The sequence below is a fragment of the Bufo bufo genome, chromosome 2, assembly GCF_905171765.1.
Source record: "Bufo bufo chromosome 2, aBufBuf1.1, whole genome shotgun sequence".
Taxonomy (NCBI): domain Eukaryota; kingdom Metazoa; phylum Chordata; class Amphibia; order Anura; family Bufonidae; genus Bufo; species Bufo bufo.
The window spans coordinates 152,743,045-152,887,223 of NC_053390.1; positions in this window are offsets into that span (position 1 = coordinate 152,743,045).

Here is a 144,179-nt window from a genome sequence, read left to right on the forward strand (position 1 = left end):
ATCAAGTGAAGCGGCTGTGATGCTAGTGTTGGTGGTGGCGGCGGGCGGGCGAGTGGTAACTTGAGAGGTGCCCGAAGCTGAGCTGGAGGAGGATGGTGCGTCAAGGTTCAGAGCGGAAGCTGTAGAAGATTGGTGTCACGGCTGAGGATGGGGAAAATCCTCAGCCGTGCGATGCCCGAAGATGTAAGGCGGCTCGGTCAGGACGACAGGATTAGGGAGCAGGTCACCTCCTAAACGCATCCCTAACCTGACCCTGACTCCTAGCTACATGAGCCAACCTTGATGGTAGGAGGGCTCATGCACCGGAACCTTGAAGTCCCTGCTAGCCCTCAAGATGGCCCTAACCTAGGAGCAGGGTAAGACGGCCTGTTCCTTCTGAACGCGGAGGAACAGGGGTCTCACTGGCCAAGCTGCAAGGAATGGGGGAACATATACAACATACAGATATGACAGAGGAACTAAACAAGTTCCACACGTACCTGTCACAGCCACGCTGACTGGAACCCATGCATGCACTACTCATGTCCACAGAACACAAAGGGACATAGCACACATAACACACAGGTAACCAGGACATCCATAGTTGCACTAAATAGGAAACAAAGGGAAACATCAACTGAACATCATGCAAACATAACTAATACTTCACAGATAAACCTATGACCACAAGGGTGGCCCCCACTGGCAGATGATATACACAGGAGGCTGCTCCAGCTACACATGGCTGAAGCAACCCACTGAGACATGCCAAACACTGAGGCTTTATAGGACTAAGAGGCCACACCCACACAGACACACCCAGTGTCTCACACACACAGAAAGGGAGTTAACCCTTCCAACACCAGGGAAGGGAAAACACCACTTAAAGGGGAAGTGACCAAACCAAGATCACACTGTGGCTGTTGCCGCAGGCAACATTGGTGGCTACCATGTCCTGGGAGTCAGCCCGCAGGCCGGGACACTGCCACCACATGTACACATCAAACCAAACGTTGCCATGGGCAGCCACAGTGAAGGGAAGAGTCCTAGTGCACACACAACACAAAATACAGTGCACAACAGACAAACAAACACAACACCCAACATGAGTGTTGTTAGGTGCAACCGCATGCAATGCAGCAAGCTGCCCAGCACCGCTCAGGCTGCTCTGCTGAAACTAACACCATACAACTAGTTGCCCGCGGCAACCACAGGTGAGGCCACAAACCAGCGGCCCTCAGCTGCGATTGAAGACCAAAACCAAACCGCAGGCCACCGCATGCAGTTGAGGAGTCACGACCATAGCCGTGGCCGTGACAATTGGGTGTCCTGTGTAAGCCAGTCAACTATGTCCTCAGAATTTTTCGAGTTCAGGGTACGTGGCCTCTGAACACTGGGCATCATTCTAGGGCCAAAGGAAATCACAGCACCATGACCACGACGGCCCCTGCGGGGTGGCCTGCCTCTGCCTGTCATTTTTTTTTAGATTAGTAGTACTATGCGTGCAATGTACTGTGCCACCCTATATGAGTGGTGGGCAGTGGGCACAGTACAGTCTGTGGGCCTGACACACACTGGCAGGCAACTGCAATTATATTACAGAGAAAAAATTTAATGACTTCTTTATCTGCAAGGTACTGTGCCACCTGATATGAGTGGTGGGCAGTGGGCACAGTACAGTCTGTGGGCCTGACACTCACTGGCAGGCAACTGCAATTATATTACAGAGAAAAAATTGAATGACTTTTTTATCTGCAAGGTACTGTGCAACCCGATTTGAGTGGTGGGCAGTGGGCACAGTACAGTCTGTGGGCCTGACACTCACTGGCAGGCAACTGCAATTATATTACAGAGAAAAAATTGTATTACTTTTTTATCTGAAAGGTACTGTGCCAGCCGATATGAGTGGTGGGCACTGGCAGTGGGCACAGTACAGTCAGTGGGCCTGACACAAACTGGCAGGCAACTGCAATTATATTACAGAGAAAAAATTGAATAACTTTTTTATCTGCAAGGTATTGTGCCACCCGATATGAGTGGTGGGCACTGGCAGTGGGCACAGTACAGTCAGTGGGCCTGACACACCCTGGCAGGCAACTGCAATTATATTAAAGGGTAAAAATGAAATAACTTTTTTATCTGCAAGGTACTGTGCCACCCGATATGAGTGGTGGGCAGTGGACACAGTACAGTCTGTGGGCCTGACACTCACTGGCAGGCAACTGCAATTATATTACAGAGAAAAAATGTAATGACTTCTTTATCTGCAAGGTACTGTGCCACCCTATATGAGTGATGGGCACTGGCAGTGGGCACAGTACAGTCTGTGGGCCTGACACTCACTGGCAGGCAACTGCAATTATATTACAGAGAAAAAATTTAATGACTTTTTTATCTGCAAGGTACTGTGCCACCCTATATGAGTGATGGGCACTGGCAGTGGGCACAGTACAGTCTGTGGGCCTGACACACACTGGCAGGCAACTGCAATTATATTAAAGGGTAAAAATTAAATGACTTTTTTATCTGCAAGGTACTGTGCCACCCGATATGAGTGGTGGGCACTGGCAGTGGGCACAGTACAGTCTGTGGGCCTGAAACACACTGGCAGGCAACTGCAATTATATTAAAGGGTAAAAATTAAATGACTTTTTTATCTGCAAGGTACTGTGCCACCCGATATGAGTGGTGTGCACACAGTACAGTCTGTGGGCCTGTGGCCTCTCACACACGTGCAGGCAACTGCAATATATATATGGAAAAATATATATAAAAGCAGACTGATGTACCTGCCCTAAAAAGGGCTTTTTGGGGTGCTGTCAGGACGCTGTCCTTACAGCAGATGAGTCTTTGAGGACTGGAGTGGACACAGAACACTGGCCTAGCTAACGATTTCCCTATTAATTCAGCAGCAGCAGCAGCAGCACTCTCCCTGCTCTAACTAACACTGCAGCTTCATAATGAATCTAAGATGGATGCTGTACTTGCTTTTTGATAGGAGGTGGGAGGGTCTGGGAGGGAGGGTATGCTGATTGGCTGGAATGTGTCTGCTGACTGTGAGGTACAGGGTCAAAGTTTGCTCAATGATGATGTATAGGGGGCGGACCGAACATCGCATATGTTCGCCCGCCGCGTACGCGAACAATCGATGTTCGCCGGGAACTGTTCGCTGGCGAATAGTTCGGGACATCTCTAGTTACCCAGCCTCTAATAAAACACCCATTTTGGGCTAAATACAAAATTTGTGGCGTTTGCTGCATCTGTCAGTGTTAAATACAAGCTTGAAATACTGCACTAATTTTATGGGTTTAAAAAAAGCACCCGTTTTTGGCAATACTCTACATATGGGGCCTATGCTGCATTTGTCAGTGTGAAATATAAGCTTGAAATACTGCAATAATTTTCTAGGTTTTAAAAACCACCCATTTTGGGCAAAATACTAAATTTGCGGCATTTGCTGCATCTGTTAGTGTTAAATGCAAGCTTGAAATACTGCACTAATTTTCTGGGTTAAAAAAAAACACCCATTTTTGGCAGTACCCTACATCTGGGGCCTATGCTGCATTTGTCAGTGTGAAATATAAGCTTGAAATACTGCAATAATTTTCTAGGTTTTAAAAAACACCCTTTTTGGGCAACATACAAAATTTGCAGCCTTTGCTGCATCTGTCAGTGTGAAATACAAGTGTTGAGATACTACTGTTATATTCTGTTATTAAAAAAAAATTTTTTGAGCAAAACACTATATTTGCGGCGTTTGCTGCATCTTTCAGTGTTAAATACAAGCTTGAAATACTGCACAAATTTTCTGGGTTTAAAAAAGCACCAATTTTTGGGCAATACCCTACATCTGGGGCCTTTGCTGCATTTGTCATTGTGAAATATAAGCTTGAAATACTGCAATAATTTTCTGGGTTTTAAAAAAACACCCTTTTTGGGCAAAATACTAAATTTGCAGCCTTTGCTGCATCTGTCAGTGTAACATACAAGCTTGAAATACTGCACTAATTTTTTGGGTTTAAAAAAGCACCCATTTTTGGCAATACCCTACATCTGGTGCCTATGCTGCATTTGTCAGGGTGAAATATAAGCTTGAAATACTGCAGTAATTTTCTGGGTTTTAAACAAACACCCTTTTTGGGCAAAATACTAAATTTGCAGCCTTTGCTGAATCTGTCAGTGTAAATACAAGCTTGAAATACTGCACAAATTTTTGGGGTTTAAAAAAGCACCCATTTTTGGCAATACCCTACATCTGGTGCCTATGCTGCATTTGTCAGTGTGAAATATAAGCTTGAAATACTGCAATAATTTTCTGGGTTTTAGAAAACACCCATTTTGGGCCAAATACTAAATTTGCGGCCTTTGATGCATGTTTCAATGTGAAATACATGCGTTAGATACTGTTGTTATATTCTGTTATTCAAAAAACACCCATTTTGGGCCAAATACTAAATTTGCGGCCTTTTCTGCATCTGTCAGTGTGAAATACACACGTTAGATACTGCTGTTATATTCTATTATTAAAAAAACAAATATTTTGGGCAAAATCCTAAATCTGCGGAGAATGAGGAGAGCATCGAATATGGTACGTGGCCCCGGTCGTGGTGCTGCTGGTGGAGCTCCTGTTGCAGGGAGAGGACGTAGTCGATCTGTGCCAGCTACACGCACAAGTGAAACACCTTCCTCAGGTGCGAGTAGGCGACAGAACCTTCAGCGTTATTTGGTCTGGCCTAATGCGGCTCTACGAATAGTGAGGCCAGAACAAGTACAGCAGAGTTTCCCAGGGCCATCCACATAGCCCTGCCCCAGAAGTGGAAGAGATTGAGTGCACCGATGCCCAACCACTTATGTTTCAAGATGAGTACAAGGGAGGACCACTGCAGCACATCTCGGGTGATGACGAAACACAGGTGCCAACTGCTGTGGCTGTCACGGATGGTGTACAGGAAACAAGACAATGCAATACAATTAATGACTCACTGGATCCACAACTAAGGAACAAAAGGGAGACCCCTACATGAGACCTGCCACTCTCCCTAATTGCTCAGCCTATGCGAACACCCCAAAGGTGGATGGGCGCATATCCACGTACCTCGGCTATCTAATACCTGAAGACCCTACAATAGTGAGGGGACACGACCACCGGCTCCCTACACAAGACACGGAGGGAGTCAGGGTCACCTGAAAATCCAGCAGACAGAAAATCACAAATAAAGGAACAGCACTTATCTTGCAGAGGACTGGGGAATAGAAACAGCATGCACACACACTCCAGGAAGTTGTATAAGCCGCAACCTAATGCATTATGGGGAGGAACTTAAAGGGAAGCAATCAGTCCAACTGCATGACAGCTGAGATAGACTAACGAGATGAGGAACTTAACCAAAACAAAGAAACTCAAGGAGGAGGATCTGGAAAGCTCCTGTCAGAGCTTCTCAGCTGTCTAGTTGTGACAGTGGCTTTCTGCATTGTGCAGACCGACAAGGAGGGCAGGGGTGAAGAATGGGTGGAAGATGATGTGGAGGACGATGAGGTTCTCGACCCCACATGGAATCAAGGTCATGTGAGTGACCTGTGTAGTTTGAAGGAAGAGGCGGTGGTCGCACAGAGCCACCAGCACAGCAGAAGAGGGAGCAGGGTGCAAAAGCGGAGTGGCTGTCCCCTAGACAGTATGCCTTCTACTGCCCAGCGCAGCAAGGGACCGAGCACACCAAAGCCAGCAATCAGAGCCTGAAGCGAGGCATAAACGTTCTCAACCTGAGCACAACTTGCATGACTAGGCATCTAAGTGCAAAGCACGATCTGCAGTGGAGTAGACACCTCAAAAACAAAGAAAGGTCTCTGGCTACTCCTGCTTCCTCTTCTGCTGCAGTCTCGGCCTCTTCATCCACCTCTGGAGTGACAGTGGCACCTGCCAGCAACACCACCACCTGGGTCGCCAAGCATCTCCACAATGTCCCACGAAAGCGTTCAGCTTTCCATCTCCCAAACACTGGAGCGGAAGAGGAAGTACCCCCCTGCCCACCCACGATCCCTGGCCCTGAATGCCAGCATTTCAAAATTACTGGCCTTTGAAATACTGTCATTCCGTCTGGTGGAGACGGAGAGTTTTAAAAGCCTTATGGCGGTGGCTGTCCCTCAGTACATTGGTACAGTGCCCAGCCGCCACTAATTTTCCAGGCGAGTCATCCCTTCCCTGCACAATCAGGTGTGCACTGCTCAACGCCATCTGTGGCAAGGTGCACCTGACTACGGATACGTGGACCAGTAAGCACGGTCAGGGACGTTATATCTCCCTAACAGCACACTGGGTAAATGCAGTGGCGGCTGGGCCTGAGGCGGAGAGCAGTTTGGCGCATGTCCCTCCACCACCGAGGATTGCAGGGTGCTTCAGTTTGCCTCCTGTTGCTTCCTCCACCTACTACGCTTCCTCATCCTCTACCGCCTCCTCATCCGCTCAGCGTAACACCTTCACCACCAACTTCAGCACAGCCAGGCAGTTTTAAAACTTTTCTGTTTAATTTGTCTAACATTGTTGGGTTACATATCTCAAATTTTGGGCTGTGATATACCCCTGCTCTACCTAGTGGACAGGTTAATAAATTTCACTAATTTGTCTGTTACATTGTCGGGTGAAATTCCCCAATTTTTAGCTGTGATATACCCCTGCTCTACCTAGTAGACAGGTTAATAAATTTCACTAATTTGTCTGTTACATTGTCGGGTGAAATTAACAAATTTTTGGCTGTGATATACCACTGCTCTACCCAGTAAACAGGTTAATAAATTTCACTAATTTGTCTGTTACATAGTTAGGTGAAATTCACTAATTTTTGGCTGATATACCCCTGCTCTACCTAGTGGAAAGGTTAATAAATTTCACTAATTTGTCTTTTACATTGTTGGGTGAAATTAACCAATTTCTGGCTGTGATATACCCCTGCTCTACCTAGTGGACAGATTAATAAATTTCACTAATTTGTCTGTTACATTGTCAGGTGAAATTCACCAATTTTTGGCTGTGATATACCCCTCCCTGCTCTACCTAGTAGACAGGTTAATAAATTTCACTAATTTGTCTGGTATATTGTCGGGTGAAATTCACCAATTTTTGGCTGTGATATACCCCTGCTCTACCTAGTGGATAGGTTAATAAATTTAACTAATTTGTCTGTTACATTGTCTGGTGAAATTCACCAATTTTTGGCTGTGATATACCCCTGCTCTACCTAGTAGACAGGTTAATAAATTTCACTAATTCTTCTGTTACATTGTTGGGTGACAAATGCTCATCTTTTGTGTTAGAAAGTACATTTGCGGCCTACACTGCATTTAGGACAATACGAATCAGGTGAGGCCAGAACAAGTACAGACTATAGTAGATTGAGGGGCTGACATTGACTACAGTTCCTTTGCATTGTCTCCCACCCAGTTCTCTTCTGAAAGATCAGAGTTGGCACCTACAGCCCATGGCCAACTGTCTTTCAACTCACCCCCTTGCAAATCAGGCAAGCATTCTGAGCCCCAAGTCATGCAGCAGTCTGTTATGCTTTTTGATTACTCTGCTGGCAGGGTTTCGTGGAAAATCAACATAGCCCTGCACCAGAAGTGGGAGAGATTGAGTGCACTGATGCCCAACCATTTATGTTTCAGGATGAGGACATTGGAAGACCACCGCTGCATGTCTCTGATAATAACAAAACACAGGTGCCAACTGCTGCGGCTTTCTGCAGTATGCAGACCGACAAGGAGGGCAGGGGTAAAGAATGGGTGGAAGATAATGTGGAGGATGATGAGATACAAGACCCCACATGGAATCAAGGTCATGCGAGTGACATGTCTAGTTCGGAGGAAGGGGTGGTGGTCGCACAGAGGCACCAGCACAGCATAAGAGGCAGCAGGGTGAAAAAGCATCTGTTACATTCTTGGGTGACATTTTACCATTTTTGCCGTGATTAAACCCCTGCTCTGCATAGGTGACAGGGATATAAATTTCTAAAAATCATCTGTTACATTGTTAGGTGACATTTTACCAATTTTGCTGTATACAAACCCCTGCTCTACATAGGTGGCAGGGACCTAATTTTTGTAAAATCGTCTGTTAAATTGGTGGGTGACATGAACCCAGTTTTGCCGTGAATAAACCCCTGCTCTGCATAGTTGACAGGGCCTGAAATTTTTACAAATCGTCTGTTCCATTGGTGGGTAGCATTAACCCATTTTTGCTGATGACAAACCCCTGCTCTGCATAGGTGACAGGACTTAAATTTCTAAAATTCATCTTTAATTGACGCGCGCCACCTCCTTTCATTCGATCCTTCCGCTTTAACAACTTGTCCCACATTTCCGCTCGATCACATTTCAGCCATTGACCTCCCTTGGATGTGGTACCCCCTTCTCATGCTCCCTCTCCGGCGTGGAACCCTGATTGGCCACTAACCGTACAATCAGGCAGAAGTTATCTAGAGTCAACAAAGCATCAGCAGGGCCTCTCCTGTCTAACGTTTCCAAATCCAAAATACCCCAGTGACATTCCCTATAATTTTTTTATTAATCATTTCAATAACAGGGCATCTTAAGAGTCCTGTATTGTTATTTATCGTCACTACCTCCCCGAGTCGGGAGTGGGTAATTGCCGCGCTCCCCCTCCTTTACTTGGAAGCTTCAGCTTGAAAAAAAAATTTGTCCCACATTTCCGCTCGATCACATTTAATTTCATACATTGACCTCCCTTAGATGTGGTATCCCTTTCTCATGCTCCCTCTCCGGCGTGGAACCCTGATTCACCACTAACCGTGATCAACATGGTAGGCGCAGAAAAGAACATTGAAAGTTGATAAAGCAGATATCTAATTGGATCGTGGAGACGTACGATATGGTGGAGAAGTATGTGTGCACACGCCTACACGTACTGACTGATGGGTCTGGCCCCTTCAACTTCTGTGTCTCCAAATTGGACACATGGCCTGAGCTAGCCTTTTATACCTTGGAGGTGCTGGCCTGACCTGCAGCCAATGTATTGTCTGAACGTTTGTTTAGCATGGCTGGAGGGGGTTATCACAAGTTATATTTCCCAATGTTTTGGGGTGTACCCTGATTTAAACAAAAAATAAATAAAATGAAAACCAAAAAGCAGTGTTGACTACCTCCTCCTCCTCCTCCACCACCGCTTCCACCTACACCGCCACATCCACCGCCTCCTCAACATCCTACTCCATATGGACCTCTTCCTCCTAGATCAAGATTATTATTTTTCATTTGTATGTATTTTATGTTATTTTAAGTCATTTCCCTATTCACATTTGTTTGAAGAGCACTTGCCATGCTCTTAACCACATTTTAATGCCATTTGCAGCCCTCTAACACTTTCCATGACTTTTTTAGAGCCATTTTAGTGCTGAAAAGTTCGGGTCCCCATTGACTTAAATGGGGTTCGAGTTCGGGTCCCGAACTCGAATTTTTTTTTGAAGTTCGGCCGAACCCGTCGATCCCGAACATCCAGGTGTCCGCTCAACTCTAATAATAAGCTGAACTGGATAGACATATATCTTTTTCAGCCTTACAAACTATGCTACTATGTTAGCTTCACTGTATGGGGGCATGTGATCAGTGATCGCTTACCCCATAGAATATCATGCTTCTTGGGCAGAGATAGCTGTTTATATAGCACAATCTACTGCACAGAAATTATGATTCTAGGAACAGGCTAAAAGACAATTATTGCATCTTGTACACAGGGCAAATACTGTGAACCAGTGTTTTGCCATATCTTTGTGTGCTTGGTATTGCAGCTCAGCCCCATTCCCTTCAATGGGGCTGAGCTGCAACTAGGTTATGTGACCGATGTATGATGATGTCACATGGTCTAGGAAGAGGTTGTGGCTGGTCTGTTCTAACAGCTGATCAGCAGGGGTCCCTGGAGTCGGACCCCCACCTATCTGATATTGATGACCTATCCAGTGGATAGGTCATCAAGAATATTCCCAGGATAACCCCTTTAATTTTTATATTATAAAACTATGTAACTGTCCTCACTAAAACACATCAAGACATACTGTACCTTAGTGTCAAGATGCAACACAGTGAGCCTGTGCCACAGCTGTTATAGGACCCTAGCAATCCCTCTGTACAATTTGGATCAAGTTGTGTACCTGGCTGCTACATAATATAATAATAAGACAACTGCAATTTTGGGAACTACAATATATCAGCAGAGAAAGAAGCACCGAAGGACAGACAAACCTTATAGTCATTAACAGGCAAAGGTAAGTGTAGGCAGACTACTTGTGAATCTGTGAAAGGATCTGAAGGTCAGAGCAGGCAGCGAAGGGTGGATATAGTAATCTGGCGACAGAGAGTCAGAAAGACAACGTGCAGACAAATGGAACAGCATACCTTTGCAAGAACTAGCAACCTATTGCTCAGGAACCCTCCCACAAGGGAAGGTCTCTTAGATATCCAGAAATGGCCAGCAATAGTCAGGAGAAGAATTAGGCTGTGTGTAATGGCCCTTTAAGACCCTGAAGGAGTATGCACCCTATAGGTATAAGGAAGGCATTTTCTGGTAAAAAGCAAGCCTTTTAGAGAGAGACACAAACAGGTCAGCAAGAGTCAGGAGAAGAATTAGGGTATGTTGTAATGGCCTTTTAGGACCCAGATGTAGCATGCACCCTACAGTATAGGTATGAGGAGGGCATTTTCTGGTAAGAAGCAAGCCTTCTAGAGAGAGACACAAAAAGGATTCACATGGCCGGTCCTACTGTTAGAGTGTTAAGGAGGGCCAGTGGGTCTGGACTGCCAGAGCAATGGAGGCAGCAGGGTAAATGGAGCTGTGTCTGTGCAATGCCACAAACTTAACATCCCTGTATTTGCTTGGGTTTCCTCCCATGCTCCAGAGATATTCACTCTGCTCACCAGCCTCTTAACTCTACCAGTCTCCTCCTTCCTGGAGGACCAGGCCACAACAGTTGCTGCTGCCTTTTCCTGCGGGCACTTCCTCTCACTGCAAACGCTCTGACTCTGGCTCTAAAAGGGTCATCAGGGCCAAAATCTGGTCACCCAAAATTACTAAAGGCACAATAGGTTCCAGTCTATTAGTAAAGGTGTGCTGTTTACATTTGTTTGTCCATGTACTGCCTCCTGTCTGTTTCCAGGAGTTTGACTCTTCACTGCATGTCTTAACTTCTGCCTTGCTCTCCATATTGACCCAGTGGTGCCTGCCCTGACCTCTGACCTTTTACTGATTTTCACATGATCTGCCTGCACTGACATCACACTGTCCCTGACTACGGTTTTGTTTGACCCTTAAGTGTTTTGCATCAGTATCTTTTGAAAGCCTCGGGTAAGCAGTCAGCTAAATAAAGACTACTAAAAGAAGTAGTAGCCTGGAGATTGTGCAGTGTCCCACTCCTATGGCAGTGGTCCACTGCTAAAAGAGTTTGCTGATGGAGTTAACAGGCCGTTAGCTACTGTTACTAGGTGGGGCTGTTCCAGTCTCCCTATAGAGAGGAGTAGGATCAGAACACAGTGAGACAGAGAAGTTTAAGGAATTAGTAAAAGAGCAGCCCTGGAACATAAAACAGCCAGGCAGGAACAAAAGATGTAGAGAGAAAGCTTTAAAACCAGCTTAACTCCAAAGTTAATTTGTCCAGGAAATGAAGGTTTCAGGAGATTGGACATACCATAAAGGCTCATGGGGAATCTGCTATGTCCCACATCCCACAGAGTAGAGTTGAGCGGACACCTGGATGTTCGGGTTCGGCAGGTTCAGCCGAACTTGAAAAAAAAAATTGTGTCCGGGACCTGAACTTGACCCGAACTTGACCCCGAAGTCAATGGGGACCCGAACTTTTGAGCACTAAAATGGCTGTAAAAATTTCATGGAAAGAGCTAGAGGGCTGCAAAAGGCAGCAAAATGTGCTTAAGAGCATGGCAAATGGTCTGCAAACAAATGTGGATCGGGAAATGAATTAAAAAAACATAAAAGACCTTAAAAAAATAAAAATTAGGAATGATGTAGGAGGAAGAGGTTGAGGAGGCGGTGAATGGGTGGATGTGGCCGTGTAGGCTCACGTGGCGGTCTAGGTGGAAGCGGCGGCGAAGGAGCAATAGATAGCCAACACAGATGTGTGTAATTTTGCATTTTTACATAGGGGTATCCCCCAAAATATTGGGACATATAAAAAAAAGGAATAAGTGCACTTGAGTACAAGGATGGATGGTTGAGGCTGTTAGAACTGTCTATTCTGCACAAGGTACAGACAAGTCCTGAGGGATCCAAGCCTGGTTCATTTTAATGAACGTGAGCTTGTCCACGTTGGCTGTGTACAGGCGGCTGCATCTGTCTGTAATGACGCCTCCTGCCATGCTAAAAACACGTTCAGAGAGTACACTGACTGCAGGGCAGGCCAGCACCTCCAATGCATACAGGGCAAGCTCTGGCCATGTGGACAATTTGGAGAACCAGAAGTTGAATGGGGCAGAACCATCAGTCAGTACATGTAGGCGTGTGCACAGGTACTGTTCCACCATGTTGTTCAAATGCTGCCTCCTGCTAACACGCTCCATATCAGCAGTTGGGGCCGGTTATTGCGGCGAGGTGACAAAGCTTTTCCACATGTCGGCCATGCTAACCCTGCCTTCTGAGGTGCTGGCGCTGACAAAGCTGCTTGGTGACCTCTTCCTCCTCCCCTGCCTTCGCCTTGTGCTTCCACTTGTCCCCCGGCGTCATTCGGGAATGCTCTCAGAAGCACGTCTACCAGCGTGCGCCTGTAGTTGTGCATCTTCCGATCACGCTCCAGTGAGGGAATTAAAGACGGCACATTGTCTTTGTAACGGGGATCCAGCAGGGTGGCCACCCAGTAGTCAGCACATGTTAAAATGTGGGCAACTCTGCTGTCGTTGTGCAGGCACTGCAGCATGTAAAGTCGTGGCCAAAAGTTTTGAGAATGACAAAAATATTAGTTTTCACAAAGTTTGCTGCTAAACTGCTTTTAGATCTTTGTTTCAGTTGTTTCTGTGATGTAGTGAAATATAATTACACGCACTTCATACGTTTCAAAGGCTTTTATCGACAATTACATGACATTTATGCAAAGAGTCAGTATTTGCAGTGTTGGCCCTTCTTTTTCAGGACCTCTGCAATTCGACTGGGCATGCTCTCAATCAACTTCTGGGCCAATTCCTGACTGATAGCAACCCATTATTTCATAATCACTTCTTGGAGTTTTTCAGAATTAGTGGGTTTTTGTTTGTCCACCCGCCTCTTGAGGATTGACCACAAGTTCTCAATGGGATTAAGATCTGGGGAGTTTCCAGGCCATGGACCCAAAATGTCGACATTTTGGTCCCCGAGCCATTTAGTTATCACTTTTGCCTTATGGCACGGTGCTCCATCGTGCTGGAAAATGCATTGCTCTTCACCAAACTGTTGTTGGATTGTTGGAAGAAGTTGCTGTTGGAGGGTGTTTTGGTACCATTCTTTATTCATAGCTGTGTTTTTGGGCAAAATTGTGAGTGAGCCCACTCCCTTGGATGAGAAGCAACCCCACACATGAATGGTCTCAGGATGCTTTACTGTTGGCATGACACAGGACTGATGGTAGCGCTCACCTTTTCTTCTCCGGACAAGCCTTTTTCCAGATGCCCCAAAAAATCGGAAAGAGGCTTCATCGGAGAATATGACTTTGCCCCAGTCCTCAGCAGTCCATTCACCATACTTTCTGCAGAAGATCAATCTGTCCCTGATGTTTTTTTAAGAGAGAAGTGGCTTCTTTGCTGCCCTTCTTGACACCAGGCCATCTTCCAAAAGTCTTCGCCTCACTGTGCGTGCAGATGCGCTTACACCTGCCTGCTGCCATTCCTGAGCAAGCTCTGTACTAGTGGCACTCCAATCCCGCAGCTGAATCCTCTTTAGGAGACGATCCTGGCGCTTGCTGGACTTTCTTGGACGCCCTGAAGCCTTCTTAACAAGAATTGAACCTCTTTCCTTGAAGTTCTTGATGATCCTATAAATTGTTGATTGAGGTGCAATCTTAGTAGCCACAATATCCTTACCTGTGAAGCCATTTTTATGCAACGCAATGATGGCTGCACGTGTTTCTTTGCAGGCCACCATGGTTAACAATGGAAGAACAATGATTTCAAGCATCACCCTCCTTTTAACATGTCAAGTCTGCCATTTTAACCCAATCAGCCTGACATAATGATCTCCAGCCATGTGCTCGTCAACATTCTCACCTGAGTTAACAAGACGATTACTGAAATGATCTCAGCAGGTCCTTTAATGACAGCAATGAAATGCAGTTTTTTTTGGAATTAGGTTAATTTTCATGGCAAAGAAGGACTATGCAATTAATCTGATCACTCTTCATAACATTCTGGAGTATATGCAAATTGCTATTATAAAAACTTAAGCAGCAACTTTTCCAATTTCCAATCTTTATGTAATTCTCAAAACTTTTGGCCATGACTGTAGTCGCTCATGTGTGCCAGGCTGCCCAGAGGTAAGGACAAGCAGTCCTCTGTGGGAGGCATATCGTCTGCGTCCTCCGTATCCCCCCAGCCATGCACCAGTGATGGGCCCGAGCTGCGTTGGATGCCACCCCGCTGTGAACATGCTTCATCCCCATCCTCCTCCTCCTCCTCCTCCTCATCCTCCTCCTCCTCCTCCTCCTCCTCCAGTAGTGGGCCCTGGCTGGCCAAATTTTTACCTGGCCTCTGCTGTTGCAAAAATCCTCTTTCTGAGCCACTTCTAAAAGACTGGCCTAAAAGTGTTAGAGATGACCCCTCTTCCTCCTCCTCATCCTGGGCCACATCCTCTTCCATCATCGCCCTAAGTGTTTTCTCAAGGAGACATAGAAGTGGTATTGTAATGCTGATAACGGCGTCATCGCCACTGGCCATGTTGGTGGAGTACTCGAAACAGCGCAACAGGGCACACAGGTCTCGCATGGAGGCCCTGTCATTGGTGGTGAAGTGGTGCTGTTCCGCAGTGCGACTGACCTGTGAAACTCCACTATGGCCTGCTGCTGCTCGCACAGTCTCTCCAGCATGTGCAAGGTGGAGTTCCACCTGGTGGGCACATCGGCATATGAGGTGGTGAGCGGGAAGGCCGAAATTACGCTGTAGAGCAGACAGCCGAGCGGCGGCAGGATGAGAACGCCAGAAGCGCCTACAGACAGCCCGCACTTTACGCAGCAGCTCTGACATGTCGGGGTAGTTGTGAATGAATTTCTGCACCACCAAATTCAGCACATGCGCCAGGCAAGGGATGTGCGTCAAACCGGCTAGTCCCAGAGCTGCAACGAGATTTCGCCCATTATCGCACACCACCAGGCCGGGCTTGAGGCTCACTGGCAGCAACCACTCGTCGGTCTGTTGTTCTATACCCCGCCACAACTCCTGCGCGGTGTGGGGCCTGTCCCCCAAACACATCAGTTTCAGAACGGCCTGCTGACGTTTACCCCTGGCTGTGCTGGTAAGTTGGTGGTGAAGGTCTGTCGCTGACCGGATGAGGAGGTGGTAGAAGAGGAGGAGGAAGCCGAGTAGGAAGAGGAGGCAACAGGAGGCAAAGAATGATGCCCTGCGATCCTTGGCGGCGGAAGGACTTGCGCCAAACAGCTCTCCGCCTGGGGCCCAGCCGCCACTACATTTACCCAGTGTGCAGTTAGGGAGATATAGCGTCCCTGGCCGTGCTTACTGGTCCACATATCTGTGGTTAGGTGGACCTTGCCACAGATGGCGTTGCGCAGTGCACACTTGATTTTATCCGATACTTGGTCGTGCAGGGAGGGCATAGTAAAAAGTGGTTAAGTCTGTTAAAAATAATTAACCGCCAATAAAAACCCTGATGTAGGGTATTGCACTCAATTATTTATTTTTTTACTCGATATGATAGCGGTATTTGTGACCTAAATTTCACCGTAACTTATGCACGTCTTATCCCAGATGTGCAGTATATCAGATGGTTTTTTCACCCCAGTAAGCACAAAGCCGTATTTCTGGCCTAAATGTGACACTCACTTATGCACGTCTAATCCCAGATGTGCAGTATATCAGATGGTTTTTTCACCCCAGTAAGCACAAAGCCGTATTTCTGGCCTAAATGTGGCACTCACTTATGCACGTCTAATCCCAGATGTGCAGTATATCAGAGGGATTTTTCACCCCAGTAAGCACAAAACCGTATTTGTGGCCTAAATGTGACACTCACTTATGCATGTCTAATCCCAGACGTGCAGTATATCAGAGGGTTTTTCCACCCCAGTAAGCACAAAGCCGTATTTCTGGCCTAAATGTGACACTCACTTATGCGCGTCTAATGCCAGATGTGCAGTATATCAGGGTTTTTTTTCACCACAGTAACCAAAAAGCCGTATTTCTGGCCAAAATGTGACACTCACTTATGCTTGTCTAATACCAGATGTGCAGTATATCAGAGGTTTTTTTTCACCCCAGTAAGCACAAAGCCGTATTTCTGGCCTAAATGTGACACTCACTTATACACGTCTAATGCCAGATGTGCAGTATATCAGATGTTTTTTTCACCCCAGTAAGCACAAAGCCGTATTTCTGGCCTAAATGTGACAGTCACTTATGCATGTCTAATCCCAAATGTGCGGTATTTTAGAGGGTTTTGTCACCCTGGTAAGCACAAAGCCGTATTTGTGGCCTAAATGTGACACTCACTTATGCACGTCTAATCCTAGATGTGCACTATATGAAACAGATGTTTTTTTTTCACCCCAGTATGCCCCAGTATGAGAAAGCCGTATTTGTGGCCTAAATTTCACAGTCACTTATGCATGGCTAATCCCAGATGTGCAGTGTATCAGACGTTTTTTTCACCCTAGTAAGCAAAAAGCTGTATTTCTGGCCTAAATGTGCCACTCACTTATGCACGTCTAATCCTAGATGTGCACTATATGAAACAGATGGTTTTTTTTTCACCCCAGTAAGCAAAAAGCTGTATTTCTGGCCTAAATGTGACACTCACTTACGCACGTCTAATCCTAGATGTGCACTATATGAAACAGATGGGTTTTTTTCACCCCAGTATGCCCCAGTATGAGAAAGCTGTATTTGTGGCCTAAATTTCACAGTCACTTATGCACGTCTAATCCCAGATGTGCAGTATATCAGAGGGTTTTTTCACCCCAGTAAGCAAAAAGCTGTATTTCTGGCCTAAATGTGACACTCACTTACGCACGTCTAATCCTAGATGTGCACTATATGAAACAGATGTTTTTTTTTCACCCCAGTATGCCCCAGTATGAGAAAGACGTATTTGTGGCCTAAATTTCACAGTCACTTATGAACGTCTAATCCCAGATGTGCAGTATATCAGAGGGTTTTTTCACCCCAGTAAGCAGAAAACTGTATTTCTGCCCAAAATGTGACACTCACTTATGCACGTCTAATCCTAGATGTGCACTATATAAGAAAGGAGAAGAAAAGGTGCACCATTCCCATCATTGTAAGACCCAGGGGAGCTACAGAGAGAGGACTCCTTCTATGAGTAACTACTACCATTATTGTTGCTACAACCACTCCAGTCTTCTCTGCTTTCCCCTGTAGTCTCTGCAGTTGTCCTGCAGCAAAGACCAGAGACATGTATAGAGGTTAAGGTTGAATGCCAATGGGCCACTTATGATAATACTCCCACTAATACTCTTGGGAGTAGCTCCAAGCCAAACCTGTTTAAATGACAAAGTGGGTCCACACCTGCTTCATAACAGCTGTCCTGCAGAGATGATGTCATGTACATTCATATAACTGCGATAACCAATTAAGAGCCCTAGTGGTCAAGTGGATATACAGAATATCATTGCTGCAGCAGAGTATCTGAATATCAGAAGACACCTTTAGTATCTCAGAAAGATGACTACTATAGGTGAAATCCATTTTTGCAGTCTGGTTATCAACTGGCATTGTTACACTAACTATGGACTGCTTAAATATAGAAAATAGATCCCACCTGAAAAAAAGACAGTACATATGCACATTCCTATGTACTACCGTACTTGCTGTTTTGGAACTTTCAGAGGATGACAGAGCATGAAATACTTTAGTTATTTAGGCAGACACCCAGTCTGTATATTCTTTCTGTTATGCATTTTATGATCTTATGAAAGTTTAATAAAGGACATTGTTTTTAAGATCTCAGTGAGTGCAGCTTTGCTGGTGTATGCTGTTTTATCAACTGCAAGGCTGGTGGAAGATATAATTATGGTAGTCTGACATCAGAAAATGCTAATGAAATAATATTACCTTATTTAAATGTAAATGTACAATATACATTACAACAGTATTATTATTCTACCTTTATGCTTTAATTTCTAAAAGATTAACTATATAATGTCCCTCAAAGATTACTAAGATCTACCAGTAATGGGTGGTCAAAGGCTCTTTTGGAATGTCTGTTTTCTTAGGAAGTCACTAATGCCTCTGTCATGCTTTCTTGCTAATATGTGAATTCATGCATCTTTATCTTTTGGGGAATTGTCAAAGAAGATAAACCTTGAGAAGACAGGTGCATCAAGAAGAAAAGCAGCCTTTCATGTCATCAGATATAGCAAGGCAGTAAAACTAATAAGCAGAAAGGAAAGTGAAATTGAAACAGATTTAAAAATGACAGTTTAATGAAAGTTTTGCAAAGTATTAATCTGACAGAAAACATGTATTGTCAAACAAGCTGAAATGATTGAGCTATATAGCACACAGCGAAAGAAGAGAGGTCAAGCGGAAATCTGCACAGCCAAGACAACTAGACATTCTTGTAAGCTGGAATATTGTTATAAAAATTCACGTAATCAGAAGAATAGAGCTAATATCTATTGACATTTGATAAAAACAAAAAACTGACAAGTGTCAACTGATTTTGTTAAGATATATATCCAAGCAACAAAATTCATGGTAGGAATTTGTTACTTTTAGAACTGACCATCATAAACGTAAAGGGTTTGTTTGGTTTAGGGTTCTGTCACACAAACTTTTTTATTAGTTTGATGTATTAGTGGGATGAGCTATAGTGTTTGTTGGTTCTATTTGGGTTACATACATGTCATTTATTAACCACTTCAAGCCACTTTTCACCATAAGGACCCAGCCACATTCTGCAAATCTGACATGCTTCACTTTATGTGGTAATAACTTTGGAACGCTTTTACTTATCCAAGCGATTCTAAGATTGTTTTCTCTGGATATATGGACTTCCTGTTAGTGAAAATTTTGAGTCAATATGTTTTATCTTTATTTATTAAAAACAAATACAGAAAATTTAGAAAAATTCACTATTTTCTAAATTTGAATTTCTCTGCTTTTAAGACTGAGAGTGATACCTCATAAAATAGTTATTACTTAACATTCACCATATGTCTACTTTATGCTTGCATTATTTTGTAAATGTCATTTTATTTTGTAGGAATTTATTAATTTAGAATTTTTTAAAGAAAATTTCCAAACCCACTTTTTAAGGGCCAATTCAGTTATGAAGTCACTTTGTGGGGCTTTTATAGTAGAAATCGCTCATAAATTAACCCATTTTAAAACCTACTCCCCTCAAGGTATTCAAAACAGATTTTACAAACTATGTGAACCCTACACTTTTTTTTTTTTTTGCAGATTTTCCACTTTAATTCATTTTTTTGGTTAAAGCAACAATGGTTAACAGCAAAACAAATGTCAATATTTATTTCCCTGATTCTGTACCCTGATTTATGTGGTCATAAACTTCTGTATGGGCATACTGTAGCTCTCAGAAAGGAAAAAGCACTATATGGTTTTTGAAGAGCAGACTATTCTGGAATGGTTTTTGGGTGTCATTACACATTTGAAGAGAACCTAAGGAACTCCTACAGTAGAAACCCCTTATAAGTGACCGATTTTGGAAACTACACCCATGAAGGAATTTATTGAGGGGTGTAGTGACTGCTTTGACCTCATAGGTGTTTCAAACAATTTAGAGAATCTTGGCTGTAAAAATGAAAAATTTGATATCTTCCAATAAAACATTGATTTAGCCCCAGATTTTTCATTTTCACAAACGGTAATATGAGAAAAAAGACCCCACAGTTTTTTATGCAGCTTCTACTGAATACGGCAAAACCCCATATGTGGTCATAAACTGCTGTATGGGTATGTCTCATTTATTGTTATTTTTCTGCCAATCATCTTGTGTAGGGGCTCCTTTTTTAGAACAAGGTTATATTTTTTATTGGTTTACTCGCTATTCCGTTTTTTGTAAGGCAAGGTAACAAAAAAAAGGCCATTTTGGCAACGTTTTTATTTATTTATTTTTTAAGGTCGTTCAGCTGACGGGGTAGATTATGTGTTATTTTTATAGAGCAGTTCATTACAGATGTGGCAATGCCTAATATATCTATTTTGTATTTTTTTGCAATGTACAATAAAAGCATTTTTGAAAAATAAAATCCAGATTTTTCTGAGTAATTTTTTTCCCCTGCCCTCCTTGTGTGTTCCAGCACTTCCAGTTTTGGTTCTGTCTATGTATAAGTTAACCCTGTTTGCCTGCCTCATCTATATCTTTACTATCTCCCTACCTGTTAATCCTGTCTCCCACGATCTATACTTCAAGTGTGCTGAATCTCTGAAACCTTCTGTAAGACACTCTCCTGTTCCGCAATCCACTGGGGCCCCCAGGGGTCCTCGTGGGGCTCGGCCTGGAGGGGACCCCGTTGGAGTAGCGGGACAGGTTACACATGTGCCTGGGAAGTCTTCGGTTCTGACTCCTTTGCGGGCAGATGCGGTAGTGCGTCTGCATGGTCACCGGAGGGGAAGACCGCCAGGCCTCGGAAAGGTAGATTGACCAGACTGGTGGAGGCATACAGCGGGTGGCGGCATGTATCACCTGCGGGTTCCATTCTGGCATCCATGCCGACGCGGTCGCGTATTTATGCTGGGCCGCTTGAGCGTCCGCGTGCACGCTTGAGAGGAGGTTTGCAAAAGGATACGCGGCCGAACGAATGCGCATCTTATTCCCTACGCCAGCTACTGACGGGGAAAATACCTGTACGTAAATTCTAGTAGATTAGAGGGCAGGCATGGGTTAAGTGATAAGGACCAGCATAGGCCGCACAAGTGTCAGGCATTAGGATTGTTATATGACCTATGAGGAATAGACACATGGCAGTTTGTGATTGTCTTGCAGATACTTAAAAGGTGATCTCCCTGGCTGGTCAGTGCCCACTGTTGTTTTGACAAACCGGGTGTATGTTACAGTACATATTCTCCCAGACTTACCTGTGCATGACCTCTGTCTTCCTCGATTTATCTCTAGACACTGCCTCTGGATACCTCTTCTTTGCTGAACCGTTTGTCTCGTGTATGACCCTGGATCGGACCCTGGAAATCCTGACATATCATCCCTAGGTACCACGTTACACGGACTAATACTGCGCATAAGAACTTTGGCCTGGTCACTGACTATCCCCTTGGTGTTTTCCTGCACAGGTCATTATTCGGGCTGCTTACCTGTATATGCCTACTGGTTTGGACTGTATTGCCGTTTATTTAATAAATTCACTATTGTTTAATCTCTTTCTGGTTGCTTGGGGTTCTGCACCATTACACCTTCATTGAAGTCTTAGTGACTGTTCAGACTATACAGGGATAGTGCACCAACCCATCAGTGTAGCACAACACCACATTTAAGCTTTAGAAGCTTTACACATAATTAAACTAAGTAGTGAGGTAAGCTAGTGGGATAACGCATCAGGTTTGACTTTAATGGTGACTATATCTGTACCTGCGGTTTTCCAGAGGTTTTGTTGTGCTTTCTTTACCCTGAGATTCTGGTTCTTGCACTAGAGTCCCTGATTCCTCTGGGTCAGCTGCCAAATATACAGGGACTATCTCATGAGGTAATGGTCCAGTTCTTTCACTGCAGTTAATGCCAGATCCATGTTCAGGGGTTAAATGGTGAATACATTACGAGCCCTTATATTGCCCTTAAGGTTTAGCCCAAAACTAAAACAGTTAGTTGGCACAGTGGGTCCACACTTGCTGATTCATAGCAGAGATCAGTATTGAGAAAATAAGAAACAATTGGACAAATAATGATTCTGCTGTAATATTAGCTTGGTTATTGACTTTACGTACAGTTAGTTGGTTAGTTAACTTTAAATATCAAATCATATTAGTTTAGACTTCTCTCTTTTCAATTTGTGAATAAGTTAGGCTTTAAATACAAATTCAGTTTTACACAAATAGACCTTAAATTAATGTGAAAATTAAATATCTTCCAATAACAACTTTGCCATACCTATGTTCATATTTTTACATTTTTGTTCTGAGTTTATTGAGAGAAAGAGGACAGTGAAGATGAAAAATTGATAATCACATGACCTGGCTGGGGGCCCCAGCTGGTTAGCCTCACAACCAATCATGTGGGAGGATATTGACTGGTCTATCAGGCATTGTATTAGCTCTGAAGCAGGGATGCCATTGTGAGCTCATCCAGTGATGTGATTGGATGTGTCTGTTGTGATTCTGAAAGACATACCATAGCAATCAGTCACAGAAGCCAGCCATTTTAGGGCTTTGGAAGGGTACTGTAGGGATTGTGAAGAAGTTATATTTAGTTAGATAGGTTGAACTCCTAGGTAGAAGGTCAGGCTTTGTCATTGTGGATGATAGGGTCATTTATTGCTGCGTGTCTGTAACAGTCAAGGCTGGAGTTTTTAATATGTATACAGGCTGTTGCAATGCTGCATTGAGATCCTTAAGAGAGGCAGTTCACTATGTGTTTTTTGCAGCATCCTGGCTTTTTTTCCAAGCACCTGTTACAATTTTCTACAGTTTATATGTGTGCAAGAAGAGTATTTTAGTGCTTTAACAGCAGCATAATATCATACTCATCCAGTTGCAAATGTTTTCTTATCCCACAAACCTTTACAATTTTTTACAGTTTATACATGTGCAATAAGTAAGTGTATTTTAGTTGGCCAAAAGCAGTGTAATAGTTTATATTTTTGTGCACCCAAAGGATGGCAAATTACACCTGATTATTTTCCCCAAAAAACTGTTGCAATTTTCTACAGAGTACAATTAATTTAAATAAGAGTATTTTAGTGTGTCAACAGGGGCATATATTTTTTCACACCCAGGGGAAATCTAATTGTGCATGTTTTTATCCCAAAATCCTGTGGCAATTTCTCTACAGTTTATAAGTGAGCCATAAGCGTATTATAGTGTGTCAAAAGCATTGTGTATTTTTGTCACACTTAGTGGGAAAAAAATAAAAAAGAGAGAAAGACAAGAGTTCTTGCAGACTTCAGAGTGTCATACATCAATTTTCAGGCCAGTTGGAACACTTTTGATTCCAGTCAAATTTATTCATATCTATATAAAGTTTTCTGACCTATTCATTAGAAACAGACATAAAATGTATTTAGAGAAATTTGCTAATCTCTAATTATATTCAGAAAAATAGATCATGTAGCTATTAAAAGAGGAAAATATACAGATGACTTATCCTCAGCATAGGTCATCATTATCACATCAGCGGGGGTCCAAGTCCCACCATATCCGTCAATCAACTGTTTACAGGAGCCTCTATGCTCACCGGTGCTCTGGTGAGCGATGAAGGCTCCTGGTAGCTTTCCAAGGACAGCGCCGTACATCATTTAGTAGCAGTGCTTGGTATTGCAGCTCAGCCCTATTGACTTGAATGGGGCTGATCTGAAACTAGGCCATATGACTGATGAAAAGCGATGTCAATGGCCTAGGAAGAGGCTGTGAAACTCAAGGCCTCTTCTAACATCTGATTGACAGGAGTCCTGGGTGTTGCACCCCGCAGATCTGATACTGATGACATTTCCTGAGGATAAGTCATAAACATCTTTTCCTGAACAACTCCTTTAAGGTTTGATGAGAGATGAAAGGAGGAAACACATGCATGAACTTAATAAAAATCAGGCTGCTGAAAGGTGGTTATTTCACTTAGAGAACATGAGTTCCACATACAGTATTTGGGCTGTTTTTCTACGTCTCTAAAATACACTAAGGGCTCTTTCACACTTGCGTTGTTCTCTTCCGGCATAGAGTTCCGTCGTCGGGGCTCTATGCCGGGAAAATCCTGATCAGGATTATCCCCATGCATTCTGAATGGAGAGAAATCCGTTCAGGATGCATCAGGATGCATCAGGATGTCTTCAGTTCCGGAACGGAACGTTTTTTGGCCGGAGAAAATACCGCAGCATGCTGCGCTTTTTGCTCCGGTCAAAAATCCTGAACACTTGCCGCAAGGCCGGATCCGGAATTAATGCCCATTGAAAGGCATTAATCCGGATCCGGCCGTAAGGGAAATGTCGTTTCGGCGCATTACCGGATCCGACGTTTAGCTTTTTCTGAATGGTTACCATGGCTGCCAGGACACTAAAGTCCTGTTTGCCATGGTAAAGTGTAGTGGGGAGCGGGGGAGCAGTATACTTACCGTCCGGGCGGCTCCCGGCGCTCCAGAGTGACGTCAGGGCGCCCCATGCGCATGGATGACATGATCGCATGGATCACATCATCCAAGCGCATGGGGCGCCCTGACATCATTCTGGAGCGCCCCTGGAGCCGCACGGACTGTAAGTATACTGCTCCCCCGCTCCCCACTACTACTATGGCAACCAGGACTTTAATAGCGTCCTGGGTGCCATAGTAACACTGAACGCATTTTGAAGACGGATCCGTCTTCAAATGCTTTCAGTTCACTTGCGGTGTTACGGAGTACACTGCGGGCACTTCCGGCAAATGGAGTACACGATGGATCCGGACAACGCAAGTGTGAAAGAGGCCTAAAGTGCACTAAAATAGTATATACACATAACTGATGCAGAATGTCCTTCCCTTATGTAAAGAAAAATAAAATAAAAATAAAGTAAAATGAGTAACATTTGAGACGATTACTCCCAGAGACTTCAATTGAGAGGACAACATACAAGCAGGGCTACCTGTTCATTGAACTTTATGGAGAATGCAGTGGCAGTGAATTACTGCATGGAAACCACCAGTCTCCTGATCAGTCCCAGCACCTATCAGGAATTTATGACATCCTAGGAATATGTTATCCATTCCCAAGATTAGAATACCCCATTTCTCATTTTCATCATTAATAGAATACACTGATAATAGCACTATGATATGCGTTTGCTAAAACAATCGCTAACATTACTAAATGTGTTTTGGTTTATTTAGTTACATTCTCAGAAATATATATTCATTTTCTACAGTATATCACACCATGTGCTTTTTTTTTTACATCCTGTCATTTGATACTTAATTTGACTGAATCAAACAAAACTAATAACCCTTCACTTTTACTGGTAGAGATGAATGAGGAAGCTTCCACACCATCACCCACATGAAAGAGCCAAAATAAATGCAAACGTTCCACCTTTGTAATAAACTGAGTGAGCTGCTTTTTCCTGCATAAAATAATCCATCTCTGTCAGAGGTTTCCTTTTTCTATAGTTCTGAGACAGCAGTTGTGCATACATAAGCCAAGCAACTAGAAAATTTCCCATTTAAGTCAGTAACACATGATTATGTTTGCAAAATATGGAAGATGAAAGTTTTCCAGTAATGTAATAAAGAGAAGTGAGAGTGCTGCAGACGTTCATTCACGTCTTGTTCTATTAGCTCCTAGTACAAGCTTGAACACAGATAAAAGAATGAGAAGAGTGAAGATGAGGCAATTAGCGATAAACAGAGGTGTATGGAACCCTGAAAATTATTGAAGCAATTGTTGCTAAACAGTTAAGTGAAACAGTGCCCCAGAGAAAAAGATCTAATGAGCCTCTTGTGGTAATGATTCATATCTATACACTAACAATAGTTGAATCGATTCTAAACTAATCAGATTTGTTACGAATTTCTGAAAAATTTGTCTACAAAACGGTTCCGAATATTTTTGATTCATTTGAGATGAATCCCGTAAAAACAGCACCAAGCGGAACTTTTCTATGAAAACTGGTGGGGAAAAAACATGAGGGAGGTCAAATGACACTGGTAGGGAGTGGAGGAGAGACTTGCCTTGATTGGCTCAGAGACTGACATACATCCTCATCGGCCAATTTGGATGTGGAACTAGGCAGGGAGAAGCCTGGGCAGAATGAGCAAATGCCATACTGATTTGCTGAATTTCCATACTGAATTGCTGATGAGAGTGTATGCCCAAAAATGATTTTAGAGTCAACAAAGAAACAAACAACTATTCTAGTGTAACAGGGACAGTCTAGGAAAAGAATAGAAAAAACTTAATTGTGCTCAGGGATAGAGATGGCCTTGCGGTTCGCCCGACAGTGGTTTTGCGGCGAACTTTGCTCGTTTGCAATTCGCCGAACATGCGAACATATAGCGATGTTCACATGCGCAATATTCTTTTGCATTGCGCCGAACTTTGACCCATGACACATTCATCCATTCATCAGTTGGGACAGGACAGTCAATTGAGAAGTTTCAGCACATGGACAAATCCCCACCTTATAACAGAACCCAATCTGGTAGCCATTTTACATTCTGTGTTTTGCCAGTGTAGGGAGAGGTTGCTTTGTGGAGCAGAGACAGACTGTTATGGACACCAAATGCTAGCTAAAAGGGCCACAAAATTCCTTTTAAGGACTGGTATAGGTGTGCTATCGATAGGTGTGATATACTGAGGGGTGTGATGTACTTATAATATACTATCTAATACAGAAAGTATATTATTGTGCATTTGTATTGTGCAGCAGTTGAGTGCGGCTCTACTGCGATACCGCAGCTACATAGAGGGACAAACGCTATTAGAATAACTAATTGCAATTGGTGTGATATACCTGTTGCCCCCCAAAAAACTGATTGAGGGGTGCGATATACCTATAATATACTTTCTATCATAGAAAGTATATAGTGCATTTGTATTGTGCAGCAGTTGTGTGTGGTTCTGCTGCGATGCCGCAGGTATATAGAGGGACAAGCGCTATTGGAACAACTATTTGCAATGGCTGTGATATACCTGTTGCCCCCAAAAAACTAATTGAGGGGTTCAATATACCTGCTTCCACAAAATACTGATTAAGAGGTTTGATATACCTGCTTCCAAAAAGAACTGATTAAGGTGTTTGATTTAGCTGCTTCCACAAAATACAGATTGAGGGGTGCGATAAACCTGCTTCCACCAAATATTGATTAAGAGGTTCTATATACCTGCTTTCACAAAATACTGATTGATGGGTTTGATATACTGGGTTCCACCAAATACTGATTGAGGCCTATGATACACCTCCTTCCAAAAAATACTGAATGAGGGATGCAATATACCTGCTTCCACTAAATATTGATTAAGGGATTCTATAAAACTATCTCCACAAAATACTGCTTGAGGGGTGCGATATACCTGCTTCCACAAAATACTGATTAAGGGGTTTGATATACCTGCTTCCACAAAATACTGATTGAGATGTGCAATATACCTGCTTCCACCAAGAACTGATTAAGGGGTTTTATATACCTGCTTCCACCAAATATTGAATGAGGACTACGATACACCTGATTCCACAAAATACTAGTAAAGGGGATTGATATACCTGCTTTCACCAAATACTGATTAGGGGCTTGATATACCTGCTTCCACCAAAATACTGAGTAAGGTGCTTGATATACCTGCTTTCACCAAATACTGATTAGGGGCTTGATATACCTGCTTCCACCAAAATACTGATTAAGGGGTTTGATATACATGCTCCCACCAAATATTGATTGAGGAATACGGTACACCTGCTTCCACAAAATACTGATTAAGGGGCTTGATATACTGGCTTCCACCAAATTCTGATTTAGATCTGCGATACACCTGCTTCCACAAAATACTTATTGAAGGGTGCGATATACCTGCTTCCACCAAATATTGATTGGGGCCTGCGATACACATGTGTCACAGCTGAGGATGGGGGTGTCACGGCGGACGTGCACAGTTAAACACATAACACACCAACCAGGCTCTGGACGAGAGACGGGGGAAGGGTCACCTCCTAATTTATCCCTGACCTCTTTCCCTACAATGCTCAGCCCACAGACCAAATCTTGATGGTAGATTTGCTGTGTCCACCAGCCTATGCTAACAGAACCCTGAACTCCCTGAGATGGTGAAGTGGGGAGAAAGGAGCTGCCAGCTCGCACAGAACCTGGATGGGATAGATGACAAAAACAACCAAACAAGAAAATACACTTATCTGCTGAGAGCAGGAACAAACAGCCAACCTTCCTTCCAAGACCACAATGAAGAGTATAACCCGCTCAGAGCACCTTGGCTGGAGACTATTTAAACTAATGACTCCACCCAGTGCACCTGATGCGAGGCGGATCCAGCACAGCATCAAAACAAATACTAGACTCGTGCTGCAATCCTGGCTGACCTCCGCACATCGTCAGAGTGGGGCATGACAGGGGGAAATCCTCAGCCGTGCGCTGCCATGTGCTGTAGGCCTACTCGGCCAGGAGAACAGGATAGGGAGCAGGTCACCTCCTACAGCGTCCCTACCCTGACCCTAACGCCTAACTGCATGGGCCGACCTTAAAGGTAGGAGGACCCATGCGCAGGAACCTCGGATCCCTAACTCACCCTCCGTCCGGTCCCTGCACTAGGAGTCAGGGTAAGACGACCTACTCCTCCTAGGCATGGAGGAGCAGGAGTCTCAATGGCCAAGCTGTTGGGAAAAGGGGAACTCATACAGCCTTACGGGAATGACAGGCGAACTATTAGTTCCACCAACCTGTCACAGCCTTGTTGACTGGATCCCTGCGCAAACAGGAATCCAGAACCGTAAGCTGCACCAAACACATAGAAAGGTCCCAACAGAACATAACATACAACATCAACACACAGCAGACATAAACATAAGGACAATATCTTTATGACCACAGGGGTGGCTCTCACTGGCAGAAAGTAACACAGGAGGCTGCTCCAGCAAGCATGGCTGAAACAACCCACAGAGCCATGCTAACAGTGAGGCTATATAGGCCAGGAAGCCACACCCCACAGTCGGACACACCCAGTGACACACACACACACTGGGAAGGAAGTTAACCCTTCCAACACCCGGGAAGGGAAAACACAACATTAAAGGGAAAGTGTCCAACAGAAGCAACCCACTGTGGTTGTTGCCGCTGGCCACGACATGGGTGGCAACCGTGTCCTGGGGAATAGCCCAGAGGCCGGGACACTGCCACCACATGTACAGACAGCCAAACGTTGCCACGGGCAACCACAGTGCAGGAAAAGTGTCAGTGCACACAACACACTACACAGAGTGCACACAGACAAACAACACAGTGAACACAATACACACACACCTAACATAGGGGTTGCTAGGTGCAACCGCATGCACAGCAGGAAAGCTGCCACAAGCAAGCGTTGTCAACGGCAACCACAGGTGAGGCAAATACCACTGCCCTCACCTGTGATTGACAACAAAACCAAACCGCTGAAAATCCCATGCGGTTGAAGAGTCACGGTCATAGCCATGGCCGTGACAACATGCTTCCACAAAATACTGATTAAGGGGAATGATATTCCTGCTTCCACAAAATACTGATTGAGGGGTGCGATATACCTGCTTCCACAAAATGCTGTTTAAGGAGATTGATATACCTGCTTCCACAAAATACTGATTAAGGGGATTGATATACCTGCTTCCACAAAATAAAGATTGAGGGTTACGTTATGCCTGCTTCCACAAAATACTGATTAACGGGATTGATATACCTGCTTCCACAAAATACTGATTATGGGGTTTGATATACCTGCTTTTACAAAATACATATTCAGGGGTGCAATATACCTGATTCCACCAAATATTGATTAAGGGGTTCTATATACCTGCTTCCACAAAATATTGATTGAGTGGTGCGATATACCTGCATCCACAAAATACTGATTAAAGGGTTTAATATATCTGCTTCCACAAAATACAGATTGAGGGGTGCGATATACCTGCTTCTGCAAAATACTGATTAAGGGGTTTGAAATACCTGCTTCCACAAAATACAGATTGAGGGGTGCGATAAACCTGCTTCCACCAAATATTGATTAAGGGGTTCTATATACCTGCTTTCACAAAATACTGATTGAGGGGTGTGATATACCTGCTTCCACCAAATATTCATTAAGGGGTTCTATATACCTGCTTCCACAAAATACTGATAAAGGGGTGCGATATACCGGCTTCCACCAAAAACTGATTAAGGGGTTTGATATACCTGCTTCAACCAAATATTGATTGAGGCCTGCGATACACCTGCTTCCAGAAAATACTGATTAAGGGGATTGATATAACTTTTTTCACCAAATATTGATTAACGCCTGCGATATGCCTGTTTTCACAAAATACTGATTAAGGGGATTGATATACCTGTTTCCACCAAATATTGATTGACGCCTACAATACATTTGCTTCCACAAAATACTAATTAAGGGGTTTGATATACCTGCTTCCGCCAAATATTGATTGACGCCTGCGATACACCTGCTTCCACAAAATTCTGAGTAAGGTGTTTAATATACCTGCTTCCACCGAATACTGATTAAGGCATTTGATATGTCTGCTTTCACCAAATACTGAATAAGGGGTTTGATATACCTGCTTCCACCAAATACTGATTAAGTGTTTTGATATGCCTGCTTCCACCAAATATTGATTGAGGCCTGCGATACACCTGCTTTCACAAAATTCTGATCAAGGGGTTTGATATACCCGCTTCTACCAAATACTGATTGAGGCCTACTGCTTCCGCAAAATACTGATTGAGGGGATTGATATACCTGCTTCCACCAAATACTGATTTAGGGGTGCGATATACCTGCTTCAACAAAATACTGATTCAGGGGTGCGATATACCTGCTTTCTCAAAATACTTATAAGGGGTTTGATATACCTGCCTCCACAAAATACAGATGGAGGGTTGCGATATACCTTGCTCCTAAGAGAAAGCATTAGCGAAACGTGCGTCGGGGTGGGCGATCTCCTTGCACTCCTGGCATTTATTCTGTGGCATGTAAGTGTTTATTTGTTGTTCTAACATAGCTATTGCGCCCCTGCCTTTATTTAAGTATGCATCATGTCTATTATGTTAATACATCACTCAGCATGGTTGGTGTTATAGTGCAGATCTCTACATAGGTCCACTAGTGTAGCTATAGACTATCAGAGGGGTCTTTTTGCAGGTCATGTGCAGTGCTACCATTGGTGCAGACACTACTTATTTTTAAATTATCTTAGCCTACAGATATAGGTTTTTACAATTTGTATTTTGGGCGGTGTGCGAATTATAGAGTCCATACTTTTGCACCATGCAATTAGCTGCTACTTTTTGGATGGTCATCAAATTCCAAGGTTGGACTCTATGGCTCAAGTGTACATGACATAGTACTATTTAGACCAGTATAGGCAAATTAAACTTACCTGATCTGTCTGGTCATCTTTGTCAGCACAGTATATTACTGCCGTTATGCATATATATTGTATATATCTTTTGTAAAACCTGTATTACCGCAAGCAGGAGTTTTTGTAAGGAGTGACCCTTTCATATTGTCGCAGAATTATCCTATAATCACTGCTATGTATACAATCTGTCCACAATTATGTAGTTATACATTTTAAATCAATAAAGATTGAATTTAATATAATATATGTGTGTGGTTATGTATTTGGTGGTTTATTTGATATACCTGCTTCCGCTAAATATTGATTAAGGGGTTCTATATATCTGCTTCCACAAAATACTGATTAGGCCTCTTTCACACTACAGTATGTCGATTTCAGTGTTTTGCGTTCCGTTTTTCACGGATCCGTTGTTCCGTTATTTGTTTCCGTTGTGTCTCCGTTTCCGTTCCGTATGTCCGCAAAAACCTTTCAGTATGGTTTCCGTATGGTTCCCGTATACGGTCCGTTTTTCACGGATCAAAAACGGAAGCCAAAAAAATGTGACATCATCATTTTGAACACATCCCCTTTTTCACTCCCCCTATTTAACTTGGTCATGTGATCGTTGTGACTCCATTTTATGCAGCTACTTGCAGCATTGAGAGCGTACTTGGAATCCTGTGTTTGGCAGACATTGGTTTCTGGCTACAATTTTCTGTTGCATCATGGCTGAGGAGAAAATGGTTCTCTTGTGCTGGCTGATTTCTCAGGAACACGGACATCAGCCTACTATTGTGAACGTGGAACCGAAGAGGAGGCATTGGGTTCACCCAATTGTCTCTCAGCGGCGCAGGAAGGGTCATTTCCACATGCTGTACATGGACCTGCGACAGCATCCCGAGAAATTTTATGGCTTTTGTCGTATGTCTGTGAGCAGCTTTGACTTGTTGTTAGCGTCTCTGCGCCCTGGCCTCACCTACCAGGACACACATCTGAGGCGCTGCATTTCTCCAGAGGAACAGCTCATCGTCACGTTGAGGTATGTATATTTATAATTATTTATACATTTGTGTGATAGTGTAGATGCAATGTGATCATGTGCATCTAACGATAAATGTCAAATGTGGGGAGTTACACTATATGTGTGTTGCATTATGCTTTTTTGGATTGTGTCTTTCAGATTTTTGGCAACTGGGAATTCATTTTCATCTCTGCATTATGAGTTCCTGCTGGGAGTCTCAACAATTTCTGGGATCGTTAGTCAAACCAGTGATTTGATTTGGCAGCGACTTCGGGAAGCGGTGATGCCAGAGCCCAAGGCTGAGGATTGGATCCGAATTGCTGAGGGTTTTCATGTCAATGCTCATTTTCCTAACTGTATTGGGGCACTGGATGGCAAACACATACGTGTTAAGAAGCCTCCTCACTCAGGGTCCCGGTACTACAATTATAAACAGTATTTTTCTGTTGTGCTAATGGCCTTGGCTGACAGTACGTACAAGTTTATCATTGTGGATATTGGGGCCTATGGGAGCACTGCAGATGCACACATTTTCAGTACTTCTAGAATGTGTGAGAGACTTCGAGCCAACCAGCTTGGCCTCCCAGAGCCCAGATTGCTGCCAGGTTCTGCGGGACCACCGGCTCCATTTGTTATTGTGGCTGATGAAGGCTTTGCTTTGTCACCACACGTCATGCGGCCCTTCCCCAGACGCAACCTGGATGACAGCAGACGTATATTTAACTATCGGCTGAGTCGAGCACGTCGGTATGTTGAATGTGCATTTGGAATACTCTCACACAAATGGAGAGTATTACTGTCATCCATACAGATGTCGCCGGACAATGCCACCCTGGTTATTAAAGCATGTGTGATCCTGCATAACTTCGTCAGGATTCATGATGCTCCATCAGAAGTTGATGAATTTGCACCTGGTACTTCTTCATCATCTGGAGTGTTGGACCAGACCCTACATGGACGACCTGGAACAGCAGGGCTTGCAGTTCGGGCTCTCTATGAGCAATATTTTTCAAGTTCTGAGGGAGCATTGCCGTGGCAGATGGACGTAGTTCATGGCAGACTATGAAGTGTCTGGACTCTGGTCATCTTAGTATTTTTTGTTTTCTAGTGATTATTTTAGTTATTTGGGGGGGGGGGGGTTCTATGTAGATAGTGTAGGGACTCACAAGACAAAGAGGACCCTTGACGTGGGCTTGTGGGCTGGGGTTAAAATGTAGGGCCATTACCAAAAATTCTCAATGTTGTCAATGAAGTTCAATGATAACATATTAGTATTCAAATTTTTTGGTTGGGTGTACTACAATAACCCTCTAATACCTCTAAAATATGTAATGTTGTAATAGGTTTGTAGAGTTTATCAGACATGCAATGATATTTATTGACATCGTAACACATCTTTTCTTTCTTTACGCAGGCAGAGGATTTCACACCGCTGTCCAAGGTCCTACCATTTCAGTTGATGTCCGCACCTTTTTTTACAACAATTGCCATAGCAATCCATGACCCATATGTATGTTTGGATTGCAGCTGAAATGATCGCCCTGCGGCCCTCCGGCTGTTTGCAAACTTCATTGCCCAGCATGGCTGCACATCCTACAGTTTAAATTATTACATGCCGGGATGAATAGTTTGTATAGTAAAGTTGTTGGCCATCAGGTTGAGCCTAGATGTCAAAGAATATATGCCCTGTCCTAGTTGTATGTATGTGTATATTCAAATAAAGACTTTGTACAATATTTGCACTGTATGCATGTGATCAAATACATTGAAAGTATAACCTTCGAGATTATAGTGAATGATTGAATAAAAGTCGACACATAGAAGGTTTTTTTTTTTTTTTTTTTAATGGTCATTAAAACATAACCAACAAAAATATGGCTTTCGATTCAGCTTTTTAAAAAAATAAAATGTATAAATAATAACACAAACAAATTATATTTTGAAAAGTTCCTGGGTAAAAGGACCTTGCCCCTGGTGATGAGGGGCAGCCACATGACTTTGGGGTGGGTAGGTGACTGGACCAGGTAAACTTTGATGGGGCATAAATGGCTGCTCCTGGGAAAAAAGAGGCTGTGAAGCTGAGCTGGGCCTAGCATGTTGAGGGACCATGCTGTGCCCTGGTTGTGGTTGTGGGCATAACCTGAAAGCACGGTTTTTGAGATTATCCACACAACACACAACCTCATGTGGATCCAAAGGTGTTTTGAAAATTGTCAAAACCGAGGTCATTATATCCACAAAGAGGGTTTGCTTATATGCGGGCAGCTCTTTAAAAAGATGAGCAAGCCCGCTTAGCATCCTCTCCTCACTCCCTTCTAAATGTCTCTGCCGCAAATACTCAAGCACCTGAGTCTGTACCTGTGCCTGACTATTTGCGGCAGAATCAGGGTTCGGAGGTGCCACCCTTCTCATGCGTCGCTGTCTCCTTCGGGGCTGGGGACTGGATTCAAGGGCTCTAGATGCTCCTTCCAGAGCAGAGGACTCCTCCCTCTCTTCATCTGGCAGCTGCTGGACAGGTTCCACCTCCTGTTCCCCAGGACGAGGGGAGTCCTGCCCATACGCTGCCTGGTCCGACTCACTGCTGGTGTTGCCAGTTTCCCTCTGTGGCTCCAGGCTGTCAACAGTGCTGTGGAAAGACAGATAATTTGAAACAAACCATGTGTATATATGAAGTGTCTAATAATTAGAAAACATATTCCCAGCATATTCCCAGCACAAATGTTCCGACACTTATGGATGCTCCTTTGCGCACTTCTCAGCTGTTTAAAGAATGTCTTCTATTTGTGCAGGTCATGTCAGTATTTTAGCAATGCAAGATGGTAATATTATTGTAGCATGGTGTGGACAAGGGCAGTATAGTACTTTACACATACCAAAGTGTACCAGGCATGTGCAAACCAGGTAAAGTTTCAGCATTGCCTTTTAATTAACAGGTCTTTTCCCATCTCAAACAATGGGGGCATTGTCTTATAGGTGTGTGTCCCAATGCTGGGACCTAGACCTATCCAGAGAACAGAGCCCTGAAATTGAACGACAGCACACTGCACATGCGCAGCCACCCTCCATTCATTTCTATGTGTATGCGCTGGCTCAGCTATTGCCGTTTGCCCCCTAGAAATGAATGGGAGCATGAGGCGCACATGGGCGGCACACTCCCATTCAACTTCTATATGGGAGAGGAGGGGATTATCGCTTGGTGGTGGACGGTGGCCATGAAATCTGGCCTCCTGCATTCCCAGCGCTCCCCGATCCTTATCGATATAGGTGCAGGTCCCAGTGGGGGGGACCCACACCTATCAGACAATGGGGGGCATATCCTTGCGATATGCCCCCATTGTCTAAGATGGGAATACCCCTTTAAAATACATTACTTTCTCGTATGTTCTAAATGTGTAACTAAAATCTAAGCCCGAAGCTAGGTTTGATTTTTCGTGTACAGTATAAATTACAAACATGACAAAATATAAATATACTCACGTCCTCACATCCAGCACTGGCCTCAAGAAGTTCAGTTACCGGGTGTAGACATAGGGCTTCTTCCGACGGCCACCCTCGCCACTACGTCTAAGGCCGTGCACGCGTTCCCGCCAGTACTGGTCTCGGCAGGACTGCCAGCGGGTCTTCACACGTTGGACTGTAGAAATATGACATAACAACCTTTCAATAGGATTATATACATACGCAATGATAACGGAACATAGAAAAGACAAAATACTAAAACATATGTTAGCAATGCATTTGAATATAAAGGGCTTTAGGCCAAAAGTCGTTAGGTATCATTTATTAAAGTATGGAACATTCATAAAAACTGTTTTTCGAATATCTGTTGTTTAAAAAAAATGACGCCATAATCTTGTTACCAACATTTTTTAAAATAGCGTCATACTGTTATTGTCTCAATGGTTACAATAAAACCCTACAATCCATCTGCAGTGACCATGCTTGCACAGTACAGGTACAATAGCGGATTTATGCAAGCTATACTGTTACCAGCCAAATGATCGGGGCGCACGTTTTCACAATACTAACCAAAGCATGTGCACTACTGATGTATCGCAGGGTTGGTGTAACCACGGACACGTGACAGGGATTTAAATGTTAAAGTGTTTTATGTTTACATACAGGGACTAAATATATGCAGATATACTGCTGTTTAAATAAAGAATATACAACTCAAAGCATGTCCAGACATAATATAGCTACCGGCTTATAGCAGGCCATGATGGAAATTAGACTATCCCTACAGCAGGACATACCACAGTGGTCAAGGCTGCTGTCATCAATCAGTAAGTGACCAGTAATAAAGCCTTTTCATTCCATACAGAAAAAAAGGTTGCTTTATATATGGAAAAAACTGTTATTGCATCAATCATTTACATGTGCTTTTTACAATGCAGCGTTTTCCTCTACGGCGGAACGAATGTTTATGTTCTGATACGGGAGTGAGTGATATATAACGCTGCGTCGTGGAGCCGACGGCCGGCGTGACCGATGCTCAGGGTATGCGAGCGGACGTCGTGACCCGTCGCTGCTGAGCCACAGGTGAGGGGTGCCCGCCTGGGGGACACTGCATGTGGGAGCGGGGGTGCTTAGCGCAGGGCCTGGAGCGGATCAGAGTGCCTGTCTCGGGGTGCCGGAAGCGATCGGGAGTGCGGGCAGTCTCTAGCGCAGCTGGGGACCGGCGGCACGCTCGGCAGCCCCACATGTTATACATAGCGAGACGGGTGTGCAAGCCACCCTGCCTACCTAATCACTGTAGCGACGAGCCCGACGCAGCCGATCCCCCGATCCTCCAGTGACGCATGCCCTTCTCTGGCACCAACCCACAAGCCGATTCGAAATCGTTCGAACCGACAAGTGGGGGGAGGAGGGCCAGGTTTAAATAGTGAACGCCCCGCCTCCCCTCACACAAATGCGGCACTCTTAATTGCCTACCACTTGTGCTCAGCCAAAGTTTGGCAACAAGAAACACATGGCCACAGTGGGCTTGGCCTAGCATTTGTTAATGACGGATCCGCAAAAAACGGATGACATACGGATGACATACGGATGCCTTCCGTATGCATTCCGTTTTTTTGCGGACCCATTGACTTTAATGGAGCCACGGAATGTGATTTGCGGACAAACATAGGACATGTTCTATCTTTCCACGGAACGGAAAAACGGAAATACGGAAACGGAGTGCATACGGAACACATTCCGTTTTTTTTGCGGAACCATTGAAATGAATGGTTCCGTATACGGACCGTATGCGAAACGCAAAAAACGGACCGCAAAACGGAAAAAAAAAACTGTAGTGTGAAAGAGGCCTAAGGGGATTGATATACCAGCTTCCAACAAATATTGATTGAGGCCTGCGCTACACCTGCTTCCACAAAATACTGATTAAGGGGATTCTTATAACTGCTTCCAGCAAATATTGATTGAGACCTGCGATATACCTGCTTCCGAAAAATAACTGATTAAGGTGTTTGATTTAGCAGGTTTTTATATGCCTGGTTCCACAAAATACTGATTGAGAAGTGCAATATACCTGCTTTCACAAAATAATGATTAAGGCCCCTTGCAGACGAGCGTGTCCGGATTAGGTCCGGATGCATCCCGCGCGAGTAGGAACGCAATTGCAGTCAGTTTTGACTGCGATTGCGTTCCGATGTTCAGTTTTTATCGCGCGGGTGCAATGTGTTTTGCTTCCGTGTGATAAAAAACTGACTGTGGTACCCAGACCCGAACTTCTTCACAAAAGTTCAGGTTTGGGTTAGTTGTAGTGTAGACTGTATTATTTCCCCTTGTAACATGGTTATAAGGGAAAATAATAGCATTCTGAATACAGAATGCATAGTACAATAGGGCTGGAGGGGTTAAAAAAAAAATGAAAAAAAATTAACTCACCTTAATCCACTTGTTTGCGCAGCCGGCATCTCTTCTGTCTTGTTCTGTGAGGAATAGGACCTTTGAAGACGTCACTACGCTCATCACATGGTCCGTCACACGATACATCACTATGGTGATGGATCGTGTGATGGACCATGTGATGAACGCAGTGACGTCATCAAAGGTCCTATTGCTCACAGATGAAGACAGAAGAGATGCCGGCTGCGTGAACAAGTGGGCGAACAAGTGGATTAAGGTGAGTTAAATTATTATTATTATTATTTTTTTAACCCCTCCAGCCCTATTTACTTAGCAAACTGTATTCAGAATGCTATTATTTTCCCTTATAACCATGTTATAAGGGAAAATAATAATGATCGGGTCTGCATCCCGATCGTCACCTAGCAACCGTGCGTCAAAATCGCATCGCATCCGCACTTGTTTGCGGATGCTTGCGATTTTCACGCAACCCCATTCATTTCTATGTGGCCTGCGTTACGTGAAAAACGCAGAAAGAGGAGCATGCTGCGGTTTTCACGCAACGCACAAGTGATGTGTGAAAATCACAGCTCGTGTGCACAGCCCCATAGAAATGAATGGGTCCGGATTCAGTGCAGGTGCAATGCGTTCACCTCACACATTGCACCCGCGCGGAATACTCGCCCGTGTGAAAGAGACCTAAGAGTTTCTATATACCTGTTTCCACAAAATACTAATTGAGGGGAACGATTCACCTGTTCCCACCAAATATTGATTAAGTGGTTCTATATACCTTCTTCCACAAAATACTTATTTAGGGGTGCAATATACCTGCTTCAACAATATACTGATTAAGGGGATTGATATACCTGCTTCCACAAAATACTGATTAAGGGGTTTGATATACCAGCTTCCAACAAATACTGATTGAGGCCTGTGATATACCTGCTTCTACAAATATTATTTTTCTCTAGGGACTTTGGCACAGGGTCAATTTGAAAATGACAGGCAGAGGAAGAGGCAGGCCATTCCGCAGGGATGGTAGGGGTCGGGAAGGTGCACCAGGCCGGAGCCTAAGGGAGTGCGTGCGATTTTGTCAAAGAACGTACCAGAGTTGGTTGAATGGCTCACTCAGCCTTCCGCTTCTGCACCCTCCTCATCCTCTGTATCTGCACCCTCCTCACTCTGCTGCGTGCACCCCCAAAGACACCACCACCACCATAGCCCCTCCACTCGAGTCAGAGGAATTATTTTCCCATTCATTCCCAGACCTTACTGGTGCACAGCTATTCTTGGCATCAGATGAGGAAGAGGAGGCAGCACTGGCCGCCACCCAGCGGTCTGAAGACAGTACCCAGATCAGCCCAAGGAGGTTGGTCCCCGCTGTTGCTGCCTACTCCGAGATCTCTAATGTCAGTGGTGGTGAAGGTGAAGATGGACGTCACGTAAGTGCACACAAGAGAGGAAGAGGAGGGGAGTTCAGAGAAAGAGACAGAGCAGCAGAGAGGGAGGAGAAGGAGAAGAAGCAGACAGGACTCACAGTGCACTGGAGGCAAAAAGCAGACTGCAAATGTATCTGGAGCGAGCCATCCACCATGCACAGTCACATCTTGCGCTCCCAAGATGCCAGCACATGTCTTCGCAGTGTGTTTTTTTTTTTTTTAACATGTCAGCTGCTGACAATACACTGCGTGCAGAATTATTAGGCAAATGAGTATTTTGACCACATCATCCTCTTTATGCATGTTGTCTTACTCCAAGCTGTATAGGCTCGAAAGCCTACTACCAATTAAGCATATTAGGTGATGTGCATCTCTGTAATGAGAAGGGGTGTGGTCTAATGACATCAACACCCTATATTAGGTGTGCATAATTATTAGGCAACTTCCTTTCCTTTGGCAAAATGGGTCAAAAGAAGGACTTGACAGGCTCAGAAAAGTCAAAAATAGTGAGATATCTTGCAGAGGGATGCAGCACTCTTAAAATTGCAAAGCTTCTGAAGCGTGATCATCGAACAATCAAGCGTTTCATTCAAAATAGTCAACAGGGTCGCAAGAAGCGTGTGGAAAAACCAAGGCGCAAAATAACTGCCCATGAACTGAGAAAAGTCAAGCGTGCAGCTGCCAAGATGCCACTTGCCACCAGTTTGGCCATATTTCAGAGCTGCAACATCACTGGAGTGCCCAAAAGCACAAGGTGTGCAATACTCAGAGACATGGCCAAGGTAAGAAAGGCTGAAAGACGACCACCATTGAACAAGACACACAAGCTGAAACGTCAAGACTGGGCCAAGAAATATCTCAAGACTGATTTTTCTAAGGTTTTATGGACTGATGAAATGAGAGTGAGTCTTGATGGGCCAGATGGATGGGCCCGTGGCTGGATTGGTAAAGGGCAGAGAGCTCCAGTCCGACTCAGACGCCAGCAAGGTGGAGGTGGAGTACTGGTTTGGGCTGGTATCATCAAAGATGAGCTTGTGGGGCCTTTTCGGGTTGAGGATGGAGTCAAGCTCAACTCCCAGTCCTACTGCCAGTTTCTGGAAGACACCTTCTTCAAGCAGTGGTACAGGAAGAAGTCTGCATCCTTCAAAAAAAACATGATTTTCATGCAGGACAATGCTCCATCACACGCGTCCAAGTACTCCACAGCGTGGCTGGCAAGAAAGGGTATAAAAGAAGAAAATCTAATGACATGGCCTCCTTGTTCACCTGATCTGAACCCCATTGAGAACCTGTGGTCCATCATCAAATGTGAGATTTACAAGGAGGGAAAACAGTACACCTCTCTGAACAGTGTCTGGGAGGCTGTGGTTGCTGCTGCACGCAATGTTGATGGTGAACAGATCAAAACACTGACAGAATCCATGGATGGCAGGCTTTTGAGTGTCCTTGCAAACAAAGGTGGCTATATTGGTCACTGATTTGTTTTTGTTTTGTTTTTGAATGTCAGAAATGTATATTTGTGAATGTTGAGATGTTATATTGGTTTCACTGGTAAAAATAAATAATTGAAATGGGTATATATTTGTTTTTTGTTAAGTTGCCTAATAATTATGCACAGTAATAGTCACCTGCACACACAGATATCCCCCTAAAATAGCTAAAACTAAAAACAAACTAAAAACTACTTCCAAAAATATTCAGCTTTGATATTAATGAGTTTTTTGGGTTCATTGAGAACATGGTTGTTGTTCAATAATAAAATTAATCTTCAAAAATACAACTTGCCTAATAATTCTGCACTCCCTGTAGTGTTGCCATCTGCAGCCTGTACTGTCAAAGAATAAGTCGCGCTAAGCCCAACACTCACCTAGGGACGACCGCCTTAAGAAGGCACCTGGCCTCCCATCACCGAGTCCAGTGGGAGCAATGTCGTCAGAACCCACAAAGCCACACTCCCGGTCCTGTTTGCATTCAAAATCTGGCGCCTGCGCCGTACCTGTCTTCAGTCGGCGCAGGCGCACTGAGAGGCGGACGCTCGCTCGGTCGCTCCATCCTCAATGCGCCTGCGCCGATGACATCACATCTACACCCGGCGCAGGCGCATTGAGAAGGGGGACGCTCGCTCGGCGCTCCTTCCTCAATGCGCCTGCGCCGGGTGTAGATGTGACGTCATCGGCGCAGGCGCATTGAGGATGGAGCGGCCGAGCGAGCGTCCGCCTCTCAGTGCGCCTGTGCCGACTGAAGACAGGTACGGCGCAGGAGCCAGATTTTGAATGCAATCAGGGCCAGCAGAGAAAGATCCCGTCCGCTGGCCCTGTCAATCAACATGCGGAGGGGGCGTCTTTAGGATAGGAGGATGCGGCTGCTACCAGCAAGTAGCCGCCCTACTTGCTGGTAGCAAGGTAATTTGCATATTTTAAAAGTACGTTTTTAACATAATCTGCTGAACCAAAATGATTAATTACAGTATGTATGCATAAATCGCAGTATAGGGATTAAAAGTAACCAAAAAAAAAACAGTTTAGTGGGGTGACAGAAGCCCTTTAAGTTTCAAATTTCTGGTGGAAAGCCATACTTTATCCCCTATTTTAAAATTGTAAAGATTGGTGCTGGTCTGCGAATCTGCCGCCTTCTTGTAATTTTCTTGAGCCCTCTCTAATGTTCCTTTTAGTAGCTCTAAATTTTGCTGTAATGCAGAGATCCTTTCCGTGACTGCTGGAATAGGTGAAAAGGCGGGGAGTTTGGGAAGAATATTTTTATGATACCCCAAATTTGCAAGGGAGTTTGATGTAAACTGCACCCCATGATCCGAGATAACTTCATCAGGTACTCCATGAAAAGAAAACACATTCTGAACTACAAGGTCCGCGGTATCTTTGGCAGAAGGTAGGCCGGTACATGGAATGAAATGTGCAGCCTTGGTGAGCTGGTCAACTACTACCAAAATTTGTATTTTTTACCTTAGAGGTAGGTAGATCTACGATAAAGTCCATGGAAATAGAACCCCAGGGATGAGAGGGGACCGACAAAGACTGTAACAAACCCATGGGTGAAGAACGTGGAGTCTTGCATTTAGCACAAACATCACATGACATGATATATTTCCTTACATCCTGTTGATAATTGGGCCACTAAAAGAAACAGGATAAAAATTCCTGTGTCTGCTGTACTCCTTTTTGACCCGCAATCTTAGAATCATGGACTAACTTTAACTTTTCTTAAGGATTAAATGCACATCATCAGGTGGTTGAGACAGCAAGGAGTCGGTGTCATTGGCCTTTTTTATCTCTTCAAGCAAGTCCTTATTATGGATTACTCCCACAAAATTAGACTCAGGAACAATAGTCTTAAGCGGAATCGTACAAGTGGAATCATTGGAAAAGATACTAGATAGAGCATCTGCCTTGCCGTTATGGGAAATGGGCCTGTATGAGATTACAAAGTTGAATTGGTTGAGGAAGAGACTCCAACGAGCTTGGCTAGGAGATAGACATTTGGCAGATCTAACAAATTCCAAATTACGGTGATCAGTCAGAACTATTATTTGCTGTGAGGTTCCTTGAAGATGATGTCTCTATTCCTTAAAAGCTGCAATGATAGCTAACAGTTCTTTATTCCCCACATCATAATTATTCTCAGCAGGAGATAAACGTTGAGAGAAAAAAGCACAAGGATGCAACTCTTGTCTCCTGTTCTCTGAGACAGAATAGCCCCTATAGCACAGTCTGAAGCATCTACATGCACAATGAAGGCGAGTTCTGGGTCAGGATGAACTAATACAGGGGCTGTAGTGAACTTGGACTTTAGGAGACAAAAAGATTCCTGTGCTTGGGGAGACCAGGCAAAAAATATTTTTTTTCTTAGTCAACTGTGTAATAGGAGTAATTATTTCTGAGAAATTCTTAATGAAGCGTCTATAAAAATTGGCAAAACCTATGAAACTTTGAACATCTTTTATGCTCCTGGGGGGAGGACAATCTACTATTGCTTTAATCTTGCTAGAGTCCATGTGTAGACCATGAGGTGAAATTATATAGCCAAGGAATTGGATCTCAGTCTGGTGAAATAAAAATTTTTCAATCTTAATGTAAAGTTGATTCTTTCTTAGACGTTCCAAAATGAGATTCACGTGTCTCTGATGTTCTTCCATAGAGTTGGAAAAGATCAAGATATCGCCCAAATAGATGACTACGAACTGGTCCAGAAGATCTCTGAAGATTAGAGATGTCGCGAACATAAGATTTTCAGTTCGCGAACGGCGAACATGAATTTCCTCAAATGTTCGCGAGCGGCCGAACCGGGGGAACCGCCATAGACTTCAATAGGCAGGCGAATTTTAAAACCCACAGGGACTCTTTCTAGCCACAGTAGTGATGGAAAAGTTGTTTCAAGGGGACTAACACCTGGACTGTGGCATTCAGGAGGCGGATCCATGGCAAAACTCCAATGGAAAATTACATAGTTGACGCAGAGTTGGGTTTTAATCCATAAAGGGCATAAATCACCTAACAATCCTAAATTTTTTTGAACAACGTGGTTTAAAACATCCAGTGTGTGTATACAATCAGGTATGATGTTGTATCGATCAGGTAGTGTAAGGGTTACACCCGCTTCACAGACATTGACAGACCAAACTCCCCTTTTAATGCACCGCAAACAACCGCAAACAGTCCATTTGCCCAACCGCAAACTCCCCATTTGCACAAGGTTGGATACCAAGCTAGCCATGTCCAGTTGATGTCATTGAAGGTTTCTTCCTCCACCCAGCCACGTACAACACCAAGGGTCTTGCAACTGCGATTATATTTATTACAGAGAAATAATAAATTGACTTTAGTTTTATCTGCAAGGTATTGTGACACCCTGTAACGGTATAAGTGGTGGCCTGGCAAGTGGCCACAGTATAGTCTGTGGGCCAGACACTCACTGGCTTGCAACTGCGATTATATTTATTACAGAGAAAAAATAAATTGACTTTAGTTTTATCTGCAAGGTATTGTGACACCCTGTAACGGAATGGTGTGCACACAGTACAGTCTGTGAGCCTGCAGCCTCTCATTGTTTGTCAACTGCGATTATAAAAAAAAAAAAAAATAATACTTTTTTTTATCTGCAAGGTACTGTGACACCCTATATGAGTGATGTGCACACAGTACAGTCTGTGGGCCTGCAGCCTCTCACACACGGGCAGGCAACTGCAATATACACTGCTCAAAAAAATAAAGGGAACACTTAAACAACACAATGTAACTCCAAGTCAATCACACTTCTGTGAAATCAAACTGTCCACTTAGGAAGCAACATTGAGTGACAATCAATTTCACATGCTGTTGTGCAAATGGGATAGACAACAGGTGGAAATTATAGGCAATTAGCAAGACACCCCCAATAAAGGAGTGATTCTGCAGGTGGTGACCACAGACCATTTCTCCGTTCCTATGCTTCCTGGCTGATGTTTTGGTCACTTTTGAATGCTGGCGGTGCTTTCACTCTAGTGGTAGCATGAGACAGAGTCTACAACCCACACAAGTGGCTCAGGTAGTGCAGCTTATCCAGGATGGCACATCAATGCGAGCTGTGCCAAGAAGGTTTGCTGTGTCTGTCAGCGTAGTGTCCAGAGCATGGAGGCGCTACCAGGAGACAGGCCAGTACATCAGGAGACGTGGAGGAGGCTGTAGGAGGCCAACAACCCAGCAGCAGGACCGCTACCTCCGCCTTTGTGCAAGGAGGAACAGGAGGAGCACTGCCAGAGCCCTGCAAAATGACCTCCAGCAGGCCACAAATGTGCATGTGTCTGCTCAAACGGTCAGAAACAGACTCCATGAGGGTGATATGAGGGCCCGACGTCCACACGTGGGGGTTGTGCTTACAGCCCAACACCGTGCAGGACGTTTGGCATTTGCCAGAGAACACCAAGATTGGCAAATTCGCCACTGGCGCCCTGTGCTCTTCACAGATGAAAGCAGGTTCACACTGAGCACATGTGACAGACGTGACAGAGTCTGGAGACGCCGTGGAGAACGTTCTGCTGCCTGCAACATCCTCCAGCATGACCGGTTTGGCATTGGGTCAGTAATGGTGTGGGGTGGCATTTCTTTGGAGGGCCGCATAGCCCTCCATGTGTTCGCCAGAGGTAGCCTGACTGCCATTAGGTACCGAGATGAGATCCTCAGACCCCTTGTGAGACCATATGCTGGTGCGGTTGGCCCTGGGTTCCTCCTAATGCAAGACAATGCTAGACCTCATGTGGCTGGAGTGTGTTAGCAGTTCATGCAAGACGAAGGCATTGATGCTATGGACTGGCCCGCCCGTTCCCCAGACCTGAATCCAATTGAGCACATCTGGGACATCATGTCTCGCTCTATCCACCAACGTCACGTTGCACCACAGACTGTCTAGGAGTTGGCAGATGCTTTAGTCCAGGTCTGGGAGGAGATCCCTCAGGAGACGGTCCGCCACCTCATCAGGAGCATGCACAGGCGTTGTAGGGAGGTCATACAGGCACGTGGAGGCCACACACACTACTGAGCCTCATTTTGACTTGTTTTAAGGACATTACATCAAAGTTGGATCAGCCTGTAGTGTGTTTTTCCACTTTAATTTTGAGTGTGACTCCAAATCCAGACCTCTATGGGCGAAAAATTTGATTTCCATTTTTTTATTTTTGTGTGATTTTGTTGTCAGCACATTCAACTATGTAAAGAACAAAGTATTTCAGAAGAATATTTAATTAACTCAGATCTAGGATGTGTTATTTTTGTGTTCCCTTTATTTTTTTGAGCAGTGTATATACTGTATATATACAGTCATGTGAAAAAATTAGGACACCCTTTGAAAGCATGTGGTTTTTTGTAACATTTTTAATAAATGGTTATTTCATCTCCGTTTCAACAATACAGAGAGATTAAAGTAATCCAACTAAACAAAGAAAACTGAAGAAAAGTCTTTTCAAGATCTTCTGTAAATGTCATTCTACAAAAATGCCTATTCTAACTGAGGAAAAAGATAGGACACCCTCACATGTATTCCCTCTTAAATTGGCTCAGATCTCACACAGGTATATCACACCAGGTGCACATAATTAGTAGATCGTTACTCGGCATGTTGAATGAGGCTTGCCCTATTTAAACCTCAGACATTTAGTTTGGTGTGCTCCTGACTGTTGAAGTGAGAGTGAGCACCATGGTGAGAGCAAAAGAGCTGTCAGAGGACTTCAGAAAAAAGATTGTAGCAGCCTATGAGTCTGGGAAGGGATTTAAAAAGATCTCAAAAGATTTTGAAATCAGCCATTCCACTGTCCGGAAGATAGTCTACAAGTGGAGGGCTTTCAAAACAACTGCCAACATGCCCAGGACTGGTCGCCCCAGCAAGTTCACCCCAAGAGCAGACCGCAAGATGCTAAAAGAGGTATCCAAAAACCCTAAAGTGTCATCTCGAGAACTACAGCAGGCTCTGGCTACTGTTGATGTAGAAGTACATGCCTCTACAATCAGAAAGAGACTGTACAAGTTTAACTTGCATGGGAGGTGTGCAAGGAGGAAACCTTTGCTTTCCAAGAGAAACATCGAGGCCAGACTGACATTTGCCAGCGATAAAGTTGACAAAGACCAGGACTTCTGGAATAATGTTCTTTGGACAGATGAGTCCAAAATTGAATTATTTGGACACAACAGCAGAGGACATGTTTGGCGTAAACCAAACACAGCATTCCAAGAAAAGAACCTCATACCAACTGTGAAGCATGGAGTTGGAAGTGTCATGGTTTGGGGCTGCTTTGCTGCAGCAGGACCTGGTCAGCTCACCATCATAGAATCCACGATGAATTCTACTGTGTATCAGAAGGTGCTTGAAGAACATGTGAGACCATCAGTTAGAAAATTAAAGCTGAAGCGGAACTGGACCATGCAACATGACAATGACCCAAAACATACTAGTAAATCAACCAAAGATTGGCTGAAAAAGAAGAAATGGAGAGTCCTGGAATGGCCAAGTCAAAGTCCAGATTTGAATCCCATTGAGATGCTGTGGGGTGACTTGAAAAGGGCTGTACGTGCAAGAAACCCCTCAAACATCTCACAGCTGAAAAAGTTCTGCATTGAGGAGTGGGGTAAAATTTCCTCAGACCGATGTCGAAGACTGGTAGATGGCTACAAGAACCGTCTCACTGCAGTTATTTCAGCCAAAGGAGGTAACACTCGCTATTAGGGGCAAGGGTGTCCTATCTTTTTCCTCAGTTAGAATAGGCATTTTTGTAGAATGACATTTACAGAAGATCTTGAAAAGACTTTTCTTCAGTTTTCTTTGTTTAGTTGGATTACTTTAATCTCTCTGTATTGTTGAAACGGAGATGAAATAACCATTTATTAAAAATGTTACAAAAAACCACATGCTTTCAAAGGGTGTCCTAATTTTTTCACATGACTGTATATATATATATATATATATGTTAAAAAAAAGCAGCCTGATGTACCAGCCCTAATAAGGCTTTTTGGGGTGCTGTCAGGACGCTGTCCTTACAGCAGATGAGTCTATGGACACAGAACACTGCCCTAGCTGACGCTTTCCCTATTAAATCAGCAGCAGCAGCACTGTCCCTCCTCTCACTAAGACTGCAGCTTCCGAATGAATCTAAAATGGAAGCTGTCCAGGAGGTGGGAGGGTCTGGGTGGGAGGGTCTGCTGCTGATTGGCTGGAATATGTCTGCTGACTGTGAGGTACAGGGTCAAAGTTTGCTCAATGATGATGTATAGGGGGCGGACCGAACATCGCATATGTTCGCCCACCGCGGCGAACGCGAACAAGCCATGTTCGCCGGCGAATAGTTCGGGACATCACTACTGAAGATATCATTGACGAGATGTTGAAAAGTGGCCGGGGCATTACAAAGATCAAAAGGCATAACAAAATATTCGAAATGTCCGTAACGTGACCTAAAATCTTTTTTCCATTAGTCTCCAGATCTGATATGGACCAGATTATAAGTGCCTCGCAGGTCTAGCTTGGTAAAATTTTTTGCATGTCGCACTCTCTCCAAAAGCTCAGGGATCAACGGTAAAGATTAACGTTTTTTGATTGTAATTTTGTTAAGTTCTCGGTAATCAATGCAAGGTCCTAGAGAACCATCCTTCTTCTTAACAAAAAATATGGGAGCCCCCGCCGGTGAGGAACATGGGCGGATAAACCCTTTAGCCCGTTTTTCTTCTATGTAGTCTTTGAGGGCTTTTAGTTAAGGACCTGCCAAAGGGTAGATGTTTCCAAAAGGTATAGATGTACCAGGAAGCAATTCTATAGGACAATCGTAGGGTTGGTGTGGGAGGAGATTGTCCACATTTTGTTTATCACAAACGTCGGCAAATTCCTTATATCCAGAGGGTAACTCTATTACTTTATTATCTTGAGCCGGGTTTTCTGAACCTTGTTCAGACTGAGCTGTTGAAAGAACATCCTCCGCTTATTTCTTTGGTTTCCCAGTTGATAACAGGGTTCTGTGCTTGCAACAAGGGTAGGCCTAGAATAACAGGGAAATGTGGAGAAGAGATCAATAGAAATGATAGGACTTCATGGTGTTGGGGTGTTATAATGATTTCAAGTGGTTCCGTCTCTTGATCCAATGGCCCTGAGCTCAGTGGAGATCCATCTACAGTCTCCATTACCATGGGTGAGAGTTTTTTCTGAAATTTATGCCTTTGAGCAAAGAAAGGTCCATAAAATTGCCACTAGCCCCGGAGTCCACCATAGCAGAGGTGGATATCCACTGAGAGTTAATAAGGGAACTTGATAGGAATCAAGCATTGGGAGTCTTCATTCTCTTTTGTAATATGAGGGGCCACCGATGAAATGGAATGGATGATTGCTTTCTCAGATAATTCTGTTTCCGAAGCAATTGATTCTCCATCTGAAAAGTCAGGATCTGTAGTAGCTGCAACCAACCGCCGTGGACGACTAGCGCAGTTGATAAGGAAGTGGTCAGACTTTCCACAGTAAAAGCATAGACTTTCACTGAGCCTGTGCTCCCTTCGATCAACGCTTTCACGTCTTAGTATGGAATCTACTTGCATAGGCTCACTTCCTGATTTTCTGTAAATCTTTCCTTGGGGTTCCTTGGAAATTGAGACAGAGAAAGAGTGGGGCAGCTTAGTATCATAATTCAAGGTAGCCCCATTTCTCTTGTCGTCGTTCAGACAGTCGTGTTTCGATTCAAATGCAATGGTTAATAAAGCATCCAAACCTAAAGGGGCCTCCGCACGGGCAAGTTCATCTTTTAATGCGCTATATAGTCCTTTCCTAAAAAAAAAAACATTTTCACTGCAATGTTCCAATTGGTGTCGACAGCCCACCTCTTGAACTCCATTGCATACTCTGTGACAGGGCGTCTGCCCTGGCACAATGCTAGTAATGCTGCTTCAGCTGTAGCACCTCAATTGGGATCGTCAAACATTTGACTCATGGCATCGATAAAATCTTCTAAGTGATTTAGCTGGGTGTCTTGAGTCTCAATCAACGGACTAGACCAGGCAATGACTTTATGTGTCAGCAGCATAATAATACATAAGACTTTAGGTCTATCAGTAGGAAACGGAGTTGAATTCGCATCAAATAACAGCCTACATTGATTGAGGAATCCCCGGAATTTGTTGCGGCCTGCGCCAAATCTGAATGGTGACAACTTAGGAGTCGTTGGAGGCACTGTAGTGGGTGGTACTGAAACTTGAATCGCCAAGTGGACTATCCGGTCAGATAATGTCTGCATGGTACCACGTAGCTCTTGAATCGCTTGTCCATAAATTTGGATGTGGGAAGTCTGTCCTTCAAAGGCATCATATTTGTTTTTTAAAGTCTGCATCTCGGTGTGCATATTAGCCATAGCAGCCTGCAGTTGCTTAATGCGAACCTCCGAACTCCCAGTCCCGGCAGACTCCATTTTAGGATTGAGTATTATGACACGATACTAGTGGAATACTGCTGGATTCCAATAGCAGTGACAAGGCCTAAACACAGGAGGCACTGGAGTCTTGAACAGGAGGTAGCAGGAATGAAGATGAAGACAGGGATCCAGACACACCGTGGCAGTATGCAGTGGAGATGGAGGCAGGGAACCAGACAAGAGGTCAGGGGGAAACCCAGCGACCCATCAGCAGGTGTCCAGGAGTAGCAGCGTAAACCGCAAGGAGGAGGAACAAACCATAGAGAAAGTTCCTGGAGAGGAGATCCATCAATAGCGGTCACCGACAGGGTGGTCTTTGGTTGGATAAGCGGGATGCCAAGTCAATGCACCAAGACTGAGTCCATAAAATTCCCTGCTGCTCCATAATCAGCCAGGGCAGAAAACACATGGACTTTGTCTTGCCACTGTAGTGAAATGGGTACCATCACTCGAGTTGGAGGAGGGATAATAGCACCTAGGAGGTTCTCCTCTATGGCCCCTAGGTACATTCTTTTCCCGCTGACAGGAGGGGACAGGTCTTAACGAGATGTCCTGCTTTTCCACAAAACAGGCACAGACCTTTCTGTTGGCGACAAACTCGTTCCGCTTGTGTTAGATGGGAAGACCCAACCTCCATTGGCTCTTCTGCTGGCTCGGTGGCCCCTGGATGTGGCCGTGAAAGTGTAAAGTGAATCGATCGTTCTACCCGCCTCTCCTGGATCCGTCTGTCAGCATCGATTGCCTGGGAGATGGCCATCTCCAATGAGACGGGAGTGGGTAAGGCTAAAAGAAGAACCCGGACTGCATCAGAAAGTCCCAGCCAGAAACTATGGTGGAGGGTTGCGTCGCCCCAGGTGGTGAAAGCTGCCCATCGTCTGAATTCCGCAGCGTATTCTTCGGCAGGGCAGCCACCTTGCTGAATATGATCGAGATGGTTCTCGGCAGTATGGGTACGATCTGGGTCGTCGTAGATAACAGCCATGGCCTCAAAGAAAGCTTCGACTGACAAATAGGCAGTGTGGTCCTGGGGCAAATTAAACGCCCAACGTTGGGGATCTCCACGCAGCAAGGACATTATGATCCCAATCCTCTGTCTGACATTGCTGGAAGCTATCGGCCGCAACTGGAAATATAAAAGACAGGAGTCCCTGAAGTTTAGGAATTCCTGTCTATCTCCTGTGAAGGAGTCAGGCAGAGGAATCTTCGGCTCCACTTGGTGTCTTGCGATCGTGATGGGTAACGTTGAAGCTCCTTGGAGCAGCTGCTGAACCTCACATTAGACAGTTGCTCCTGGATTTGAGCTGCAGCGACTGACGGCACAACTCAGTTAGCTGCTGCTGGATTCTTTCCATGGCAACTGTTTGTTGGGCCCACTGTTCTGTAATGCAAGGCACCAACGGAACAGACCAGTGAGGGTGAAGTAAAAGGGGTTTATTAACAATTTGCGGCCAGGTGCTATTCCCTTCGCTGGTCAGCGAAGCGCATAAGAAGCGCGTACACACGACCGCGTATCTCCTTGCAAATCCATTTTCGAACGTAAATGCGGATGCACGACAGGCTCTGCGAGAGTGAGTGAGCGCGTTGACATGGACAACAGAATGGAATCCGCAACAGGCACCGGAGACAAACTCGGCCGCAGCGTACTGCCACTAGCCCGGCCAAGCTGTCCCCGAAAGCCATGCGGTCTTCCCCTCCGGCGCACATGCGAACGCATCCCCGCGTCGGTTCGCAAAGGGGTCGGAGCTGGTGTATGAATGGAGACACACGTAGCCTGTCCCGCAGCTCCATGAGGACCCTTTTTGGTCACAGCGAAGTGCAAGACAGGTGAGGATCTTACAAATACATTGTGTGGTTGTCAGGGCCAGATATAAGGAAAAAATTATAATACAGAAAACACAATTTTTTTCCCCATAATCTATCCACATTTTTGCTATCAACAGTGCAATCCGTGAATTGTGTGATCTGCGCTTCAATACACTGTGTGGTTGTCAGGGCCAGATATAGGAAAATAATTATAATACAGAAAACACTATTTTATCTCCCATAATCTATCCATATTTTCGCTGTCAACGGTGCAATCCGTGAATTGTGTGATCTGCGCTTCAACACATTGTGTGATTGTCAGGGACAGATATTGGGGAAAAAATCATAATACAGAAAACACAATTTTTTTTCCCCATAATCTATCCACATTTTTGCTGTCAACGGTGCAATCCGTGAATTGTGCGATCTGCGCTTCAATACATTGTGTGGTTGTCAGGCCTAGATATAGGGAAAATAATTATAATACAGGAAACAATTTTTCTCCCATAATCTATACACATTTTTGCTGTCAACGGTATAATCCGTGAATTGTGTGATCTGCGCTTCAATACATTGTGTGGTTGTCAGGGCCAGATAGAGTGAAAAATATAAATTTTAATATAAACTACATCAGAAAACAGTGTCTGTACCGCAGATTCCAATAATCTGGGCCTAAAATAGTGTCCATATTCTGTGGTGTTCTGTAACATATACTGTCCTGCATCCAAAAACTGTTTCTTTAGGGCAAATTCCAAAAATCTGGGCCTAATCTAGCTTCCATATTCTGTGTGTTTCTGTGACATATACTGTCCTACATCCGAAAACTGTTTCTTTGGGGCAAATTCAAAAAATCTGGGCCTAATCTAGTGTCCATATTCAGTTTGTTTCTGTGACATATACTGTCCTGCATCCAAAAACTGTTTCTTTAGGGCAACTTCCAAAAATCTGGGCCTAATGTAGTGTCCATATTCTGTGTGTTTCTGTGACATATACTGTCCTGCATCATAAAACTGTTTCTTTAGGACAAATTCCAAAAATCTGGGCCTAATCTAGTGTTCATATTCTTGTATTATGTGACATATACTGTCCTGCATCCAAGAACTGTTTCTTTAGGGCAAATTCCCAAAATCTGGGCCAACTAAGAAGACAGGTTGGCATTAGCAGGAGGTGCTCGAACCCACATGCAGTTGTGCATATATACAGGGGAGCAAATCCTGCACTTGTGGCCCGTTGCTAATGGCAATCCCCAGCAAAATGCATACTGTGGAGGATGCCCGCGGCGAACCACATGTACCACAATAGACATCCTACACAAGGTAACAAGTGCGGATGTCATAATTAATATAACAAAACAATAACAAACACAGGTGCACTCTGTAGTCTCACTAAACCCTGAAACTGATTTTAAAATTGAGAGATTAGTCAACATGTTCTACGGTGTAGAACATGTCTAAGCCCGGGCACCACGCCAAGGTTTCTCAAGTAGCCCGGGACCTAACACTCTCCTACCTGAGCCGTATGGGCGATACCAGGAGCCAGTGGGCAAATTACAGGAGCATAAGGCCGACTCACAAACAGCTCACCAGTTACCTCCAGCATGTAGCCATGCTTGCAATGGGAGGAGGGAGGAGTCTGCGAGTCCCACTCAAGACTGGCTGATATGTCCCAGGCCTCACAGGTGCACCTAAATGTGGCCTGTAGATGGAAAACAGGCACATTTAAATAGGAGTTTATACACCTCCAGGAATCTATATATACAAACTAAGAAGACAGGTTGGCATTAGCAGGAGGTGCTCGAACCCACATGCAGTTGTGCATATATACAGGGGAGCAAATCCTGCACTTGTGGCCCGTTGCTAATGGCAATCCCCAGCAAAATGCATACGATGGAGGATGCCCGCGGCGAACCACAAGTACCACAATAGACATCCTACACAAGGTAACAAGTGCGGATGTCATAATTAATATAACAAAACAATAACAAACACAGGTGCACTCTGTAGTCTCACTCAACCCTCAAACTGATTTTAAAATTGAGAGATTAGTCAACATGTTCTACGGTGTAGAACATGTCTAAGCCCGGGCACCACGCCAAGGTTTCTCAAGTAGCCTGGGCCTAATCTAGTGTCCATATTCTGTGTGTTTCTGTGACATATACTTTCCTGCATCAGAAAACTGATTCTTTAGGGCAAATTCCAAAAATCTGGGCCTAATCTAGTGTAACGCTGCAGTATCCCAGGGGGTCAGTAGCCGCTTTGGGTATGCGGGGAGTCGTAGTGCAGGGCAACCCACTAACCTGGGATTCACTGTCGTCTTCAATCTGGGTAAATACTGGAACAGGCAGTTCATAAATGTCGTGACGCCAGTGCCAATTGAACGGTGACACCCCGTGTAGTGATAGGTGGAATAATAGAGTAGTCCGGATATTCATATAACAGGTCAACTTTTACTGCATGGATTTGTAGTAGGATGAACAGCCAGAGAATACAGTTCCAGAGTTATTCCACACTTGCTTCTTAGGCACGGCCGCTGACCTGGCACAGCGGACTTAGGGTGAACCAGGTTAGTCCATTTTCTTTGGTGGCAGTATAATAACGGAACTACCCAGGGGTTTCCTGTGGGTGTATCACAGGCAAGGGCTCACGTGGGGGAGTCCATTCTTGCGCACAAATGTCAAGCAAGGTATTACCAGTAGCAACTGCTCGGGAGGAGACACCACCAGTATAGTCAAAGTCTCCTAAACGGACTGGCGGACGTCCCCTGGTCATCCGGGTGGACCTTCTCAACACAGGGGTCTCCTCCTCCCTTAGCAATGAGGTAGAAGAGAGAGGAGCAACAGGAGGGTCTCCATCAGTGAGACCTTGGTCAGGAACAACAGGAACAACAGGAACAACAGGAACAACTAGATCCACTAGAGGGGAAACTGGATCCGGGGCATCTTGAACCGGCTCTTCTGGAGGTGAAGATATAGTAGGTGCCGGAGCAGGCACCAGCAAGTTCAACCATGGTGTCAGAAGCCAATGCATGGGATCAGCGTCATACCTTAGATTACTGACAGCCTGCATAGGATCCTCGGGCTGTATTGATGACTCTGACACAGGGGATTCAGATCTAGAACTCTCGGCACTGGGTTCTGGTGTCAGGCAGAGTTTTAACCGGTTTCTGTGTACAATTTGGGATCCCTTGCCTTCCCGGGTGATCTCATAAGTATGAGTCCCAACATTTGGGATTGCAGTGACAACATAGGGACTTTGCTCCCATTTACTGTCCAGTTTACTTGTACGACGGTTATTTTTTAACCATACCACAGCCCCTATTGTCAAGGGTTCTGCATGGGCTGCCTGATCATAGTCTCTCTGCTGTCGGTCTCTAACATTGTCCATCCGTTCCTGAACAATGGCTTTGGCTGCATTCAATCGCCTTTGGTGCTCAGCAACCCAGTCGGTATTAGGTAATGGGTTGATGCAATCAGGTACATGTATGTCCAAGGAGTGATCAGCAGGCAATGTCCCTTGGCGCCCAAACATCAAATAAAAAGGGGTATACCCAGTGGAACAATGGATGGTATGATTGTACGTGAACATGAGCTGTGGCAACAGATTAGGCCAATCTCCTCTGGTTTCAGGAGGTACGGCCCTCAGCATCTCTATCAAGGTCTGATTCATTTTTTCACATAATCCATTACCTTGAGGATGGTAGGCCGTTGTCCGGATCTTCTTACAGTTGTGTAAGCGGCACAGTTCATGGAACAGATGGGACTCAAAAGCAGGTCCTTGATCGGTGAGGATCTTTTCTGGACATCCGTAGGGCAGGAGGAAATGCTTCCAGAACAGTTCGGCTGTAGTCTTGGCTGTCTGGTCTCTCACAGGCACCGCTACAACAAACTTAGTGAAATGGTCAATAATAGTCATGGCATAAGCATACCCTGAGCGACTAGGCTCCAGTTTCACATGGTCGATGGCGACAAGTTCAAGAGGACGGGTACTTACAATGGGTCTCAGTGGTGCCCTCTGATCATGGTGCTCACTTCGTTTTAAGGCACAGGCTACACACTCCCGACACCACTTCTCAATGTCTTCTCTCATGCCCACCCAGTAAAACCGCTGGCGGATATTAGCCTCAGTCTTTTGGACCCCAAAGTGACCGGATTGATTGTGGTACATCTCCAACACCATACCTGCATCTCGTCGGGGTATGAGAATCTGGTGTACTCTTTCGTTGGACACTGGGTCTAGGCTTCTCCGTAGCAATAGGCCCTTTTGTATGAAGAGTTGATGGCGCTGTCTCCACAGTTTGATGAGCTCAGGATCTGCACTCTTACGCCGAATCCTCTCAGGGGCTCTGCCACTAGTAATGAAGTCCAACAACTCACCCAGCACTCTACTTTCAGACTGTAGTTTCACCCACCTTTCTTCTTTAGGTTCAGGCCTACTGGAGGGTGAAGGAACTGCAGCTCTGTCATTGGTAGCTCGAGCCTGATCCTGTTGAGCAAATTTGTTATAGAAGGCCGGCATCTCTACATCTTCCCAAGCATCTCGCACATCATCAGGAGCTGTCTCTGTGGGAAGCCTGGATAAAGCATCAGCATTATCATTAGTACGTCCAGCACGATATTTTACAGAGAAATCATAGTTGGCGAGGCGAGAGGCCCATCTCTGCTCCAAGGCCCCTAATTTAGCTGTATTTAGATGTGCCAGAGGGTTATTGTCAGTGAATGCAATGAACGGGGTGGCGGCTAGATAATCTTTGAATTTTTCCGTCACTGCCCACACTAATGCCAGGAACTCCAGTTTGAAGGAACTATAATTCTGGTCATTTTTCTCAGCTCCTTTCAGGGAGCGGCTTGCATATGCTATCACTCTCTCTTTTCCCTCTTGGATTTGGGCTAACACAGCTCCCAGGCCTCGCTTGCTAGCATCGGTATAAAGATGGAAAGGCTTGCTATAATCTGGATAACCTAACACAGGAGGCTCGGTCAGTTTCTTTTTTAGCAATTAGAACGCTATCTCTCTTTCCTCATTCCACTCAATGGGCACAGGAGTTCTAGGACTTTTCTTGGGTTGCCCCCTCAAGAGTTCCTGGATAGGATCAGCTATTTGAGAAAAATGGGGGATAAACCGTCTATAGTAGCCTGCAAAACCAAGGAAACCCCTCACTTCCTTGACGGTAGTAGGAACCGGCCAATTACGGACAGCCGCTAGCTTATCAGGATCAGGTTGCACGCCCTCTCCGCTTACCACATGCCCCAGGTATTTTACCGCAGGTTTAAGCAAGTGACACTTGGATGGCTTTACCTTCAAGCCATATTTGATAAGGATTTCAAATACTTCTGCTAAATGTTTCAGATGGTCCTCATATGTTTTTGAGTACACAATGACGTCATCTAGATACAGCAGCACTGTTTCAAAGTTTTTGTGACCCAAACACCGCTCCATTAGTCTCTGGAAAGTTCCTGGGGCATTACATAACCCGAACGGCATACAATTGAATTCGAACAGGCCCATGGGAGTGGTGAAAGCAGTCTTTTCCCTATCTGCAGGGGCCATGGGTACTTGCCAGTAGCCACTGGTCAAGTCCAATGTGGAGAAATAGGCAGAGGAGCCCAGAGCAGTTAGTGACTCCTCAATGCGGGGCAGTGGGTATGCATCTTTGTGGGTTATTTGATTAATTTTCCTATAATCCACACAGAAACGGATACCACCATCCTTCTTCTTTACAAGGACCAGGGGTGCCGCCCACGGGCTACGACTGTCCCGGATTACATTAGAGTCTTTCATCTCTTGGATCATCTCTTTTACAGTCTGATATGAAGTAGGCGGTAAAGGTCTGTATCTCTCCTTGATAGGAGGATGAGAGCCAGTAGGTATGGTGTGTTGTATGGCACTAACCTCTCCATAATCAGTAGCATGCTTACTGAAGGCATGGTGGTGCTCTTTGACAAGCTGTATAATCCCTTCTTGTTGTTGTTGGGGGGGTAGTCTCGTCCCTGACATGGAGCTCTTCCCACCAGGGCACCTGTGGCTGGGTCACCGGCGAACATCCACTGACTGCAGCTGGCGGCTTTTCTGTCACTGGAAGACGAATGATGTCTTGGAAGGACACCTGGGACAGCTGAGCAACAGGGAAATGCTTAGTAAGCGCAACAGGATGATCACTCAGGTTAATCAGACGGACAGGTACTTTACCTTGGGAGACGTTCACCAGGCACTTGGCAGCTCTCACATAAGGATAGTTCTCCAACTGGATTGGTTCCACCAGGGCTGGATAATCTCGGCCTTGGACTCCCAGGACAGCACGACACCATAAAAGAGTTTGAGAATTAGGAGGCAAAGTCACAGGCTTAATATCACGGATCCTGGCAGTACAAATTTCTCCTTTCCCATTAGCAAACCTCTGCTGGGCACTTAACACAGTAATAGTCTTTTGAATCACCCTCTTGGATGCAGAGGAAGCAGTGGGCAAAGTCTGGTGTAATACGGCAAGTATTTCTGAATAACAGTTTTTGAAGACATTGGTGCCTAGAATGACAGGATGTCCTCCTCTGTCGCCGGCCTGTACTACTATCACCCCCTGTTGCGGTAAGGTTACTTCTCCCACCTGCAGGGTGGGTTCCCAGTATCCATGAATCTTTACTGGTTTGCCATTGCTGGCGATAATCTCTACCCAGGATTCAGGCGGCTGGATCAATTGGTCGGTGTCCCAGAACTTTTCAAATGCAGGCAGCTGAATGGTATTGACCTGGGACCCAGTATCTAATAGGGCTTCAAAGGGGACCCCATTGATCTCTATATTGATTTTAGGATGGGATCCTACATACCGTGGCATCCAATTTGGATCTTTTGGACCTATTGTTCTACCTCCCGAGGGGTGGTCCTCAGCCTCAGGGGTTGCCCGTTTAACTGCCAGCACGTGGATTCTGTGTGTCTCACCTTTTTGCAGTATGTACACACGGGCCGCTTGCGATTTCTATTACGCCTCCCAGGATCCCTGGGGTGAGTCTCTTGGTATGGAGGTGGGAACGGCCTAGGAGGTGACAGGAACTCTTCTTCTGACATTATGGGTTTTTCCCATTCCTCTATTTTTCTGCACACTCTCTCTAGACTTTTAGTGAGGTGATTTACTTGCTCTGTCAGCATGGCGATAGTATCGGTAGCTGTAGCTTGAACAGCTTGACCGGCCTGAGCTTGGTTAGTGATAAGCGGTTTTGGCCTGCAGGCTTATGACTCAGGTGGGGTGCTCAACTCCGTAGATACTGCTGACCCCAGAATTTTTATAGCCAGTTCTTTAAAGTCCAGAAAGGCACTGTTAGGGTGCTGGGCGGACAGCATCTTTAATTGGGTCCTTATTTGCTCACTAGACACCCCGGTGATAAATTGTTCCCTTAGGGTCTGGTCCTGATTATCAGCCTCTTTGGGATCTATCTGGATTACAGCCCCTAAAGCCTCCTGAAGTGATAGGGCATAGTCACGGAGGGACTCACCGGGCTTCTGTTTCTTGCCAAAGAAGTGCATCTTTATCTCTGAGGCAGTCCTGGTTTCAAAAGTGGCCCTGAGGCGGGTAAATATCTGCTCTAGAGTACTCCGCTCAGCAGCAGGCCAGGATAATACTTCTCTGCGGGCAGCTCCCTCCAGTTGTGCTAGCAGGATTTCCATTTGCTGGTCGGCATTTATGGGGTACAGTTTGAATAATGCCAGCAGCTTTTCTTTAAAGTCTCTTAGGGTATGGGTCTCTCCTTTATAGCGGGGAAACCATGGGGCCCCAAAATAGTAAGGCATGGTAAAGGGCATCATGCTGGGGGCTATAGGATGATTAGGAGCCGCAAGCTCTCCCGGGGCCGGCTGCTCGGGAACTCCCGGTTCTGACATGTTAGCTTATTACGATGTGGCCGCTGGCGACTAAAGGGGCCGGAACAATCCCCTTCCCTCCGGTTACAAGTCCTTACCGGTATCGCCGGGTTTGCGCAGTCCAAATCTCGAGAGACTCCGGACGTCCTGAGTACGCGGTGACGTAGAAGAAGCAGGGCCGCGGCGGTGCGATGATGAAGAGGGGCGGGATTCTCTGTGTCTTTGAAGGGATCCGCCCACGAAGGTCCTCAGCAGCGCGGGAAACTTTACTCCAGGCGGCCGGTGGCCATCTTGGTCACCATTCCCTGACAGCAAGCAGGGTTGTTGACAAGTGAATAAATTGTAATCTACAACACGATTTTCTTTTCCTGGGGGTAGCGCAACACAGCACAGCGCCTCCGAATCCTCCCAGGCACACTTGTAATCCACCGACTTGGGAATAAAGGGTACAGTCCTTGCAATACGGTGGTGGAATAGTTAAAGCACACAGTTCACACTTCTCTGCACTCCAGAAGCATGCGGATCCTGTTCGTGACGCCAAAAAGAGCGATGCAGTATCCCAGGGGGTCAGTAGCCGCTTTGGGTATGCGGGGAGTCGTAGTGCAGGGCAACCCACTAACCTGGGATTCACTGTCGTCTTCAATCTGGGTAAATACTGGAACAGGCAGTTCATAAATGTCGTGACGCCAGTGCCAATTGAACGGTGACACCCCGTGTAGTGATAGGTGGAATAATAGAGTAGTCCGGATATTCATATAACAGGTCAACTTTTACTGCATGGATTTGTAGTAGGATGAACAGCCAGAGAATACAGTTCCAGAGTTATTCCACACTTTACCATACAGTTAACAGTAGTGGTTCAGGCTTTTACTTACAACAAGGTTAACTTCGAGACAGGCCTCCTAGGTTCAGGGATTCCCTCTTATGCTACTTGCAGCAATATCCTCAAGGTCCGGACACCTAATTCCTGGTGATAACCCTTGAGCAAATAATTGGTAGAGGTCTTCTTCCCTCCTGATGGCAGGCTCTATCTCTTGAGTTCTTCAGGTATAACTAACCTGGGAAGCTGGGTGGGTATGACCCTCCACACCAGTAGTGCAATCTCTGCACTCTTGACCGAGCCCTGAATCTCTCAGCACTCTCTCCAGAAACTTCTAACTAACTTCCTAGGCTAGGCCCTAGCCTATTTATACTGAACTGGGGGCTCCCTCTGCTGGCTGTAATAATGATTGCCTGCAACAGGGCTAACTGGCTTAAAGGGAAATACACCTCACAATCTAGCAGTGTCGGGTAACCTACCCGTATGCTGCAACGCACCTAGTTGATCAGTTAGGATCTCAACTGCGGAAGCAATGGACATGCACTATTATCCCACTGCCCTTGTTCTTGGCTGTGGGATTCGCGGTTACTCAGTATGTACCCCAGGCGTCTCTCTCAGTCTTGGGCGGAGAGTTTGGGGTAACAAAATCATTTACCGCTATCCATCTATTTAGTATTACTGCTGGAGAGGAAGGTCTCCCAGTATTACAGAAGTCACAAGTTAGTATAAGCTTGTGCACAGTTCAGAGTTAGTATCTAGTATGCAATAGGTTCAGGGTTAGTATATAGCATGTCCTCAGTTTAGTATATTGTATGCCATAGGTTCAGAGCATGTCCACAGTTTAGTATATAGTATGCAGTAGGTTCAGAACGTGTCCACAGTTTAGTATATAGTATGCAGTAGGTTCAGAGTTAGTATAGCATGTCCACAGTTTAGTATATAGTATGCAGTAGGTTCAGAGCATGTCCACAGTTTAGTATATAGTATGCAGTAGGTTCAGAGTTAGTATAGCATGTCCACAGTTTAGTATATAGTATGCAGTAGGTTCAGAGCATGTCCACAGTTTAGTATATAGTATGCAGTAGGTTCAGAGTTGGTTTGGGAGTATCGTCTCACACCAGTCAGGAACCACCCCACTCAGAGTTCCAGGACATTAATCAGAGCAGGTAACAGGCATATACTTGCGGTTAGTTGGTCCTGGCTAGGAAGCCAGCAGTGGGGAAGCCAGTGGCAAGAAGGTAGACAGTTCTTCACGCTGTTGTTAGGGATCCAGGTCTGGATCCAGAGTCCTCAGATGCAGTGGAGCTAGCAGGGTGCGCACTCCATTAGTGGAACACCCTGCTTAGCACCTGTCTTCTATTTAAGGGCCGGACGGTAAGTGGGCGGAGTCACAGGAGGGCCCAGCAGCCCATGTGTTCCACACTAGAGCGCAAGCCAGCGTAACAACACAGGCGGTCGCTGCGTTCCACGCTGGAACGCAAGCCAGCGTATCATCGCAGACGGCCGGTGCGTTCCACGCTGGAGCGCAAGTCAGCGTATCGTCACAGGGAGCCGCTGTGATCCAGGCTGTACTGTTAAAGTACCCCCCCCTTAAGGGACCCCTCCGGGGTACCCCACTAGGAGAGGGTCGGTTGGGAAATCTTCTATGGAACAATCTTTGGAGTCTGGGAGCATGAACGTTTTGCACATCTTCCCAAGAGTCATCCTGGGGACCATACCCCTTCCATCTAATGAGATACTGGATCTTCCCCCGTCTTCTTCTGGAATCAATGAGCTGCTCAACTTCAAATTCTTCTTCTCCTTGGACCTCTATCGGAGGCAAGGGTCGAGGATCACTTGATGGGAACGGCCTAGATCTAAACGGCTTCAGTAGTGACACGTGGAATGTGGGATGTACCTGTAATCGCGGAGGAAGGGTGAGTCTCACCGTGTTGGGGTTAATAATCCTTTCTATCGGAAAAGGACCCAGGAATTGTCTTCCCAATTTCTTGGAAGGTACCCCCAACCGAAGGTTTTTTGTTGATAACCAAACCGAGTCCCCGACCTGGTAGGGAGGACTTTCTCTCCTACGACGGTCGTAGTAAGACTTCTGTCTTTCTTTTGCCCGTTGAAGGTTGTTTTTTAGCGTCTTAAGGGTAGTTTGCAAAGTGGTCAGATAATCGTCTGTGGCTGGAACGTTTGTGGGAAGGCTGGTTTGAGGAAGAGACCTAGGGTGAAATCCGTAATTAGCAAAGAATGGAGTATGTAATGTGGAGGAATTTGTAGAATTATTATAGGCGAATTCAGCGAGAGGAAGTAGGCCCTCCCAGTCATCCTGGAGAAATGAGCAGTGACATCTGAGATACTGTTCCAGACACTGATTCACCCTTTCAGTCTGCCCATTAGTTTGGGGGTGATAGGCGGTAGACATGTGGTCGATTTGAAGTCTGGAACAAAGTGCTCTCCAGAATTTAGATACGAATTGCGAACCCCTGTCTGATATGACCTGGCTAGGAATTCCATGTAACTTAATAATATTAGACAGGAATACCACGGCCGTTTCCTTGGAGGAGGGTAACTTCTTGAGGGGCACGAAGTGTGCCATCTTAGTCAGCAAATCCACTACCACCATGATGGTGTTGTTTCCTCTGGAAAGGGGAAGTTCAACTATGAAATCCACCGAGACCCATTCCCAGGGTCTGTTGGCGATGGGAAGACTCATTAGGAGACCATAAGGTCGGTTTCTGTCAGTTTTACATGAGGCACAGGTCTCGCACGTGGAAACGTATTCCTCAATTTGTTTGGTCATCTTTGGCCACCAGAAGTTCCTGCGTATCAGTGTTGTGGTTTTAGCAATGCCGGGATGTCCCGCGAGGGGTAAATCATGGCAAAGTTTGATCACCTGATTGGTGAGGGAGGGTGGTTTGTACAGTTGGCTGTCCTTGTAAAGGAGACCCTGTTGGTTCTGCGAAAGACCAGGGGGGGTATTAGCATGGTCATTAATTAGAGCATCCTTGAGCTGGGTTTCCAACGTTATGGTGGCAAGGACGAGTTTCTTCGGTGGAATGATCCATGTAGGGGCCGTGTCTGAGGTGCGAATTTCAGCCAGTCGTGACAAGGCGTCGGCCTTCCCATTTTTTGAGCCTGGTCGGTATGTAATTTGGAAGTTAAACCTGTCAAGAAAAAAACTCCACCGTACTTGACGGCCTGATAATGTTTTATTGGTTTTCAGGTATTGTAGATTACGGTGATCCGTATAAATTGTGATGGGGTGTATTGATCCTTCAAGTAAATGCCTCCAATTTTCCAGGGAGCACTTATGGCGAGGAGTTCCTTTTCGCCTATGGGGTAATTGAATTCGGCGGTATTTAGCGTCCGGGAGTAGAACCCGATAGGATGTAACAGAGTTAGAAAAGAGCTTCGCTGGGACAAAACAGCTCCTATGGCTGCCTGGGATGCGTCTACTTCCAGCACGTAGTGATGGTTCGGATTTGGGAGAGTCAGTATCGGTGCCGTAGTGAACCTGTTCTTTAATAACTCAAACGCTGATTGGGCGTCCTTGGACCAAACGAACTTCGTGTTGACACTAGTTAAGCGGGTTAGTGGTTTAGTGGTAGCGGAGAAATCTTTAATGAATTTCCTATAGAAGTTTGAGAACCCCAGGAACCGTTGAAGAGCTTTCCTGGAATCCGGAATCGGCCAATTTTGGATGCAAGTGATTTTTGAGGGATCCATCTGGATACCTTTGGGTGAAATTATGTATCCGAGGAAAGGAAGAGAGGTAGTCTCGAATACACATTTTTCCTGTTTGACGTATAAGCGATGAACACTTAACCGTGCGAGAACCCAACGGACATGTTTCCTGTGATCGTGTAAGTTATCGGAATACACTAGTATATCATCAAGATAGATGATTACACATACGTCCAGTAGATCCCTAAAGATGTCGTTAATAAAATTTTGGAATGTGGCAGAGGCGTTGCACAACCCGAAGGGCATCACTGTATACTCGAAGAGACCATACCGAGTGCGGAAAGCTGTCTTCCATTCATCACCTTTTCTGATCCTAATTAAGTTGTATGCGCCTCTCAAATCCAGCTTGGTGTAGATTGTTGCTGTTTGTAATCTTTCTATGAGTTCGGATATTAGTGGCAAGGGGTACCGATTTTTGATTGTTACTTTGTTCAAGGCTCTGTAATCTATAATGGGCCTTAGGCTTGAGTCTTTGTTTCTCACAAAGAACATCCCTGCTGCTGCCGGGGAGGTTGAAGGCTGAATAAAACCTTTTCGTAAGTTCTCTTCTAGGTACTGTTTGAGGTGAACAAGTTCTGGTTGTGCCAATGGATAAATTCTACCCGTGGGTATCTCACTACCCGGCAGCAAGTCTATGGGGCAATCGTAAGATCTATGGGGCGGAAGAGATTCCGCCTTCTTTGCGCTGAATACCTCAGCAAAGTCTGTGTATTGGCTGGGGACCTGGTTCACTCCCACGTGCATGAGAGTTTTGAGAGGAAAGCAGGTCTCCATACAATAAGGTGACGTAAACTGAACTCTCCCCTGTTTCCATAGGAGGGTTGGCTGGTGTATTTGCAACCATGGCAACCCAAGAATCACAGGAAACAATGGAGAGTGTATGATATCAAAGGATAAGAATTCTGTGTGGTTATTTTCACATGTCACCATGAGGGGTTGAGTCTGACTGTGGATAGGACTAGAAGTGGTACCGTCAATGAAACTCACGGATATCGGAACGTTTTTTCTCATGTGGGGAATTTTATTTCGCTCAACCAGATGCATATCGATAAAATTCCCCGAAGCTCCCGTGTCCACCATGGCTTCAACGATAATCCGGTTTTGGTCCCACTGTAAGGTGAGAGACGTGTATATGTAACCACCAGTGCTATTTTTTGTACTGCCTAAGGTACAGGATGTGCCGCTCTTACCTTCGCACTTCTTACGTATCGCGGGGCATCCGTCAACGGTATGGTCAGCAGACGCACAATATAAACAGAGGTTGAGGTTACGTCTCCTGGCTTTCTCTCTCTCGGTCAGAGGACCTCGGATCGCCCCAATCTCCATCATCTCTACAGCAGGACCCTGGCTGGACGGTCTTGGGTTGGGTGTGAAGCCTGAGACTCTCTCGGCTCTGCGTTCCCTCAGCCGTCTGTCAACGGTGGTGGCCTTCTGCATCAAGGCATTAAGTGTAAGTGGTAATTCTCCTCGGGCTAATTCGTCCTTCAGGGCCTCGGAAAGACCTAGGCAAAACTGATTCCTAAGGGTGAGGTCATTCCATTCAGTCTCCCGGGCCCAGCGAGTGTATTCCGCAATAAAGTCCTCTACAGGTCGTCTCCCTTGTTTAAGGCTGCGTATAGCGGTCTCAGCGGTCAGCTGTTTACTATGGTCCTCGTAGAGAAGGGCCATTTTTTCAAGGAACAGAGGGAAGGATTCCAGGACTGGGTCTTCTTTTTCTAAATAAGTATTGGCCCATGCTCTGGGCTCCCCCTGAGGTATGAGATCATGGTAAGTACTTTTGTTCTGTCAGTTGGGTAAGTCCGCTGCTGCAGCTCAAACATTAGTTTGCACGCGTTCAGGAAATCCCTGAACTGCCTTCGGTCAACCGCGAATATCTCAGGTGGGCTCACCTTGGGTTCTGGTCCATCACGGGGGTGTCCTGGCCCCTGAGTGACAAGTTGCCGTATTGCCTGGTTTTCTAGCTGGAGATGTTGTATAGTCACATTGAGGGTCTCCACCCTCTTAGTGAGGGTGACGAGGTGACCTGCAACCTCCGCTGGATCCATGTGGGTTCCACTAATATGTAACGCACCTAGTTGATCACTTAGGATCTCAACTGCGGAAGCAATGGACATGCACTATTATCCCACTGCCCTTGTTCTTGGCTGTGGGATTCGCGGTTACTCAGTATGTACCCCAGGCGTCTCTCTCAGTCTTGGGCGGAGAGTTTGGGGTAACAAAATCATTTACCGCTATCCATCTATTTAGTATTACTGCTGGAGAGGAAGGTCTCCCAGTATTACAGGAGTCACAAGTTAGTATAAGCTTGTGCACAGTTCAGAGTTAGTATCTAGTATGCAATAGGTTCAGGGTTAGTATATAGCATGTCCTCAGTTTAGTATATTGTATGCCATAGGTTCAGAGCATGTCCACAGTTTAGTATATAGTATGCAGTAGGTTCAGAACGTGTCCACAGTTTAGTATATAGTATGCAGTAGGTTCAGAGTTAGTATAGCATGTCCACAGTTTAGTATATAGTATGCAGTAGGTTCAGAGCATGTCCACAGTTTAGTATATAGTATGCAGTAGGTTCAGAGTTAGTATAGCATGTCCACAGTTTAGTATATAGTATGCAGTAGGTTCAGAGCATGTCCACAGTTTAGTATATAGTATGCAGTAGGTTCAAAGTTGGTTTGGGAGTATCGTCTCACACCAGTCAGGAACCACCCCACTCAGAGTTCCAGGACATTAATCAGAGCAGGTAACAGGCATATACTTGCGGTTAGTTGGTCCTGGCTAGGAAGCCAGCAGTGGGGAAGCCAGTGGCAAGAAGGTAGACAGTTCTTTACGCTGTTGTTAGGGATCCAGGTCTGGATATGTGGACAGAGTCCTCAGATGCAGTGGAGCTAGCAGGGTGCGCACTCCATTAGTGGAACACCCTGCTTAGCACCTGTCTTCTATTTAAGGGCCGGACGGTAAGTGGGCGGAGTCACAGGAGGGCCCAGCAGCCACTGCGTTCCACACTGGAGCGCAAGCCAGCGTAACAACACAGGCGGTCGCTGCGTTCCACGCTGGAACGCAAGCCAGCGTATCATCGCAGACGGCCGGTGCGTTCCACGCTGGAGCGCAAGTCAGTGTATCGTCACAGGGAGCCGCTGTGATCCAGGCTGTACTGTTACATCTAGTGTCCATATTCTTGTATTTATGTGACATATACTGTCCTGCATCCGAATACTGTTTCTTTAGGGCTAATTCCAATAATCTGAGCCTAATCTAGTGTCCATATTCTGTGTGTTTCTGTGACATATATTGTCCTGCATCAGAAAACTGTTTCTTTAGGGCAAATTCCAAAAATCTGGGCCTAATTTAGTGTCCATATTTTGTGTGTTTCTGTGACATATACTGTCCTGCATCCAAAAACTGTTTCTTTAGGGCAAATTAAAAAAATCTCCGTGGAGCAGGGAACTCCATGGAGCTGGCTTTGGTGAGCTCAGTCCCTGGGTGTGGTAGGCAGTAGCAGGCGTACTGGCTCGGAGACGGCCACTCTGCTTTTGCACCCTACTCGATGTTTTGCTGATGCTGTGTGACCACCACCTCTTCCTCCTAACTGCACACATCACTCGCATGACATTGATTACATGTGGTGTCTAGGACCTCATCATTCTCCACATCATCTTCCACCCACTCTTCACCTCTGCCCTCTTTGCCGGTCTGCACACAGCAGAAAGCCACAGCAGTTGGCACCTGTGTTTTTTCATCATCAGAGACATGCTGTGGTGCTCCTCCCATGTCCATATCCTAAAACATAAGTGGTTGGGCATCAATGCACTTAATATTTTCCAATTCTGTGGCAGGTCTAGGTGGATTGCACATGGAAACCTTGCCAGCAGAGTCATCAAAAAGCATAAGAGACTGCTGCATGACTTGGGGCTCAGACTGCTCTCCTGATTTTCAAGGGGGTGAGGTGAAAGACAGATGCCCATGGGCTGCAGGTGCCAACTCTGCAATTTCAGCAGGGGACTGGGTGGTAGACAATGTGAAGGAACTGGAGGCACTGTCAGCCACCCAATCTACTACCACCTCTACATGTTCTGGCTTTACCATTCGTACACTGGTATTCGGGCCTACAAAATAACGCTGAAAGTTCTATCGCCTACGTGCACCTGAGAAAGGTGTTTCATTTAGGTGTGTAGCTGGCACAGATTGACCATGTCCTCTCAGTGCAACAGGAGCTCCGCCAACACCAGCAGCACCACGACCAGGGCCATGTTCCTTATTTGATGCTCCCCTCATTCTTTGAGGTCACCCACCGAACTAACAGACAGATTAAGTATATTAATTTTCCTGTCACGGATGCAGTGCAGGTGTACCTCACACAAAAAATGGGAATATGTCACTCAACAAACTAACATACAGATTAACTATATTAATTTCCCTGTGACGGATGCAGTGCAGGTGTACCTCACAGCAAAAATTTATATATGTCACCCACCGATCTAACAGACGTATTAACTATATTAATTTCCCTAACACGGATGCAGTGCAGGTGTACCTCACACAAAAAATGGGTATATGTCACCCACCGAACTAACAGACAGATTAACTATATTAATTTCCCTGTCACGGATGTAGTGCAGTTGTACCTCACACCAAAAATGGGTATATGTCACCCACTGAACTAATAGACAGATTAACTATTATATTTTTGTGTCAGGGGTACAAAGATGGTGCATTGCACCCACAAAAAAATCGCTATAGGTCACCCACAGAATTAGCAGCCAGATTTATTATTATATTTCTGTATTAGGGGTGCAAAGCTGGTATATCGCACCCACAAAAAATCACTATAGGTCACCCACAGTATAAATAGCCATATGAAATTCCTAACACTTTCCCTCACTTCAGCTGCCTGCTTCCTGTCCCTGCACTACTCAAAGCTGATGGGCGGTGCTACACGTGATCCAGCTTGTATAGAGGCTGGGTGACATGATGCACCGGCCAATCACAGCCATGTCATTACTCTGTCTTTAAATTACAGAAAATGCTATTACAATTTTGGTAGTAAAGTTTAATAAACTGTGTCTATCAAACCTGTGACTTTTTTTTTATAGAAGACTGGTGACTTTTCATTTACTGGCCTCATATTAAAATGTCTGAAAAAAATGGAAGATTGTAAATCGAAAGGCCTCTTCATCCCAGAGTCAGATTGTGAGTAGTAGCATCAGTAGCAGCACCAGCCATCCAGCCAGTAGTAGTAGTAATGGTAGCATTCATGGCCACAGTGGTGGCAGAGGGAGCAATAGTAGCGACAGTGAAACTCTGGGCAAATACCGTTCAGCGAATAGAAAGGGGGATGACATATCACAGTCGGACAAAGTGGTGGAGAGGGTAGGGACTATGACAATGATGGTGTTTTGAATAGGACCTGCGAGCTATATCGAGGTGCTGAGGTAACATCAGAGAAGGAGAGCAGTCGCCATGGCACCAATAAAAAGCAGAAGGAACATACAGCTAAAACCTCCTAAAAAAAGTGGCAGGGCCAGACCAGCTTCTGTTGGCTTCGGCTCAGGAACTGGTGATGCAGCTGGTAATGTGGGTGCAGGCTCAAAACATGCCAGACTTAGATCAAGCTTTGCTGCTTCTAGCTCTGTGCAAGCAACTTCCATATGGTGGTTTTCCTACTCAAAACCACAGCCATGAGTAAGATCTGCAGGATTAAAATAAGCCATGAGTGTTGAAACATAAAAATAGATACCAGGGCTCTATTAAAGCACATGAGAAAGCATCACGGATCCTGTAGGAAAATAGAACTGGTCTGTATTCTTAATAAGAACACAACTGCTCTCCTTCTCCCGGTCTTTTTTGTGGCTGCCAGTCCGCATCCCTAAGCAGTACAGTGTCATTGTCATTAGTGTTGAACGAAGCAAGCTTCGGATGCTTGATCCAAAGTCGCTTCGTTCAAGACTTCGGAATAATACTGTACACAGATATGTCTCATATTATTGCTGTCTAGTGTTGAGTGCGAATATTCGAATAGCGAATTTTAATCTCGAATATCGGCACTTCGAGAATTCACGAATATTTAGAATATAGTACTATATATTTGTAATGACGAATATTCGTCATTTTTTTCCATCTGAACACATGATTCCCCCTGCTTCTTGCTTGTGGGCTAATGACGTTATTGGCCCACAAGCAAGAAGCAGGGAGGAATCATGTGTTCAGATGGGAAAAAAAATTACGAATATTCGTCATTACGAATATATAGCACTATATTGAATATTAGTTTTTTAGAATATTCGTCATTTCTTTTCCATCTGAAGTCATGATTCCTCCCTGCTTAAAGGGAGTCTGTCATCTCCATATGGCCATATACAGTGCTTACATGGCTCTGTAGCAAATCTATACAGGATTGTAACGGTACCTTTGTTCTTTTCTTTAGACTTGCGCCAGCAGGAAAAACTAAGTTCAATTCATATGCAAATAAGCACTCGCAAGTGCCCAGGGGCGGCCTTCAGTGTGTAGGTGCCCAGGCTGCTCTGCCTTCTTTTCACTTTACTCCTCCCCAGTCTCTGCCTTTGCCCGCCCTCCAAGTCTCTTGCCTCATCGATAGGGCAAAGGAAGAGGCTGGGGAGGAGTAAAGTGAAAAGAAGGCAGAGCAGCCTGGGCACCTACACACTGAACGCCGCCCCTGGGCACTTGCGAGTGCTCATTTGCATATGAATTAAACTTCATTTTTCCTGCTGGTGCAAGTCTAAAGAAAAGAACAAAGGTACCGTTACAATCCTGTATAGGTATGTAAGCACTGTATATGACGATATGGAGGTGACAGACTCCCTTTAAGTTGCTTGTGGGCAATAACGTCATTGTATAACAAAACAATAACAAACATAGGTGCACTCTGCAGTCTCACTAATTCTCAAACTGATTTTAAAATTGAGAGATTAGTCAACATGTCCTACGGTGTAGAACATGTCTTAAGCCCGGACACCACGACAAGGTTTCTCAAGTAGCCCGGGACCCTACACTCTCCTACCTGAGCCATATGGGCAATACCAGGAGCCAGTGGGCAAATTACAGGAGCATAGGGCCGACTCGCAAACAACTCACCAGTTACCTCCAGCATGTGGCCATGCTTGCAATGGGAGGAGGGAGGAGTCTGTGAGTCCCACTCAAGACTTGCTGATATAGCCCAGGCTTCACAGGTGCACCTAAATGTGACCTGTAGATGGAAAACAGGCACATTTAAATAGGAGTTTATACACCTCCAGGAATCTATATATACAAACTAAGAAGACAGGTTGGCATCAGCAGGAGCTGCTCAAACCCACATGCGGTTGTGCATATATATAGGGGAGCAAATCCTGCACTTGTGGCCCGTTGCTAATGGCAATCCCCAGCAAAATGCATACAATGGAGGATGCCCGCGGAGAACCACAAGTACCACAATAGACATCCTACACAAGGTAACAAGTGCGGATGTGATAATTAATATAACAATATAACAAAACAATAACAAACATAGGTGCACTCTGCAGTCTCACTAATTCTCAAACTGATTTTAAAATTGAGAGATTAGTCAACATGTCCTACGGTGTAGAACATGTCTTAAGCCCGGACACCACGACAAGGTTTCTCAAGTAGCCCGGGACCCTACACTCTCCTACCTGAGCCATATGGGCAATACCAGGAGCCAGTGGGCAAATTACAGGAGCATAGGGCCGACTCGCAAACAACTCACCAGTTACCTCCAGCATGTGGCCATGCTTGCAATGGGAGGAGGGAGGAGTCTGTGAGTCCCACTCAAGACTTGCTGATATAGCCCAGGCTTCACAGGTGCACCTAAATGTGACCTGTAGATGGAAAACAGGCACATTTAAATAGGAGTTTATACACCTCCAGGAATCTATATATACAAACTAAGAAGACAGGTTGGCATCAGCAGGAGCTGCTCAAACCCACATGCGGTTGTGCATATATATAGGGGAGCAAATCCTGCACTTGTGGCCCGTTGCTAATGGCAATCCCCAGCAAAATGCATACAATGGAGGATGCCCGCGGAGAACCACAAGTACCACAATAGACATCCTACACAAGGTAACAAGTGCGGATGTGATAATTAATATAACAATATAACAAAACAATAACAAACATAGGTGCACTCTGCAGTCTCACTAATTCTCAAACTGATTTTAAAATTGAGAGATTAGTCAACATGTCCTACGGTGTAGAACATGTCTTAAGCCCGGACACCACGACAAGGTTTCTCAAGTAGCCCGGGACCCTACACTCTCCTACCTGAGCCATATGGGCGATACCAGGAGCCAGTGGGCAAATTACAGGAGCATAGGGCCGACTCGCAAACAACTCACCAGTTACCTCCAGCATGTGGCCATGCTTGCAATGGGAGGAGGGAGGAGTCTGTGAGTCCCACTCAAGACTTGCTGATATAGCCCAGGCTTCACAGGTGCACCTAAATGTGACCTGTAGATGGAAAACAGGCACATTTAAATAGGAGTTTATACACCTCCAGGAATCTATATATACAAACTAAGAAGACAGGTTGGCATCAGCAGGAGCTGCTCAAACCCACATGCGGTTGTGCATATATATAGGGGAGCAAATCCTGCACTTGTGGCCCGTTGCTAATGGCAATCCCCAGCAAAATGCATACAATGGAGGATGCCCGCGGCGAACCACAAGTACCACAATAGACATCCTACACAAGGTAACAAGTGCGGATGTGATAATTAATATAACAATATAACAAAACAATAACAAACATAGGTGCACTCTGCAGTCTCACTAATTCTCAAACTGATTTTAAAATTGAGAGATTAGTCAACATGTCCTACGGTGTAGAACATGTCTTAAGCCCGGACACCACGACAAGGTTTCTCAAGTAGCCCGGGACCCTACACTCTCCTACCTGAGCCATATGGGCGATACCAGGAGCCAGTGGGCAAATTACAGGAGCATAGGGCCGACTCGCAAACAACTCACCAGTTACCTCCAGCATGTGGCCATGCTTGCAATGGGAGGAGGGAGGAGTCTGTGAGTCCCACTCAAGACTTGCTGATATAGCCCAGGCTTCACAGGTGCACCTAAATGTGACCTGTAGATGGAAAACAGGCACATTTAAATAGGAGTTTATACACCTCCAGGAATCTATATATACAAACTAAGAAGACAGGTTGGCATCAGCAGGAGCTGCTCAAACCCACATGCGGTTGTGCATATATATAGGGGAGCAAATCCTGCACTTGTGGCCCATTGCTAATGGCAATCCCCAGCAAAATGCATACAATGGAGGATGCCCGCGGCGAACCACAAGTACCACAATAGACATCCTACACAAGGTAACAAGTGCGGATGTGATAATTAATATAACAATATAACAAAACAATAACAAACATAGGTGCACTCTGCAGTCTCACTAATTCTCAAACTGATTTTAAAATTGAGAGATTAGTCAACATGTCCTACGGTGTAGAACATGTCTTAAGCCCGGACACCACGACAAGGTTTCTCAAGTAGCCCGGGACCCTACACTCTCCTACCTGAGCCATATGGGCGATACCAGGAGCCAGTGGCCAAATTACAGGAGCATAGGGCCGACTCGCAAACAACTCACCAGTTACCTCCAGCATGTGGCCATGCTTGCAATGGGAGGAGGGAGGAGTCTGTGAGTCCCACTCAAGACTTGCTGATATAGCCCAGGCTTCACAGGTGCACCTAAATGTGACCTGTAGATGTCTTCTTAGTTTGTATATATAGATTCCTGGAGGTGTATAAACTCCTATTTAAATGTGCCTGTTTTCCATCTACAGGTCACATTTAGGTGCACCTGTGAAGCCTGGGCTATATCAGCAAGTCTTGAGTGGGACTCACAGACTCCTCCCTCCTCCCATTGCAAGCATGGCCACATGCTGGAGGTAACTGGTGAGTTGTTTGCGAGTCGGCCCTATGCTCCTGTAATTTGCCCACTGGCTCCTGGTATCGCCCATATGGCTCAGGTAGGAGAGTGTAGGGTCCCGGGCTACTTGAGAAACCTTGTCGTGGTGTCCGGGCTTAAGACATGTTCTACACCGTAGGACATGTTGACTAATCTCTCAATTTTAAAATCAGTTTGAGAATTAGTGAGACTGCAGAGTGCACCTATGTTTGTTATTGTTTTGTTATATTGTTATATTAATTATCACATCCGCACTTGTTACCTTGTGTAGGATGTCTATTGTGGTACTTGTGGTTCTCCGCGGGCATCCTCCATTGTATGCATTTTGCTGGGGATTGCCATTAGCAACGGGCCACAAGTGCAGGATTTGCTCCCCTATATATATGCACAACCGCATGTGGGTTTGAGCAGCTCCTGCTGATGCCAACCTGTCTTCTTAGTTTGTATATATAGATTCCTGGAGGTGTATAAACTCCTATTTAAATGTGCCTGTTTTCCATCTACAGGTCACATTTAGGTGCACCTGTGAAGCCTGGGCTATATCAGCAAGTCTTGAGTGGGACTCACAGACTCCTCCCTCCTTCCATTGCAAGCATGGCCACATGCTGGAGGTAACTGGTGAGTTGTTTGCGAGTCGGCCCTATGCTCCTGTAATTTGCCCACTGGCTCCTGGTATCGCCCATATGGCTCAGGTAGGAGAGTGTAGGGTCCCGGGCTACTTGAGAAACCTTGTCGTGGTGTCCGGGCTTAAGACATGTTCTACACCGTAGGACATGTTGACTAATCTCTCAATTTTAAAATCAGTTTGAGAATTAGTGAGACTGCAGAGTGCACCTATGTTTGTTATTGTTTTGTTATATTGTTATATTAATTATCACATCCGCACTTGTTACCTTGTGTAGGATGTCTATTGTGGTACTTGTGGTTCGCCGCGGGCATCCTCCATTGTATGCATTTTGCTGGGGATTGCCATTAGCAACGGGCCACAAGTGCAGGATTTGCTCCCCTATATATATGCACAACCGCATGTGGGTTTGAGCAGCTCCTGCTGATGCCAACCTGTCTTCTTAGTTTCAATAACGTCATTGGCCCACAAGCAAGAATCAGGGAGGAATCATGTGTTCAGATGGAAAAAATGACGAATATTCTAAAAATTTATATATAGCACTATATTCTATAGTGCTATATATTCGTTTTTGACCCACGCCTGTATTGAGCGCAAAATATTCGCATATTATGCGATCATTACCTTGCCGATTTTTGCATTAAAAAAAAAAAGTAGAATATAACGAATATGCAAATTCGCAAATATATGACAAATATTTTATAAAATATTTGTGAAATATCACGAATTCGAATATGACCCCTGCCGCTCATTACTATTGCTGTCAGGGCATTAAAGAGCTCGGGATGGGGGGCAATAGAAAGAGAAAAAATTTAGCTATAAGGCAATTTTCTGATCAATTTGAACAACTTCGATTCGCAAGGAATCGACTCAGGTCCAAATTGAAATTTTTTAAAATTTGCCAAATCAGAAACGAAACTAATTTAAAAAAGTTTGTTCATCTCTTCTACAAACCAATTTCCAACCAGAAAATGAGGAGCTTTTTAGACAAGAAGCAGGAACAGGGAACATTTTTGGAAATGTGAAATATTCGACATTGCAGTGCATTTTTAAAGCGCAGTTTGTTACCACCAACAGCTATGCATTTTCTCATAGCCATACATGTCACTGTCACTTTGTCATTATTATTGATTTCTTGGCTATAAAGAGTTTGAAAGGAATTTCATAGACTCTTAGCAGACTCCAGAATTTCATCCATATCTTGATAGGACCATTGGGACACTTTCGATTTGGAAACATAATTAATTAGTACATTCTGCTTGATAGAACAAAAACAAACACATAATCATAGTTAAAGGGAAAGTCACACAGGCATAGCAGCATGCTTTAAATTAACTGTGCATGATCTATATAGAAACAAATACCTTATCTAATATACAGTTGCAAGAAAAAGTATGTGAACCCTTTGGAATGATATGGATTTATGCACAAATTGGTCATAAAATGTGATCTGATCTTCATCTAAGTCACAACAATAGACAATCACAGTCTGCTTAAACTAATAACACACAAAGAATTAAATGTTACCATGTTTTTATTGAACTTACCATGTAAACATTCACAGTGCAGGTGGGAAAAGTATGTGAACCCCTAGACTAATGACATCTCCAAGAGCTAATTGGAGTGAGGTGTCAGCCAACTGGAGTCCAATCAATGACATGAGATTGAGATTGGAGGTGTTGGTTACAGCTGCCCTGCCCTATAAAAATCACACACCAGTTCTGGGTTTGCTTTTCACAAGAAGCATTGCCTGATGTGAATGATGTTTCGCACAAAAGAGCTCTCAGAAGACCTACGATTAAGAATTGTTGACTTGCATAAAGCTGGAAAGGGTTATAAAAGTATCTCCAAAAGCCTTGTTGTTCATCAGTCCACAGTAAGACAAATTGTCTATAAATGGAGAAACTTCAGCACTGCTGCTACTCTCCCTAGGAGTAGCCGTCCTGTAAAGATGACTGCAAGAGCACAGCACAGACTGCTCAAAGAAGTGAAGAAGAATCAGCTAAAGGGTTAAAAAAAGTCTCTGGCATATGCTAACATCCCTGTTAGCGAATCTACTATATGTAAAACACTAAACAAGAATGGATTTCATGGGAGGATACCCCAGAGGAAGCCACTGCTGTCCAAAAAAACATTGCTGCACGTTTACAGTTTGCACAAGAGCACCTGGATGTTCCACAGCAGTACTGGCAAAACATTCTGTGGACAGATGAAACCAAAGTTGAGTTGTTTGGAAGAAACACACAACACTATGTGTGGAGAAAAAGAGGCACAGCAGACCAACATCAAAACCTCATCCTAACTGTGAAGTATGGTGGTGGGGGCATCATGGTTTGGGGCTGCTTTGCTGTGTCAGGGCCTGGACGGATTGCTATCATCAAAGGAAAAAAGAATTCACAAGTTTATCAAAACATTTTGCAGGAGAACTTAAGGCCATCTGTCCACCAGCTGAAGCTCAACAGAAGATGGGTGTTGCAACAGGACAACGACCCAAAGCATAGAAGTAAATCAACAACAGAATGGCTTAAACAGAAGAAAATACGTGTTCTGGAGTGGCCCAGTCAGAGACCTGACCTCAACCTGATTGAGATGCTGTAGCATGACCTCAAGAAAGCGATTCACACCAGACATCCCAAGAATATTGCTGAACTGAAACAGTTCTGTAGAGGAATGGTCAAGAATTACTCCTGACCATTGTGCACGTCTGATCTTCAACTATAGGAAACGTTTGGTTGAAGTTATTGCTGCCAAAGGAGGTTCAACCATTTATTAAATCCAAGGGTTCACATACTTTTTCCACCTGCACTGTGAATGGTTACATGGTGTGTTCAATAAAAACATGGTAACATTTAATTCTTTGTGTGTTATTAGTTTAAGCAGACTGTGATTGTCTATTGTTGTGACTTAGATGAAGATCAGATCACATTTTATAACCAATTTGTGCAGAAATCCATATCATTCCAATGGGTTCACATACTTGTTCTTGCAACTGTACAATCAGAGATTCTTAGCAGATATATTTTTGATCCAAAAGTATCTGGGCCTGTCCACCAGCAGCAAGGTGACTTTGATACAGATCGGTACCTAACTCTAAACTTATTTCTATGTTGTTCATGGCTATCTACTTTCAAGGAGAGCCAAACCCATAAAAACACTGAATGCTAATCATGCTAATCTGGATGGGCCCAGATAATTTTTGATCAAAAATATATCTGCTAAGAACCTCTGATTGTATATTACATGAGGTATTACTTTGTATATATAGTACATTAAGGACAGTTAGTTTAAAGAATGCTGCTATGCCCGTGTGACTTTCAATTTGGGTCGAATTTATTCAGACCCAAATTGAATCTTACGACCGATTTGGCCAAATAAAATCTGAATAAAATTTCATGAAATTCGCTCATCACTAGGTACCTGGTTAAGAACTCCACCAATGTTATATAGGCCACATAAAGAGGACCTTTCATCAGTTTTGACCTAGGCTAATTATGGTAATACCTTGAAGGGCGGCCCCCACTGATGCCTTGGGTGTTTTATTTTGAAAAGCCCCCCCCCACCTCGTTATAATACAGAGCACCAAATCATCGGGGGAGCCACAGCGGATGAACGGGGGAAGAGGGGGGGGCACTTTTAAAAAATAAAAACACCCATGGCATCAGTGGGGGCCACCCTACAAGGTAATACCATGATTAGCCTATGTCAAAACTGATGAAAAGTCCTCTTTAAGGATTGGCCATCAGTATCCAGAACCTGGACAATCTATTTAACCATTGGCAGCATGAAATCCCAACAGGCTGCCTCATCACAGAGAGCTGTTTTCCTGTTAAACTCTGTGGTGTTTCAAAAATTAGGGGTAATTTATCATGAGGGGAATATTTGAAGTCAGTTTTTCTTGAGTCTGTGTTGGAGTACTTTATACCAAATGTATCAAATTCTGTTGCATGTTTGATAAATTTGACCTTAAACCTAACAATTTTGTCTAAAAAAGCTACTCCAGTTTTCCGACTCCACCTTCTTACTGGACTGAGATAGAGTAGCAACTTTTTGTGTTTTTTTTTTTTTTAAAAAAGGTGTTAGTGATAAATCTGGAGTGAAACTCAATAATATACAGTAGCTATAACCAGTTTACCAAAATGCAAAAAGTCACAATTTTTTCACAAGTGAGTCCACTATTCTGAAGCAAGATTTCTGAACTGAAGTCCTAAGTTTAAAAATTAGCTGGCAACAGGAAGCAAAGTCCAGAATTCAGGAGAATCTACACAACTGTTTTTTTTAATTATCTCTGTCTAGGGAACAACCTGTCAATCAAGATGTTTAACACAATGGACGACATTTCTCCCAAAGTCTGGACTCTTCTCCATGTACCTGGATCATTGTTAAAACCATGTTTTCTCTTAAACACTGCAGCTCTCTATAATGAGGAAGCATGTTCAAGTTTCACGGTGCCAGTGGATCATGCGCATAAATGAATGGCAGGTCCCTTTTTATAAAAATGAAGCAAGATTTAGAAAAAGTTGTTCATTAAGAATCTTACTATTTGGTGTACACAGTGACAGAAGTGGCAACACTTTTGTTTGATGCCTAGAGACTATGAGCAAGCCATGTGCATATCCTTATCCTTCTGTAATGTATTACTCCTTTTGACATGTTAGGTGTCATTCATATATAACATGCAATATATCCCTGTTTAGGCCAAGATCTTTTTTCTTAGTCATCTCTTTTTATAATAAAGAGGTGGGGGTAGACACAAGCTAGGGGGCTAAACATTGAGAGAATGGGGGATATGAGCTCTAAACTTACCATAAAAGATAAAAGACCTGACAGTTTGCCAATATTATAGTGTAGTGCACATGTTAGACTTTCTAGGTACACAGATAGATATGTTAAATTATTTTTAATCACAACTATGTATATACTTAATTTCCAACAAACGTTCCAACAAATGTTTCAACAAATCAGTTACACATGCTTTAAAGGTAAAATTGATGTTAAGGGCATATTTGGCAACCCAATGCTGCTAGTGATTGTAGGGAGGGAAGCGTTCCCTCCTGGCAATTGTCAGATAGCTAGCAGAGGACACAGCTCTGAAGGGCCCACCAGAAGGGAGGTACCTTGTGTGTCACACCAGAAGGGAGGTACCTTGTGTGAACTTAAATTCAGCTGTTTCCACTCAGCAATTAACGCCCTAGACGAAGCATTATGGCGAAACCCGGGTCGGGCAGCATACATTGTTTTTAACATGATTTTATTCCTGTGTTTTTTGTAAACCCTTTTCATTTGCAACCACTGGTACGTACTTCACCATCTTTGCACCTTCCTTCCTTTTTTGAGCCTTATGGAAGTGTGAGACGGGTGATATCTTCGAGTGACGCTCTCCTGGTAGGATCCTAGTTCAGACAAAGATCTTCTGAATTGACGGCTTCTGGTCCTGACCTGCCCTACAACCTGAGCTCCTTGACTGAAGGCACACCGGTCTCTCTCTATGCGCATTACAAGCGATCCTTGTGAGTATATCGCATACATCTGATGCGACAGGTGTCTGAACATACAACACCATAGTGCGTTTCTTTCACTGCATTTTAGGTTTCCATGCATCTGTTGAAAATCTATGATTGAATGTGGTCCATCTAACTGAAGATTTTTCCGAATGTAAGAAAGAGAAAAGAATAGGAACATTTAAAAGAATCCTCTTTTGCAGCGCAATCCTTTCTCCTATCACTTTATCTAACAGACATTTACCCACATTGTCTTGGGATTTGCAGCGCTTGAGTGGACCTATTTCCTATACAGAGACTTTGTGCTTTTATTCTAGAGGACACAGCTGCTATTACACACAGCAATGTCCTCCTCAACATGGGGAGGAGCGATCGCTATGCCATCGCTCATCGCTATGCAGGACAGCGGTGTGCCAGCGGAAGATCGCTATTAGACAGAGCAATCTGCCATCGGCCATGCTGAAAGATCTGGACTGCCTGATGAACAGCCAGTCGTTTATCGGGCATTTAGAGGCAGTATTAGACAGATGATCGCTAACGAGCGTTTATAGAAACACTGTTAGCAATTATCTGGCAGAAAGTCTGTCAGTCTAATATACCCTTTAGTCAGCAAGTAAAAAAATATACAAAATTGTCAGATATTGTAATCACAGATGCATGGCCACAGGAACTTGAAGTGCTATACCATTTAAAATTAAAATGCAAAATACTGTCCTTCTGAAAGTCAACACAAATGATGAGACCTCCTATATAGATAAGTAATCCATTGTAACAGTTTACTGATGCTATGATGGAAGATGTTATCCGAAGGGTAATCCTCACAATAATAGCAGTTTTAGAACAGGGATATCAGTATGTCAGCGTTCTCTTGCTAGGCCTAAATAAAGATGCCCAAAGAAGAGCAATGCATTCTTAAAGCATACCTAACTTTTCAACATACTCTGCCTTAATCTATAGTACAGTGTGTGTGCATGAGGAATAACATTATTGTTAGGCCTGAGCCTTCTGCCATGCTTCCCACTGTATTACCTATCATATCCCCAGCATCTCCTGCCTCACTGCCTTCTGCTGTCTCCGCCAGCTGTGGCAGGGGTGTGCCTGCTAGACACATCTGCCGGCCACACTGCCTTCGTGCTCCATCCCATGTTGGTGTCCCATAGGGGCACGTGCCCGTCGCTTCCTGTCATTTATGCTTCCAGGGGCGCATGCTTCCTGCCTCCTAGCACGGCCCATGGGTGGGGTTACTAGGTTAAATAGCAGCTTCCTCTTCCAGGAAGTTGCCTGAGCGTTACATTACTCTTAGTAAAGCAAAGGTTTTCTCATCTGATCTTCTGTGGTTTACCCAGACAGTTTGTCCATTCTGTTTGCCTGCCGCCTGCATCGACTACTGGACCTGTATGACCCTGAGCCTGTCTGATCCTCTGTACCACACTATTATCTGATACCGGCTTCTGACCTCTGGCTTGTCTCTGACCATGCTTCAGATTCTGCCTCTGACAATCATCATCATCAGCTGCTGCCTTTTCTCTAGTTTGTTCTGCAATTCCACATCTGACAACAGTGTCTGCTATTGGACTCTGTTCACACTAACTGTGGTTCTTACTGCAACTTGAGCTACCGTAGTGGAGTGTTACCTGTTTTCTTACTCAGTGAGTCTGCTGTCAACCATACTAGGTATACCTGTAGGTAGTGGTTCAGTTTCTCTCTTGCTGCATTCTGTCTTGTCCCCTGTGAGAGTTCTGAATAACACCCTAGGGGTTAGTGGCTGCCATCTTTTGGTTGATAGAGAGAATCCACACTCTCTGGTTTGACCAGTGGGTCCCACCCACTGGTCCAAACAACTATTTCTAACCATTAAATCACTTGTATATGTCATTTTTGCAACTTTCCTTTGTGCACGCTGTAACTCTAGTTTAAATTTCTCTCAGAGATGGAGGGTGGAGGCCATATGCCATCCATTGCACACAGAAAGAAAAGGAGAATCTCCTTTCTAACTGTCTCACAGTCACTCTTAACCAGCCCCAGGATAATGGAGCACCTTGCCAAGAAGTACTGACCTGTATTTTTATGAATGAAGCCCTTGTGCTAAGCTATAATCTTCCTCTGTACCGTAGCTGTGCAGTCTCTCTTTGTCTGTGCTGGTCTGCTCTGTCTCACTGTGCTCCTCCTCACTCCTCCCTCCTGCCCTCACCATAGACTTGTATCAATGTGTATTGGGTAAAATGATTGTCTTGTAGAGATGCCCCATCTTGAGATCAATTTAAAGCATTTTTCAAAGGAGATAGAGGTAAACAGCTGATAATATGAGAAATATACATTTATCAGTGATAAAACTTATAACAAAATGTATTATGGTCGCTTGTATTATTGATTTATGTAAAGTTGTGTGATAGTACACTGACTCTTTAAGTATATTGTATAATGCTCTAATTGATTCAACTCCACCTCTGGCTGGAGTGATGTCCTGACTGAGAGAATAAACGCTCTTTTATATGGGCCGACTGACAGGCAATTATCAGAAACGAACTGTTCATTCTCAATAACTACCTGATTGTTAAGCAGAGGAGATAGCGGAACTTACATAAAGCAATCATCCCCTCTGTATAGGAACATGTGATCGCTACTATGATTGTTTGTCCCCATACAGATTCATTGTTTTCCAGCAGCAAATCCCTGTTTAGACAGACTGATCTCTTGCTGGCAAACAATGATTTTTTTGTGGCGCTGTAACGATGAAATCAAATGAAAATCATTGGGTGATTGGCTGCATTCGGACTGGCAATTATTTGGAATGTGCACTCCTAGAAACCATACCTTCGGAAACTTTTACCAATTTTCAGAGATATAAAAGAACCTTTAAAGTGACACTGCCATGCTAGAGGTTGAAACAACTGGGAAGACTCTGGACAGTAAGTAGTATACATGGAAAACATACACCCATTTTTTTATAAAAAAAATATACACATAATATTCACATATAGATATAGGTTGCTAATATGTGATAAAAACATTTTTTTTGCTGGAAGTACCCTATAAACACATATTTCTACTTTGATTTGTAATGTGAATAGTGTGCATGTGTGGAAGGGGGTAAGTCCTTACAGAAGGGATCTTTTTAGCCCAGAGGTGGTATGCATGGCTCCTCACTCTAGGATGGTGGAAGAAATCAGGTGGACACATTTGTAACTTAATCAAGGAAGTTTTTACTGGTCTAACTTAAGGGTTAGACCAATCTTTTGACAGGTAACAGGCTTATCGGTTAATCTCTCACTGAGGGTGCAGGCTTAGTTAGAGGCAACTGGCTAATTACACATACTGTCTTTTTAAGTGGCAACAGGTAACTAGTTTAGTGAGTATTGCAGGTTTGATACCTTTTAATGGCTAACAAAAATATAAGTAATGATGTTACATAGCGAGCTTTCGAGACATCACCAGTCCTTTCATCAGGTGTACTACAACAATATATGAAGAAACAGCAATATATATACAATATGAACAGAGACATGGGGAAAGAATGGACATTTGAAAAACAACAGAACAACAGAATATCAAAGATTTTTAGAATGAGTCCGTAACTATCTTACAGATAAGGGGTGTGAAAGTTTTATGATCTCTAAATTGATGGTATCTCAGAGACCTGGTGCCCCAACTATGTTTATAGAAGACTCTTTAGATATTGTAGTGTGTCATAAATCCCGGGGACAAATTCAGTCCAGTATTCAAAGTGTCAAGCAGTGTTATAAATTTTTTATTCCTAAATTCTTTTGGCTCTTTGAGATTTGAAATTACCTTTTACTATGAGAACTTTGATGTGTTCTTCAGGTAACTATAACACAGTCCTTTTAAGTGGAAACACGTCACTCTCTTCCTGGCTTGTGTTGCAGCCAGCTCCTTGGGTAATGAGATGCTGGTTCTGGTCTCCTCAGAGTAGCAGTAATGAAGATGGTTGTATCTGCAATAATTACCATAGTGCAGTACCACACTATTTGCTCAGTAAGATGCTCCCAGGTTGCAGTATCTCCATCTTCACAACTACTGGCCACACCTTTCTCAATCATGATATGCCCTTCTTCATGACCACAGCATTGCACACAGTCTCTCACAGAGTTTTTTAAGGGCTGGTCTTCATTACAGGCTTGTCTCTTATACATAGAATAGGCAGCTTCCTTCCACTCTTTAGCTCTGGTCTCCACTCCCCTGCAATATTCAGCTGCTCTGTGGCACTATTTATGCATTGAGATGTTACACCCATGTGACAGGTACCAATCACCTCCAGTGCTAGCCATCTACATGCAGAAATATCGCAAGAGTTGTTTCCATTAGCAGCTTCCAGCTCAATCTTTAATCTCCTGCATGCTTAAACCCATGTGTATTGCCTGCACTTCTACTTCTTCCAGTCATGTGCTCTCACTGTCTTCTCTACACACATGGGTGACATGTCACATGACCTGCATCCAACAAGAAGTTGACTTAGAGAGACCTAGGACCTGCATCGCCCGGGGGGTGGTGGGGGTTGGAGCCAGATCCAGCTGCGAGGATCAGGTAAGTATGCTGATCACGGCAGATCTGGCCATGTTAGGAGTTCTGAATAAAAGCACATCAAGGGTGAACAACCCCTTTAAGATCATGCCGTTTTCACACTAGTACACAGGCCACCTTGGCCACCTGTCACTTATCTATTTAATCCATGAAATTTGGGGACATTTATCATCAGGGTAATATTCTATGTCAGTTTTGCTTGAATCCATTGGTGTATGTTGCACCAAATTTATCAAATGTTGCCTATTGTTTGTTAAATTTGACTCTTTTAACCTAATACTTTTGTGTAGAAATTCTACTTCAATTCTTTACCCCCCCCCCCCCATCCCAACAGGAGTGACTTTAGGACATTTTTGTGACATTTAAAAAAAATTCCTTATGACAAATCTGTAGTGAAACTCATTAACATAGCTAATCATACAGTACCCCACTTTCCCAACCACTTTTAAAAACTGGATTGGTGTAAAAATTCCAAAAACTTGCAAAATGCTTGTGTACATGACCTCCAAAAAGCTGCATAAGCTCAAATTCTGGAGTTCAGGGCTTTGTGTATACTGTAGCATCAATCATTCAAAAGTGTTATTTTAGCATTATACATTTATTTAATTAAATAATTAACTAGTAAGATTTAGGAAATATTGCTTTATTATTGCATATACATAGTTAAATAATCAAAGCAAATTTGAAAATGCCAATTACAATAGAAATTCCATTTCACTTGACATAAAATCATATGTTACTTTGTGCATAAAGTAAACAACATCATTTTGTCAAAAGATCATTACATTATAATATAAAGTAAATTTACAATGTTTATACATTATGTTCTGCCTCATATATCTGTATAATGAAAACACATCTTGTAAAGGGAAAAAACAAAGCAATAAAATCAAGTAATTAGAACGTCTAAAGTAACTAGAACTGCTGCCTGCCTTTAAGGTGTTTGTAAAGGACATTAATTTGTATATTGTGAGTTATATGGCTGAGATGTTTTAGATGGAAGAGTAGTTCAATACAATGCATGCTGGTTAGTATTTCTTATTGAATATATCCATAAAAAAAACACAGTAACATTTCAAGTAAAGCCCCTGATACAGTGAAATAATTGATAGTCTCGCATATGTGAAAAAAAAAACCACTTGCAATCACATTATAATCCTAAATGCCTGATTTCCCTGGTGAATCTTGACTTTTCTATTCAGGCTATCCAATCATTTAAGTGGTAGTAGTGTCCCCCTTCCCAGGCAAGAACTGTATATGGATCCCTTGCTTGCAAACTGTCACGGTCCCTCAGGGGATCAAGAAGACTGGCTGAGCGTGGAGGAATCTAACAGCCTCCTTGATTTCTCTTGATTCAGTATTGACAGGGTTAATGACCACTTCTCTTTTCTCAGCTGTTGCTCAGAGGTCATCACTTCTACCATTTATAGTCTGACCCCTCCCTTCTGACTATGCGGTATATAGCTTCTTTTGGGTTTGGCTGAGCTTGTGTGAGGTCGTTTCTGGTGTTCCTACTCGTCACTCTCTTGAGAAGTTAAGTATCGCGTTTGTGTTTTGTATTATTCCCTGTTGTTTGTACCTGGGCCTGAGACAGAGACTTCCATTCGTCCATCTGGGGTGGAATGGGTTGTCTCTGGTCCTAACCTTATTCCAGGGCCTTATAGGGAAATTAGAGGCTAGGTATACTGCATATAAATATTCCTACCTTCAAGAGACAGAGACTTCCATTCGTCCATCTGGGGTGGAATGGGTTGTCTCTGGTCCTAACCTTATTCCAGGGCCTTATAGGGAAATTAGAGGCTAGGTATACTGCATATAAATATTCCTACCTTCAAGGTCTATTCATATTGATAGGTAGTTAGGGCCTGGATCAGGGTTGTTTAGGAGGTGTCCTGTTCCTTCCCTATTTCCAGGCCCAGTGACTGTTCCCCTTCCCTTCTATGCTCAGTGTGGTCATTTCCCCCCACACCGATCGTGACATTATCTACCGCCATAATACCCGCCATTTCATTCAGGTCAGTGCAGCTAGGGATCCTATGTCTGCACTGGTCGAACATCTGCAGGGACTGTCATTGGAGGGAGCTAACCTCCGTGCGACAGTCTTACAGATTCAGAGACCACAGGAGGCTGGTTCCGATTGTGGGTACCAGGCCTGCCCTGAACCTAAGATTGCCCTCCCGGACAGATTTTCTGGGGGTAATGACAATTTAATTTGGTTCAGGGAATCATGTAGGTTGTACTTTAAGCTGTGTCCATACTGTTCTGGGGATGAGTGCCAACGTGTGGGTATGATAATTTCTTTGCTTAAAAGGATGATGCACAGTCTTGGGCTTTTTCTCTGCCAACTGGATCTCTGCCCCTCCAGTCAGTAGAGGAATTTTTTAGAGCTTTGCGTCTTATTTATGATGACCCAGATCGGATCTCTCAGGCTGAGACCAAGTTACATGGTTTACGTCAGGGAGAGCGCTCCGCAGAAATCTATTGCACTGAATTTAAGAGTTGGGCTATGGGTACGGAGTGGAATGATCCTGGTCTCCGTAGCCAGTTCTGTCAGGGTCTATCTGAGAGGCTGCAGGACGCCTTGGCCTCTCATGAAAAACCTGAGTCATTGGAAGCAGCTATGTCCCTTGCTGTACGTCTGGATAGATGCCTGAGGGGGAGATCTATGGGTCCTCACCCTCAGGACGTACTTTCAAATAAGGTGGCAGCTTCCTTTGACACTTATGGTAAAGAGACAATTGTGGTTACGCCTTTTGAGGAGCCTATGCAGTTGGGGGGAGCTACTCCTGGGACTGCTGGTAAGAGCTCTGGTCATATGAAGAGAGTCTATTTTTGTTGTTAAAAAAAGGACATTTTGTGAATATTATTCCGTACATTCAGCGTCAAGGTGTAAACAAAAACAAAACGTTTGATCCCCAAATTACTATTGGTGGTGTGGATGGGGAGCAAGAAAACGTACTTTTGTCATTTACTAGTAGTACCCGATTTTTCCTGTCAGCCAAGGTGGCGCTAGAGTCAAAAACTGTGGAAATCGAGGTATTTATTGACAGTGGGGCTGGGGTTAGCCTAAATGATGGATAGTTTGTTCGTATTAATGGATTGACTACTAGTGCACTAGAGAAAAGCATTTCTGTCTTTGCAATTGATTCTGCACCTCTTACCCAAAAATATCTGTCGCAGGTGGTAAATGACATCCATTTAAGAGTGGGTGATTTTCATCAGGAATCTATCTCATGTTATGTGTTGGAGGGTCTGCCTTCTCCGATGGTTTTAGGCTTACCATGATTAAGCATACAAAAACGTACTATTGACTGGCAAGCGAGACAGATTTTCGATTGGAGTGATTTTTGCATGGACAACTGTCTTAATGCGTCTTTCTCTGTGGTCACCACTAAAACTGTACCCTCGTTCATTTTCAAATTTTCTGATGTGTTTTCTGAGAGTGGTAACCAGGAGTTACCCCCGCATCGGGAGTATGATTGTCCCGTCAATCTTATTCCTGGAGCTAAACTGCCCAAATCTCGGTTGTATAATCTTTTGGAGCCCGAAAGAAAGGCTATGCGAGAGTATATCACCGAGAGCTTGGCGAAGGGTCATATCAGACCATCCAAATCCCCATTGGCTGCTGGGTTTTTCTTTGTAAAATAAAAGGATGGTACCCTTAGACCATGTCTGGACTTCTGTGAGCTTAACCGTATTACCGTCCGTGATCCTTACCCCCTTCCTTTGATTCCGGATTTGTTTAATCAAATTGTCAGTGCCAAAGTTTTCTCTAAATTGGATCTGAGGGGGGCATATCATTTGGTAAGGATCAAAGAGGAGGGCGAATGGAAGACAGCCTTTAATATCCCTGAGGGTCATTTTGAGAATCTGGTCATGCCTTTTGGGTTAACCAATGCTCCAGCGGTTTTTCAACACTTTGTCAATGACACAATGACATCTTTCATCATCTGGTGGGGAGATTTGTTATTGTATATCTGGATGACATACTAATTTATTCTCCAGACATGGAGACTCATCAGAATCATGTGAGACAGGTGATACAGATCCTAAGAGAGAATAAATTGTATGCGAAGATGAAAAAATGTGTTTTTGCTGTTCAGGAAGAGCAATTCCTGGGTTACCTGCTCTCATCCTCAGGTTTTCGTATGGATCCTGAGAAAGTATGTGTGGTGTTGGACTGGGATCAACCCGAAAATCTGAACGCGTTTATGCGTTTTTTGGGATTTACCAACTACTACCGTAAATTTATCTTGAACTATTCTACTGTGTTTAAACTTTTAACAGACATGACTAGGAAGGGGGTCGATTTCTCTGTTTGGTCTGAGGTGGCATCAAAAGCCTTTTCTGCCATGAAGGAATGTTTTGCTTCAGCCCCTATTCTGGTGCAACCGCACGTGTCTCAGCCATTCATTGTAGAGGTTGACGCATCCGAGGTAGGGGTGGGAGCAGTTTTGTTGCAAGGTCCTTCACCTAGTAAAAAACTCTCTACTGCTGAAAGAAATTATGACGTGGGTAATAGAGAATTGCTGGCCATTAAGTTGGCTTTTGAAGAATGGCGCCATTGGTTTGAAGGAGCAATTCATCCTATTACGGTTATTACTGATCACAAAAATCTGGTTTACCTTGAGTCGGCTAAACGATTAAATCCACGGCAGGCCAGATGGTCACTTTTTTTCACCAGATTTATCTTCATTGTCACCTACCGCCCTGGGGTTAAGAATGTCAAGGTGGATGCTTTGTCGCGCAGCTTTCCTGGGAGGGGGGAGGTGATTCTAAAGATCCTAGCCCTATTTTGTCTGAAAGGGTAGTCATATCTGCCCTATATCCTGATCTTGAGGCTAAGGTGTTGGAGGGCCTAGAGGATGCATCGGACTCTTGTCCTCCAGGGAGATTGTTTGTTCCTTCAGACTCACGTCACAAGGTATTTGAGGAACATCACTGTACTGTCTTGACTGAATACCCTGGGAGTAGATCCAGTGTCAAACTCATCTCGTGCAGATTTTGGTGGCCGGGGCTGCGTAAGTGCGTTGAGGACTATGTGCCAGCCTGTTGTACCTGTGCTCGTGCTAAGGTGACACATACTCGGCCTTCTGGATCTCTTCTTCTGTTACCCATCCTGTCCAGACCTTGGACGCATTTGTCCATGGACTTTATCACGGATTTACCGAATTCTTCGGGAAAAACCGTGATCCTGGTGGTAGTTGATCGGTTTAGCAAAATGGTGCATTTTATAGCATTGACTGCTCTACCTAATGTCAAAACTCTTGCACAGGTGTTTGTCGATAACATCGTGAAACTACATGGCATTCCCTCTGATGTGGTGTCTGATCGGGGGACTCAGTTTGTTTCCAGATTCTGGAAAGCATTCTGTACTCGACTGGGAGTACAATTGTCCTTTTCTTCAGCTTTTCATATTCAGTCGAACGAACAGACGGAGCGCACCAATCAGAATCTGGAGACTTACATGAGATGTTTTGTTTTGGAAAACCAGGAGAAGTGGTCTTCATTCTTGTCAATAGAAGGTGACAGAAGTAAATTACCCTTAAAATATAACTTTTATTAAATACGATAATAAAATAGATATTCCCTCAAAATAGTGCATATATGTGTGCAGATATAAAGAAAAATCCACCTAGATAGGCGTGATTTAGTAATCAATACAAAGGTATCTCTAACAATGATACATAGAGACACATCTGAATGGATAGGGGGGGACAGGGCACCAGTAACAAAAAAAACTGATACCTGATGTTAGGAATTGATAACCTATAGTAACAGACGGCTAAACATACTTAACAGAATAGATATAACTGTTTGGCAGCCATGTGCTAGTTTACTCACGGTACCCAGGTATGGATTAGTGGTGATCACGGGTGGAAAGATGTCAATAGTCGATGATAAGAAATTCCTTTTCATCTGGATGCCATTAACAACTAAAAAGATGCGGAGGTGGTATAGTTGAAGCCAGCTGAGTGAAGGTCTGGTAAGGTATATCCCTCAGTATCCCTAGGGGTCTCCCTACCTAGCTGTGGAGCACTCGCCCACTCAATCGACGGCTCACCCTAATGTGCCCTGTAATTCCCTAAAAAAAGACCATATAGATATTAAATAACGTCCCGACGTGTTTCCCCAACAGGTAGCGAAGCTTCCTCAGGGGACAAGTAATACACTGGTAGTGATGTCCCAGATACTGGCCGCCTAGATGATAACAGGTGCAAGGAATGTCCAAACTGACCATACTTTTATGCGGATCCGAACCCGAACCGAACTTCGTCCCGAACCCGAACCCCATTGAAGTCAATGGGGACCCGAACTTTTGGGCACTAAAAAGGCTGTAAAACAGCCCAGGAAAGAGCTAGAGGGCTGCAAAAGGCAGCAACATGTAGGTAAATCCCCTGCAAACAAATGTGGATAGGGAAATGAATTAAAATAAAAAATAAAAATGAACCAATATCAATTGGACAGAGGTCCCATAGCAGAGAATCTGGCTTTACGTCAGCAGAGAATCAGTCTCTTTATGCCATAGCAAAGAATCTGGCTTCATGTCAGCACAGAATCAGTCTCTTCATGCCATAGCAGAGAATCTGGCTTCATGTCAGCACAGAATCAGTCTTCATGTCATAGCAGAGAATCAGGCTTCACGTCACCCACCACTGGAACAGGCCACTGTCACACATTTAGGCCCCGGCACCCAGACAGAGGAGAGCGGTCCCGTAACAGAGAATCTGGCCTTATGTCAGCACAGAATCTGTCTTCATGTCATAGCAGAGAATCAGGCTTCACGTCACCCACCACTGGAACAGGCCACTGTCACACATTTAGGCCCCGGCACCCAGACAGAGGAGAGCGGTCCCGTAACAGAGAATCTGGCCTTATGTCAGCGCAGAATCTGTCTTCATGTCATAGCAGAGAATCAGGCTTCACGTCACCCACCACTGGAACAGGCCACTGTCACACATTTAGGCCCAGGCACCCAGGCAGAGGAGAGAGGTCGCGTAACAGAGAATCTGGCCTTATGTCAGCACAGAATCTGTCTTCATGTCATAGCAGAGAATCAGGCTTCACGTCAGCCACCACTGGAACAGGCCACTGTCACACATTTAGGCCCCGGCACCCAGACAGAGGAGAGCGGTCCCGTAACAGAGAATCTGGCCTTATGTCAGCGCAGAATCTGTCTTCATGTCATAGCAGAGAATCAGGCTTCACGTCACCCACCACTGGAACAGGCCACTGTCACACATTTAGGCCCCGGCACCCAGACAGAGGAGAGCGGTCCCGTAACAGAGAATCTGGCCTTATGTCAGCGCAGAATCTGTCTTCATGTCATAGCAGAGAATCAGGCTTCACGTCACCCACCACTGGAACAGGCCACTGTCACACATTTAGGCCCCGGCACCCAGACAGAGGAGAGCGGTCCCGTAACAGAGAATCTGGCCTTATGTCAGCACAGAATCTGTCTTCATGTCATAGCAGAGAATCAGGCTTCACGTCACCCACCACTGGAACAGGCCACTGTCACAGATTTAGGCCCCGGCACACAGACAGAGGAGAGCGGTCCCGTAACAGAGAATCTGGCCTTATGTCAGCGCAGAATCTGTCTTCATGTCATAGCAGAAAATCAGGCTTCACGTCACGTCACCCACCACTGGAACAGGCCACTGTCACACATTTAGGCCCAGGCACCCAGGCAGAGGAGAGAGGTCGCGTAACAGAGAATCTGGCCTTATGTCAGCACAGAATCTGTCTTCATGTCATAGCAGAGAATCAGGCTTCACGTCACCCACCACTGGAACAGGCCACTGTCACACATTTAGGCCCAGGCACCCAGGCAGAGGAGAGAGGTCGCGTAACAGAGAATCTGGCCTTATGTCAGCACAGAATCTGTCTTCATGTCATAGCAGAGAATCAGGCTTCACGTCACCCACCACTGGAACAGGCCACTGTCACACATTTAGGCCCCGGCACCCAGACAGAGGAGAGCGGTCCCGTAACAGAGAATCTGGCCTTATGTCAGCGCAGAATCTGTCTTCATGTCATAGCAGAGAATCAGGCTTCACGTCACCCACCACTGGAACAGGCCACTGTCACATATTTAGGCCCAGGCAGAGGAGAGAGGTCGCGTAACAGAGAATCTGGCTTCATGTCAGCACAGAATAAGTCTTCATGTCATAGCAGAGAATCAGGCTTCACGTCACCCACCACTGGAACAGGCCACTGTCACACATTTAGGCCCCGGCACCCAGACAGAGTAGAGGTTCATTCAACTTTGGGTTGCCCCGCAATATAATGGTAAAATGAAATTAAAAATAGTATTGAATGAGGAAGTGCCCAGGAGTAGAATAATATATTGTTAAGGGGAGGTAGTTAATATCTAATCTGCAGAAGGGATGGACAGGTCCTGTGGGATCCATGCCTGGTTCATTTTTATGAATGTCAGCTTGTCCACATTGGCTGTAGACAGGCGGCTGAGTTTGTCTGTAATGACGCCCCCTGCCGTGCTGAATACACGTTCAGACAAAACGCTGGCCGCCGGCCAGGCCAGCACCTCCAAGGCATAAAAGTCTAGCTCTGGCCACGTGGACAATTTGGAGACCCAGAAGTTGAATGGGGCCGAACCATCAGTCAGTACGTGGAAGGGTGTGCACAGGTACTGTTCCACCATGTTAGTGAAATGTTGCCTCCTGCTAACACGTTCCGTATCAGGTGGTGGTGCAGTTAGCTGTGGCGTGGTGACAAAACTTTTCCAAATCTCTGCCATGCTAACCCTGCCCTCAGAGGAGCTGGCCGTGACACAGCTGCGTTGGCGACCTCTTGCTCCTCCTCTGCCTTCGCCTTGGGCTTCCACTGGTTCCCCTGTGACATTTGGGAATGCTCTCAGTAGCGCGTCTACCAACGTGCGCTTGTACTCGCGCATCTTCCTATCACGCTCCAGTGTAGGAAGTAAGGTGGGCACATTGTCTTTGTACCGGGGATCCAGCAGGGTGGCAACCCAGTAGTCCGCACACGTTAAAATGTGGGCAACTCTGCTGTCGTTGCGCAGGCACTGCAGCATGTAGTCGCTCATGTGTGCCAGGCTGCCCAGAGGTAAGGACAAGCTGTCCTCTGTGGGAGGCGTATCGTCATCGTCCTGTGTTTCCCCCCAGCCACGCACCAGTGATGGGCCCGAGCTGCTTTGGGTGCCACCCCGCTGTGAACATGCTTCATCCTCATCCTCCTCCACCTCCTCCTCATCCTCGTCCTCCTCATCCTCCAGTAGTGGGCCCTGTCTGGCCACATTTGTACCTGGCCTCTGGTGTTGCAAAAAACCTCCCTCTGAGTCACTTCGAAGAGACTGGCCTGAAAGTGCTAAAAATGACCCCTCTTCCTCCTCTTCCTCCTGGGCCACCTCCTCTTCCATCATCGCCCTAAGTGTTTTCTCAAGGAGACATAGAAGTGGTATTGTAACGCTGATAACGGCGTCATCGCCACTGGCCATGTTGGTGGAGTACTCGAAACAGCGCAACAGGGCACACAGGTCTCGCATGGAGGCCGAGTCATTGGTGGTGAAGTGTGTCTGATCCACAGTGCGACTGACCCGTGCGTGCTGCAGCTGAAACTCCACTATGGCCTGCTGCTGCTCGCACAGTCTGTCCAGCATATGCAAGGTGGAGTGCCACCTGGTGGGTACGTCGCATATGAGGCGGTGAGCGGGAAGGCCGAAGTCACGCTGTAGCGCAGACAGGCGAGCAGCGGCAGGGTGTGAACGCCGGAAGCGCGAACAGACGGCCCGCACTTTATGCAGCAGCTCTGACATGTCGGGGTAGTTGCGAATGAACTTCTGCACCACCAAATTCAGCACATGCGCCAGGCAAGGGATGTGCGTCAAACCGGCTAGTCCCAGAGCTGCAACGAGATTTCGCCCATTATCTCACACCACCAGGCCGGGCTTGAGGCTCACCGGCAGCAACCACTCGTCGGTCTGTTGTTCTATACCCCCCCACAACTCCTGTGCGGTGTGGGGCCTGTCCCCCAAACATATGAGTTTCAGAATGGAATGCTGACGTTTACCCCGGGCTGTGCTGAAGTTGGTGGTGAAGGTGTGTGGCTGACTGGATGAGCAGGTGGAAGAAGAGGAGGAGGAAGCTGAGTAGGAGGAGGAGGAGACAGGAGGCAAAGAATGTTGCCCTGCGATCCTTGGCGGCGGAAGGACGTGCGCCAAACAGCTCTCCGCCTGGGGCCCAGCCGCCACTACATTTACCCAGTGTGCAGTTAGGGAGATATAGCGTCCCTGGCCGTGCTTACTGGTCCACGTATCTGTGGTTAGGTGGACCTTGCCACAGATGGCGTTGCGCAGTGCACACTTGATTTTATCGGACACATGTTTGTGCAGGGAAGGCACGGCTCTCTTGGAGAAATAGTGGCCGCTGGGAACAACATACTGTCGGACAGCAAGTGACATGAGCTGTTTGAAGCTGTGTGTGTCCACCAGCCTAAATGACAGCATTTCATAGGCCAGTAGTTTAGAAACGCTGTCATTCAGGGCCAGGGATCGAGGGTGGCTAGGTGGGAATTTACGCTTTGACTCAAATGTTTGTGAGATGGAGAGCTGAACGCTGCCGTGTGACATGGTTGAGATGCTTGGTGACGCAGGTGGTGGTGTTGGTGGTACATCCCATGTTTGCTGGGCGGCAGGTGCCAACGTTCCTCCAGAGGCAGAGGAAGAGCCCGAGCGGCGGCAGCAGCAGCAGAAGAGGACGAGGCGGCGGCTGCAGCAGAAGAGGTAGCAGGGGGAGCCTGAGTGACTTCCTTGTTTTTAAGGTGTTTACTCCACTGCAGTTTATGCTTTGCATGCAGGTGCCTGGTCATGCAGGTTGTGCTAAGGTTCAGAATGTTAATGCCTCGCTTCAGGCTCTGATGGCACAGCGTGCAAACCACTCGGGTCTTGTCGTCAGCGCGTTGTTTGAAGAAGTGCCATGCCAGGGAACTCCTTGAAGCTGCCTTTGGGGTGCTCGGTCCCAGATGGCGGCGGTCAGTAGCAGGCGGAGTCTCTTGGCGGCGGGTGTTCTGATTTTGCCTACTGCACCCTCTTTTGCTACGCTGTTGGCTCGGTCTCACCACTGCCTCTTCCTCCGAACTGTGAAAGTCAGTGGCACGACCTTCATTCCATGTGGGGTCTAGGACCTCATCGTCCCCTGCATCGTCTTCCACCCAGTCTTGATCCCTGACCTCCTGTTTAGTCTGCACACTGCAGAAAGACGCTGCAGTTGGCACCTGTGTTTCGTCATCATCAGAGACGTGCTGAGGTTGTATTCCCATGTCCTCATCATCAGGAAACATAAGTGGTTGTGCGTTAGTGCATTCTATCTCTTCCACCCCTGGTGAAGAGCTAGGTGGATGCCCTTGGGAAACCCTGGCAGCAGAGTATTCAAACAGCATAAGAGACTGCTGCATAACTTGAGGCTCAGACAGCTTCCCTGATATGCATGGGGGTGATGTGACAGACTGATGGGCTTGGTTTTCATGCGCCATCTGTGCGCTTTCTGCAGAAGACTGGGTGGGAGATAATGTGAACGTGCTGGATGCACTGTCGGCCACCCAATTGACTAATGCCTGTACCTGCTCAGGCCTTACCATCCTTAGAACGGCATTGGGCCCCACCAAATATCCCTGTAAATTCTGGCGGCTACTGGGACCTGAGGTAGTTGGTACAGTAGGACGTGTGGCTGTGGCAGAACGGCCACGTCCTCTCCCAGCACCAGAGGGTCCACTAACACCACCACGACCATGTCCACGTCCGCGTCCCTTATTAGATGTTTTCCTCATTGTTCCCGATCACCACAATTATGAGAATGGCAAATTTGGGAATAGTTTTTCAACCCAGAAAAAAAAAAGTGCTTTTACGGTCACTACAAATAACTTGACCAGCTAAAACAGTACAGATTTGCTTGAATAGAAATGTGAGACCTGTTTTTTTTGCACTGTGTGACAGGTTAAGGTTTAATCACAGAATCAGACTTCTATCTGCACGGTAGCGTGTGTCTTAGGTTTTTCTGAATGACACTATCAGTACCTTCAATGTAAGATATCCTTTTTGGGATAGATTTCAAGTAGGCCTCAAATACCAGAAACTAGTTATTTTGAGAATGGCAAATTTGGGAATAGTTTTTCAACCCAGAAAAAAAAAAGGGCTTTTACGGTCGCTACAAATAACTTGACCAGCTCAAACAGTACAGATTAGCTTGAATAGAAATGTGAGACCTGTTTTTTTTTGCACTGTGTGACAGGTTAAGGTTTAATCTCAGAATCAGACTTCTATCTGCACGGTAGCGTGTGTCTTAGGTTTTTCTGAATGACACTATCAGTACCTTCAATGTAAGATATCCTTTTTGGGATAGATTTCAAGTAGGCCTCAAATACCAGAAACTAGTTATTTTGAGAATGGCAAATTTGGGAATAGTTTTTCAACCCAGAAAAAAAAAGGGCTTTTACGGTTGCTACAAATAACTTGACCAGCTAAAACAGTACAGATTTGCTTGAATAGAAATGTGAGACCTGTTTTTTTTTGCACTGTGTGACAGGTTAAGGTTTAATCTCAGAATCAGACTTCTATCTGCACGGTAGCGTGTGTCTTAGGTTTTTCTGAATGACACTATCAGTACCTTCAATGTAAGATATCCTTTTTGGGATAGATTTCAAGTAGGCCTCAAATACCAGAAACTAGTTATTTTGAGAATGGCAAATTTGGGAATAGTTTTTCAACCCAGAAAAAAAAAAGGGCTTTTACGGTCGCTACAAATAACTTGACCAGCTAAAACAGTACAGATTTGCTTGAATAGAAATGTGAGACCTGTTTTTTTTTTGCACTGTGTGACAGGTTAAGGTTTAATCACAGAATCAGTCTTCTATCTGCACGGTAGCGTGTGTCTTAGGTTTTTCTGAATGACACTATCAGTACCTTCAATGTAAGATATCCTTTTTGGGATAGATTTCAAGTAGGCCTCAAATACCAGAAACTAGTTATTTTGAGAATGGCAAATTTGGGAATAGTTTTTCAAACCAGAAAAAAAAATGTGCTTTTACGGTCGCTACAAATAACTTGACCAGCTAAAACAGTACAGATTTGGTTGAATAGAAATGTCAGGTCTATTTTTTAGGCGCTGGGTGACATGCTCAACTTGCCCCTGATGTAGTATATGGCCAAAAAATAACCACACTGTTGATGGTTAAATGCACTTGGGTGACACAGGCTCAGCCTGCACCAGATGTAGTATATGGCCAAAAAATAATCAGACTGTTGATGGTTAAATGCACTTCGGTGACACAGGCTCAGCCTGCAGCTGATGTAGTATATGGCCAAAAAATAACCAGAATGTTGATGGTTAAATGCACTTTGGTGACACAGGCTCAGCCTGCAGCCGATGTAGGATATAGCACAAAATAACCACACTATTGATGGTTAAATACACTTGGTGATAGCTTGTGCTGGCGCACCACAAGTCACAAAATGGCCGCCGATCACCCCAGAAAAAAAGTGATCTAAAAACGCTCTGGGCAGCCTCAAAAAAGTGAGCAAGTCAATATTAGCACTTCAATGATCCACAGCTGCAGATCGATCACAGAATGAAGTTTTTTGGGGGAGTTAATCACTGCCTAATCTCGCCCTAACGTCGCAGCTGCAACCTCTCCCTATGCTTCAATCAGCAGAGTGACGTGCAGCTCAACGTGACCCAAGCTTATATATAGGCTGGGTCACATGCTGCACTGGCCAATCACAGCCATGCCAATAGTAGGCAAGGCTGTGATGGCCTCTTGGGGCAAGTAGTATGACGCTTGTTGATTGGCTGCTTTGCAGCCTTTCAAAAAGCGCCAAGAAAGCGCCGAACACTGAACCCGAACACGGACTTTTACGAAAATGTTCGGGTTCGGGTCCGTGTCACGGACACCCCAAAATTCGGTAGCAGCTGCAGCTGCCTCAGCCATGCACTGTTCAGAGCAGCGCTTCAGAGCGCTGCTCACTCACATCATATAAGGGGTTAATTATAGTGCGTCCGACGGCACGGCGGGGCGCAGGCGCAGAAGATTGGGCATGAACGATGCCCGGAGGATTGAATTGCGCAGGCGCAGGATCGGGACTGGGGAGAGTTCTAGCGGCGCCCAGCGAAGTGAATAATGATGAGCTGGGCGGGGCTTAAGAACGGCAGTTGGGAAGGCTGGCTGGGCGCATTTTCACATGAAACGCCGCCCCTTGGGCAGATTGCTGACCGCAGATGCAGGTTATAAAACTTTATATTTCGCTCTTTATAAGGTGGACAGGGGGGATAGTTATATGCTTTTAAAAGACTCTATAAGACCTGTAATGTGATATATCTAACTATATATGCTGATTTCGCCTGTCAGTGTCCCTTTAAATAATTCGACAGACCCATCCCACAAGATCAGGATATCATCGATGTATTGCCCCCAAAATAGGATATGGGGAGTCCATCGTTCACACAGTTCATTGAAGACGATAGTGTCTTCCCACCAGCCCAGGAGGAGATTTGCATAACTGGGCGCACAGGGGCTACCCATTGCGGTCCCCCTGAGCTGGTGGAAAAAAACGTCCGTCGAACATGAAATAGTTATGTAATAATATAAATTCAAGAATTTCCAGTACATATTGGTTATGTATTCTATGTTGAACACCCCTTGTTTGAAGAAAATACTGTGTGGCCTTCAAACCAGATTTATGTGGAATGCTAGTATAGAGGGCTTCGACATCAATCGATGCTAATAAAATATTGTCATCAGCCTCAATATTCTCGATTTTTTTCAATAAATCTGTAGTGTCACGTATATATGATGGTAAAGAAACAACAAAGGGATTAAGTATTCTGTCAATGTAGGTACTGCTATTCTGTGTGATAGAACCGACGCCCGAGACAATGGGACGGCCTCTTAAGGGGGATACCCCTTGTGTATTTTGGGTAAGGCGTAAAACGTAGGAATTTGTGGGTTGTTGGTGATCATGAATCTCAGTTCATCCGCGGATATGACCTTATCTTCAAAGGCCCGCAATAGTATAGTTTCCAGACACATGGCAAAGGACTCCGTGGGGTTACTAGGTAGAATCCCATAACATGTCCTATCGTTTAGAAGATCATAACACATAGTCTGATACATAGAGTGGTCTATAAGGACCACATTACCCCCTTTATCTGATGTTTTACAAACAATTGTTGCATCCTCTGTGAGTGCTTTTAAAGCCAACCATTCTGCATTATTAAGATTTTTTGTAGTATGAAAATTACTGGGAGGAATGGCTTCCAACTGTTCAGTAACTAATTAGTAAAGTACCTGATTATCTTGTGGCGGTGGCATTTTTTTGCTACCCAATCTAAGGGAGGGGAAGGGTCCCTGGCCAGGGATTCTCATATTCTCTTCTAAAAGGGAACTAAGTGTACAAACATCCCTAAGATCTGAAAGAGATACACCCAGTTCCCGACACGTCTCATTGTCATGCGTTCTGAAAAACTTTTTTTATTTCAATTTTCATTCTTGTCGTTAGCTGAGTTTGCCATTAATAGCCGTAGACAGGAGTCCACTGATAATTCGCCGTTTTTTGGGGCATATGGATTCCATCCGCAGTTTGGCACATTTTCTGGTTCTCAAACTTCCAGTATTCCTGAAGAGGAACGATTTTCCTCTTCTTTGTCTTCAATTTGGCGGAAAATTCAAAATAACCTTAAAAAGATGGGCAACAGATATAAGCGTGTGGCTGACAGGAGACGTATGAATGGTCCGGACCTGAGAGTGGGTGATTCTGTGTAGCTGTTCACAAGAAACATTAAGCTTAAGGTACCTTCTTGGAAGTTGGGCCCAGGATTTATTAGTCCATATAACATCACTGCCATTATTAACCCTGTAGCCTTCCGTTTTGAACTTCCTCAGGCTTTGAAAATTCATAACGTATTTCATATAAGTTGTTGTTGAAGAAATGTGTCGAACCTGTTGAGCCGTCCTCCTTGCCTCCTGCTCCTGTCAGTGTGGACAGTAATTTAGAATTTTAAATCAGCAGGATTGTGGACTCCCGAGTTCTGCGTAGATCCCTCCAGTATCTCGTCCACTGGAAGGGTTACAGACCAGAGGAGAGGATGTGGGTTCCATGCGGCCAATGTTAATGCGAATCGTCTGATGAAGGCCTTTTTTACAGAGCCCATAGGGTCGTCCTGGGTGCCCAGAGGTCACCCGTAGAAGGGGGGGTACTGTCACGGTCCCTCAGGTGACTGATGTCAGGAGATCAAGAAGATTGGCTGAGCGTGGAGGAATCTAACAGCCTCCTTGATTTCTCTTGATTCAGTATTGACAGGGTTAATGACCACTTCCCTTTTCTCAGCTGTTGCTCAGTGGTCATCACTTCTACCATTTATAGTCTGACCCCTCCCTTCTGACTATGCGGTAGATAACTTCTTTTGGGTTTGGCTGAGCTTGTGTGAGGTTGTCTCTAGTGTTCCTGCTTGTCCCTTTGTGTTTTGTATTTTTCCTGTTGTTTGTATCTGGGCCTGAGACAGAGACTTCCATTCATCCATCTGGGGAGGAATGGGTTGTCTCTGGTCCTAACTTTATTCCAGGGACTTATAGGGAAATTATGGCCTAGGTATACTGCATATGAATATTCCTACCTTCAAGGTCTATTCATATTGATAGGTAGTTAGGGCCTGGATCAGGGTTGTTTAGGAGGTGTCCTGTTTCTTCCTTAGTTTCCAGGTCCAGTTACTGTTCCCCTTCCCTTCTGTGTTCAGTGTGGTCGTTTCCCCCCACCCTGATCGTGACACAAACCCTTAGACTTTCTTAGTCCCTATATTTGGTTTCCGTGTCTGACGCCCCCAGACCGAGTCTTCCTCTCCCTGCTGCAATCATCCGATGCTGGGTGACACGTGACCACTGAAGCAAATCACAGGCCACAGTGTTGATCTAGTCCCCTCGCATCATGTGAACAGTTGTCATGAAGCAAGTTGAGCAGGTCACCTCTGTGGCCTGTGATTGGCTGCAGCAGTCACTTGTCCTGCAATTGATGGATGTTGATTTCAGCATGGCAGAGGAAGAGCCAACCCGGGAGTTTCAGTCACCAAATCCAGTGGCGGGGACCAGGTAAGTATGATCTCCACTGCCCTGGAAGTCTGTTTTACGCTTGCATAACCCCTTTTATTAATAACCTAAGAATGAATAATCTAGTGCTGGGTCTTTCCATGGCAGCAAGAACTGAAAATGTTAGTGGCTCATGAATTAGGCTATTAGCCTTTCTATTCAAAATGATTAAAAACATCATCTACATGGCCATTGTTTGTAGTCATTTGAAGAGTTATAAAATATAAAAAGGTGGCAGAGAAAGGATGGTATGTTAGATCTAATTGGGTGGACTTTAGTCACCTTGAGGACACTAAAAGTAAACTTTATAGGACTTAGGGGCACTTCAGGGCATGGTATTGTGCTGAGGCACTTCTGGGGGGACTGGATGGTGCTAAGAGGGTCACTGTATAGCATTAAATGATGTGTTGTTCTTACTATAGGGTGCTCAGTGAGGACCTTTGACCACAGAATGGTGAAAAGGGTTGGGCGGACCTGTGGATGTTCGGGTTCGCCGGGTTCGGACGAAATTTGAGTCAAAGTTCGGGTTCGGAACCCAAACTTGACACAAACCCTATTGAAGTCAATGGGGACCCGAACTTTAGTGCACTAAAATGGCTGTAAAATAGTCATAGTAATGGCTAGAGGGCTGCAAAAGGAAGCAAAATGGGGGTAAGAGCAGGACAATTGCCCTGTAAACAAATGTGGATAGGGAAATTACTTAACCCCTTAAGGACGCAGGGCGTATCGGTACGCCCTATTTCCCGAGTCCTTAAGGACTCAGGGCGTACAGGTACGTCCTGACTTGAAATCGGCATTCCGGCGCCCCAGGGGTTAATCAGAACGGGATTTTGGCTGAAATCATTCAGCCGGCATCCCGTAACAATGCAGGGGGGGTCATTTGACCCCACCGCATCGACGATCGCAGAAAACCGCAGGTCAATTCAGACCTGCGGTTTTCTGCGTTTCCGGTCCATTCGCGTGTCCTGTGACCCGATGAACCGGAAAAAGACTGCGATCGGTGGCGTAATTATACACCACCTAACGCAGTCCGAGGATTTGAAGAGGCGGTGCTGGCCCTGGTGCTGATGCCTGCTGTCCAGGGTGCTGATTGGTGCAGGGGAGAGAGGCGCGAGATTCAAACTTCCTGCGCTCCTCTCTCCCCTCCTCTTCCTGTCCAGCACCCTGACCGTGCAGCACCGTCCAGAACGAGCTCCTGTGTCCCCCTAATCGGCATCCATCACCCTCCTGCACCCATCGCCACCCAGGTAGGTTAGGGTCAGTGAGGGAGAGGCACCGTTAGGCAGGGAAAGAAGGGAAAAGTTAGTTAGGAAAAAAAAAAAAAATTTATTTCCAAACTTTCTTTGATCCATCCATCAGACCCCAGATCCCCCCCTGCCACTTGCCCCCCCCCACCAGACCCCCCCACCACCAGACCCCCACCCCACCCCCCTTCCCCACCACCAGCCCCCCCCCTCCCCTGACCACCAGCCCCCTTACCAGCACTTTTTTTTTTTCTGCGTGCGCTGACTGGCCGGCACTTTTTAGCGTCCGTCCAGTGTTAGCGCATCGCCCGCCCCACCACCCCACTACCGCTGATCAGCAAGTTTGAACTTTTTTTTTCCTAACACTTGCCCTTTCTTTTTTTGCCTTTTTTAGTACGCGAACACCCGTTGCCCCCACACACACGCACATATAATAAAGGTTTCCACACACGCACACATACACGCACACACACCCATGGCCCGCCGGATGTTCTTGGCCGAGGAGGCATACGCCCAGATTGCCTCCGTCTCTGAGAGCCCCAGTGAGGATGAGGATGACCCCACGTTCCTTTTATCATCCGCATCCTCCTCATCATCATCAGATGATGATGAGGAGCCACCAAGGCGGCGGAGACGCCGCCAGGCGGAGCCAGGGGCCCCACATGCTAGGGATCCTGTGGCCCACCCTAGTACGAGCCGCCCTGGGGTTCGTACTGGTTTCCCGGCCCACCAAATAAGTCCACCGGAGCCCCCTGCCGATGAACTTAGCTGGTGTCCCCCAGTGGACTTTGAGCCTGAGATTCCGGATTTTGCTGGCAATCCTGGAATCCAGATTCCCACAGTGGGGTTTACTGAAATAGACTATTTTAGTTTTTTTTTCAGTAACCCACTGGTGAATCTGATGGTGGAGCAGACGAATCTGTACGCCCAACAGTTCGTCGCTCAAAACCCAGGCTCATTTTTGGCTAGACCCGGTGGCTGGACGCCGGTCAGTGCAGCCGAGATGAGGACATTTTGGGGCCTCGTGCTGCATATGGGTCTAGTCCAAAAACCCAGTGTCAGGCAATACTGGAGTGGGGACGTCCTATACCATACCCCACTGTACAGTATGGTCATGACACGTCCCCGGTTTGAGGCCATCCGGAAATGTCTGCATTATTCCGATAATGCAGCATGTCCACCCCAAGGTGATCCTGCCTATGACCGGCTGTATAAGATACGGCCGGTCATCGATCACTTTGGGGCCACATTTCAGCAGGCCTACGTACCTGGAAGGGAGGTCACGGTTTATGAGTCTCTCGTTGCGTTCAAGGGGAGACTCAGTTTCTGCCAATATATTCCCACAAAGTGGGCGAGGTATGGCGTGAAGCTATACAAAATTTGTGAGAGTACCTCAGGGTACACTTACAAATCTCGTGTGTACGAGGGGCGAGATTCCCGGATTCAACCCCCAGAATGTCCCCCCACTCTGGGTGTTACCGGGATACTCGTGTGGGACCTTATGTACCCACTGCTGGATAAGGGTTACCACTTGTACGTGGACAACTTTTATACCAGCATTCCCTTGTTCAGGTCCCTTGCCGCCAGATCCACGTTCGCTTGTGGGACCGTGCGGAAAAATCAACGCGGCCTCCCTGCCTACCCCCTCCAGGTACCTATCCCCAGGGGTGAGACCCGTGCACTTACCAGTGGAAACCTGTTGCTGGTCAGGTATAAGGACAAGAGGGATGTCCTTATGCTGTCCACAATCCACGGTAACAGCACCACCCCTGTTTCTGTGCGAGGTACCGCGGCAACGGTCCTCAAGCCCGATTGCATCGTCGACTACAATCGGTATATGGGAGGAGTTGATGTCTCTGATCAAGTCCTCACGCCATATAACGCCATGCGCAAAACCCGGGCATAGTACAAAAAAGTTGCGGTCTACTTGGTGCAGGTTGCCATGTACAACTCTTTTGTACTATCCCGAAGCGCTGGCAGCACAGGGACATTCCTCCAATTCTATGAGGCAGTCCTCAAGGACCTGATCTTTTCGAACCGGGAAAGAGCAGGCCGGAGTACCTCGGGAATTGGAGGCGCCCGGATCGTCCCTGGCCAACACTTTCCAGGTGTGGTCCCCCATACTGGAAAGAAGAGACGAACCCAAAAAAAGTGCAGAGTGTGTCGCAGGAGGGGGATACGGAAGGACACCACCACTCAGCGCGACACTTGCCCCGATCATCCGGGCCTCTGCGTTATCGATTGCTTCAGGGAGTATCACACTTCCATGGAGTACTAAATTTTTATAATCCCCAACAGTCCACTAGAGAACATAAAAAACTATGGCTCTCAGACTTTGGAGACACGGAAACATTTTTTTTTTCCCAAAAAAATATTAGTTTTAGTGCAGGCATCCTCAAACTGCAGCCCTCCAGATGTTGTAAAACTATAACTCCCAGCATGCCCAGACAACCTACAGCCATCAGCAGGGCATGGTGGGAATTGTAGTTTTACAACATCTGGAGGGCCGCAGTTTTTAGGATGCCTGCTTAGTGTCTCCAAAGTCTGAGAACCATACATATTGGGCATCGTCGCGTGCGTAAAAGTCGTCGCTATAAAAATAACTTTTGCCCAAACGCCTCGGATGAACGGTGTTAAAAATATAAAATAAAAACGGTGCCAAAACACCCATTTTTGGGCAAAATTTCCATTTGAATCCTTTTTGCCGGTAATAAAGCAAGGGTTAACCGCCAAACAAAACTCAATATTTATGGCCCTGATTCTGTAGTTTGCAGAAACACCCCATATGTGGTCGTAAATGGCTATATAGCCGCACGGCAGGGCATAGAACGAAGGGAACTCCATATGGTTTCTAGAAGGCAGATTTTGATGGACAGTTTTTTTTTTGACACCATGTCCCATTAGAAGCCCCCCCTGATGTAGCCTAGACTAGAAACTCCAAAAAAGTGACCCCATCTAAGAAACTACACCCCTCAAGGTATTCAAAAGTTACTTTACAAACTATGTTAACCCTTTAGGTGTTCCACAAAACTAAATAGCGAATGTAGAAACAATTTTAGAATTTTTTTTTTGTTACATTGCCTCAAAAAAGAGTAATATAGAGCAACCAAAAATCATATTTACCCCTAAAATAGTCCCAAAACAACAACCACCTTATCCCGTAGTTTCCTAGATGGGGTCACTTTTGTGGAGTTTCTACTCTAGGGGTGCATCAGGGGGCTTGAAAGGGTACATGGTGTAAATAAACCAGTCCAGCAAAATCTGCCTTCCAAAAACCATATGACGTTCCCCTTCTTCTATGTCCTGCCGTTTAGCCAAATAGTAGTTTACGACCACATATGGGGTGTTTCTGCAAACTACAGAATTGGGGCAACCCATTTTGAGTTTTGTTTGGCAGTTAACCCTTGTTTTACTCCTGGAAAAAATTGATTATATTGGAAAATTTTCCAAAAAATTGAAATTTCAAAATTGTTTCTCCATCTGCCATTAACTCTTGTTTAACACCTAAAGGGTTAACAAAGTTTGTAAACCCAGTTTTGAATACCTTGAGGGGTGTACTTTCTTAGATGGAGTCACTTTTTTGAAATTTCTATTCTAGGGGTGCAACAGGGGGCTTCAAATGGGACATGGTATAAACAAAACCAGTCCTGCAAAATCTGCCTTCCAAAACCCATATGGTGTTCCCCTTCTTCTATGTGCTCCCGTTCGGCCAAACAGTAGTTTACGACCACATATGGGGTGTTTCTGCAAACTACAGAATCGGGGCAACCCATTTTGAGTTTTTTTGGCAGTTAACCCTTGTTTTACTCCTGGAAAAAATTGATTATATTGGAAAATTTTCCAAAAAATAGAAATTTCAAAATTGTTTCTCCATCCGCCATCAACTCTTGTGGAACACCTAAAGGGTTAACAAAGTTTGTAAACCCAGTTTTGAATACCTTGAGGGGTGTACTTTCTTAGATGGAGTCACTTTTTTGAAATTTCTATTCTAGGGGTGCAACAGGGGGCTTCAAATGGGACATGGTATAAACAAAACCAGTCCTGCAAAATCTGCCTTCCAAAACCCATATGGTGTTCCCCTCCTTCTATGTGCTCCCGTTCGGCCAAACAGTAGTTTACGACCACATATGGGGTGTTTCTGCAAACTACAGAATCGGGGCAACCCATTTTGAGTTTTGTTTGGCAGTTAACCCTTGTTTTACTCCTGGAAAAAATTGATTATATTGGAAAATTTTCCAAAAAATTGAAATTTCAAAATTGTTTCTCCATCTGCCATTAACTCTTGTTTAACACCTAAAGGGTTAACAAAGTTTGTAAACCCAGTTTTGAATACCTTGAGGGGTGTACTTTCTTAGATGGAGTCACTTTTTTGAAATTTCTATTCTAGGGGTGCAACAGGGGGCTTCAAATGGGACATGGTATAAACAAAACCAGTCCTGCAAAATCTGCCTTCCAAAACCCATATGGTGTTCCCCTTCTTCTATGTGCTCCCGTTCGGCCAAACAGTAGTTTACGACCACATATGGGGTGTTTCTGCAAACTACAGAATCGGGGCAACCCATTTTGAGTTTTGTTTGGCAGTTAACCCTTGTTTTACTCCTGGAAAAAATTGATTATATTGGAAAATTTTCCAAAAAATAGAAATTTCAAAATTGCTTCTCCATCCGCCATCAACTCTTGTGGAACACCTAAAGGGTTAACAAAGTTTGTAAACCCAGTTTTGAATACCTTGAGGGGTGTACTTTCTTAGATGGAGTCACTTTTTTGAAATTTCTATTCTAGGGGTGCAACAGGGGGCTTCAAATGGGACATGGTATAAACAAAACCAGTCCTGCAAAATCTGCCTTCCAAAACCCATATGGTGTTCCCCTCTTTCTATGTGCTCCCGTTCGGCCAAACAGTAGTTTACGACCACATATGGGGTGTTTCTGCAAACTACAGAATCAGGGCAACCCATTTTGAGTTTTGTTTGGAAGTTAACCCTTGTTTTACTACTGGAAAAAATTGATTATATTGGAAAATTTTCCAAAAAATCTAAATTTCAAAATTGTTTCTCCATCTGCCATTAACTCTTGTGGAAGACCTAAAGGGTTAATAAAGTTTGAAAATCAGTTTTGAATACCTTGAGGGGTGTAGTTTCTAGAATGGGGTCATTTTTGGGAGGTTTATATTATCTAAGCCTCACAATATGACTTCAAACCTGAACTGGTCCATAAAAAGTGGGATTTTGAAGATTTCTGAAAATTTCAAAATTTGCTTCTAAACTTCTAAGCCTTGTAACATCCCCAAAAAATAAAATATCATTCCCAAAATGCTACAAACATGAAGTAGACATATGGGGAATGTAAAGTCATCACAATTTTTGGGGGTATTACTATGTATTACAGAGGTAGAGAAACTGAAACTTTGAAATTTGCTAATTTTTCAAAATTTTCGGTAAAATTTTTATTTTTTTATGCAAATAAATTAACTTTTTTGACCCAATTTTAGCAGTGTCATGAAGTACAATATGTGACGAAAAAACAATCTCAGAACGGCCTGGGTAAGTCAAGGCGTTTTAAAGTTATGAGCACTTAAAGTGACACTGGTCAGATTTGCAAAAAATGGCCAAGTCCTTAAGGTGAAATAGGGCTGAGTCCTTAAGGGGTTAAAATAACATAAAATATAAAAAAAAATAATAATAATCTTGAACAAAGAGGCGGAGGTCAAAGTGGAGTAGGAGGTTGAGGAGGCAGTAGATGTGGCGGTGTAGGTGGATGCGTGGTGGAGGAGGAGAAGATAGCCCAGACTGTTTTTTTTTTCCCCATTAATTCTTTTTAATAAATTTGGGAAGGCCCCAAAACATTGGGAAATGGAAAAGAGAAGGCAAAGAGAAAGTGCGTTGGAGTATAACAATGTCTATTCAGCACAAGGTACGGGCAAGTCCTGTGGGATCCATGCCTGGTTCATTTTAATGTATGTGAGCTTGTCCACGTTGGCTGTGGACAGGCTGCACTTGTCTGTGATCACACCCCCTGCCGTGCTAAACACACGGTCGGACAATACACTGGCCGCAGGGCAGGCCAGCAGCTCCAAGGCGTAAATGTCAAGGTCAGGCCATGTGCCCAATTTGGAGATCCAGAAGTTGAATAGGGCAGACCTATCAGTCAGTACATGTAGGCGTGTGCACACGTACTGTTCCACCATGTTGCTGAAATGCTGCCTCCTGCTAAGACGTTCCGTATCAGCTGGTGGTGCTGGTTGTTGTGGCGTGCTAACAAAGCTTTTCCACATTTCGGCCATGCTAACCCTGCCTTCTGAGGTGCTGGCGGTGCCCCAGCTGCATTGGCGACCTCTTTGTCTCTTCCTCTGCCTTTGCCTTGTGCTTCAACTGAGCCCACGCTGTCAGGTGGAAATGCCACCAGCAGCGTGCGCTTGTTTTTTTTTTTTATTCCATATTCTATTATTAAAAACCCATCTGTCCACAATATTCGCATTTTTTTCACTTTTTCAAATACAGAAAAAAAAATATTTAGAAATGTACCCGGAACAGGAATAAAATAAAAGTTCTGGCTCCTGTCAGCTTCGCGGTTTGTGCTTTCCTGAATACATAAGAATACCTAAATCTGCAGAAAAATACTGTACAAGTTACGTTTTACTCGTACGGATAAAAATACTCCTCTGGTAACGCGGGAAACTTGACGAGATCATTGAAAATGCATAGGAAAGAGTAGAGGGATTGTTAAAGCCTTCTGTTTAAATGCATCGTGTGAAAACCCAAAGATTGGGGGGCTCCGTACCCACAAATATTGCATATAAAAATACCTTCAGTCCCTGCTATGGCACGTAATGTATGGTGAAATGAAGACAGCACGAGGGCTGTGGGGAACGTTCGCTGCATCCGCAGCCACGGAGATACTGGTCCTAATGAACACTGGGGTGAGAGAGGATCAGTAAACATCAAGAGGCAGCCATTTTAGCCTACAGATCTAAAATACAGTCACTTACCTGGATAGGCATAAAAAACTAGGTAGGTACTAGGCAGCCATCTTGTCAGCTGATGTATAAGTGGTCCCTAACCTGTGCCTGTCAAGCTGTTACAAAACTACACCTCCAGCGTGCGCTTGAACTCGCGCATCTTCCGATCACACTCCAGTGACAGAATTAAGGACGGCACATTCTTCTTGTAGCCGGGATACAGCAGGGTAGCCAACCAGTAATCAGCACTGGTTAGAATGTGGAAAACTTGGCGGTCGTTGCGCAGGCACTGCAGCATGTAGTCGCTTATGTGTGCTAATAATGTATATAATATAGTGCTATATATTTGTTCTTTAGAATATTCGTCCTTTTTTTCCATCTGAAGTCATGATTCCTCCCTGCTTAAGTTGCTTGTGGCCAATGCACTCATCACATGGTCCATTACATTATATAGAGCTTGCTGCGATTTTCACGCAACGCACAAGTGATGCGTGAAAATCACCGCTCATGTGCACAGCCCCATTGGAGTGAATGGGTCCGGATTAGGTGCGGGTGCAATGCGTTCACCTCACACATTTCAACCGCGCGGAATTCTCGCCCGTGTGAAAGGGGCCTAAGGCAGCAAATATAACTGTTTAGATCAAAGTAATTTTTTATTGGACTGACTGTTTAAATGGGCCATGTAAGGCAATAACAGATGCTGATGGCCTGTCTTTGGGATAAAACTTTTTTAAGGCTACTTTCACACTAGCGGCAAGGAACTCCAGCAGGCTGTTCCAGCGGGTGAACAGTCTGTTGGATCCGTGCTGCCGCTAGTGCACGCATGCCGCTGGACTACCGTTCCGGCCTCATTGACATGCCGAGAGGCGGCCAGAATAAAACTACGACATGTCATCAGTATCAACAAGTGGATATATGAAGTGCATCAGAATTTTAATTCCTCAGGTGTGGCTCCCAGGGTTAAGTCAGTCAAACTATCTGACAACATAGAAATATATATTTCCCACACATGAAAAGTTTTCAATGCTTTTGCAGTGCATGAATTTCAGATACTATGCGCACAGGCATTTTTATAAGGTGCTAATAGCTATTTGCTTACTAAATTTCAATATAACACAACAAAAGCAGCATTGCTTTATAATCAGTTTGATTGGGACTATAATGAGAAACAATATATATCTGCATTATAAAATCACTTGTTTAGCACATTAAGCTTAATGTAAATTTGATTAAGATGTGATTGGATGTATAATGGTATCCATTACATTAATGCTAAAAGAAAAGAAACACAGTAAAAGGTATCCAATTAAAAATACAAAACTGGCAAAGGGTATTAATTTAAAAATACTTTGTTAAGGATTATATTATGGAAGTAGACATGTTGCCTTAAATAAAATCCAACTAAATAAAAGTACATTTCTAATACCCCTTGGTAGTAGTGGTGCTTATATAGTCTTTTCTATAATATTCATGATTTTATAATGTCTTGTTCTGTATAGGTAACTTTAAGTAGCCATCACATTATCACAGGCAGAATTACAATGACAGATATCAGGTCACCTCCTAGCATTCCCTGATACTCTCCCTAAGCTGCTAACAACATGTGCAAATCTCAATAGTAGGAATGCACATGCACAGGTACCTGAGACTGCTGAAACACTGCACCAAACCCTCAGCTTAGGGAACAGGGAAAGAGGCAACTGTCTCCTTCCAAACTGAAGGAGCTAGTGTCTCCCTGAGGCCTAGTCAGGACAGACACACCAAGAAAATCGAAAGGACTTTGCTTGAGATGTAACTGGAACAGGAGAACCACCACACAAGCAGAGCACTCCACAGAAGAGCTATCAGCCGCAGGGAAAACAAGTGAGAGGCGAAACATCTAAAGAGCCACCTGACTGATAATGAGCAGCATCTTCGAAGGGGTGGAAACCTGTCAGCAACAATGAAAACAAGAGAGATGTCAGATAGACACCTGAGTCTTCCATCTATTTAAAATTCTAAGATCTCTCCCAGGGCTGGCGGTGACAGTTCCCCCTCCTTCTATGGGGGACCTCCGGGCACTCAGGACCAACTTTATCAGGGTGGGCTCTGTGAAAGGCCTTCAGAAGCCGACTGGCATTCACATCAATGAACCCACATTCTCTCATCCGACAGTAACCCTTCCAATGAACGAGGTATTGAAGGGAAGCCCGAAGGACACAAGAAATTTTAAACTCCCGTTAACCAAGACAGGTGGAGGTGGCAAGGAAGATGGTACAGCAGGTTCCACATAACTCTTTAACAAAGATTTATGGAAGACATTATGGACCTTCCAAGCCTGCGGAAGCTCAAGGCGAAAAGAAACCGGATTAATAATGGCAGTGCACATACTATTGAATCATCTCTGTTAGCTGTAGAATGACTGAGCGTCACTATTAGGCTACTTTCACACTAGCGTTGTTTGAATCCGGCGTTCAATTCCGTCAACGGAACTGCCTGCCGGATCCGGAAAAACGTGTGAAAACTGATTACATTTGAATCCTGATCCTAATCACAATGAAAAAATGCATTGGAAAAAACTGATCCGCCATTTATGGACTTTAACTTTTTTTCACATTTTTCGGGTTTAACATGCAAAAGCCGGATCCGTTTTGACAGAACACATGGCGCCGGCGTTAATGCAAGTCAATGGGAAAAAGGCCTGTTCCGGCGTTCAGTCAAAGTGTTCCGGATTTTTGGCCGGAGGTAAAAATACAACATGCTACGGTTTTCTGAAAAGCCTCATCAGTCAAAAAGACTGAACTGAAGACATCCTGATGCATCCTGAACGGATTACTCTCCATTCAGAATGCATTAGGATAAAACTGATCAGTTCTTTTCCGGATTTGAGCCCCTAGGACGGAACTCAGCGCCGGAAAAGAAAAACGCTAGTGTGAAAGTACCCTTAGGCTTACTTTACACTTCAATTATTTGGTCAATTACAGGTCAAAAACACAGAACAGGTGCAGATCTTTGCATGAAACATGATCTGACAGTAGGATTCACTCCTGACGGCTCACCATTCGGCCGAATACTACATTTGCTCGAGAGCAATGGTCGAGTCTCCTCCCTGCACGTTTGTTGGCTGCTATGCTTTTTTGCTGACTGTGCTTAAAAAATTTTTTTTTTCATATACTGGTCATCTTTGATTACATGTGCATAAGTGACTGTCACATTTAGGCCACAAATACGGCCATTAGGTTACTGCGTTTAAAAAAAAAATCTTTTTTTTTATATACTGGTCATCTTTGATTACACGTGCATAGGTGACAGTCACATTTAGGCCACAAATACAGCCTTTTGTTTACTGCGGTTGAAATAAACCGTGTGTTCATATACTGCTCATTTTAAATTTAACGTACATAAAATACAGTCACATTTAGGCCACAAATACGGCAATTCGTTTACTGCGGTTGAAATAAACCGTGTGTTCATATACTGGTCATCTTTGATTACACGTGCATAGGTGACAGTCACATTTGGGCCACAAATACGGCCATTCGTTTACTGCGGTTGAAATAAACCGTGTGTTCATATACTGCTCATTTTGAATTTTACGTACATAGAATACAGTCACATTTAGGCCACAAATACGGCCATTCATTTACTGCGGTTTAAATAAACCGTGTGTTCATATACTGGTCATCTTTGATTACACGTGCATAGGTGACAGTCACATTTAGGCCATAAATACGGCCATTTTTTTACTGCGGTTGAAATAAACCATGTGTTCATATACTGGTCATCTTTGATTACACGTGCATAGGTGACAGTCACATTTAGGCCATAAATACGGCCATTTTTTTACTGCAGTTGAAATAAACCGTGTGTTCATATACTGGTCATCTTTGATTACACGTGCATAGGTGACAGTCACATTTAGGCCACAAATACAGCCATTCGTTTACTGCGGTTGAAATACACCGTGTGTTCATATACTGCTCATTTTGAATTTAACGTACATAGAATACAGTCACATTTAGGCCACAAATACGGCCATTCGTTTACTGCGGTTGAAATACACCGTGTGTTCATATACTGCTCATTTTGAATTTAACGTACATAGAATACAGTCACATTTAGGCCACAAATACGGCCATTCGTTTACTGCGGTTTAAATACACCGTGTGTTCATATACTGGTCATCTTTGATTACACGTGCATAGGTGACAGTCACATTTAGGCCACAAATACGGCCATTCGTTTACTGCGGTTGAAATAAACCTTGTGTTCATATACTGCTCATTTTGAATTTAACGTACATAGAATACAGTCACATTTAGGCCACAAATACGGCCATTCGTTTATTGCGGTTGAAATAAACCGTGTGTTTATATACTGGTCATCTTTTATTACACGTGCATAGGTGACAGTCACATTTAGGCCACAAATACGGTCATTCGTTTACTGCGATTGAAATAAACCGTGTGTTCATATGCTGCTCATTTAGAATTTAACGTACATAGAATACAGTCACATTTAGGCCACAAATACGGCCATTCGTTTACTGCGGTTTAAATACACCGTGTGTTCATATACTGGTCATCTTTGATTACACGTGCATAGGTGACAGTCACATTTAGGCCACAAATACGGCCATTCGTTTACTGCGGTTGAAATAAACCTTGTGTTCATATACTGCTCATTTTGAATTTAACGTACATAGAATACAGTCACATTTAGGCCACAAATACGGCCATTCGTTTATTGCGGTTGAAATAAACCGTGTGTTTATATACTGGTCATCTTTTATTACACGTGCATAGGTGACAGTCACATTTAGGCCACAAATACGGTCATTCGTTTTTTGCGATTGAAATAAACCGTGTGTTCATATGCTGCTCATTTAGAATTTAACGTACATAGAATACAGTCACATTTAGGCCACAAATACGGCTATTCGTTTACTGCGGTTTAAATAAACCATGTGTTCATATACTGGTCATCTTTGATTACACGTGCATACTACTGCAACTTCTGGGTCTCCAAATTGGGCACATGGCCTGAGCTTGCCCTTTACGCCTTGGAGGTGCTGGCCTGCCCTGCAGTTAGTGTATTGTCTGAACGTGTGTTTAGCACGAGTGGAGGGTTATATTTCCCAATGTTTTGGGGTGTACTCAAATTTTTTTTAAAATAAAATAAATTTTAAACCAAAAATTAGTGTAGGCTACCTCATCCTCCTCCACCGCCACTTCCACCTCCACCGCCACCTCAACCTCCTACTCCATATGGACCTGGTCCTCCTAGATCAAGATTATTATTATTTTATTTTACGTATTTTATGTTATTTTAAGTCATTTTTCTATCCACATTTGTTTTCAGAACACTTGCCATGCTCTTAACCACAATTTGACGACATTTGCAGCCCTCTAGCCTTTTCCATGACATTTTTACTGCAACTTTAGTGCTCAAAAGTTCGGGTCCCCATTGACTTCAATGGGGTTCGGGTTCGGGGTCAAGTTCGGTTCAAGTTCGGGTCCCGAACTCGAACTTTTTTCCGAAGTTCGGCCGAACCCGTTGAACCCGAACATCCAGGTGTCCACTCAACTCTACACATTAATTAATCAATTAATTCGCAATTTTTTTTAACCGTTTTTATTTTATTGACTGTGTACATCTGAGGGGTTAGGTCATGAGAGCCATATTTTTATTTATTTATTTTTTGATGGACGATTGTCTGTGGCCAAATATAATTAGAATTGGGGAAGGGGATTATAAATTTAGTACTCCATGGAAGTGTGGTACTCCCTGAAGCAACTGTCAATGCAGAGGACCGGATGATCGGAGCATGTGTCACACTGAGTGGTGGTGTCCTTCCGTATCCCCCTCCTTTGACACACTCTGCACTTTTTTTGGGACCGTCCCTTCTTTCCAGTATGGGGGATCATAGTGTTGGCCAGGGACAATCCGGGCGCCTCCAGTTCCCGAGGTACTCCGGCCTGCTCTTTCCCAGTCAGAAAAGTTCAGGGCCTTGAGGACTGCCTCATAGAACTGCAGGAATTTCCCTGTGTTGCCAGCGCTCCGGGACAGCACAAAAGAGTTGTACACTGCGTGCAGAATTATTAGGCAAATGAGTATTTTGACCACATCATCCTCTTTATGCATGTTGTCTTACTCCAAGCTGTAAAGGCTCGAAAGCCTACTACCAATAAAGCATATTAGGTGATGTGCATCTCTGTAATGAGAAGGGGTGTGGTCTAATGACATCAACACCCTATATTAGGTGTGCATAATTATTAGGCAACTTCCTTTCCTTTGGCAAAATGGGTCAAAAGAAGGACTTGACAGGCTCAGAAAAGTCAAAAATAGTGAGATATCTTGCAGAGGGATGCAGCACTCTTAAAATTGCAAAGCTTCTGAAGCGTGATCATCGAACAATCAAGCGTTTCATTCAAAATAGTCAACAGGGTCGCAAGAAGCGTGTGGAAAAACCAAGGCGCAAAATAACTGCCCATGAACTGAGAAAAGTCAAGCAGGCAGCTGCCAAGATGCCACTTGCCACCAGTTTGGCCATATTTCAGAGCTGCAACATCACTGGAGTGCCCAAAAGCACAAGGTGTGCAATACTCAGAGACATGGCCAAGGTAAGAAAGGCTGAAAGACGACCACCACTGAACAAGATACACAAGCTGAAACGTCAAGACTGGGCCAAGAAATATCTCAAGACTGATTTTTCTAAGGTTTTATGGACTGATGAAATGAGAGTGAGTCTTGATGGGCCAGATGGATGGGCCCGTGGCTGGATTGGTAAAGGGCAGAGAGCTCCAGTCCGACTCAGACGCCAGCAAGGTGGAGGTGGAGTACTGGTTTGGGCTGGTATCATCAAAGATGAGCTTGTGGGGCCTTTTCGGGTTGAGGATGGAGTCAAGCTCAACTCCCAGTCCTACTGCCAGTTTCTGGAAGACACCTTCTTCAAGCAGTGGTACAGTAAGAAGTCTGCATCCTTCAAGAAAAACATGATTTTCATGCAGGACAATGCTCCATCACACGCGTCCAAGTACTCCACAGCGTGGCTGGCAAGAAAGGGTATAAAAGAAGAAAATCTAATGACATGGCCTCCTTGTTCACCTGATCTGAACCCCATTGAGAACCTGTGGTTCATCATCAAATGTGAGATTTACAAGGAGGGAAAACAGTACACCTCTCTGAACAGTGTCTGGGAGGCTGTGGTTGCTGCTGCACGCAATGTTGATGGTGAACAGATCAAAACACTCACAGAATCCATGGATGGCAGGCTTTTGAGTGTCCTTGCAAAGAAAGGTGGCTATATTGGTCACTGATTTGTTTTTGTTTTGTTTTTGAATGTCAGAAATGTATATTTGTGAATGTTGAGATGTTATATTGGTTTCACTGGTAAAAATAAATAATTGAAATGGGTATATATTTGTTTTTTGTTAGGTTGCCTAATAATTATGCACAGTAATAATCACCTGCACACACAGATATCCCCCTAAAATAGCTAAAACTAAAAACAAACTAAAAACTACTTCCAAAAATATTCAGCTTTGATATTAATGAGTTTTTTGGGTTCATTGAGAACATGGTTGTTGTTCAATAATAAAATTAATCCTCAAAAATACAACTTGCCTAATAATTCTGCACTCCCTGTATAAGGCAACCTGTACTAAGTAGACCGCAACTTTTTTGTACCATGCCCGGGTTTTGCGCATGGCGTTATATGGCTTGAGGACTTGATCAGAGAGATCAACTTCTCCCATATACCGATTGTAGTCCACGATACAATTGGGCTTGAGGACTGTTGCCTTGGTTCCTCGCACAGGAACAGGGGTGATGCCGTTACCGTGAATTGTGGACAGTACAAGGACATCCCTCTTGTCCTTATATCTGACCAGCAACAGGTTTCCACTGGGAAGGGCTCGGGTCTCACCCCTGGGGATAGGTACCTGGAGTGGGTGGGTAGGGAGGCCGCGTTGATTTTTCCGCATGGTCCCACAAGCTGACGTTGATCTGGCGGCGAGGGACTGGAACAAAGGGAACCTAGTATAAAAGTTATCCATGCACAGGTGGTAACCCTTATCTAGCAGTGGTCCCACACAGGTTTTCCGCTAACACCCAGAGTGGGGGGACATTTTATGGGTTCAATACGGGATTCTCGCCCCTCGTACACACAAAACTTGTAAGTGTGCCCTGAGGTACTCTCACAAAGTTTGTACAGCTTCACGCCATACCTCTCCCGCTTAGAGGGAACATACTGGTGGAAAATGAATCTCCCCTTAAAAGCAATGAGAGACTCATCAACAGCGACCTCCCTTGCAGGTACATAGGCCTCCAAAAATTTGGCCCCAAAGTGATCAATGACCAGCCTGATTTTGTACAGGCGGTCATAGGCAGGATAACCTGCATAATGCAGGCATTTCCGAATGGCCTCAAAACCGGAACGTGTCATGGCCATTCAGTAGAGTGGGGTCTGGTAGAGGACATCCCCACTCCAGTACTGCTTGACACATTGTTTTTTTTACTAGGCCCATGTGCAGCACGAGGTCCCAAAATGTCTCGGCTGCACTGACCGGTCCAGCCACCAGACCTAGCCAAAAAGGAGCCCGGGTGTTGAGCAATGAACTGTTGGGTGAACACGTTCGTTTATTCCACCATCAGATTCCCAAAGTGGTCACTGAAAGAAAAACTAAAAAAGTCATATTCAGTGAAGCCCACTGTGGGAATCTGGATTCCTGGTTGGCCAACAAAGTCAGGAATCACGGGCTCAAAATCCTCTGGGGTACACCAGACAAGTTCACCGTTAGGGGGCTCAGGTGGACATATCTGGTGGGCCGGAAAACTAGTACGAGCCCCAGGGCGGCTCATACTAGTGTGGGCCACAGGGTCCCTGGCATGGGGGTCCCCTTGCTCCGCCTGGCAGCTCATCATCATCACTAGATGATGAGGAAGACGCAGATAACAAGAGGAAAGTGGGATCATCCTCGTCTTCACTGGGGCTCTCGGAGTCGGAGGCAAGCAGGGCATATGCCTCCTCGGCCGAGAACGTCTAGTGGGCCATAGGGGAGTGTGTGTGTGCGTGTGTGTGTGTGCGTTTGTGTAAAACTTTATTTAGTGTGCGTGTGTGTGGGGGGACGGGTGTTCACGTTCACTACCCTAACAGAAAAAATTAATAAAACTAAATGAAAAAAATATGAAAGCCTCAAAAATGTTAAAAAAATAAAAATAAAAAATATTCAAACTCGCTGATCATCGGTCCGAGGCTGATCAGCGGTGGGGTGGGCGATGCGCTAACAGTGGCCGGACGCTAAGAGTGCCGGCCACAGTCAGGGCACGCACACAAAAAAAAACACTTGCGCCCCAAAAAATGTGTGTTTGTGTGGGGGAGGGGTGACTGGGGGGCAAGCTGCAGCTCCCCTGGGGGGTCTAGGGTCGCACAGCTGAGTGTGCTGTGGACCCCAGACAACCTATCAGGGCGAAGCGAAAAAATAAACCTTTTTTTCCCCCTAAAGTCTCCCTGCCTAATCTAATCTTTCCCTAAAACCTGTCCCTGTGAATTTTGGTGGCTCACGTGGGGGTGTTGGGCTCACTGATGGACGACGGAATCCTCTCTCCTCTCTCCACTCTCCACGGAAGCAGTGTGGAGGAGGAGGAGAGCAGAGCTGGGTTAACCCCCGCCCAGCCAATAGGAAGCGATCCTGAGAGGTGATGTCACCGCGACCTCTCAGAATCTAAGGATGGTGATTGGTGGTCACCATCCTATTCCAGGTTATCGGGTCACCGGAGACCCGAATGACCTGGAAACGCAGCAAACCGCAGGTCTGAAGTGGTTTGCTGCGATCATAGGACCCCCCTCGGCATTGTCACAGAGTGCCTGCTGAATTATTTAAGGACTCGGACATCAGGGCGTACAGGTAAGCCCCGTGTCCGTAAGAGGTTAAGCAAATGATAGTCCAAACATTACAGTTGAAGTGTAAACGCCATGACACATGTAATGTGCTGCCACGCAGCTTTTACTGTCTAGCAGTTGTTATTACATGTTATGTTACTATATTATTTGGTATGATCCTTACACCCCTGCTGTTTCTGGCTAGTTGGTTATTCCCACCCTCCATTTCCTGCTGTAACTCCATTTTGTATAGTTGTTATGAGGAGACTGCAGAGTGTGGGAGCTGTGTAACTTCATTAGAAATTTACCTATGAAAAAGCCTCTATGTTTATATCCTTGCTACCTTGAAGCATAAAGAAGCATTGAAAATCACCTCTGGAGTCTTTATTCATTGAGTAAGCTATCTGTTAAAGTGATCATTCAACCTGCCGCACACATCCTTACAGACTGGGTCTACAAGAAGCTTGTCGCAGGCACAACCGATGCTGAGACAGAACAGTAAATTTCTAGAAGAATCCATCACATGGCTATCTCTGCAGCTTCAGAAACGTGAGTAACCACGTGCCTGTGTGAAGAACTAACACCCTAAGACAGGAAGCCATCTTCAGACCGTGCACTGAAAGTCAATGCCTGTGTGTCACTGCTGCAGTCACCAGAAGCATTACTCTGCATATGAAGCCAGCCACCTACTGAATGCTCCATAACTGTTACAGCCTTTACTGCCAGGGATTGCTGGTCTGTGCTGTGGACCAATTTCTCTAGTAATACCAGCTTATACAAGTTGTGCCTTTATTGGGGAGCCATAAGTACCTTTTGAAGGACTGTGTATCATAGCTATATCAAGTCCCAAGGATTCATCATTGTCAAGCTGTTTGGGTTGTGAATCCAATACCTGAATCTACTGAAATACTGTATAAAGTGATAGTGAACTGTGCACTGAGCTGAGCTATCCAGTCTCAACCAGTTGCAGCACTAGCTGGCTCATTGTCACAAATATCCAGCTCCTCAGCTCAGCCTGCTTACTAACAGAAGTCACTACCTACAGAGCTGAGCTCTGGCAGATTTCTAACAAGACACCAAAACTACAGCACTTGTCATTATGTCTGACAGAGATCCCACAGAGTTACCTGTATTTAATCAAGATAAAGCTGACTCCTTACTTCATTCTGCTCGTCCTGTTAGAGCCCCTCATCCATCCTTGAAGGCAAGGGAGGTTTATGAAGCAAGTAAGGAAGAAACATCTAGTAACCTGACTGCATTATGAGAGAAGACTTTAAGTTGTATAAAGACCACTAATGAAATTAGCAACAATTCTGAGCAATTGAACACTGCTCTCTCAAGGGTTAAGAAGGCATTTGAGAACTATAAAAGACTTTCTGAGAAGTACTATTCCCTATTGTCTCATTCCAACAAAGAGGAAGCTGCATTGGAATTAAAGGACTTTACTTCTACTGACCAGCAGAGGCATAGCACATATCTTGAAGCAAAGGCACAGATTGAAGGTAGATTAGCACAGCTACATGAAACTACATCCTGTAAATCTGCTTCTTCCAGACACTCAGGAAAATCATCTAGATCTGCCCGCTCCTATCATAAATCCTCTTCTAAGTCACTGCGGTCCTGCTCTGTAAGGTCAACACTGAGCGACCAAATAGTCAAAGCTCGCCAGAAGGTTGCAGCAGCCCAGGTTCAAGCCGCTTGTTCTTAAAGAGAAGCAGCCATCAAAGCTCAGCTAGAAATCCTTCAGAAGAATAAAGAAAAGGAAGTAGCCTTAGCTGAATTATCTGTCTTGGAACAAGCCCTATTGGAAGAAGAAGGAGCAGCTTGTCCCAGCTTGGCTGCTTGTCAGGACCCTGTTGAAAGGATCCTACAGTTTGTCTTAACCCAGAACCACGACAATACAGTCCCACCTACAGTTGGAGATTCTTCTCATAATCATCCAGCAAGTGGATCAGAAGGCAACGTGTTGCCAAATCAAGCTCGTCAACTACACACACCTACTAACAGAGACACTTCACAACTACCGCATGTCACAAAATCAAGTGAATCAACCTACGCAGCTCATGTGCCACCACAACCCTATGTGAATAGAGATTACAAGGGCACAGCAGAAAACTACAGAATGAACTCTATACCCCCTGTGATACAGCTCTCTTCAGCTTCAAATGCTCAGAGACCGTCAGACGACAGACCCTTACCTAGTTTGAACCCATCTGCATCACCTTTCTCTCCACCTACCAGCCAACATCTGATACCAACCATGGTCCAAGTCAGTGCACCATCAGTATCCCCTGTGGCTATAAAAACCGAAAGCACTGATGCTGCAGAGTTCAGCAAGTATATGATTCGACGAGAGTTGATTACTATTGGACTGTCTAGATTTGATGACCGCCCAGAGAACTACAGAAGTTGGAGATCTACATTTAAGGCGGTAACCAAGAACTTGGACATTGAACCTCAAGCAGAACTCGACTTACTAATAAAGTGGTTGGGGCGTCAATCTTCAGAACAAGTAAAGAGACTTAAATCTGTTTACATTTATAACTTTAAAGCAGGCCTTGATGCTGCCTGGGAACGTCTAGAACAAGACTATGGGAGCCCCGAAGTCATTGAATCTGCCTTATTCCAGAGACTAAACGACTTTCCTAAGATCTCTGTTAAGGACGATCATAAGCTTAGAGAGTTAGGTGACCTCCTTCATGAACTTGAAATTGCTAAGTTAGATCCTAGTTTACCAGGTCTTAGCTATTTAGACACTGCTCAGGGCGTAAATCCTATTGTAGCAAAGTTGCCTAGTTATCTTCAGGGAAAGTGAACTAGTGTAGGATCAAAGTATAAGTATGAACATCATGTTTCCTTCCCTCCTTTTTTTGATTTTGCAGAGTTCGTGCAGAAGGTTGCAAGATCCAAGAATGACCCAAGCTTCTTCTATCCAGATACAACCACCATTCCTTTAACTACTTCAAGGGATATTGCCACCAACATTAAATTTAAGAATTTAAGGCATCCTATTGCCGTGAGGAAGACCGCGATAGCATCCAACGTCTTGGCTACAGACATTAAGGCAAGCAATCTTAATCAACAGTGTCCTATTCATAATGCGCCACATTCTCTCTCCAAATGTCGTGCATTCAAGGACAAGCCTATTGAAGAACGCAAGTCATTTCTCAAAGAGCATAATATCTGTTTCAAGTGTTGTGCATCCTCCGATCATTTAGCTAGAGACTGTAAGATCGCCATCAGATGTTCCCTGTGTAGCAGTGCCAAACATGTGGACGCTCTTCATTCAGACCTGTTCAAAAGGAAACCTTCACCCGGCACCAACCCCAAAACTACATCAGATGATGGCGGGGAGAGAACTGAGCAACGTGCCAATCCCGTAACCACAAGGTGTACAGAGGTATGTGGAGAAGGGCTTCATAGCAAATCTTGTAGCAAGATATGTCTTGTAAGGGTTTTTCCTGAAGGATGTCCACAAAATTCCATAAAAATGTATGCCATACTCGATGATCAGAGCAATCGCTCATTGGCCAGTACAGAATTCTTTGACCTATTCAACATTCATGGAGAGACCTGGTCCTATACCTTGCAGACATGTGCAGGAAAGATCAATGCTTCTGGAAGAAGAGCCCATGGCTTCATAGTGGCATCAGAATATGAGGACATAGAGTTTCCTCTTCCAACTCTAATCGAATGTGATCAGCTATCGAACAATAGAGAAGAAATCCCCACACCAGAGGTTGCACGTCATCACCCTCATTTGAGCCACATTGCTGACTACATTCCACCTCTTTACAAGGATGTTAAGATTTTGATTCTACTAGGAAGAGACATTCCTAGAGTTCATAAAATAAGAGAGTTATGTAACGGTCCAGATGATGCTCCTCAGGCCCAGAAACTTGATCTTGGATGGGTGATAATAGGAGAAGTCTGTTTAGATCAATCTCACAAGCTCTTGGACGTAGCTTCCTACAAAACTAATGTTGCCTATCGGTCGATGAAATGTCCATTGCACTATTATGTGAAGGAAAGACTTGATTTGAAAAATGAAGTTCCATATCAAGCACTCCAAGGTATAAACTGCAAGCTCACTTCTCAGAAGGACCTTGGTGATTCAGTGTACCAGACTACTTGTGATGACAACAAGATTGCCCCTTCAGTCGAAGACAAGGAGTTCATCAAGATTATGGATGAAGAGTTCTTCAAGGACAATTCCAACTGTTGGGTAGCTCCATTACCCTTCCGAGTACCAAGGCTTACTCTCCCTAACAATCGACAACAAGCTTTAACCAGATTTGCTGCACTTAAGAAAACTCTCTGTAACAAACCTGAGATGCAAGAGCACTTTATAGCATTTATGCAGAAGATTTTAGATAACCTTCACGCTGAGCCAGCACCAGACCTTATGGAAGGTGAAGAATGCTGGTACCTTCCATCCTTTGGAGTCTACCATCCTCGTAAACCGGGGCAAATCAGAATAGTCTTTGACTCAAGCGCTCAGTTCCAGGGAACCTCTTTAAATAACGTTCTTCTAACTGGTCCAAATCTAACAAACAACCTTGTAGGAGTGTTGATGCGGTTCAGGAAGGAACCAATTGCCGTGACAGCTGACGTCAAACAGATGTTCCACTGTTTCATAGTCAAAGAGGACCACAGAAATTATCTCCGGTTCTTGTGGCACCGCAACAATGACGTTAATGATCAGGTGATAGATTATCGCATGAGAGTCCATGTCTTTGGAAATAGTCCATCTCCTGCCGTGGCAACTTATGGACTGAGAAGAACAGCGCAGGAAGGTGAAAAGGACATATATAAACGTCAGTGGAGATATGCTCAATACCTTGCAGATTGTTTCTGGGACAGATGGAGGAAGGAATATCTCACACTTCTTCAAGGACGTAAAAAGTGGCAAACCCAGAAGCCTAACTTAAAGGAAGGGGACCTGGTCCTGCTAAAAGACCAGCAAGCTCACCGGATCCAGTGGCCAGTTGGACTTATTACAAAGGCCATTACTAGTGATGATGGAAGAGTCCGAAGTGTGGAAGTCAGGATCGTTAAGGATGGGGCATCAAAAACCTTCCTGAGACCAGTCACCGAGACAGTCCTAATTATGCCTGCATCCAAAAATTCAGATTCAACGTTATGTGAAGGAGTCACTTAAGACCTTTACTATAGCTAGCTTATAGACTTGAGAAGGTTAAATAGCATGTTACTGTATAGAATGTTAATAGTATGTTAAAAGAAAATAATGTAGTGTATAGTGGTATCTCTCGATACCAGGCGGGGAGTGTGCTGCCACGCAGCTTTTACTGTCTAGCAGTTGTTATTACATGTTATGTTACTATATTATTTGGTATGATCCTTACACCCCTGCTGTTTCTGGCTAGTTGGTTATTCCCACCCTCCATTTCCTGCTGTAACTCCATTTTGTATAGTTGTTATGAGGAGGCTGCAGAGTGTGGGAGCTGTGTAACTTCATTAGAAATTTACCTATGAAAAAGCCTCTATGTTTATATCCTTGCTACCTTGAAGCATAAAGAAGCATTGAAAATCACCTCTGGAGTCTTTATTCATTGAGTAAGCTATCTGTTAAAGTGATCATTCAACCTGCCGCACACATCCTTACAGACTGGGTCTACAAGAAGCTTGTCGCAGGTACAACCGATGCTGAGACAGAACATGTAATGATATTTTTTATTATATGAGAATGAGGCCAAATAAAACTTTATTAATGATGATGGGAAAACATGCATACATTTTCCACTTGCAATGAATGAGGTATTAGTACATATTTCACATACCGTGTTGAAAATATGTAAGCTCGCAACTCACGTCAAGAGTTCTCATTATCTAGCGAGTCCCTAGCTAAAAAATAAAAAAAACTACCTAAAAAATAACCATCCAGGTTACAAAAAAATACTGGCAAACACAAACTTCCATGAGTCGAGTGCTACTGCTGAAAAGGGAATGAACCGATAGGTGACGTATGTAGTTGTGCAGCACTACACACGCTTTGATGACCACATTGATATTTTCTGGGGCCAGCTGGATGGGCGAAAGAAAAACCCACCATTTATTAGAAAAAATCCAAAAGGCGCATTCCACAAGCCTTCTGGCCCTACTTAACCGATAATTAAAAGTGTGGCTCTTTGCATCCAAATCTCGCCTAGGAAAGGGACGCATAAGGTGGGTAGAAAGGGCAAAACCCTTGTCCCCTACAACCACATAAGGCGCTGGTGGGCCAGAGAAGCCAGGAAGGTTTTCTGGCTGTGATACGTCCAATTGGTTGGACTGAAGCCAGCGACCCATTCTGGAAGCCCTGTAGATGTGAGCATCTGCAGTACTTCCATAGGACCCAATATCTACAATGATAAACCTGTAGTTTATGTCAGCCAAGGCCAACAAAACTACAGAGAAAAGCTATTTATAATTATAGTATTGGGACCCTGAGTTTGGTGGCTTCTTAACCCGCATAGCCGTTGCTACAGGGGGGCAAGGGGGAAGAATTGCAAGTGGCTGGCCCAAAAGCACACACAATTAATGAATAAAAATGAACTATATACAATACATGTTTACTACTATGAAGTACTGGTCAAGGTATGAAGACACAGGACATATACAAAACTGCTATGTATTGACAAACAGTGGGTCATTCATGTATGAGTATGATAATATATAGTCTTGCCTTAAAGTAATAATAAGACGTTCTTCAGGTGACACACTCCATCGCATGTTGGTGTCCTGGAAAGTCAAGGCAGGCCTCAACTCCCCCAACAGCCGTTCAAACGTAGCCACCGACATGTGGCAATAATTAAAGAACTTCAGAGGGTGCGCACAGAGGTCAGAGTACAAGCCAACAAATTAACCTTTGCTGGCCCGCTGCGAAATTATAGGATGCACCCACATACGGTTCCTCCTCAATCATTTCTGGCCGCTCTCCAAAACAGAGGAAGACCAGCCAGTGCAAGAAGACATGGTCAGTGGATGATACAGTGAAAGTGGACATCCTGCAAATGGAAATCCAATCACCAAACACACACACACCAAACAACCAAAACTCCCCAAACAAATAGAGCTGTCCAAAAAACCAAGGCATGCTGGGGGTATTTATATGTGTTTGCAGTAACAGGTAAATGTAGAGGATGGATCAGTTTTTTTTCACTTGCGTGAAAAACGCATGCAATCAGCATGTCACCTACGCGGGAAAAACGCAATAACGCGACGCAATCGCATACAAAACTGACAGCACTCGCAAGCAAAATCGCACTATTTTCCCTGAACGCAACCGGAACGCATCCGGATAAAATCTGTGACGCCTGTGTGAAAGAGGCTTTACAATGCTTTTTGGCGTGTATTTGGCCTCTTTCACACAGGCCTTCCGTATTTGCTCCAGATGTGTAGCGTGTGCATTGCGAGAAAACCGTGCAATCTTCTATCTTCATTCAGCAGGACCTGGGCTGACATCACCGCACTCACCACGTGGTGAGCGCGATTATGTCATCAAAGGTCCTTTTGCAGGTCCTGAAAGAAGAAGCAAGAAGACGATGCCAGCTGCGTGATCAATTGGATAAGGTGAGTTCAATTTTTTTCTTTTTTAACCCCTCAATCCACATTTTAGTAAGCATTCTGTATTAAGAATGCTATTATTTTCCCTTATAACCATGTTATGAGGGAAAATAATACAGTGAATACACTTTAATGGGGTCCGGGGTTGCTTTCATCCCTATAATCTCCTAGCAACCATGCGTGAAAATTGCACAGCATCCACACTTGCTTGCGGATGCTTGCGATTTTCACGCAGACCCATTAATTTCTATGGGGCCTGCGTTGCGTGAAAAAAGCTGAGTATAGAACATGCTGCGATTTTCACGCAACGCACAAGTGATGCATCAGCACCCTCTCCTGCACTATCTCCACTCTTATGGTACAATAACTCTGCTTGCTTCATCATCAGCACCCTCTTCTGCACTATCTCCACTCTTATGGTGCAATAACTCTGCTAGCTGTATATAATGTCCTGCACCATCTTCAAACATTTGCTGATATTCTGTTTATGATATTATGTTTATGACTGTCTTGATCACTCAATGCAGATTGTATCTGTAGTTACAATATGTGATATTTAGTGTGTAGCTGGAGCCAGCCATGGTCCTAGATTTGTTTATTTTTCTTTGATTCAATTACTCCTCTTTTGGTGCAAATCAGCTTGTTAATTAGCCCAAAGCAGCTGACTTCCCATAGCTGCCTTCATACTCAGTCCTATAAATGTAGACACAGCTTTAGGGGTGCATGCATGAGTCTTCTATCTCAAAGTGTCATGCAGTTAAACATGGCAGTAAGACAGGTACTGTAGGTTATCAGTACTACACATCCTCACACTCTTCCTCAACTATGTGCCTTGTCTCTATGTCCCTTTTTATATGTACTTTTTACCTCCACATTCACTGCCCTGTTCCTCCTCCATTAGCTTCCATCCACATCTGCCCCTCTCTCATCCACTCCCCCATGTACAGCTCCTATGTTGTTTTCACCTTCCTTAATCAATTGAAACCATCGTGTCCAAGGGTGCAGCACAACAAGCTCTCCCACAAATCCTACAACCATTTGATTTCCCTCTCTTTACTTTTACTTCTTATTTCAGGGAATATCTCTCCTAACCCTGGCCCACCCTGCCCCCACATCAACCCCTCCCCCATCTCTCACAGAAACCTTGCAAACCTCATCAACATTTGTTGTCCACCTTCTTTCCCCTCTTTTAACTGTGCACTCTGGAATTCACGGTCAGTCTGTAACAAGCTCCCCTACATTCAAAACCTCTTTTTAACTAACTCTCTTACCCTGCTGGCCCTCACTGAAACCTGGATTCAGGAATCTGACACGGATTCCCCTGCTGCTCTCTCCTATGGCGGCCTACACTTCTCCCATACCCCAGACCTAAGAACAGACAAGGTGTTGGAGTTGGCATTCTCCTGTCCCCACACTGCACTTTCCAGGTCATCCCCCCAGTTCCATCACTCTCATTACCTTCTTTCGAGGTTCACACCCTCAGGCTCTTCCATCCCCTTTCCCTCAGAATAGCGGTTGCATACTGTTCCCCTGGCTTACCCAGTTCCTGGATCACTTTGCTGCCTGGCTGCCACACTTCTTGTCCTCAAAAATACCAACCCTTATCTTGGGAGACGTCAACATCCCCATAAATGACCCCATTTCCCCATCTGCTTCCCAGCTTCTCTCCCTAACCTCCTCTCTTGGCCTTTCTCAAATCTCTAACTCTCAGACACACAAAGACGGTAACACACTTCACTTGGTTTTCTACTGGCTTTGCTCAATCTCCAACTTTAATAACTCTCCTCTTCCGCTTTCTGACCACAATATCTTCTCCTTCACTCTCACAAATCTGCACCCATCCCAGCACTCCCCTACCTATTACATGCACAGAAACCTACAGGCCATCGACCCTCATACACTTACAGACACTCTACATGCATCATTGTCCCCAATCTCTTCCCTTTCCTGCTCCGATAAGGCTGTAAATCACTAAAATGACACCCTAAGAAGCACCCTGGACAAAGTAGCGCCCCCTATCCTCAGAACCTTCAAACACAGACCAAAGCAACCCTGGCTTACACCGCAAACTCACCTCCTCCAGCGTTGCTCCAGGAGTGCTGAACGCATATGGAGGAAAACTCGCACACCTGAGAATTTCCTCCATTACAAATTCATGCCACGAACCTATAACTCTACCCTCAACCTCGCTAAATAAACTTACTTCACCACTCTAATCTCCTCACTGTCCAACAACCCAAAAAAACTTTCCAATTCCTCCTCAGTCCTAAAGTTCAGGCACCCACCACAGACCTCTCTGATGAAGACTTAGCCACCTACTTCACAGAGAAAATAGAACATATCCGTCATGAAATCAGCTCCCAGCCACTAAGTGCTATTCACCCCCTCCCCCCTCCCCCCCGCATCTCCTCTGGCTCACTGTCCACATTTGACCCAGTCACGGAAGAAGAAGTCTCCAGGCTCCTCTCTTCTTCTCGTCCTACCACTTGCGCCTCTGATCCCATTCCCTCACACCTACTCCAATCTCTCTCTCCGGCTGTCACCACTCATCTAACAAAAATCTTCAACCTCTCCCTCTCTTCTTATACGTAAAAACACCAAGTTGGAGCTCACCTCACCATACACCACCGAGGAGCACGGACACAGAACCGGAACCAAGGATGAGAAGTAGCAAAAAAAATATTGTCCAGCTTCACCTCGCAGTGCGTATTTTATTAGGAAACGTGCTTAAAAACCAAACATCAGGCTCATATCATCAACATGTTTCGGATCAACATATATTACAGATCCTTCCTCATGATACAGAGAATAAGACTGACAAATCTTACATACAGAGTAAAAGCAGTGATTCAGCTGTGGATTATTGATTGGCAATTGGACTGCTTTCACCCCACCCACAGCATATACCACTGAGACACAGGAACAGAACTGCATGAGAAGAAGAGAGGGAATAAAAAAAAAATAATAATAAATTAATTTTCACCCCTCTCTTCCTCCCACGCAAGAACCGCCCCTAAAGGACAAGAGAAGAAGATACATCTAATAATGCAATATTAAATCTTGTCTTTGATTAAGGCCCAAAGGCATACAGGACTGAAATCTAAAAATCCAATAGGCTTCTCTATTGAGAAGAGCTTTCCTTTGGTCTCCGCCCCGTTTAGGAAAATTAACTCGTTCAATGCCCTGAACTTTCATGCCAGCAATATTGCCCTGGTGGCAGGAGGCAAAATGCTGGCTGACTGCTGACACATTTTTTACAAAAGCATGAGATATATCTGAGATATGTCTGCATATCCGAACTTTGAGGGCATTGGACGTGCATCCCACATATTGCAATTGACATGTAGAACAAGACACACAATACACCACATGTGTGGTATTGCAGTTAATGTATTGTTGTATCTCAAATGACTGCTGGGCTGCAACAGAGGCCACATTCCGTCCTGTTTGTACGACACTGCAACACGTACAAATGCGGTGCCCGCATTTGAACATCCCTTTAGACCTAAGCCAACATTGTTGTGGTACCGTACCATCTGAAAACCGACTCGGACTGAGTTTTTGAGAAAGTGTTGGCGCCTTGCGGGCAACACATTTTATTCCCTTGTCCACAATCGGTTTCCAGGCGGCATCTGTGCGCAAAACTGTCAGATTCTTTCTGACAATCTTGCAGACATCCAGATATTCAAGACTATAGTTAGTTATAAAGAATGGCATTGCAGTCTGGCCTCCTTGTTTTAAACCTTTGTATTTTTTATATTTAGGAAAAACCAGGTCTCGCCTGGGTAAAGCAAGAGCTGTTTTTTTAGCTGTGTCTATTAAAGACTGGCCGTAACCTCTGATCTGCAGTCGAGCAGTCAACTTTTCTGCCTCTCTGAGGAAGGTGGAATCATCTGAGCAGTTCCTCCTTAATCTGATAAATTCACCCCTAGGGATGTTTTTAACCACGTGTTTCGGATGACAGGACAGGGCTAATAAAGTGGTATTGCCAGCTGTCTCTTTTCTATACGTACAAGTGGTTATCTCAGATTTTTCCACATCACCATGGAGAGTAAGATCCAAAAATGAAATAGTGTGCACATGAAAATCAACCGTAAAGCTCAGATTCATTAGATTATCATTGAGATATCTCTCAAACAGTGGTATGGCCGTCACATCCGACGACCAGATGAACAACAGGTCATCTATGTAACGGCCATACCACTGCAGGGAGGATCTGACAGTTTTGCGCACAGATGCCGCCTGGAAACCGATTGTGGACAAGGGAATAAAATGTGTTGCCCGCAAGGCGCCAACACTTTCTCAAAAACTCAGTCCGAGTCGGTTTTCAGATGGTACGGTACCACAACAATGTTGGCTTAGGTCTAAAGGGATGTTCAAATGCGGGCACCGCATTTGTACGTGTTGCAGTGTCGTACAAACAGGACGGAATGTGGCCTCTGTTGCAGCCCAGCAGTCATTTGAGATACAACAATACATTAACTGCAATACCACACATGTGGTGTATTGTGTGTCTTGTTCTACATGTCAATTGCAATATGTGGGATGCACGTCCAATGCCCTCAAAGTTCGGATATGCAGACATATCTCAGATATATCTCATGCTTTTGTAAAAAATGTGTCAGCAGTCAGCCAGCATTTTGCCTCCTGCCACCAGGGCAATATTGCTGGCATGAAAGTTCAGGGCATTGAACGAGTTAATTTTCCTAAACGGGGCGGAGACCATAGGAAAGCTCTTCTCAATAGAGAAGCCTATTGGATTTTTAGATTTCAGTCCTGTATGCCTTTGGGCCTTAATCAAAGACAAGATTTAATATTGCATTATTAGATGTATCTTCTTCTCTTGTCCTTTAGGGGCGGTTCTTGCGTGGGAGGAAGAGAGGGGTGAAAATTAATTTTTATTTTTTTTTATTTTTTTTCCCCTCTCTTCTTCTCATGCAGTTCTGTTCCTGTGTCTCAGTGGTATATGCTGTGGGTGGGGTGAAAGCAGTCCAATTGCCAATCAATAATCCACAGCTGAATCACTGCTTTTACTCTGTATGTAAGATTTGTCAGTCTTATTCTCTGTATCATGAGGAAGGATCTGTAATATATGTTGATCCGAAACATGTTGATGATATGAGCCTGATGTTTGGTTTTTAAGCACGTTTCCTAATAAAACACGCACTGCGATGTGAAGCTGGACAATATTTTTTTTTGCTACCTCTCCCTCTCTTCTGGTATCTTCCCCTCCTCTTTCAAACACTCTATCATTACTCCATTACTTAAAAAAAAAACATCTCTCGACCCATCCTGCACAACTTCTGGTCTACTCTCGCCTTACCCGCTATCTCTGTGATCACTCTCTCCTCGATCCATTACAATCTGGTTTCCGCCCCCTGCATTTGACAGAAACTGCCCTCACCAAAGTGACAAATGACCTCCTGACAGCAAAATGCAACAGTAACTACTCTCTGATCATTCTCCTTGACCTCTCTGCAGCTTTTGACACTGTAGACCACCATCTCCTACTCGACATGCTCCAATCCATCGGCCTTAAGGACACCGCCCTCTCCTGGTGTTCTTCCTATCTCTCTGGTCGCTCTTTCAGTGTATCATTCGCTGGCTCCACTTCCTCACCACTCTCCCTCGCTGTTGGAGTTCCTCAGGGTTTAGTCCTAGGCCCTCTCCTCTTCTCCCTGTACACAGCACCAATTGGACAGACCATCAGCAGATTTGGTTTCCAGTGCCATCTCTATGCTGATGACACACAACTATACACTTCATCCCCTGACATCACACCTGCTGTATTACAGAACACCAGTGACTGTCTCTCTGCCATCTCTAACATTATTGTCCTTTCTCTATCTGAAACAAAATCTTTCAAAAACTGAACTTCTTGTGTTCTCTCCATCTACTAACCTACCTAAACCTGATGTCTGCCTCTCGGTGTGCAACACCGTCATCACTCCTAGGCAACACGCCCGCTGTCTCGGGGTGACTTTTGAGACTGATCTTTCTTTCACCCCCTATATTCAATCTCTCTCCCGCTCATGGCGCCTGCACCTCAAAAACACCTCTAGTATCTGCCCCTTTCTCACTATGGAAACAACAAAAACTCTCATTGTTGCCCTGATCCACTCCCGCCTTGATTACTGCAACTCACTATTAATTGGCCTCCCCCTCAATAGACTCTCCCCTCTCCAATCTATTCTTAATGCAGCAGCCAGGGTCACCTATCTGTCCAACTGCTACTCTGATGCCTCCGTCCTGTGTCAGTCATTGCACTGGCTACCCATACACTAAAGAATCCAATTCAAACTGCTTGTCCTCACCCACAAAGCCCTCCACAGTGCTGCACCACACTACATCTCTTCCCTCATCTCTGTCTACCACTCTACCCATGCTCTCCGTTCAGGCAATGACTTATGACTGACTTCCACAAAAATCTGAACGTCTCTCTCCCGACTCCAAGATTTTTCCTGAGCTGCACCGGTTCTCTGGAATGCCCTACCCCAAGAAATCAGGCCTAATCACAACATGCACAGTTTTAAGCATTCGCTAAAAACACATCTTTTCAGGGTGGCCTATCACCTCCCTTGTTTTAATCTCCCATAGCCCATTTATCATTCCCTGAAGATGAGCCTCCACTGCACCCAGAAGTACTTCGTATATTGGCTGCTGACCGGCTCATGTGGCTTTATATCTGCTACCCTATTCTCCCAAGATGGCTGGACTATCATACATAACAAGCACTTCTACCTTTTGTGTCACCCCTATCCCCTCATAGATTGTAAGCTCTTGCGAGCAGGGCCCTCATTTCTCTTGTTGTAATAATCGACTTGTCTGTTGCTATGTTATTTATGACTGTTTGTACATGAACCTCTGAATTGTAAGGCGCTGCGGAATATGTTGGCGCTATATAAATAAAGAATATTATTTATTATTATTATTATTATTATAAAATCACTGCTCACCTGTACAGCCCCATTGAAGTAAATGGGTCCGGATTCAGTGCGGATGCAATGCGTTCACCTCACGCATTGCAATCGCATGGAATTCTCGCCCGTGTGAAAGGGGCCTTAGTGGCAAAAAAATATATACCATATTTTTTGCTTTATAAGACGCACCTGATGATAAGATGCACCTAGGTTTTTTAGGAGGAAAATAAGAAAAAAATATTTTGAACCAAAAGGTGTGCTTTTGGTAGGTTTTAAACTAATGGTGGTCTGTGGATGCCACACTGTTATGAGGGATCTGTGGATGATGCACTGTTATGGGGGATCTGTGGATGATGCACTGTTATGGGGGATCTGTGGATGACTCACTGTTATGGGAGGATCTGTTGATGATGCACTGTTATGGGAGGATCTGTGGATGACGCACTGTTATGGGGGATCTGTGGCTGACGCACTGTTATGGGGGTTCTGTGGATGATGCACTGTTATGGGGGGATCCGTGGATGATGCACTGTTATGGGGGATCTGTGGATTACACTGATGGGGGATGTGTGGATTACACTGATGGGGGATCTGTGGATTGCACTGATGGGGGATCTGTGGATGACACTTATGGGGCTCCGTGGGTGACACTTATGGGGCTCTGTGGGTGACACTTATGGGGCTCTGTGGATGAGTGTCATCTACAGATCCCCCATCAGATGCATCAGTGTGGAGGGAGGAGGCGGAGACACTCATGGCGGGGCCCAGTGCAGTGATTCTACTCTAATACACCGGGCCCCGCAGCTGTTAAGTACATTCAATCCAAATGGGTCCGCAATTGCTGTGCTGTACTGTACTTACCTTATGTATAGCATTAAGATGGCGCAGACCGGCAGCTCCCTCGATCATGTGCCGCCTGCCCCGCCTGCCGCAGCTCCATCCTCATGCGCCGCCTGCCCGTCTGCCTGCTTATCTCACTTTATGAATGAACAGGCAGGCTGGGCAGGCAGCGCATGAGGAGGGAGCTGCGGCAGGCGGGGCAGGTGACGCATGGGGAGGGAGCTGCGGCAGGTGGCGCATGAGGAGGGAGCTGCGGCAGGCGGGGCAGGCGGCGCATGACCGAGGGAGCTGCCGGTCTGCACCGTCTTAATGCTATACATAAGGTAGTACAGTACAATAATTGCGGACCAATTCGGATTGAATGTACTTAACAGCTGCGGGGCCCAGTGTATTAGAGTAGAGTCACTGCTCCGGACCCCGCCATGAGTGTCCCCGCCTCCTCCCTCCACACTGATACTTCGCTGGCTGCGCTGTGCAGCATAGCGGCCAGTGAAGTATCAGCTTTATAAGACGCACGGCCATTTCCCCCCCACTTTTTTGGGGGAAAAAGTGCGTCTTATAAAGCGAAAAATACGGTATATATTTGCCGTTCAGGGGTACAGTTATATATTCTAAAGCCCTTTTAAGTGTGTATTAGTGGCACAAAAAAGTATTTGTCGTTGTGTGGTGAAGTGAGAAAATTACACCCCTTTTTGGCGTGTATTAGTAACAAAAAAATATATATTTGCCGTTCAGCGGTGCAGTTATATCTGGTTCATGTCCTGGAACAGATGCTGGTAAATCTGGCTGGTCAGGGGACTGGAGACGTGGCGCCTAGATTCCAAGGCCACATGAGCCTTGAGGGGGCTGAACTGGAGGAGGAGGAGGATATTGTAGCACAAGCAATGTGTAGCAAAATGGGTGGTTTTTCTACACAGGTGATAGTCAAGAAGGAGTAGGAGCAGCCAGAGGAGCTACAAGGTGATGAGGAAGACGAGGCAGAGGACCCACTTGCTTCTGTAGTGATAGCCAAATTGTCACCATTCAGTAGAGGGATGACTTCTGGCTCTTCACCTTGTTGGACCCTTGCTACCGGTCCAAAATTGGGGCCTTTTTTACACCCACTGAGAGGGAAGACAAACTGAACTACTATAGAGACATCCTATGTAGTCAGTTGGCCGCTGCCTATCTGCGCCATCGTCCATCCTCTCGCAGGTCTGACCGGAGGGGTCCTCTGTGCTCACATTCCTCTGCCATGGCTGCTGTGGCAGGGTGGGGAGGTAGGAGCAGTTTCAGCTCCATCAGCAGCAACTTTGGTCTAGAGTCGCTGATGAGCAACTTTCCTTACCCGCCTAGTGAAGAAACTACTCACCAGCAGCAGCAGCTAGACCTGGATCAGGACCTGAACCAGCAGATGGTGGCATGCTTGGACAGCCCCCTGCCACCCCACATTGAAGATCCACTGGACTACTGGGCAGCCAAACTGGATTTGTGGCCACAACTGGCAGAATTACCTGAAAAAGCTGTTCTGCCCGTCCAGTAGTGTGGCATCAGAGCGGGTGTTTAGTGCGGCGGGGGCCATAGTTACCCCAAGAAGAACTCGCAAAATGTGGAGATACTGACCTTTGTCAAGATTAATCATGTGTGGATCAGCCAGGATTTCCACCCACCAATGCCTGATGCATCAGACTAGATCATCCATGGTGCCACACCAACACTTTGGCAAAACAGACTGGTTTATTCTGGCTACCTGCCTCAGCGATTATTCTGATGCTGCCACCAGCCTGATGCCACACATTTGATGCCAAGTGCTACTTTTTTCACCCACCATCTTCAGCAGGTACTGGTATTGCCACTCACCTCCACACTCTGTCACCGGGTAACTCTGTGGTCTCCTGATGCTGCTGCCACCTCCACGCTATGTCACCTTGCCACTCTGTGGTCTCCTGATGCTGCTGCTATCTCAACACTATGTCACCTTGCCACTCTGTGGCCTCCTGCTGTTGCCACTTCCACACTGTCTTTGTGCCACCCTGTGGACTCCTCCTGATTCTGCTGCCGCCACCTCCACACTCTGTCATTGTGCCACCCTGTGGCCTCCTCCTGATGCTGATGCCACCTTTACACTCTGTCATTGTGCCACTCTTTGATCTCCTCATGCTGCTGCTGCCACTTCCACACTGTCATTGTGTCACCCTGTGGCCTCCTCCTGATTCTGCTGCTGCCACCTCCACATTCTGTCATTGTGCCACTCTGTGGCATCCTGATACTGCTGCCACCTCCACACTGTCATTGTGCCACCATGTGGCCTCCTCCTGATGCTGCTGCTGCCGCCAACTCCACACTCTGTCATTGTGCCACTCTGTGGCCTCATGATTCTGCTGCTGTCACCTCCACACTGTCCTTGTGCCACCCTGTGGCCTCCTCCTGAGGCTGCTGCTACCGCCACCTCCATACTCTGTCATTGTGCCACTCTGTGGCCTCCTGATGTATTGACGATGCCACCTTCACACTGTCATTGTGCCATTCTGTGGTCTCCTCATGCTGCTTCCACCTCACCACTATGTCATAGGGCCACTCTGTGGACTTCTCATGCTGTTCCAACCCTCCCCACTTCATGACGTCATCTTTTATTTTTACCTTCTGATCTGTCAACAGATCCTGTCTATCCTATGTAACAGCTGTAAGGCCTGCATGACATGGTCCCTATTTTGCATCAGAATTGGCTTATGATTTGGTAGCCATAAGACGGTCTGTGCAAAACACAGAAGACATGCAAATATTCCTTTCAGTTGTCATCTCTGTTTTGTATCCACTCATGTTTTGTTTGGCTTTAGCAAAACTGATGGATTGCTGACCGAGTGAAGGCGGATGCTCAACAGACAGGATCCATTTTTTGTAGGTTATTGTTCTAACGGATCAGAGGAAGGGCAAAATAATCAGTGACGTCAACACAAACTTACTGCTGACACCCACTCCACTCTGTCGGGGGGGGGGCTTTACTTGTATAAGCATTTAATAGAACAGGTTCTGTAGACATCTATGTGTAAAAGGAGTGCACTTGTTCTTGACACTAACATTTACCTGTAAGGCTGTGTTCCACTTAAGTTATTTGGTCAGTTTTGGCCCCGTAACTGCCCAAATAAGTGAAGTGTGCAGTGATTCTAAGAGCGATGACTGTCATCCACATGTCATTCTGACTCACAGTATTGTTTCACTACCACAGCACACTCCCTATGCTTGTTACTGCAAGGAACAGAGTTCTACACCATTATAAAGACTCTCTGCAGCCAGAAAATAGCAGTTTTTTAACGCAATTCGGCACAAATCAATTTGAATCGAACCACATTTTTTTTTTAAATTCGCTCATCTCAACTAATAATATGTAGTTGCCAATGAGATGGAAGCCTTTATTCTTATACACTGCCAGCATGCCAACCTATACCATCCAGTCTGCACCCTTTAGTGAGGCCTGGTCTTAATGATGACCATCCTCATCTTTTGCTAACTTTACTTCTTTGACATAATCCTTCTTGATCTCCATGTCCTAGAAAAGTCAACAAGATGCATCGATATTAGATGATGTGAAAAAGGAGGAAAAGCAGATGGTGGAAGAAGGGCTCCCACCTGTAGGACAGGAGAGCGCTGGGGTTGTAGAAGTGGGTATGCCAGAGCTTAATAATATTCAGTGTTTACTGTCGAATAACCTGCAGGAAATTGCAGGCCAGAACAGCAATAACTTGCATATTGTGTCTCCGTCTTACCAGCCATATACCATACCAGCAACAGCCCCTGTTTGGCCACCATATTATATTGCAGCTAGTTTTCAGGCTCCTGTCACTTATGGCAATAATACGGTGGCCATGTTTGATCCATCCACCATGTTCGGCCCATCTAGTTTTAACCCTAATACATTTTAAAAGCAAAATACCATAAGGTTCATAGTATGTAGGGATGCCGGACCTTATGGAGGGATCCACATGGGATTATGTTCATCCCTGTTGTAAATCCCTCTGTTTTATTGCTATGAGGAAGGTTTTCCCACCTAAATCATGTGTACCATCTCTGAGAAGAAGTCCTTTGCATGGTAACAACTTTGGGATTGTTTATCTTTGGTTGCCATCCTTTGAGCAAATTCTGCCCATGATAGCAATGTCTGTATTATTGGTTTGATGAATGGCAAATCTTTTGCTAGGGTTCGTTGCCAATGTTTTCTTGCCCATTAACAGATTGGTTATTGATTAAGGGATTTGGGGCAGTGGTGAAGTTTTTAGCATATAATGTGGGTCACTGGATTGGCTTCACTTCTTTTTGTTCATTTTTTTGTTTAATTTTTTGCTTTATTATGCTTTGGTCATGGCCTTTTTATTGAAATCTGGGGCATGGGCCTTATATTTTTTGAAATTGTGGTATTGAGCTTGAGTTTATGGCTGTGATCAGGTTTTATTACATTTTTATTTATTATTTACAGTATCAGTATAAAATTGTTATTATGTCTTAAGTTATTGTTTTCATTATTCATGGTTATGAAGTTTTACGTTAATATGTACAAGGTTAATTTAATAAAGGCCATGGCCAATTGAATCCATTTTGTCATGTGTTTCATTTTAAGGTTGATGTTAGGAAATGTATGACCTACAGTATAATCCCATATATTTTTATCGTTTCAGATTTTATACTTGGAAATTATTAGTTTTTTTAAAGGGATTCATGTCTATAGTGTTTTCAAAAATAATTTCTGTTCTTTTAATAGTTTTCCATTTGACAGAACAGAGTCATTTACAATTTAAATGTGTACTTGTTAAATTTATTCACAATCTGATTTTAAATTTTCTTCATTGGTTGTATTATTAACAAAGCATATTAACCCCTTAAGTACCAGGCCTATTTTTGGTTTTATATTTTAGTTTTTTTATCTGCCCATGTTCCAATAGCCATAATTTTATATTCATATAGCCATATTTCAATAGTTTAGACATTTTCAGACGGGCTAGAACCTAGGATCTTTGGATCCCTTGTCCTATTCACTCTTATAGAAATCTATTAGGGTGAATGTCATTATACTGCACTCCCTGCTGAGCTGGGCCTCATGCACAGAACAGCATCAAACTTACCATGGCAGGCCTGGAAAGCTTTAAAAGCGTCCTTGCTGTCATGGTAACCAATTTGAGCTCCACAATTTCACTGTGGGGGCTCCGATCTGAAGGCAGAGGGAACCACATCCCTCTGCCTTAGCTCACAGATGCCGTGTTGATCATGGCATCTTAGGGGGTTAAAAAATGGGGTTTGGTGGGATTGCCGTTACCTGCCCTTGCAACCGGGTGTCTGCTGAATGATACAGGCTTACTGCAGCAGCCCGCTCCATCCATTACTTTAGCCAACGTATAAGTACATCTGATTTGTGCCTGATTTATAGCGATTTGTGACAAATTAATTCGGAACACCTTGGAGAACTTCGGCAAAGCTGCTGAATCAAATTTTTCGAAACTTTGCTCATCTATATGTCCATAAATTTCAACCTGGTTGAATATGTTGTAGTCATTAAAATGCCTGCATTACAGTTGCCAGGAAGCAACAAAACAATGTAGTTATAAATAACATGACATGTTGTAGTTGATGGATGTGATTGTTGTTCTGCAGTTTTGCCATTTGAATCAATTTTAATATCCTGTAAAAAGTTATAAACACTAGATAACAGTGCAAGGCTGATAAGGTAAGTGCAATTTTTTTTTTAACTGATCAACCCCTGAAAAGCCTTAATATTCATCTCAGATGCCACGATCAGCGATGAAAGCAGCATCTGAGGGGCTTAATATTGGGGGGGGGGGGGGGGGCAGCGCAATCGCTGTTTGGTTTTTAACAAATAGTCCAAAAATTTGCCCTTTTTAGTTAAGAATATATTCATTCTTCTCTGTCTTTTGATCTGTAAAATGGAGGCCACCATGTTAATCGATTCATGCCAAACACATCTTACTTCTTTTTTTGTTGGGGGGTGGTAATTCGTAATCAATTTGAATAGTTCAGAATCAATTGGCTCTAGAAGAGACCCTTTTATTGCATCACTGGGAATTTCGGTCACATAATCTATTTTGAGCAGCAATACTCAGGCCTCATTAATCTCTTCCTGATGCAGCGATTTTCAGTTTCTTTCATCTTTTCATTTGACTCCTAGCCTTAAAGAAACCAAAACTTTTTTTTTTTTCCTATTCACATGGCCATATGAATGCTGCTTTTTTACTGGATAAGTTGTGCTTTCTAATGGCTCAACTAGTGGCATACAATGTAGTGGGAAACTGGCAAAAAAAATGCTAAATAGGGTAGAATTGTAAAAAAAAAAAAAAAGATCCTCGTTAGTTTGTGGGTTTTGTTTTTATAGTGTTTACTATGCAGTAAAAATGACATGTTAACTTCATTCTGCAGGTCAGTATAATTACAGCTATTCTTAGGTTTCTAAAAAACTAAAAACTTTTTAATTCCTTTTTATTAAAATTTTTTGGGAGCCTGAGTGACCCAAAAAATGGGAATCGGCCATTTTGATATATTTTCCTGTTCTTTGTGTGGGATAAATACTTTATATTTTAATAGTACAGGAGTTTTGGGATAAATTATCTTTATTTTTTATTGTTATTTTTAAAAAGGGAAAGGTGGTGATTGAATTTTATGTGTTTTTTGTAGTGTTGATTGCGAATATTCTTGAAAGAGATTTTCATAATCTTACTTTTGATACATCACAGATTAGACATATATTATACAAGCCTCATCTCTTGTGGAAATGCAGTACCTCGAATTAACATAGCTCACACCCTGCCAGTGCTGGACAGAATAGCAGCATCCGTGAACAAAAGGCTATTTAACATCTCACCTCACATACAATGACAACGAACTGAGATACTTCAACTTATTAGCATGTAGAGGAAAACCTGTTCAATGTAAAATAGCTCTTTTGCAAGTATTGTATATAGCAGATGCCAGCATTGTTTAACAAAGTTTCTACTGTATTTTGACAACACACGTTCCCAAGGCCTCTTAAGAAATACCAGGATTGTTCCAATTGGATCTTGAGAGACAATATGCACCCACCCCCTAAAAGCCCTATAAGTATGTGCTGAAAAATAAAGATATCCGATATTTAACAACCTAAGTTCAGTCTGGGCTGGTTATTTACCTCCTGATCAGAAGCAAACCTGATATTCGTTGCACAGGGAAATATTCATGGGTTGGAGGTCTGATGCCTCATCATATAACCATCATAAACCTGCCTGAAGAAAACCGCTAACAGTTTGGTGTCAGAAGGTAGGATCCACCAGAATACAGTATCGGGTAAGTGATTCTATATTTAAGATATATATTATTACTGCCCTATACTGTAAGAGTGGATTATTTGAACCCGGTAAGCGCTTCTGATAAGCATCTCCCAGGAATTTGATATTCCTAAAGAAATAGAGGGATCTGAAGTCCCCCAGGAATCTGATATTCCTGAAGAAAAAATGGGGTCTGTAGTCCCCTAATCTGAAAAACAGTATTGTGTGCAACGAATATCCTTTGCTAAAACCTGTATATAGCTGTATAGTTGCTTAAGCATTTTTAGTCGTTATATATATATAAGGTTGAATTTTACTGTATAGACTATGTATAGATTATGTATAGATCGTATGTGAGTTCATGCTGAAATTGAAGGTATAAAAATTGGCCATCAATAGTTTAAAATCTGCCATAGATTCAGGAGTAATATGAGCCTGAATTAGAAGTAATACCATCCAGAATAGTTTTAAATCTGCCATAAATTCAGGAGTAGTTATGAACCTGAATTAGAAGAAATAGGATAAAAACCCACATAAACTGATAAGCATAAGGTTTATCAGTAAGTATTTTTGCACTGAACACAAACATTCTTTGATAAACCTCCAAATTCAGCTGATCTCACTGTATATTTTAGCTAAGTAAAAATGGGCAATTCTTATGGTAAGGAGGATCCCAAAAAGAAACTGAATTTTAAATTTAGAACTGAAAATCATGTTCCTAAGTCTGCTGCGAATCACTCTATGGTGAAACTGTCTCCTAAAAATGAATTGGGGGAAAGTCCAAAAATGTTTGTCCAGAGGTGTTTAGGTCCATTTTATACTGATCCTTGGGTTGATAATATGTGTAAATGGACAGAAGGAATGAAATGTACTGACCCGTTCCAAAAAGAAGGGTCTTTTTCAGACTTTCATATGGCCATGATCAAGGGCCTATGTCTGAATGACATAGACACTTTTCCATGGTACAAAGGAGACCCT